The following is a 144,179-nucleotide window of genomic DNA, read 5'->3' as shown; positions in this document are numbered from 1 at the left end:
TGGCTAAATAATGCCCCACTGATGCATGAATTTACTTCTTAATAATTTTAATGAAGCCCACCGCAGCTTCGTTTTGAAATAAGCGTAAGTTTCAGCTTTGCAAGGGCATCTTGCGCCAAGAAAAAAACTTACTTTTCATGGGATGACCATGCCATAAGCAAATGTGTCAAGCATTGACTTTTATCACGAAGCATTGACGCTTCATTCTGAGCAATTTGACACCTTTGAACCCTTTTTCTCATTTTTTTTTCATCTCTTTTATTCCTCTCATTCATGAATTAATTACATTTATTTCATGAACTCTTCACCGTCTGTCAATCATCAATAACTAGAACCACAATTTTTTTTTTTTTTTTTTTTTTGTCGTTGTAAGCAAAGATACAATTTTTTACAGAGCCTCGATTAAATATTTCCGACACGTGGTGCGGCTACTACTACTACTACTACTACTACTACTACTACTACATCGGCGGCTTTTCGAGTGAACGAGCTGTATAAGCTACCCTTTAAAATCACTATCAGAAATAACGCGGCGTTTGCACTGTGATTGTTGACTCCGAAGCGCTCATCGCGTCCAGTATTTATCGTAGTAGTCCGCTGTCTGCTTGAGAGAGTGCACACTGTCAACGGACTTTTTGAACTTATTCAAGTTCGATTTACGAAAAATAAAAAATTCTAGAGGGCACTTTGGACCACTAAAGTGTGATCCACTACAGCACCTCTATCTCCCTCTCTTCTTTCACTCCCACCTTCCTTCATGGCGTGGTACATGATGCTGCGCCTTTTCTATCTTGCAAGCGCCACTGATGTCTGCTGTACTAACGCTCCTTAGACATCTGTTTGCTGCGTGGGGCGGCGTTCGAGGAAGCGGCAAATGGACGTTGCCGCACGGAAGCCTGGACCGGACGCCCGGCGGAGCATGAATCGCCTGGCGACGTCATGACCTGTCGTGACGGTACAGCCTTTGTCAAAAATGTACAGCCCACTACGAAGAGCCGCAGAGCGGCTGCGGTGCCGGGAAGTGGCGCTCCTGTTTATCGAGCGCGCTCGCTGCGAGAGTAACGGTCAAATCGCGCTTCAACTCCGCACTCGGTAGGCTCCGAGGAGTTGTCCACTTATCCGGTGACGACTTAAAATGTCCCCGCGCCACACAAGCGAATTGCGATGATGCGACGATCAACACAGCACAGATGTCGATGGCTGATCACGGTTACCCATGACAACGTGAGCGGCAGGGACGGCCGGAGGCTAGCCATGGCCGCATTCGTAAAACGACAGCGTGGCGGAAGTCCCGGGTCGCTGTCACTCTCAGCCGATGCTTTAGAGAAAGGTTCGGTGCATCCTCGTCGTATCCGGTTTCGTGAAAAGTTTAGTATACCGACATAACGAAGTCCACACCAACGTTAATAGAACTAAGATCTTAGTTCTATTAGCGTTGGTCCACACAGCAAGCGACTACAGTGAACTAGAATATTGGGTAGTGTGCTCACTCCGCGGCGGCTCTACGGGGAGCGGAGGCCCCGCGTGTGTCGACAGGCGACTGCTTCGCGGCGCCGGCACCAGGTGACGCCACGGTAGACTTCACGGTAGGATTTTGCTCCGCCCGTCGCTGTCAGCCGGTTCAATTTGTCACTGCGTTGTGTGCATTTGTGGCTTCGTTGTTGCTCTGCTGTGCGCATGTTCTTTTGGCGCTTATCGGAGGTCACTTCAAGCGTTTGTTCAGTAAAGGCCAGTTCAGGCTCTTGTTTAAGCTCCCATCGAAAGTGAGTGTTGACTACACCACGTGCGTCGGTGTATGCACGTTCTGCCTGGAGATCAGAACTCTTTGTGCTTTTCTTTCGCACATGAGGGGGTAAGCGGACATGTGGCCTGTACTAACCGGTTAATTCACTCTGACAGACTGCTAATAAGAATAATAATAACAGTATTTATTTAGTATAGTTAGAACAACACACATACGGAAGCGCCGAAGCCACAAGCGGGCTTGTGCGGCGACAACCGGCAGCCGCTGCAATCTTCGCGCCACATCAGAACTCCATCAGAACTCCATCAGAGGCAAAAAAAAAAAAGAAACATTTGGCACAACACACTATCAAAAATGAACTGACAACATCAGTACATATTATATGTTCTCTAACGCTTTATACAGCAACTCTCAATGTTTTGCGGGTGGTCAAAGAAAATACGTCGTCCAGTAGTTCGTTGAAGATGGCTGGAACATAATAGCGTCTTGTTGCTTTACCGTAATGAATGCGGACTCTCGGTTTAAGATAACGAGGAACATGTCTCAACGGTACCGGTTTCGTGTTTTTGTGCCTGTATGCACTGCTCCAAAAATATTTTAGTACTACAATTTGTGTAAAAAGATTGTCAAAAGCAGGCAAACCGGCTATTCTAAAGACACTGCTGGGCAAATTCTCCTGTGGCATGTAGAGGACGCTTGTAGCGATGTTTTTCAAACTCCTATTAACTCCATGTGAAAGAGCAGTTAAAAAAAAAAACACATACCGTATCTTTGAACACTACCCCAGAGCATGGGCGATTAGTTTTCTGATAGAAAAAGGCATCATGGTTTTCAAATTAAACAACAAAGATGCAACACTTCTAAGTTTCTTACAAATGTGGGTCAGCTGAGTACTCTATGTCAGATCACTGTATATGGGTACACCAAGATACGTAACCGACGGGACGCTAGATATAGGTTGACAAGAACACAAACAGCAATATGAGGGGTTTAAATATATAGAACCTACATTTGGTACATCTTTGTGCGGGCTACGAAAACAGACAAGTCGGGATTTGGTGCCATTTATTTGTATTAAGTTTGAGACAAACCAATGACAAAATTTAATAGCTCCTCCTGAAGGTTAGCCAAGGCACATGAAAACTTAGGTTTGCCTGATACTAGTAAAGGGTCATCGGCGTAAAGGAATATAGTGGATGCTTTCACGTGGTCACATATATCATTCACATATACCCGCACAACAAACTTACCGCGTCATTGCAGATAGGCCCAAACCAAAATATGCCGGCCCGTCGTCAAAACCATTGCTACGCGCCTGGATGCAATACTGGCTATGTGCATACTAAAGGTGGCCCAAAAATAGCCCTGCTAGGCGTTCCCAAAGATGACTTTTAAGGAAGCAGTGGGAGATCAACCTCCGTCACTCGGACAAGCGGCTGGATGAGAGCTGTGGAGCTGTGCTGTTTGTGAGCTTCATTTCGAACTTCGTTTCGTTCTAAGGGGCTATGTTCATATTGTGAACGGGGGAAAAAGACCGCATCCCTCGTGGGAAGCCAGCATTATCCCCCGATGCCACACCGACGCTATTGCCGAATCTGCCGGCCTACCTTTCAAAAAATATACCGAAAGAAAGACAACAAAGGAAGAGGAAACCCACTGGTGTTGTAACTCATACGGGCCCTCGAAAACAAAATTTTCTAGTCTATCCGATATACCCGTAACAACAGAAGAGTAGGAATCGGCCCCAAACGAACAGATTCTGAAAGTATTCTTAATATTTTGGAAGTGGTTAGAAATAGACTGCATAAAGAAGTTGGTTGCCCCGTTCACGCAGAAGGCCGATCTGAAGAAGTAATAAGGTTTTATTTAGTCACCGGACTGCACTTGTGAAAGGGGTTAATTCAAAAAAAGGCAGAAAAACGAGAACGGGCGAAACACCTCAAACTAAGCCATTGCTAACGTTGTTGTGAAGCGCTGGAGCAAGTGAAGGAAATAAGCGGCAAAATACGTGAACATAAATATACGCAGCGGTGACAAATCTGTTCATATGTTTCATAAAGCAGTGACTTGTCTCTCCAAATAAGTATGCAGTAGCTGGTTTGAAAACCTTGTGGTGCGGCTCCCGTGCTGCGAAAAACGCGAATTGCAAATAATGCATCTTTCCTTTTACTTTGTCAGAATTACGTGCATTCATTCTACCTGTCATCTCCATGTCCTTTTTGTTTTTGTGTGCTGCAGCATGGGTGTTTGTGAATAAGCAGTTGTTGCGGCCGACACTCCTTCATTCCTCGTTTATCCCTGGCATGAATCCCAAGCTATTACTATTGACTTTAAGCATTAATGGAAAGAGCTGTATAACCCCCGAATATGCAGTGCATTATAATTTCTTTCCAGTGAAACAATGCAGGCTCGTCATACACTACGTGAACGTCCCAACGAGCCAAGCGCATTGATTAACATTGTTTGAACATGTGCACAGCGCAGATATAAAGTTCAATTCAAGGTCCGCTTAACCATTTCAGCAAAACCCACGCAAATGTCGAGGTAATATTTCAATTTGTCGGCGCGGCTACTGCGACGCCGGCCGAGCGCGGCACTGGCTTTTACCCGTGGAGCGCGCGCGCTTCGAAGCACCTACCGTGGAGACGCGCGCAGCGCCACCGCCCACCGCCGCTCCCCGTCGACACCGGCGGGGACACCTCGAGCGGCGCTTGTGAGCACACTACCCAATATACTAGTTCACTGTAAAGCGACCGACGCGATGTCCGCCATGTTTACAAGAGGAGTGGCGATCGAGGAGCGGCCAAGGTAGCGTCGTCGCCTACTCGAGATTCTCGAGAAAACTCCGCCGCTGGAGGAGCGATTCTTGTGGAGGTTGCTTTCTGAAACGAAAAACAGGCCTCGAGGGCCGCTTCAAGTAAAGGCGTGTTTGTGAATACGGCACTAAAGATGGTGAGGGGGTTGGGTCTTTCTTCACACTCGGACGCGAGGGAGTTAAGGGAGAATGTTTTGCAGCAATCACGTGACACATGGGTGACGTAGGCTACACGTCACGTACGCGTGTCTCGCAGTCTTTTTTTTTTTTTTTTTCTTGCAATAATAAGCGCTCGCGGCAGTTCGTTTTCTCCAAGACCGACTGATATAAAGACCTGCACAGATAGCACTGCTCCAGTGCGCACCTTCTAGTTCATAGTCTTTGCCGCTAGGGAAAGAACATACGGGCAGCCTGGCGCTACTGTAAGCCTGTTGATACGAAGTGCAACACTGGCAAAGCTACAGCTCTTGTTTGCGCTCTCCGCATCCACGCTAAAAAATAGTGCCTGCTCCTGACGAGAGAAAATAATAGTTGCTTTGTCTGCAAGCTTAATACATTTTACATTTGCCATCAACTTCATAAAAAGCACCTCTTTTAGGGAGAAAAGCTCGGATGCGGTTGATTTGTAAGTTTTTTTATGTCGTTTTTGTTCGTGTCGCGTCTTGCTGCCCCGCAACCTTGCCAGCTGTGCCACCAGATGGCGCTGGCTGTGCCCTCCGCGCTGCGCATCTCTTTTTGAGAAAATGGTTCTTTGGTGCGCATTTTTTCTATAAGCTCCGCTCTGTGAAGATGTCTAAGCATGCGAAGCATGTTATTGCAAACGTGTATGCTCGGAATAAAGCCCGTTTCGGCAGGAACCACTCGCCTACAGAACGAGCGCGTAGTGATACGCCTCCTGTTTTTTTCCTTGCGGACTACATGCGTAGCTTTCGCTGCGTTGCACCTGATGTATGAAACGGAGTATAGTTCTGTCATTTTTCTTCGTCGTTATGTGCCGTCGCACTGCACTGTAGTCGAACAAAGTGGAATCGCGGTATGTCCTCTGGCAAGAGAAAAACATTAATTTGGGTACAATTTGTTTAAAATAATTTATGATTTGATGATGATGATAATCGCAGACGAACAGGTCAACCGAGCGCCCGCAACGGCGAGAAAGGTAACGAAAGTTGGCGCACGCGGTCCCATTGGACCCTGTTTTCTGTGCAGGTCTCTATTTCAGTCGGTCTTGGTACGGTGTAGTCTTGGTTTTGTACACGCCATGACTCTTCTCCAACACAGTCTTTTCCCCTTCCCCATGGCTCTAGACAGTGCTGACATGACTATGGGCAGCAGAAAAACAGAATTTTCCTCCCCGGGGAAAATGAGTGAGCACAGATTCTGTGCGCTCGCAGTCTTGCTTTCGTTCTTTTTCTTCCGGTGGTCTGGCGGGGTTAGAGCAGGTATTTGAAGCGACGCAGGGACTTCAAGTCGCGAGTCTGCTTCTTCACAGCGCACTGCAGGGATTTGAGTTTGCTTCCAGATACTGACCTTATGCGGGGCCAATATATTGATGCCTGCGCATGAGTTATTTGCACACACGCGCGCCCACAAACATGCAGTGGTGTAGTTACAGTAGGTCGTGGCTGTAGTGGCAAAAAGCAAATACCTTTAACTGCGTGAGAGCATCTTGCGCGTATACGTTGATGTTTGGAATTAAGGTGCGAAATTACACAAGATGTTACTTAGCTTATGGACAAAAACTTTTTACGCCACTACACACACACACACACACACACACACACACACACACACACACACACACACACACACACACACACACACACACATATATATATATATATATATATATATATATATATATATATATATATATATATATATATATATTGTGAGCCTTCCACGGATCTTCTTTCATTTGTACATACCATAATCTTCTTCTTTCTTTTGTACATACCATCGTCATCGTCCCGCGGCGCCGGCTCCAGCACGCGCCTGGGTTCTCCATCAGATTAAAACGCTGACACGGCGTACCTTGCCTTGCCTTCACGACTTTGGCGTCTCGACCTGGCCTTCTTTCACACGTGGTGGAGGTGAAATTTGATCCCCTTACTGCCTTGTGCCCTGCCTTTCGCTGGAGCTACGTTCCGGTCACCGTTTGGCAACAACCACCATCGTTATGTCAACCGAGAGCAGTCCCGACCCGGCCGGACCCTCTACCTCGGCTACACCGCCGCCTCCCACTGTGCCCACTGTGCCCACACGACAACGCGACCCGCCGCTGTTCGCCGGTCGTCGCGACGAGGACGTGGATGACTGGCTTGACACTTATGAACGCTGCAGTGCCTACAACCGGTGGGATGACGCTTTAAAATTCCTCAACGTTTCCTTCTACCTGATTGAGGTCGCCAGGAATTGGTTTATCAACCGCGAGCCCCACAACACCAACTGGCCCACCTTCAAACAGCAGTTCCGCCAATACTTCGCCGACCCCGCAGTTCGGACTGAGATCGCGAAGAACAAGCTCGCTTCCCGTCGTCAAGGTCCCGATGAGTCGTATGCCTCTTACATAGAGGCCATACTTGCACTTTGCCGGTGTATTAGCCCCACCATGCCTGAACCTGAACGGGTGCACCATGTCATGAAAAGAATCAATTCTGTGGCTTATAACACCCTACTTGCCCAGAATCCATCAAGCGTTGATTCCATTATTACGACCTGTCAAGGACTCGAACAGCTGCAGTCCTCCCGATTGCAGCCCGACTTCTCTACTGGCCCCCCCTCTACTGACTTCGATCTACGAACCCTAATTCGAGTGATAATCCGCGAAGAGCTCCAAGCCTTGAGCCCTTTCTGCCGGCACGGGTGTGATCACTCTTCTTCTAATGACGCCAGCCTCCGCACCATCATTAAAGAAGAATTGGCAACTATCACCCATCCTGTCGCACCTGACCCTCCTGCACCTCGTACAGCGCCGACTTATGCTCACGTTGCTGCACCCCCTCCTCCTTTTGTTCCCCCCCCCCCCCCCCCCCCCACGACAAGCACCGCCCTACAACCACATCAACGCCGTGACGACGGCTCAGCCTACGCCGCCCTATTACGCACCTTGGCGCCCCTCTCGCCCAGTGTGCTACTACTGTGGAATCAGAGGACATATTTCCCGCTTCTGTCGTCGACGCATTCAGAACGAGCGGCGTGGTTACGACGCCTTCGAAAGTGACGTACCCGCATATTATCAGCGACAATCTATTCACAGCCCACCTCGTCGATCCTCTCCACCACCGGTATCCTCGTCTGAACCAAGTGGCGCCCATGTTTCCCGACGCCGGTCCCTTTCCCCATACCGCCGCTCTGTTTCTCCACTTCGACCAGCAACAACTGTTCCTGTCCGTCATTCGGAATACTAAGCGATGCAGTTTCCGGAGGTGAAACTGCACTCTGCGAACTTACCAAAAGTCCTCCTCATCTCCCGTACAATATGATTTCCGTTTTAGCTGAAGGATTACCGGTCGAAGCTTTGATTGACACAGGGGCTGCAATTTCTGTTATTCGCGCTGATTTATGCCACCGTTTGCGGAAAGTAACGACACCATATGATGGACCTCAACTTCATGGAGCAAATGACGTCCCTCTACATCCTTCAGCAAAGTGTACAGTTCGAATTGTTATAGACGGCGTCCGCCACCATGTGCAGTTTGCTGTGCTTTAATTCACCGTGTGCGCATCAGATGATTTTTGGTTGGGATTTTTTGTCGACCGCGTCAACGTTAATTTCTTGTGGCGACCGTGTCATTCATATGACAGACAGTGATTTTTCATCTGACATGTCCGAAGGACGTCATTCCCTCATTGCCGCAGTTGACACTGTATTGCATCCACAGTGCGAAAAACTTGTTACCGTTGTTTCGGAACACATCACTGACGGGGATGTACTTATCGCACCATCTCATCGTCATCTTGCACGTGGAATCGCCTTCCCATCAAGTCTTGTACGATTCCGCAGCGGCTCAGCGATAGTAGCTGCCACGAACACATCCCGTGAATCCATCGTCCTGACTGAAGGAACTTCCCTGCCATGCATAGTGGATGCTCACCCTAAGTCCATTATGGTGCTCACCGCCCCGCTACCTCAGCAACGTGATTCATCGCACGTCTCTCTTCGATGCTGTCGAAGACAATCAGTCCGGACCTCACGCCGCACCAACGCAAAGAATTGCTGAAATTGCTTCAAGCCCATCAAGCCATTTTTGATGCCACTTCCCCTCCACTGGGACGGACTAGTGTTGCACACCACCGCATCATTACTGAAGGTAACTCGATCGTACGCCGACGACCTTATCGGGTTTCTCTCTCGGAACGAAAAGTAATCGAAGAAAATGTGAATGACATGCTCCGTCGCGATATTATTCGTCCATCAACAAGCCCATGGTCTTCCCCAGTAGTATTAGTTAAAAAAAAGGACGGATCGGTACGATTTTGTGATTATCGCGCACTAAACAAAATTACCCGTAAAGATGTCTACCCGATGCCGCGAATAGATGACGCCCTTGACTCTCTCCAAGGCGCCGAATATTTCTCGACCTTGGATCTCCGCTCAGGTTATTGGCAAATACCAATGCATGAGGGCGACAAAGAGAAAACCGCTTTCGCAACTCCCGATGGACTTTACGAGTTTAATGTTATGCCCTTTGGCCTGTGTAACGCACCAGCGACATTTGAAAGAATGATTGATACGGTACTTCGTGGCCTAAAATGGAGAACCTGTTTATGTTACTTGGATGACATTGTTATCTTTTCGGCAACTTTTAACGACCATCTCACGCGCCTAAATGAAGTCCTGACGTGTCTTTCTTCAGCGGGCCTTCAGCTCAACACCAAGAAGTGCCACTTTGCACAAAAGGAAAATAAAATATTGGGACATCTGGTTAGCAGTGACGGCATTCGTCCAGACCCAGATAAAATCAGCGCGGTCTTGAACTTTCCTCGTCCGCAACGGACTGCAGATTTGCGCAGTTTCTTCGGCCTGGCGTCATATTTCCGGCGTTTCATAAGGCATTTTGCAACTATTGCTGCGCCACTTCATGAACTACTTAAAGCGCGCAGCTCTTTCGTGTGGACTGAACAGTGCAACACTGCTTTTACCGACCTAAAGCACGCCCTCACATCAGATCCCGTTCTTGGCCACTTCAGCGACAGCGCTCCTACCATCCTGCACACTGATGCCAGTAGTCACGGTCTTGGCGCTGTCCTTCTGCAGCGCGATGCAACTTCGCGTGAGAAAGTCATTGCCTTCGCCAGTCGGACCTTGACTCCAGCTGAGAAAAACTACACCATTATCGAGCAGGAATGTCTTGCCGTCGTCTGGGCTGTTCAAAAGTTTCGCCCCTACCTCTATGGTCGGCACTTCACAGTTGTGACCGATAACCATGCTCTTTGCTGGTTGTCTTCACTGAAAAATTTAACAGGCCGACTTGGCTGCTGGATCCTACGCCTGCAAGAATATAATTTCGACGTCGTTTATAAATCGGGTCGCCAACACCAAGACGCCGACGCTCTTTCTCGCTGCCCACTTACGGAATCAGCCTGCTGTTTTTCTTCGCAACGAATTTCCACCTCTGACCACAGCCGACCATCTCTTCCCCCGACGCACATCACAACAGTTTCTTTTGACGATTCTGAGCACAAACACGCACTCCGCTCGCAGCAATTAGCTGATGCCTCCTGTCGGCCCATCATCGACCGCCTTAACGGCGCTTCCAACCCGCCCAATGCTAGGCTTCGCCGACAGCTTTGCAATTTCAAACTCGAAGATGGCATACTACGCCGCTACGTGTATTGCCCTGATGGAACTCGTTGGCTCCCTGTCGTGCCACGTGCGCTTCGCCCACGTATACTGGCGGCTTTCCACGATGACGCTACTGCAGGTCACCTTGGTTTTGACAAAACATATGACCGCATGAAAAGACGATTCTTTTGGCCTGGCCTATCTTCTACCGTAGCTAAATAGGTCGCTTCCTGCCATCTGTGCCAACGCCGCAAGCGGCCGACTTCTTCGCCCGCTGGCCTCCTACAGCCTCTTCCATGTCCCGCCACGCCATTCGACGTAGTCGGCATCGACTTATATGGTCCCCTACCTCTCTCCGATGGGGGTAACCATTGGATTATAACAGCCGTTGACTACATTACACGCTACGCTGAAACAGCCCCTGTACCGACTGGTTCTGCCGAAGAGGTAGCTAATTTTTTTTTTTGCGATCAATTGTCCTGCGTCATGGCGCTCCTCGGGTCCTTCTAAGTGACCGCGGGACGGCTTTCTTATCGACAGTCGTTGCTGAAGTTCTTCATGCGTCATCCACTCTTCATAAGACAACCTCAAGCTACCATCCCCAGACTAACGGTCTTACTGAGCGATTTCATCGCACTCTAACCGATATGATATCCATGTACATCACACCGGATCACCGAAATTGGGACACTATTCTACCATTCGTCACATTCGCCTACAATACAGCAGTACCGCGGACTACCGGTTACTCTCCGTTTTTCCTCGTTTTTGGCCGTCCTCCCACTACAATGCTCGACACTTTCTTCTTCTCTACGCCCGACTACTCCTCATCAGTACCAGCCCAGTTCTTATCCCGTGTGGCCAGATGCCGTCATCTTGCCTGCCTCAACACAGAAGCGCGCCAGGAAGACCGCAAGAGTCGCTACGATTCTACGCATCGTGCGGTCTCTTTTCGTCCCGGTGACGAAGTTTTGCTTTACACACCACTGCGCGCCCCGGGCCTTAGTGATAAATTTCAGCGTCGCTATCTTAGTCCCTACAAGATCATTAACCAAACTTCCCCCGTGAACTACCAAGTCACACCTGTTGATCCCCCAGCCGATCGACGCCACCGTGGAACTGAAATTGTTCATGTCTCCCGCTTGTAGCCGTTTGTGCGCCGCGGTGCATCGGTTGGTTAGCAGCGGCCAGGCTGGCCGCTTCCGACCCCCCGGGATAATTGTGTGAGCCTTCCACGGATCTTCTTTCATTTGTACATACCATGATCTTCTTCTTTCTTCTGTACATACCATCGTCATCGTCCCGCGGCGCCGGCTCCAGCACGCGCCTGGGTTCTCCATCAGATTAAAACGCTGACACGGCGTACCTTGCCTTGCCGTCACGACTTTGGCGTCTCGACCTGGCCTTCTTTCACAATATATATATATATATATATATATATATATATATATATATATATATATAGTTTCACATAATTGAGACGTAGCTTTTAAGGTGCAAAAGCGGTCAATTGAGCTAAGTACACGCGCACAGCAAATCTTCAGCACTCCCTCCGCTGCCGCTCAGGCCAAACCAGCCCATACCTCACAGCTAGGGAAAAAAAAAAAAAAGAAGGAAGCAAGCGTGCATACTGCTTTGTCGAGGGCAGCTCCAAGCCGTCGCTCGTTCGAAACCACGCTGTCTACGTTGGCTAGCCTGCCGCTCCTCCTTTCAACCTTTCCCCACTAATAGGAAAAGAATACAGAATAAAACGTGCGTGCTGTTGAGTGCGGACGGCTAGATGCTCTCCCCCCTCCAGCTTGAAGCCACGCTGGCCGGGCTCCGGCGGCCAAGCGCTTTTATCACTACTCCAGTAGAATAAAAAAACAAAAAAAAACGTCAACAGAAACACGCAGAAGTGACGTAGCTAAACGTAACTTTTGTGTCACTTGATGGCGCGTTCAGGATCTGCAAAAATATTCTCCCGGGAGGGAAAGTCGCGTTGTGTGGCGTTCCGGCCATCACATTTCCACCGATTGAAAGTACGGTGTCACTCTTGTCAGGCGCGCCGCACCCGGCGCACGTTGTGCAAACGGCCACATTGAAGGCGCGGCGCAAAGGTAAGGCGCACATATTTTTCACCTTCACCGCCGCCTTTGATTAACGAGACTGAAGCCGTCTAGAAGAGCTCTCGCTCATTTCATCCGCGAAAAACAAAAGAAAAAGGTCGTAAGCTAGCTTTGCGCGCAGTACAGCGCGCAAAGACGCCTCTGACGACCCCTCTTATGCTCAATAAATAGCTGCACTGCTCAAAATAAAATGAAAAATGCAGTTACACATGCCCTGACGCTCTTACCTTAGCAACTCCGTAACATTCACATAATATATGTAACCTATATAAGAGCTACACAGGAAACGAGAGTTTATTTGCGCTCTTTTGATGGAAACCTACCAGTAAGAAAACTGCATAAAACAAAGTTGCCTCGTTTATTTGGTCTAAGACCTTTTCTCATTTCATATTGATTCTGATCAAATGTGACATTGTGGAAAAAAAGTGCAAATAAACTCTCGTTTCCTGCGTAGCTCTTAAAGGTTACATATTATGTGGATGTACAGGAGTTAAGCTTCAGGCCATGGGTAACTGCACTTCATTTTATTTTGAGCAGTGCAGAAATGGGTTGAGCAAAAGACAAAAGCAGTCGCCAGAGTTGAGGCGTTTTTGCCGTCTCTATACTGATTTCCAAAACATCTGCACCGACGGGGTTCCGTTAGAAAAGCTAGGCGTACTTATGGAACGTAATGTTTCTATCCCTTCAAAGTACGAAACAAATGTGATCTCGAGAGCGACTGCCTTCAGACATGTGGCAGTATACTGCTGCTTCTTGTGACAGAGGATCTGCATTCGCGACAATGTAGAGAGCCGTGAAGTGAACGACTACTTGGCTAACAAAGCTAGTTCTTTAGGCAAAACTTCAAAACTGCACCTCTTACCCTCAAAGAAGCATTCTATATGCTAATATACTCCCTATTCTAGAATATGCGTGCCCAACCTGGGACCCACATGCGCACAACCCGATTAACCCACTAGAATGTATTCAGAACCGCGCCGCACGTTTCGCTACCAACAATTATAACTTTGGCTCCAGCATAAGAAACATTAAAACCGAGTTTGAGTGGCAGCCCCTGTACTACAAAAAAAAAAATTGCTGACACTGAAAATTCTCCACAGTGTATTTAATGGTGACACTGGAATAAATAGGCAAAGTATTTACCTCAAGGCTCCGCGATATGTTTCCGCTAGAAATGATCATTCAAATAAAGTTAGAGAGATTGCTTGCCGCACGAATGTTTTTGCTCATTCATTTTTCCCTTTTACGGTAAACGAATAAAATCGACTGTCCAAAAGTGTATAATCAATGCCCCATATCCCCCATCTTTTCATAAGCCGTGGTTTAAGTGTGTTTTCTTTGAGTTTCTTAGTATTTTTTATTGTTCATTATGAATTTTATTGTATATATTGGATGCATTATTTTTATTAGTGTTATTGTTGTTTTCTGTTTTTTTTTTTTGTCTCTGACTTTTCTTATTTATGAGATCCTCTACAATAATGCCCCACGGACGATGTAGGTATATGAATAAATAAATAAATAAAATAAGAGGAAAACATTTTGTACAATTTTGCAACAGATCCCTTTCCATCCCAGCATGATCCTAGGAGAGACGTGCAAATTTCCTGCATTTTTGGTTTCTTAAAATTTTCCTAAACAAGCTACATCCTAAAGAACATTTTAGTCATAACACAAAATAAATACATTAAACCTTGTTCTTGGTGCATGGCATCATTAGTCGCTTATGCACCATAAAAATCAACACAATGCTGTAAGGTACACCTTGGTTAGCTATGTTATATGAGACAAGCTTTGGGTCTGGTGTGGTCCTTATTCACGTGACAGCGCTGTCATGAGGGTCTATGTCCCAGCGATCGGAAAGTGACCTATTCCAATAATTTTAAAAACTGAAGGCGATTCTACAGATCTCTAAAGACTGGAGTGCTCAACTGTTTTATCAACGTCCGCCTGCTTTGACAGCCTGGATTGAAACTGTTGAAGAGAATACATTTTTGAACATTTAACGCGTATCTGAAGGACTTGCTTTCAATTAAGGGGCCCACAAAAAACAGCTGAATGTCAAACGCCGCCTAGGTGGGCTTTCTAGCGACAGCGGTGTAGCGTGGAAAATCGCTCCGCCGGTCCATCGATGGCGCCGCTGACTTGAAAGGCGAACTGTTCAAACTTATAGCTACTGACCACACCTGAAACATTGAATTGTGCATGATCAAGGAAGAATTTCTCTAACACTGAGCACTGGTAGCCATCGATTTCGAGCCCAATATTGTGAAAATCTGTCCTCTCTTCGATCACTGATACGTCCACGGTTGAACATTTATGCGCTTCGGGGTAGGCCAGCCGTGGGAACATGGATGCGTGGTTGTAGCAACGATCACTTGCATGGCACACTCTGCAAAAATTCCAAGAGTCAGCTTCTGCAACGAAATGTGCAGCGCACATTTTCTACCGCGTACCTAAGTCCGGCGACGCATGCATATCTCTCGCTCGTTTCAAAGTTGTGCGGCCGTTCACTCGGGTCACGCTAACCTCGAGCATGCGGGGGTTTAAACTACATGTACGCAAATATCAACGACAAGAAAACGATGCAGGTTAAGCACTTTAGTCTAGTCTTCCCCTAAATAAGAAAGAACACTGCTGTACACAGGGAATTCGGATCATTCGCGCTTCCGGCTTTCCGGTTGTGCACTCTTGCGGTGCGGTGCAGTAGGTCTTCGCCTCGACGAGTCGATGTGCAGCTCGCCGCAGTAGCAGCGCAGGTCTTAGTAGATTCGGCATGTCTTCTGCCACGGCTCTGGGGTAGAATTTAAACGAAGAATTTAGCTAGAAACATCCTGTTTCCTCGGTCTGCATGTGAGGAACGAGCATAAGGCCATTTCACATAGAGCGTATATACATACTTTGGACTGCCGAATGTTCTGCACGGCGAGGTGTGTCTTGTGCCGGCGCTAGATCTTCGGAGGTCGATTCAGGACCTAAGACAGCGTAAATGCTAGGAATAGCTCGCTCGCATTGCGGGCAGATCGAGGTGATAGTTTAGTGCGAAGCGAAAGCTGATCGTGAATGTGCGTATCCCGATGCCAGCTGGTGGAGCTGGTGCAGTACGTAGCATCGCCTGCAGCTATGTGCGTGAAAGCGATGCTTGCCGTACACAACCTTAAATGAAGACCGCGATTTACGTTAGAACGGATGCACTCTTCGTAGCACCTCATCGAGAGTCGCGGCTAGCTGATATCATTGAGGATAAGATTCATTCACGCGCGTAGCAAGCGGTATGTGGCCGCGTTCGACGTGCATATAGCCATGATCCTGTATATCGACGTCCGCCGTATTTTTACGAGAATCGAATGAATACGTCGGACGTACCTTTAGGCACTTCGTAAAAACAATCCCGTCGGCGCCCTGTTGTAATAAAAGCTCTCATAACACGATCAATTAATTCCAATAAAGCGCATCAGACAACCTACCATCGCAAGCCTGGTGGCGACGCTTCTCCGTGCAGGTAGAATTGTTTCGCGCACGCAAACAGAAAGGTCGCGTTGCACCCACGACAGATCTGAAGCACAACACACACACACGAAACACAGTCATCGATACGTAACAAGCTCAATCCCAACGCTCGGATCGCTGTAAACATTAAGAACCATGCACAGCTCAAAATTCATGTAAGCGTTCGGAAAGCAAGGAGTGCGCATTGAACTTTCACTCGTAATATATACATGCGGGCGATTTAACCAGCTCGACGAAAAATCAATCGTTCCGAACGTGATTACTTTCACTACACTCGCATTTGTCACTGCTATGATACTGACTACGCTTCACGTACAAGGAATTCATTGTGAGGAGATTCTGGCTGCTGTCTGTGAAGAACCGCTGAAATCATGAACATTTTGCGATACGGCTCCAAAATCTCCAAAAAACAAGTCGTGGCACGTGCGCCGCATCTTGCGTAGGCTTGAAGACCATATTTCAACTTGGAAACTTTCCTTGACGCCTTGACAAACAAATAACTCAGTCGAATTACTAAAAATGGAAGAAAAAAAAATGTCGAACAGTCCACGCTTGTGCGTGTCAGAACACGCATCCACACAACTGTGTGTCAGGATTAGCCCAAGAGGCAGATATAAGCCGTGTTTACATGAAGGCGACAGTAGCGCATCGTATCACATGACATTTAGTAGCGCCTCACGGTAATGCGATGCGACAGCGTTTACATGTAGCGCATCATCTCTAGCGTGGTGGTGGCGGAACGCGGTGTCGCCTACTGAGATTGAGAGGGGTGAGTCGACTTACCCCTCTAAATCCAGCTCTGCTTGGCACATTAATGCGATGCGCTTTCCTAGCGCATTACCCCTGTTTACATGAATGCGATGCGCTAGGAACCGGTTACGATGCGATGCGCTAGCTGTCGCATTCATGTAAACGCTCATTGTTCGAGGAGTGCATGTGCTTCTCGAGTACGCCTCGCGAAGCACGCCTGGCTGTCCTGCGTCCTTCTATTTATAGTGTGAATTCATGCTATCACATGAGTAAGTGAGCTGCGCTTCACATTCCGCAATTACATTTCAATTGCAAAAATTTTCTTATTTTTATTTAGACAGTTATAGATCTGTTATATCTCTGCATTCTTTTTTTAATTAAATCTTCAATTTTTTTGCACAGTTTATTCAAAAAGCTCGCTCGAATTGCAAGAAATGATACTTTGTTTATGATCTGCCCTCTCGAGGAGGTTATTGTAACTAGCATTATGCGCGCGTAAATTTAAAATTACTTATTGCACAATGTTAAAAAGAAGACCATTGGATGATTCTCCAGTCTATGCTTCGTTGTTTTTCGCACTGCTTTTCATAGGATGGGAAAATCACACTCCGGTTCAATAGGCGAGTGTCTTAACACTTGACCACTTGACCACTAGGATCCACCGCGGCGGTGCCGAGTGCAGCTATGTGCAGCACGCCTTTCCTCCAACATTTTCATGCGTGCACCTGCTCTCGTCCACGAAATCGAAAGTGACAGCTAAAAAGCAAACAGCAGATATAAAATCATACATTCAATCGTTTCGTCAAATATACGAGCGCTTTTTAAGAGACAACTCGTAAGCTCCTTCGGGCGAAAAGCCATCGACGGAAATAATCGGAGGCTGCGTAAAAAAAAAAAATTATATCATGGCAATTTGGGATTTTAGTGATTGACGATTGATTGGTGTATTATAGTGGATGACGAGCTAATGAAATCATTGTAATTAATTGCTTAATTTATGAATGAAAGAAATGAAAAAAAGGAAAAATTGATAATTAAATGGGCTTTAAAGGTGATAAAAGGTTATGATGGAGTTCTTAACAAGGCTAACTGTTACCCAGACGGCCACTGACGTATGCAGAATGGAAAGGAAATTAATGATGCCGGGCTTAAAGCATATTTCCAATGGAGTTTTTGAACTGGCTAGCGCTAGTGTGGAGTGGGGCGTCGGCAGGGAGGTCATTCTAGTCGATTGCTGTCGGAACAATGAAAGCATGCAGGTACGCTGTGCTACATATGTGTAGAAAATAAATGGCTTTAGTATGAGGGGTTCAAAGGAAGGCCAGGGAGGGCGGAACCTTTCTATGCCTCCCAGCGCCCACAAATTACAGTGCTATAGCGCCAATTCCTCCTTCAATTGCGCCCGACATTCTGGAGGCCCAACGATGGATTGAACCATTTTTGGCATGGGGGAGAGGACATCCACGTAGCAAAACGCCTCCAAACGCACTCTGGACGAGGGGAAGTTTGGTGTGTGCTCGCCAGAAATTGCACGTCGTATGCGAGTATACACACGAGCGAGCTGCCTTTAGTGCATTTTTTTGCCTACTTTCCCGTTGCTGCTGGAAGCTGGTCGCAGTGTCACATCTAGCGTGACCAGCTCGCAGCACTAATGACAAAGTAGGCGAAAAAGTGCATTAAAGGGAGTTGCGAGAGCTCTCGCACACATGTGGGCAATGCATGCAACCTTGCACGTGAACAGTGTCACTGAAGCGATAAGGAAGTGCGCAAATACATGACTGAATATTTGCACGTCTTTTATTGAAAATTTGCTTGTGAACGTAATCTGTTCTAAAACTGGAGCTTCATTCGTGAAAACGCAACATACATAAAATGTATACATTAATCGCGGTCAAAAAGTCACTGTGTGCACTTCCCTTGTTATACTCGGTCCACTGTCTCACACGACTTACCGGCTCTTCTGCGTGTCGAATTTGATTAGTTTCTCAATCCGAGCCATATACAAACAAGTTTCTAAAGAGACGACGAATGAGCGGTGCCATCCAAAACAAAGCGTTGCTCTTTGGTGGCCCCTGGGTATCTTAGAAGGCGAGATCTGGCGCTCCCTTTTGTTGTGTAACATGGCAGTGGCAAGTCGGCCCCACCACGCACGAACGTCTCGAACAAAAATGGTAATCACCACTGTGTGTACTGAGCCAACATACAAAAAGGTTCAAGACACTAGACAGTCGGCACAAGATGCACAAGTGAAACCGAGCGGGTAGTGTGACAAGATAGGGACAGATTTCGAAGCTCACGGGTACAAAAACAGACACTGCTGTAGCTGTCGTTGCACTGACATGACATTACAAGCGCGTGAAGGAACAGCATGGCAAAGCAACCAGAGACGCAAAGTCTACATGCCAAAAGCAGCACACTGTAGTCAGAGCGGCTGGCGGAGGTCACGGAACACACACACGGCATTCAAAACGAGGCGAATGGCACGCAGTCGAATGGCGGCACGGCAGTTAAAAATTGAAAAGGGATAGACAGAAGAGACGGAAAGAGATTAAAGAACGAGAGACTTTCCTCCTCGCACCTACACCTTGGCCTCCGAGTGTGAGTAGGTTCGTCGAATTAGCCGGGACAGAAGTGGGCTGTGCTTTCCTCCCCTTGAGAAGACTTCGTGAGCTGGTTTTAAATCTGGGACGAGTAAGTGATCAAATTTATGAAAGGCGCTCAGATTTTGAGCCAGATCTTTTGGTCAGGCAGGCTAATTTTCTACTTCCTGGCAGTGACTCTGGAACTATAAGAATAATTTGAGCGGATGAATCTGACCGCACGATTTTGTACTGATATAGAGTTTTCTGCAAAAAAGAAGTGTGAGCATCCCATGTGGCACATGCATATTCTAGCTTTGGGCTAGCTAATGTTAAATAGCCAAGAGGTTTAATAAGGGAAGACGCTAATGGTAAATTATGTTGTAGCTAAGACAGGGCCCCACTGTTGCCTTTGTTAGTAACTAGAGATTGTGCGATACATTAACTCCAGGATACATACATGCTCATACGAGAGAAGTATAATGGTGCCACATAATGCATAATGGTGCTGGGTAAGGATGTCACCAGTGAAAAAAAATGTTTTCAGCACATTGAGAAACATTAACTATGTCTTGCACTAAGATTCAATGTTTAAATGTGCAGGTAGGATGGCACCAACATCTGCATTATTGTTAATTGGCTATAAATAACACAGTCGTCACCAAAAGCACTGTAGCTTGTATGCAGCCAAGTTGCTGAGAAAGCACAGTGATCAAATTGTGAACTTGTTAAGGGCTTTTCTATCTAAGTGGCTGGCTGTTGCTGTGTAAGCACATTCTCACTAATGTTTCTGAAAGAGAAAGTGGGGACTTTAGACCATGTAACAATAATTAATTATTTGGAAATTGATGGCATGCCTCACCACTGTAAGAAGGGTAACTTTTTGTTGATTGGCATGCATTTCTAAGGTGCTCGCTCAAATACTAGGTAATTTCTCTGTTAAGTTGTAAGTAGCGTTTAGATATGTTGTATCTGTCCCTCTGTGTACCTTTCACTTAATGCGATTTTTCAATCGAGTACAACGCATCAGCTAGCTCATCTGAACATCATGTTGTTGCCTAATGATAAAATGTTAATTACAAAATAACAAACAAATAATAATTAATACTGGTATTAGTAATAAATAATTAACGGTTATTAAGCAAGACCAGCAATTTGTCTACTGGAATCGCACCCGACATAAGCCATCCCGTGGTATGACTTGCCATTGCAGTCTGAAGTTCAATTGTTGCTAACAATTACCTAATTAAAGGCTATCAATTAGCACTGGTAAGTAGGGCACTGCAATCATACTCAATACAAGCTATCCCGTGATATATGGCTTTACATTATCGCCTAATAGAAAAATGTTATATACAAAAATAACTACTTAACAGTAATTAATTAAGACGAACAATCAGTATACTGTAATTGTCATCGACATAAGCTGTCTTGTTATATGACTTGGCACTGTAGTCTAAAGTTCAAGTGTTAATCACAATTAACTAATTAACAACTGTTAACAATGTCTGGGAATGAGTAATTCTACTCGATATAAGCTATCCTTTGATATATGACTTGACATTGTAGATTAAAGTTCAATTCTTTATCACAATTAACTAAGCAATGGTTATATTAACTAAAACTGGCTATTAATGCAATGCAATCATTCGGTAATAAGCTATCCAATGATATGTGACACGATGCTTTAGCCTGAAGCTCAATTTTATTCACAATTAATTAAATAACCTCAATTAAGACTTAAAAATAGTCAAGCACAATAGCACTCAACATAATCTATCCAACAATAAATAACTTGATGCTGCAGTGAATTCATTTTTTTCGCAATTAACTAATTAACTGCTGTATAGTTAGTACTTACAATAACGTTAGTACAATTATACTCAATATACGTTTTCCATTGATATAACAGGCGTGGTATTGAACCTAAAATAAAACACAGCTACTTTGGGCACTCTGTACACGTCTGCCCACGATGCTCATCAGCCAAGTAATGCTAGCATTAAAATAATGTGTCGGCAAACAATATTTCCTGATAGGAAACATCATTTTGATTTATTTACAGAGCTGTGATCCTCCCAGAAAAGTCACATAAGGTTCTAATCAGCTAATATGGCCAAATTCTCATTTTACACCAGCCTTGTTCTATACTATATACAAAGCGTGTCACTCGTAGGCTGGGGACCAAAATGACGGACCACCAAGCTTGACGGTCGTTTTTGGTCAAAATAGGCAACCCTGGCATGACAAGTCACCACCCTAGGCCGGGCGCCGCGGCACAACGTCTAGGTTCTCTACATGGAGGAAAGAAAGAACTTAAGAGAGGCTAGGGTGGCTAGAACTGACGTCACTTTTTTGAAGCCGGCGCGGCCGCTCCGCGACCGGACGCTGCAATGCCTCTCCCCCTCTTTTACCCTCCGCATTTTCGATTTCCGCGACGCTCACGTACTTCGGGCCCTTAGCAACGCTGTTGCTAGTGGTCTGAGTTTTTACAGCAACAGCGATGCCGTTGCTAATGTCCCGACTTGGCTAACCCTAAATTTTGACGTACGTCATTTCCGCTACACTTACTCCAATGCATTGGGAATGGCAGGGGCCTCTCCTAAGTTGTTTCCATCCTCCATGGTTCCCTACACCAATATTTTAAAGGTAGAGACAACTACATGAGCGCCCTTTCGAGGGGTCCAGGGGGTAGTGCTAGCAGACTACGCGCCGCGCTCTTTCGTGCATGAAGACGCCCTCGGTGCACACATAAACCGGTAAATTCAACGGGTTTGTGTCCTACCTTCTCAAGAATTTTCAAAAGACAGGAATAATATCTTAAGCATGCGTTTGGCGCATAAACTGCAAAAAACAAAAAGGAAACGCGTGCGTTAAACGAGCCAACTCACACCACTCGCCTTAGAACAGCGGCTAGGAAACTGTTCATTAATTGTGCTTTGAAATTAGTAGCGAACTTGAAGTAGAAACGATATTTCAGTAAACTTATTGGGCTCGTTTTTCTAATAATAATAAATAGACTGCGAGTTTTCTGCAACTTTTGGGAACGTCGTTGCGCACAGAGCTCTAATGCAATGAGCGTCATTGCGTTTGTAACCGTTCGTTCGGGTGTACCCCATTTTACACACTTTTTTGGCTCTAGTTTATTTCGTTTACAGAGTATTCGAATAGCTTGATTTTGGAGAAAAAGTCAGTTTCTCTGCAACTGTGGATTACCAACGCATGTATATCTTCCAGCAACTACAAAACAAAATAGGGTATGATGCGATACAAAGCTTACAAATAATGTTTTCTCACTTTTATATTCTTTATTTGCTTTATACTGTTTTCCTTGGAGCCTTCCGGGCAATAATGTCACCAGTAAACTTGGATGCCGGCTCTTGAAACTTGAGTTCCTGTGAGCGTTGAGCGCAACTTGTTATCTTTCCATGCAACGCCGTGAGAGTCCATTAAAAGAATGGCTGAATAAACGTTTCACACTGTTAAGCCGGAACCGCATGGCGCGATTTAGGGCGCGATTGCCGCGCGGATGGTGGGACGCGCGCGTCATTCTGACGCGTTCCCACTATGAAATCGCGCCGCCGCGTGGTTCTACGCTTCGTAGAAAAAAACGCCTCGCGCGGCGCGTCCACTGACGTCACGGCCGGCGTCCACCAATCAGCGTGCAGTCACGTGTCATTTTGGTTTTTTGGCTTGCCAACAGATGGCTCTGCTCTCCGCGCATCTCGGCGGAACCTTTTCGGCGGAACTTTGTTTCCTCGGTCACGACCGTTCCCGAGGGAGAGAGCGCTTCTCTTCTCGCGCACTCTCTCCCTCGAGACCGCCGTGCCTCGGTAAAGCTGGTGCGGTCCAAGGAGCCACGTGCTTCAGAAGTGTTTCGCACGCAATGTTGCTGTTCGAAATTAAGTTTGATAAATACACTTTGGAGGAAATGTCGCTGTATAATTACATGATGATTGTTTTTATTGTAATGTCCTGTAATTTAAAGGGCATATTATATATGCGGTAACAGAGATAACTCATTTCGTTGGGAGTTATGTGGTCTGGCAACCCAGAAAACGCGGCGCGACACCAGACAGTGAAGAACCTCCACAGTGAAGAGACAGTGAAGAACCTCCACACATTGAAGGATACTCATGGCTGGGGTGCAATAGAAAAGGGAAGGACCGAAAAGGAGGTGGCCTGGGGGCGCTAATCAAAGGCCAAGATTGGAAAAGGATAACAGAAAGCTGCAGAGAACATATATGGCTCCAGGGTAGAGTGGGAAACCTAGATACAATACTAGGGTTTGTTTACCTAAAAACAGGAAATGACTCGAATGAGGAAAATTCAGAACATTTCAGATGTTTAGCTAAAGACATAGAGGAATTTGGCCAGAATAAGGAAGTGATAATCTTAGGGGATATGAATGCCCATATGGAATTTTTTGATGGAGCTACCGATACGACAGGCAAAATGTTAGGAACATTTTGTGAAGCCCAGGATCTCACAATAGTTAATTCAGAAATAAAGTGTGAGGGAAAAATAACATGGGAAAGAAATAACTCTCATTCCACAATCGACTATTGTCTGATGTCCCACAAGCTGTATGACAGGTTAGTAGGTATGGAAATTGATGAAGAAGGGGCGAAGAGCTTAGGAAGCGATCACAAAAGAATTAAACTCCAATTTGGCGGGACAGCGGCCGCAACAAAAATGCAGGTATGTGAAAGCAACCAGAAACTCAATGATATGCAGTTGGAAAAAGGGTCAAAGCGCATTGAAGACATAGTAAACCAACAACCAAATAGAGAATGGACATACGATGACCTAGTAGAAGTATTTAAAAGAGAGCTAAAAAAGGGCAAGATTAGAAGAGGAAAGAGAAAATATAAACCAAAAAGCTGGTGGGACGCTGAAGTTAAAGCAGCCATAACGAGGCGTCAAGAGGCATCCAGAGAGCACAGATTAGCAAAGAAGAGGGAAGCCACACCAAGGGAAGTAGAATCCAAATGGGAGGAGTACCTTGAGAGAAAAAGGGAGGCGTCAACCTTAATCCAAATCAAAATAGGAAAAGCTGGGGTCCAGTGGATGATGGACATAAGTAAAAAAGATAAAAATGCTGCAAAGAGGTTTTGGAACCACATAAGGCTACAAGCAAAAAAGACGGAAGGGGTCCAACACTCACTGACCACAGAGGAAGGAAAAAGAGTGGAGGGAGAGGAAGCACAGGAATATGTTAGGCGCACAATAGAAACAGCCTTTGCCAGTCTGGAAGTGAAAGCCGCAGAAGAAATGGAGAATAATGAGGACCACAGGGACGAGGAGCAAGAATATAAGGAGATGACAGCAAGACAATGGGAAAGAATAGAACGGAAGGTCCCCTTGGGAACAGCGACAGGACCAGATAGCATACCCATGGGATTGATTACCAGATTAGGACAAAAAAGCAAAGTAAAATTGCGACAGTTGATTGAACAAACAATAAAGGGCGGTCAAGTACCAAAAGATTGGAAATTAAGCAGGATGAGGCTGATATACAAAGGCAAGGGAAGCAGAGATAACATAAAGTCCTATCGGCCAATCACAGTTACATCAGTTATATACAGGGTAGCAATGCAGTTAGTAAAAGTAATGATGGAGGAATGGGTAGAAGGAGGGAATATCCTCGGAGAACTACAAAATGGTTTCCGCAAGGACAGAAGACTAGAGGATAATTTATTTGTGGTTACCCAGTGTATAGAAACAGCAGCTGCAAGTCAGAGACCATTATGGATAGCGTTTTTAGATATTAAAGGGGCATACGACAGTGTAGATCAGAAAAAACTGTGGGACCAGTTGAAGGAATATGGCCTGAATAAAAACCTGGTTCAGTTCATACAAGAAGTGTATGCAGATAATGAGGCAGTGATAGTATGGGAGACGGAAACAACAAAACCAGCAAAAATAAAAAGGGGGCTTAGGCAAGGGTGCCCACTGTCGCCGCTGCTTTTCATGATATACATGAGCCAAATGGAAAGGCGCCTGGAGGAAAGTAATAAGGGATTCGATGCAAGCTATATGCAGGGAGGACAGAAAGTAACACAAGGTCTACCAGGATTGATGTACGCGGATGACATTGTACTGCTGGCAGATAAGAGGGATGGGTTGCAGGAGCTGCTTAAGATCTGTGGAGAAGAGGGCGAAAAGCTGGGACTGCAATTTAGCAGTGAAAAATCAGGAATAATTGTATTTAATGATGAAAGGGGGGACGTGCTGGAAATACAAGGCACCAAGGTTGAACATGTGGAGAGCTATAAATACCTGGGCATATGGATCAACGAAGGAAAAAAATTACCTAGAAAAGCATGAAGGAATTACGATAGACAAAGGGAAAAGGAGTTCGGATATTATGAAACACAGGGCCCTCTGGAATTATAACAGGTATGAGGTTGTTAGAGGGGTATGGAAGGGTGTTATGGTACCAGGACTCACTTTTGGAAATGCAGTCCTGTGCATGAAATCAGAAGTACAGTCAGGCCTTGAAATCAGACAGAGAAAGGTAGGTAGATTGGCATTGGGAGCACATGGCAACACACCTGATGAAGGAGTCCAGGGAGATATGGGCTGGGCATCATTTGAGGTTAGAGAGGCAATTAGCAAACTAAAATATGATCAGAGACTAACCGAAATGGAGGAATCAAGGTGGGCACGAAAAATGTACAAGCACCTCTTCATGAAAAGCCTGAATACGAAATGGACTAACAGAACCCGAAAGCTCAGATTTAAGTACCTAGAGTTTGGAGATACACCGCAGCAAAACAGCAGCATTGAAAAGCAGGTAAAGGAGGCAGAAAGGAAAATGTGGGAGGAAAGAATGCAAGGAAAATCAGCATTGGGTATGTATAGAACTCGAAAACAGGATATAAAGAAAGAAAGTTTATTCGACAACTCACGAGGGAGCTCATTGCTGTTTGAGGCTAGAACAGGGGCCCTCAGAACAAAAACGTACAGGAAAAAATTTCAGGAAGTAGATATATTATGCGCGGCGTGCGGAACTGAGGAGGAAACAACGGAACATGTTGTTCTAAGGTGCCAAAAACTTCGTCCTGCCCTTCCCGCGGAAAAAGCGGCAGATCTGGAGAGAGCACTGGGATTTGCTGGGGAAGATGGACGAATGGATGAGGAACGCGTTCTGATAACAAAAGAGAGGTTAGAGGATTGGTGGAAAAAGTCAAGAGAATAAAAAGAGGAAAAAAAGGGAGGGGGGCAGATACGGGCGAATTAGAAGCTAAAAATGGGGAAGATATAAATATATTTCTTTTAATTTTTTGGCTAGGCGGCGCAAGCTGCCGCCCGATTCAAAGGGCAGAGCCACTATCATCTATCCATCCATCCCATCCAACCGCCGCTCAATTTTTCTCGTGCGGGTGCTCGCGCGTCGGCGGCAACGCGGCCGTATGCCGCGCGTCACGTTTTTCGCTCGCGAAAAACGCTCCATGCGGTTCCGGCAGTTCCGGCTTAAAACATCTCGCAGTGCATGCTGCGTGTAAAATCGCGGTACGTACAGCAGCGTACCGTAGACGAAACTATACGAGACTATCTAAAGAACCCTCTATCAGTCTTTATATCACTCAAATTTTACAACTGTAAAAAATTGTAATGCTAAAATTTTTATTCTGATCTTTCTTGCGAATAAAGCGCTGCGCCAATAGGGAGTTGGCCCGCTGCGATTCCTGCCACCGCGGCGCTGCGATAGAAGATTGAGTAAAGTGCACTGGTTAAGATTGGGTAGGTATCGAAGCGCTCTAATTTTGAGCGAATGAGCGGGTGTCGTCTGCAAGCGCGCCGCAGGTTACTCAGGAGCAGGGTACTCTGGAGTTATAATAAACTGTCGCGATATCGCATTGTTAGCAATCAATGCGTGTGCACACTCCTACGTCCTAGCTGCCGTCAAAGTGGTAGCATGTTTGCAATTGCCACAGCTGACTGACCTGCGTGCGTGCCTGCAGACAGAAATATTAACTATTTTCTCTTCCATGATCAGCGCTTTCGGGCTTTCTATGATAAAATCTCACCGATATTTTTCCGACGGCGGCGCGGAGTATGCATGAGAGGATATAGAGGAGGAAGCAGCATCCGGGGATAAGAAAATTCTAGCACGTACGTACAATTCAGTTTCAGTACTACTTTGCACTGTCGTATTTCGATTCATTCTCTTAGACAAGCTTTGCTTTCTTCCTTTCCCGCTTTGCTCGTGCCACGCAGTCATTCTCACAGGTTTTCTGTCAAACAAATTTAAGAAGTGCATGCGCGTTATCAAAATATATAAAGCGAGCAGTAAATTGATCACAGTGCTGTACGTGGGCAGCCTACATTACCCGTTCCGCGCTTAGAGAGCCAGAGTTTTTTGGCAGGATTGAATCACAATTCTTTTAAGCGGCTGATCGTACGTACCTCGAACAATTTATGACAAAATTTTGGTTAACCTGCGGGCTCATTCACACTAAAACTCACACACGCTTAGTCTCACCGAATTCGTGAATTCAAACGTACGACTTATCCAGAGATAACCACTCAATCCTTGCCACTCATGCTCACTTCGACTAGGTGCACTGGCGCACAGCCGCGCCGCGGTGCACCGACGCCGCCCGCCATTTTTGCGGTGTACGTAGCAGACGACCTGGTGCATTGCTGGTGCGGGTGTTGTGTCTCGAGCTGGTGAGAGCCTCGTGGTTGCAGCGCTTTGTTTGCGACTTGTGGTGTGGACTGCTGGCCACGGTCCCGCGGTGGCGTTTGGATGGCAGAAAGTTTATACTAGTGCGCGGCGCAACCAGTTAGAAAACGACGATTCATGATGGTGTTCTGCGCAGATTCGGCTGTACGAACCGGTCACGAAACGGACGTAACGATGAAAATTTGTCGCATGTGTGAGGTTCTTCTCGATATCAAAACCAAGACAGGGAGGGTGCTCGAAGACTGCAGCGCTTCCTTAAAGCGGAGGGCTATATATGACTGGAAAGAATTCATAGAGAGGACCCGAACGACTCGGCGCCCACTACTGTGTGTGCGGTGCGCACCAATGTTACTAGTAAGTTGGTGCGCACTTCATGATGAGCGCACTTCATTATAGTGAGCGAAGCATAGAGAGAGCCTTCGATTTTGGAGCTCTGACGAATGCATGTGGTCCTACAGGGTGCTTCGAACTTTAATTGATGACCTGCGTAACTACATGGACCAGAGGCACCCTGAATATATAGGCGCCGAGTTTAAACTTCGACCACAAGACGGCCGCGCTTTATGGGGAGGCATGCAAATGACAAATGTGAATCAGAATTTTGCACATAATAATGGGAGGAATGAGAAGGGAGGGGGAAGGTACAATCGAGCCGTTGATTTGTGGGGTCTAACGAGAGGGTTGATTTTTTTTTTTTTAGATACACACGATGTCGAGAACGGGCACGCGCGAGGTCTGTGATTGCAGACCCCGGACCGTCAGGTGCACGAAAGGTTGTCACGACGATGTAGCACTGTCTCTAAGTAAAAAACAAAGGGCCGTTCCAATGTGAGAGCATGCCTCCCCTAAACTAACCATCCAGATACAGTGACCGTGGATAACTTCGCGGCATCAGCCTTGATGAGGAGCCATGGGTAGAAGCAGCGTTTTTTTTTTTTTTTTTTTTTTTTTTTTTTTCGAAATGACTGCGAATGGCTTACCTGAAAACGCACGGAGCAGAAAATGGCAAACTTTAGAGCATGCTCAAGACTGGCTCGAAATATGTGGTCAGAAAACACTTACCTGTCCCATCGCAGTACCTTACCATCGTGCAGGACTTTGACCTTTGGCTGCTTAACCAGACCATTCGCAAGGTTGTGCGACTGCAATGACTTGTTTTTTTTTTTGCATTAAGTTTAACTGCATTTTAACTTTTTTTTTGCATTTCAACAGCTTGTGCTGCGCACAAAATAGTAGTATTTGTCCGCTGTATCCACATGTAGATGATTTCCACATCGTCGGTAAACTCGTTGTTGGCCAGTATAAAAGGGTCGTCACCACCACATTTCCTGACCTTTGCAGCATATCTGTCGCGTTCAACGCTGAACAGATCTTTCGCGTACTCGCTCATGTTTCATCACCTCCGCAGGTCGGACGCGCAGTGCAATTGACAAGGCAGCACACTTACAAAGCACTGCAACCACGAGACACGATACCTGCACCAGCAGAATGCACGTCGTCTCTGCAGAACGCCATCATAAATCGTTATTTTCCAACTGCAACGCGCGCAGTAGCCCAAACGTTTTTCCATCCAAACGCCACCGCGGGACTGCGGCCGGAAGTCCACTCTACGAATCAAGCGCTGCAAACACGAGACCCGCACAAGTTAATACGCTAGGTCGTCTACGTGGTGGTCTTCTGCTACGTGAACCGCAAAAAATGCGGGCAGCGTAATAGCACCGCAGCGCCATGACTCATTTGATGTACCTCATATATCTTGACTCATTATAGTCGCCTGTTCCAGCTCAGTCATTTAGACTCAAGACTCATTGCATTTCGGAATTATTTCTTAATTCAGCCCAAAAATACTGCACGTGCCCACCTGCCCTAACCCCATATGATTAGGGCAACAAATATGTTTGTTTTTCTCCCTCTGTCTCTCTAATTTTACTGCTATAACATTTTCATTGTCATCGCCTCTACAGTGCAAGGCGGGCGAGGAAGAATTAAAGCGCCCCAATCAGCGCTTACCACGTCTGCCAGACGGCCACTGACGTCTGGCGGACATCCGAACTCGGCCGCAACTCGGCGGCCGATTTCGGCCGTCCGTCGGAATTCCGGCGTACGTACGAAAGCGGGTGGTCGAATCCGTTCGCCCAGCGGACAGCCGCAGTACGTCCGCCACTGGATTCGCTTTTACACTGCTATGATATAGTTTGTAGTCGTCGTGCTCGTCTGAACTAAAGTGCTCTAGAATATTGGTATTCTAAGCACTTTATCTGAACTGCGTATAAATCAGTAACGCCGTCAAATATGCATTATATGATGCCAGAGCGAATCGATGCGATCGGAAGCTTTCCATTAAACAGTTTTTTTTTTATTTTCTGTATGTTTCATTGTTAAATTCTTCCTTCCAAAATTTTTTTATTAAAAGTTAAATGTCCATTAAACATATTTCTATCATGATGCTTCGGTGAAATTCTAATCAGGGGAAAAGTGAAGAAGAAGCCGACGGGAGCGGACGCACTTCGATTGGGCTCGGCTAACAAGAAAGGAAATTGTCTGGAAAATCCAAGAAATCCTGGAAAATTTGTTTCGAGGACCTTCCTGAAGTCATTCGGAATTCACCGAGGCCTTTCTCAAACCCGTGAGTGTTTTATTGGACATCAAAATGGGCTTTTGAAGCTCCTCGGCGGCGGCCATGCTAGGCGATGCGAGGCCTAGTAATGCCGATCCAGAGCGCATGGATACCTTAGACCAAGGCGAAGCGGGATCTAGTGGTCTGTGTTCAAGAACCGCTAACCCAGCTCACTCTGCTAAACACCAGGGAATGGAATTAGACGTCCAAATCCAAACTTCTAATGACATGGAAGAGGGTCATGCCTGGACGCCGGATGACCTTTACTCCAACTGGCACGTAAACATATGCAAGAAGAATCGTCAAAGGTTAGCAAGAGGCGAACAAGTCGTGATCGCAGGAAAGATCTATGCTCCCCCGACACACTTGCTGCAGACCGTCGTGAAACCGAAGAAAACGATAGCATCGCCAGTACAGCCGGCTATGGATCAAACAACGTCTCAGAAGAGGAGGAAATTACCACCCTTCCTAAAACTGACTATAAGGTGATAATAAGACACAAGAAGGGCATGGAAGTCAGAAAATTCGTTCCTACCCAGTTCTCAAGAGCCATCGTGGCTGCCTGCAACAACCCGGAATTGTGCGACTTCTCCAAATTTATTGTGAGACCCCGCACAGGATCGAACATCATCATAGTCAGCACTCCTTACGACGAGACTGCGGACGCCATACGGCACATCAAGAGTCTGACCTTGGAAAACAAGGCTTACGAAGTCAACGTCTACCTGGCGGCGCCTGAGGACGTCATCAGAGGAGTTATTCATGGAGTGGATCCAAACACACCATCAGAGGAGCTTCTATCAAACATCCGACTACGCACACAAGGGGTCGAGCTCGTTCAAGCACGAATGTTGGGAAAGTCTCGCACGGCAGTGCTAACATTCATAGGCCCCATTCTCCCCCGCTACGTCATCTATTACGGGGGAGAGACGGCATGTTACCCATATCGACCAACCCAACAGATCTGCCAAGACTGTCTCAAGGCAGGCCACAGAGCGGATGTCTGCCCAACACCCAACGCCAACGTATGTCGGAACTGCGGCCTTCATGAACCAGAGGAAAACCACACCTGTGAAGCCAAGTGCGTGGCCTGCCAGGGAAACCACCCAACAGGAGACAAGGCCTGCAAGCAGCGCCTCAGGGCACATATCGGACGTTACAACAACAAAGCTATACAAAGCAATAACAATCAGCAACAGAAGCCCCCCAAGCAGCACGTCAGCCGAAGAGATCAGCAGATCAAGCCGATGGAGCGCCGCTGGTTTTCATCGGAGGAGGAGGAACAGCAGCTGGCAGAGAAACAGAGACCCAAATCCCGATCGAGATCCAAGGGACGGGACTTGACAGCCTACTATTCCCAACAGAAGACACAACAGATCAGGCCCAACCAGCAGGGACCACCAGAAGCGATAGGGGCGACGCCAGACAAGCTAGAGCACGACAGCAAAGGGGTAAGCTGGGCTCAGGTTGCCTCTCCCACTGCTCTAAATGGGTATGGTCCATGCCAGGATTGCACTAGGCTCGAGGAGCAAAATAGACAACTGAAAATAAAACTATCAGAACAACAGAAACGCCTTAATAAGGTGGAACAACAACTACAACAACTGCTACAAATGGGTCAGAAGCAAACTGCCCCCCAACCGTCATCAATAGTATCGATACAGCCACAACCGGTACAAAATGCTGTAAACACCTCCGCATCTCAACCTCAACAGGCGAGTGTACTCCAAACGCAACGGCAGAAAACGCTTACGCAAACTCTCGGACTTCACACTCAAGAAAACGTACCAAGCATTCTTACTCAAATGCAACAAATGATTATTCAAATGCAGCAGACCATGACACAACTAACCAAACAACTCCAAGACCAACAAATTGCCACGCAAACTCAATTTGCGGCAGTTCAAGAAGAATTCAATTCGAAAATCCAAATAATAACTCAGGGGGTGCGAAAACGCACGGGAATCCCCGATGACCCTCGACTAAAAACCCACCGAAGGTCCGCTGGCATGACAGATCTCAGCGACTGCGAGTCAGTGGCGAGTAACGCTGATGGCTGCCTCCCCTAACCGGCAACCAAACCACCTAGAGATCTGGCAGTGGAACTGTCGCTCCTTCAAGAGGAAACGCAGCTCCCTGCAATGTTTATTCAAAATCAACCGATACCTCCGGACGTCATCTGTCTCCAAGAAACAGGATGCACAACATACCTCAAAGGATACCTCACATACACCCATGACACGGCACCTAAAATAGCTACACTAGTGGCCCCCACACTAACAGTCATACCGCACGACCTTCCCTTCAGTGAAATTAATCAAGTTCTCATCGAGATCATCTCTCAAAAAAGAAGAAAGCAAAGTGTGTTTGTTCTAAACCTTTACAGTCCTCCAAGCAACACGCACAAAGATTTCAAGCCACTTTTACTGGAATGCACACGCATAGCGGGAACGAACCCCCTTATTATTATGGGGGACCTAAACGCTGTACATACGGCATGGGGCTACCACAAGGACACCCCGAAGGGAACCAAGTTGTTGGAAGCGGCTGAGCAGCTGGACCTCTGTCTTATGACGGACACCATGTCCCCCACTAGAATAGGAAACAGTGTAAGCAGAGACACCTGCCCAGACCTAGCTTTCACCAAAAACATAAGACATTGCACCTGGACCAATCTAGAAGAAACACTTGGCAGCGATCACAAAATCCTTAGCTTATCCCTAATGACAACCCGTATGAAAAGGAACATTGGCTCTACTAAAATAACAGACTGGGATAAGTTCAGACAAATTAGACGGCCACGCGACGGCATCACAACAATTGAAGATTGGGTTCAAAGCCTGAAGGATGCTCATGCAAAAACGACCAAGACTATCAACACAACGACAAAAACCCCAGAAGTAGACAGACATCTCCTACATTTATGGGAAGCCCGAAAAAGTCTATTAAAACGGTGGAAATTGCAAAAATTAAATAGAAAACTTAAAATGAAGATAGCACAGGTTACGGCTGAAGCACAAGAGTATGCTATAAAGCTCGCCAAGCAAAACTGGGCAGATTTCTGCAATTCACTGAAAGGTACCCTAAGCACGGCTAAAGCATGGTCAATATTAAGAAGCATGATAGACACATCAAAAACCAAAACGGCCACAAGAAGAACCCTCCACACCATAGCCCATAAATACCCGGGCACAGATGCAGAGTTGATTATCGCCATGCACAAGAAATACATAGGAGAGCCTACTCCGGCTTGCCAAACTTCATATGCGGGTCAACCAAACCCCTCCCTTGACTCCCCCATAACACTGGCGGAGGTCTACTCAGCCGCCCGTACATTTACAAGAAACACTGCCCCTGGAGGAGACAAAGTCACCTACGCTATGATTAGGAACTTAAGCACCGAACATCTGCAAGACCTAACGAAGTACATCAACGAAGAACTGTGGGAGAAGGGACAGGTCCCATCAGCTTGGAGACACGCGGATATCATCACCATACCAAAGGCTGGAAAGCCACCGGCTGTGGAGAGTCTCCGTCCTATCTCCCTCACTTCTTGCCTGGGAAAACTCTATGAAAAAGTAGTCCACCTAAGGCTCCAAAATTACATCGACGAAAACAACATCTTTCCTTCCTGCATGCTGGGCTTCCGCAAGGGACTCTGCACGCAAGATGCTTTCCTCCAGATTAGGGAAGAGGTAATCAACACCATACCCCGAAAAGGCGAAAATTTCATTCTGGCACTAGATCTCAAAGGAGCATTCGACAACATTGGCCACCAAACCATATTGCAAGAATTAAACAATATCAACTGCGGAGAGAAAATTTTCAAATACGTGAAGGCTTTCCTCTCAGATCGCACAGCCACCATAGGAATTGGAGAGATCCGATCACCAAAAGTACCCATGCCGAACAAAGGTACACCGCAGGGTTCAATAATCTCTCCAATGCTATTTAACATAGCAATGATAAATTTAGCAAAAAAACTGTTGACCCGCACTGATATTGGCTTCACTTTATACGCGGACGACATCACCATCTGGGCTACTCAGGGATCCTTGGCGCAAAAAGAAGCTCTGCAAGCTGCTATAGACCTAGTCGAGGAATTTGCCGGGGAGAGTGGTCTTCAATGCTCCCCAGAAAAATCCGAACTTGTCAGGCTACACAGAAGAAATTACAAGTCCCCAGGAGAAATTCAGCTCTCTCTAGGAGACCAGATAATTCAAGAGAAGGACAAGATCAGAGTTTTGGGGGTGTGGTTGCAAAGCAATTTGAGAGTGGATTATACAATCAAAACACTCAAAACCACAGTCAACCAAATTTCCAGAATGATTAGAAGGGTGACCTGCCACCGGAAAGGGATGAGGGAGGAGGACACCCTACGCCTTGTACAGGCCCTAGTCGTTAGCAGAATTACCTACGGGCTCCCATATCACGAAATTAGATTCACTGATAAAAGGGCCATTGACACTATCATAAGAGGAGCCTATAAAACGGCCCTAAACCTCCCGCCAACAACATCAACGGAACGTCTTTGGGCACTCGGAGTGCACAACAACTTCGAGGAGCTCAAGGAGGCGGTTCTAGAGATTCAGAAACAACGCCTAACAACAACGCAGGCGGGTAGGGAAATCCTGTCAAAACTAGGGCTATGGCAGGCACTAAGAACTTCTGAAATCAAATCACAAATTCCGACATCCACAAGAAACAACATCTATGTGAACCCGATACCCAGGCACATGCACCATGAGTTACAGAAGGGTCGAAGGAAAGCCAGAGTCAAATCATTGGAAAAACAATTGTCTAAAGACGCGGAAGTTGTCTACGTGGACATAGGGGCTTACGGCGAACCTGGCAAGTTCACAATAGCTGCAGTTGACCACAAGAAGAGGCCAATTATTCAGGCTTCGATCTATGCCAAGGATCCTGCGGAAGCGGAATCACTGGCAATAGCCATCACCATAAAAACACAAGACAACCAAAATAAGTCATCACACGTAGTGACGGACTCCCAACCAGCCTGCAGGGACTACCTGGCCGGAAAACCTCACAAAAGAGCGTGTGCAATATTACGTTCCATCTCCCAGACGCACACAATTACATGGACACCTGGACACGAAGGCCTAGAAGGAAATGAGGTAGCGAATGATCTAGCCCGAGCTCTTACAAACCGGGCGGATCCCCATCCCTACCTCACCCCTCTCCTAGGACCTTACGGCGACAGGCTGGAACACCTACGGTTAGAAAGAATTTTCTCACCACCACACAAACCTTCCTTCCTCGGACGCTATAGACTGGAGAAAAATACAAACACATTCCCTAATCTTCAAATTTTAAATAAGATAAGCCCAACAAAATACACGAGTTACTGTCCTTGGTGCGGTGCAAGCCCCACACTCTTTCACATCTCTTGGGAATGCCAGGACAAACCTGACCCAACGTTAATAGTGCCATGCCCGACACACGAGCAGTGGGAGGCGGCCCTGACCAGCGACAACCTGGACCAGCAAGCCTGGATTATCCAGCTAGTCCGCAAGTCAGCTGCTGCCAGCGGAGCCCTGGACTAGGGGCACCGACCACCCAGCTCCTGCGAATATTTACTGATTATATGCTCATTAAAAGTTTTCTCTCTCTCTCTAATCAGTGGCTGAATAGACGCAGCAAGCTCAAAATGAACGAAACCGAACCTATCCTCAAAAAAAATCTGAAATGAGCCAATCCAATCCACCTGACAAGTTCTGTTATGGAAGATAGCTTCACGTTTCTGCGTCTGCGTTCTGCATTTTTTGCGCAGTTACAAATACCTGCGGCTGTAATGCACTACTAGCATTGCTTTTGCTGTAGCTAGGTGCGGTTGGCTCACTTTGTTCACCCGCCGATTCCAAAGTAAGTATTTCACCGAACTTTTTTTTCTTTAGTGGAACTTTTCGATGCACCGATGGTGCTGAGCTTTTGGGTAAAGAAACAGCTCTGTACAGCAGCCGAACCGCCGAACGGTCGAGTGTTTTAGGCGAGACTGACAGGATGGAGCCTCATGTCTGAGGGCCATCCTCCTCGGCATTACTGGACGCTGCGCCAGTAAGCCGCGCAACTTCTCTGTCTGATAAAGGAGTGCCTGCCTGGGCTTTAAAGGCCCACTGTCCACCCTCCGGTCAAAAATATTTTCTTCCCCGGTGACTGTGAGACTTCGCCCCTAGAACGCAAGGCCGCAAAATGTTTTTGAAAGGAGTAACTAATACGAAGTGTCTAAAGGTACGTCCGACGTATCCATTCGATTCTCGTAAAGGTACGGCGGACGTCGATATACAGGCTCATGGCTATATGCACGTCGAACGCGGCCACATTCCGCTTGCTCGCTTGCTACGCGTGAATGAATCTTCTCCTCTATGATATCAGCTAGCCACGACTCTCGATGAGGTGCTACGAAGAGTGCATCCGTTCTAACATAGATCACGGTCTTCACTTAGGGTTGTGTACGGCAAGCATCACTGTCACGCACATAGCTGCAGGCGATGCTACGTACTGCACCAGCTCCACCAGCTGGCATCGAGATACGCATATTCACGAGCAGCTTTCGCTTCGCACTAAACTATCACCTCGATCTGCCCGTAATGCGAGTGAGCTATTCCTAGCATTTACGCTGTCTTAGGTCCTGCATTGACCTCCGAAGATCTAGCGCCGGCACAACACACACACACCTCGCCGTGCAGAACATTCGGCAGTCCAAAGTATGTATATGAAGTGGCATTATGCTCGTTCCTCACATGCAGACCGAGGAAACAGGATGTTTCTAGCTAAATTATTCGTTTAAATTCTACCTCAGAGCCGTGGCAGAAGACATGCCGAATCTACTAGAGGCCTGCGCTGCTACTGCGGCGAGCTGCACATCGACTCGTCGAGGCGAAGACCTACTGCACCGCACCGCAAGAGTGCACAACCGGAAAGCCGGAAGCGCGAATGATCCGAATTCCCTGTGAACAGTTGGTATTTAGGGGAAGACTAGACTAAAGTGCTTAGCCTGCATCTTTTCCTTGCCGTTGAATTTTGCGTACATGTAGTTTAAACCCCCGCATGCTCGAGGTTAGCGTGACCCGACTGAACGGCCGCGCAGCTTCGAAACGATCGGGATCGATATGCATGCATCGCCGGACTTAGGTACGCGGTAGAAAATGTGCGCTGCACATTTCGTTGCAGAAGCTGACTCTTGGAATTTTGCAGAGTGCGCCATGCAAGTGATCGTTGCTACAACCACGCATCCATGTTCCAACGGCTGGCCTACCCCGAGGCGCATAAATGTTCAACCGTGGACGTATCAATGATCGAAGAGAGGACAGATTTTCACAATATTGGGCGCGAAATCGATAGCTACCAGTGCTCAGTGTTAGAGAAATTCTGCCTTGATCATGCGCAATTCAGTGTTTCAGGTGTGGTCAGCAGCTATAAGTTTGAACAGTTCGCCTGTCAAGTCAGCGGCGCCAGCGATGGACCGGCGGAGTGATTTTCCACGCTACACCGCTGTCTTGCTAGAAAGCCTACCTAGGCGGCGTTTGACATTCAGCTGCTTTTTGTGGGCCCCGTAATTGAAAGCAGCGCCTTCAGAAATGCGTTACATGTTCAAAAATGTATTCTCTTCAACAGTTTCATTCCAGGCTGTCAAAGCAGGCGAACATTGATAAAACAGTTGAGCACTCCAGTCTTTAGAAATCTGTAGAATCGCCTTCAGTTTGTAAAATTATTGGAATAGGTCACTTTCCGATCGCTGGGACATAGACCCTCATGACAGCGCTTTCACGTGAATAGGGACCACACCAGACCGAAAGCTTGTCTCATATAACATAGCTAACCAAGGTATACCTTACAGCATTTGTGTTGATTTTTATGGTGCATAAGCGACTAATGCTGCCATGCACCAAGAACAGGGTTTAATGTATTTATTTTGTGTGTAATGACTAAAATGTTCTTTAGGATGTAGCTTGTTTAGGAACATTTTAGGAAACCAAAAATGCAGGAAATTTGCACGTCTCTCCTAGGATCATGCTGGGATGGAAAGGGATCTGTTGCAAAATTGTACAAAATGTTTCCTCTTATTTTCTCGACTCTGGCGCACGTGTAAGATATGGTTTATTGTTAGTTCATCTCCACACTCCTTGCATATTGGTTTGTCCTCTTTCATAAGTATGAAGCTGTGTGTGAGGTGTGGGTATGTGTTTTGTGAAGATGACCTAAAATGGCCTCCATGTTGTGTTTTTGATTACTGCATGATTTCCATTCCTTAATGACAGGTTTGACAAGTGTAGTTTGTAGTTTATTTCAATGTTTCAAAAATCCTGCCATTTCACTCTCACTTTTCTTTGTACAAGCTTCTTGGTATCTTCATGCAGCATGTTCACCCTCTGTAATTTAGCATTGCGTCAAGTTAACCTGGTTATTTCTTTTCATCACCTTTCAAGACAACTGTCCCGATTTCATAAAGTGTAGGGTTTCTGACCACAGGAACTCCTTGGAAGTCATAGAAATAAATGAGATCCACAATCATGACCTATCTAGGGTATGCATATACATGTCCATCGCTCAGTGGAATGGTGTCAGTACGCTGTTAGAACAGGTCTTGTGGTAACAACAACCATTGTCTGAGGTGGTCCTTTAATGGGCATTGAAATGCTATGTAACTACAGGTACTGAAAGAACTCTTGATCATGTTATGTGATAATGCGATCCTTGCATCTATATAGGTATACATTTCAGAATCTGCACTGCACCACTTGACCATTTGCCACTAGTTTGTGTGAAAATGTATTTTTCATGCATGTTAACCAGTATTTAACAGATGACCCCTGTGCACAAGCCAAAAGTGCCACGAACCAAATGTCACGAGGCCACACGACATGGCAGGAGTTATTAAGTCAAGCTTACAAAGTTATATTTGAAATATGTTCTGGGACGTTTCAGCTCCAATTAAGAAAGGTTGAGGCTTACAGAGGTCTATGCCAGGTTGTCTATCACCTAACAGGGCAGCCTACAACCGTATGCTAATGAGCATATCTGAGATAAGAGAGACATGAATTAAGGAATTAGTAATTATGTTTGTAGCAAAGGGCATGTAAATTAACGGGAATCCACAGTGGGATCTGCAGACAAGAACCATTAACGCTGGCACACCATACCCTTACAGGTGGAGATTAGGAGTCTCCCTAATTTTTTTTCTGCTCAAAGCTTGTCATTTTCTTCGTTCTTCCAGATGAGGAAGATGTGAAAATGATAGCATCGAAAATTCCAGAGACCATCGTTAACAAGGATGCTGATCCCAACAGCGTAAAAAGGAATTTCAGAAGAGATAGCTGACTAGTAATGCTGGCAACAGTTGAAGCTAAGTGGAAAGGCATGAAATTGAAATGCAACTTATGCAGAGATATGTTGCGAGACGACCAGTCTGTGGTGTGCGACATCTGTCTCCGTTAGTTTCATCAAGCGATTGGCCAAAGCAGATGGGGCTTGTGGTTTTGTGATAAGTGCAGTGTAGTAGCATAGATGCAACCTTGCCCATTAATAATTGGAGTGGAGTAAGTGCATTGCTTTGTTTTTGTAAGATGTTCATGGTTTCCATGCAAACATTATGGGAATTTTTTTTCCTAGAGAATGTTTTCTGAAATTTGAATATAATGTGCAATAAAACGTGTTTTCTTGCTATTTACTTTTCCTTGTATACATTTGTTCTGTGAAGAAAACCACAGGCTAGAAGGAAATGTAATGGCATGCATTTTGATACTTGGCCCCGTTGTTGGCTCTTGGCTCAGTAGTTGGATACTTGGCTCAGTAGTTAAGAGTGCTTGGCTGCTGAACCCAAAGATGCAGATTTGGTTCCAGCCAGAGCAGGAGCATTTCAACAGAGGTGAAACAATAGGCCGTCATGCACCGTGCGGTGTCAGTGCATGTAAAAGAACCCCAGGTGGTCGAAATTATACCGGAGCCCTCAACTATCGTGTTCCTCATAGCCGTAGTTATTTTGGGATGCTAAACCAGATATATATCACATCATACTCTGAGTAAGATGCTATTCATGGTCAGTTAATCATACACTAAATGATCAATTTTTTTCTGCATGGTACAGCAGCTGTTGTACAATTTTACTTTAGCCTTCATGAAGCATATCACACTGGCTCCACATGGCCTTCTGTTGACCCTTGACATGCGTCACAATCACACACCCGAGTATGCATTTGTCTAAGGTCACCTATGCATGCAAGGAGGGGACCGTTACTTTCCATTTGTCAGTACTGAAATGCACGATCCACATCATTTCTGCAATTCAACTGCCTGCTATTTGAACTGTCCAGCATTGATGCAAGTTTCAGAGAACTGCAATTAGCAAATTAATCCAAGCAGGAAACCGTGCCAAGAACTGCTTCGGTTTCATCTTTAACAACTGTTTGAGAACTAAAATTAGCCAAATGTTGCAAAACATAGACGAGAGGTTACAAAATCTAAAAAACAATGCAGCCTACCTGTGGCATGTAGGGTTTCACATCCTAAAGTGACATAGGATATGTAGCTATGAAAAATACCGTAGTGGAGAGCTCCAGACTAATTTGACTGCCCGGGCTTTGTACTTTGCGTTGACATCTTGCAGGAAACAAGCATTTGCATTTCACCTGCACCAAAGTGTGACTGCCATCACTGGCATTAAACATCACGACCTTGGGGCAAGTAGCCGAACGTGCCACTAAGATTTCGCAGCGTCTACGTACATGCTATACACGTCAACCTTTCTAGCATTAAAGCTGTCACATGCATGGCAGATATTCATGTTCAGCTTTGGACTGACAAGTTTAAAAGGGTACTATTTGTGTTTGTCTAGCATGAAAAACAAAGGAAACTAAGAAAAAACGAAAAAAAAAATGAACATGTTGAAAAAGCACTAGTCATTAACACACAAAGCATATTCGTTCCTTTATTAATGATAAAGTGGCCTTCAACAATAGTACAAAGCCTGAACATTTAGGAAGGTGCTGTGCCAGGCAGCTATTTTACAGAAACCTGAACCATTTCACCTGTAGTAATGCGCATCCCGGCGGTGTGGGCTGGGCACTTATTTTTCAGTCCACTCCAACATGCGAAAACTGCATCATGTGCATTCCCATTTTCTGAGTTATGAGCTCTGTAGTGCAGGCTAACAAATTGTCGATGACTTATTTTCGTCTGATTGTTGCACAGCGCGTATAAATAAATTACCAGTGCACCTAATAAACACTGACATGCACGTGCAACATCGCCGATCATAAACGGACACACTGATGTCCGTCCGGACATCGGTGCACTCATCACAGTACTCTTCGCAGTCTCACACAGCACTCTAGTTGGACGTAATCCGTACATCACAGCATCTCACGGTAAGCACAAACCACACCTCCAACAAACACGAATGACGCGATGCTTGGGCTAGAGACAGGCCGGCGGCACCCAGCTTTTTCAGCGCCGCTTGTATATGTACTACGTAGAACTTGCAGCACCAAATTTCAATGCGAGCAGAAAGCGATGCGTTACGTGACGCATCTCATCACAGATGGAAGTGAGGAAACTTTGAAGAATCAAAACTAGTTCACTACATAACGACCGTCGTAGACGTTAATCCACATGATAACGAGGACCAAATGAGCGGGCGTGCGGGCCGCAGGCTGGCCGTCAACACCGCGATTACATGCGCTTGCGCTCTGGTCGTGCTTGCCACCCTGCCGCGGTCCAACTCACGTAAACCTATCATCATGCCATCACGTAGTATATCACCCATTCTAGGCACTATTCTTGCCACTGTACTATTCTTTGTAATTTCACATTTCACACATGCAGTATGTAGTACATACTTATAACATACTTCTTGCACCTTGCACGTACACCTCATACCAACTTCGATTTGGCTACATATGGCTACCATGTTGTTGCTACAACCACATCTGGGGATCTCGGATCCGTCCTGCTTTCCCGACGGATCCCAAGGCCTATATCGGAGAAAAATGCGTTGGGTCCGTCGGAAGAACCCTACCGATCGGGTCCGTCCGCCGTACCTCTGAAAAATATTTCCCGGATCCCTCCGTCGTATCCCGAAGAAAAACGCACCGGGTCCGTCGGACGTACCTTTAAGACCATTGATCGGGTCCGTCCGACGTACCTTTAGCCACAGCCTAACTAATAACGCAGTTACAGCCACCGCAATCACCCGATTCTATCATGCCTCTCTCCTTCCGTTCCCTCGCAAAGGTTTTCACTCTCCTGCCCGAGGTCGTCTAGCCTCCGCAATACAAATTCCCCTTCCTCCTCCGCGTTTGGCGGAGCGCAAAAAAAAAAAACGGTCGAGGGAGCGCGCGCCGCTGGATTCAGTCTGGCCGTGGCGAGGGAAAAGCGCGCTGCGAGCGGTAGACACCCATCCTTCTCCCGTCGGTCAGCGAGACGGACCAATGGACATCGTTCGCGGTACGTACGTCATTGCTGTGGCCCGTCGGGCCAGCACAGGAAACGGGGAAGCTGGCTTCCCGGAGAGCATGAGAGAGCTTTGAATTGTATTTTCGATGCTTTGCGGCGCGCGTGTCACTGCAGCATTTTGCACAGACTATCTCCGGTACCTGATCGAAACACTGGGCTCCTTTGCTTAAAAGGGCCTTCCCTGGACAGTGGCCCTTTAAAGGAGTTAATTTGTTAACCATGCGCAACGTGCTGAGTTGCAAAACTATACGAGAAAACTTTTTCACTCGAGCCTATCGTGCGACATGCCTACACTTGTGAAAACGTCGGGAGGTGTTTTTTTTTTTGTTTTTTTTATGGGCAGCCGCTCTTGAGCTTTACGGCAACTACACTTTATAGAAGGAACGGCTGTGTGCACTGTGTTGTAGCTACTAAATAACTAAAGGTTTAGTGCTCTCCTTCAGCTTTGACAAACCAGGACAGCACCTTGCGCATGTTGGTTATGCATGTGGGACCGAACAGCGCAGAACAGCCGGACAAGGAGATGGGACAAAAAAGAAGTCAGCACTTGTCTTTTTCTTGACCCGTTGCTCTGCACTGTTCTGGCACGAATTTGACATACTGCCGCCGCGATACAGTTGGGCTGTGAGCTCTGGTGCCTGCAACGCCTTCTTTTATACAAAACTGGCATATTTGAAAGCCATGCAAGCCGCAAAAAAGAAAAAAAAATTGAACAAAAGTAAGATGAAAACAGAATTGTTGCTCTGTCCTTACAGATATTCAAAGGCTCCTCAGAACTTCACTGCATTATTAACAGCGAGATAATGCCAAAGCTACACTAGAGCCATGCAGCACCTTATAATGCATGATACTGAGCTTATGTCTAGCACTGAAAGCTCTTATCATGCTCCTAGATTATCATATTGAAGTAGCTTTAAACCCATGCTTGTTAATACAGTGATAGCCATAAATTGAATCTATGGCATCATGCTCACATACAAGGCTTCTGATAACCGTTTGCCACATGATGTGGGCTACAGCAGAAACCTGTACCTGGTCATCTTACAAGCATTTGTGCAAATGATGCTTTTAATGTGTTGTAAAAGTTTTTGTCTTCTCTTTCTGTATGGGAATGCTTTCCTTATTGAAGGCTAACATTTGGCTTGCTACAGCAAAAACCTGTACCTAGTCATCCTAAAAACAGCACCGCAGTTGGTGCTTTTAGTGTGGTGTAAAAGTATTTGTGTTCAGCTTCTGTATGGCAATGCTTTTCTCATTGAAGACTAGCATGAGGCTTCCATAAATTTTTCAGATGCCATTTGCTGTAGCCGATTTCGTAGGCCAAAATGAATCAGCACTGAGCATGGATAAACTGTCTTCCATGGGGAAAAACAGCAACATCCCTTTGCATTCTCATTTCTTTGGTATGGATAAAAGTGAGTATTGTATCATTATCTATATTATTAATATTGAATCATGATTATCAGTGTTGAAGTTATTTGAGCGTGATGATTTTAAACACACAGGATATCCCTTCGACAGTAATGTTTTTAGCTTGTTTACATGTAGGATGTAGAACTGGTTTAAACAATCTTTATGCAGCAAATTCTTTTTACATTGTCCACCATGTTACTTTTTGTCATTGTCCCTTGGAGTAAATAGCTAGTATTTTACGTTTACACAGTCGTCCACTCTTAGCTTGAATGGGAATGTGTGGCATGCAGTTTGCAAAATAGCAATGCATCCGTCACAGCCATGCATCAAGGCTGAGTGGCTTGTGCTTAGAAGGACCAGCAGCTCCAGCTTCACGTCATCTGCCTCTTTGCTCTAGTGTGCAGACGTGCATTGAGGCAAAGTGGTTTATGTGTAGAGAAACCAGGAGCTTCTTTATCACATCTGGCTGTTTGTTACAGTGTGCAGATGCGCATTGAGGCAAAATGGCTGATGTGTAGAGGGACCAGGAGCTGCTGCTTAACGTCCTTCGCCTCTTTACTACAGTGCACAACCGTGCATTGATGCTAAGTGGCTTGTGCACGGAGGGCCCAGGAGCTGCAGCTTCACATCTGCCTCTTCGCTCAGGTACACAGGTGCGTATTGAGGCAAAGTGGCTTCTGCATAGAGGGACCAGGGGCTGCTGTGTGACGTAGGCTGTATATTTGCTATGGTGTGCACCCGCGCATCAAAGTACAATGGCTCGTGTAAAGGTACCATGAGCTGCTGCTTCATGTCGTCTGCCTCTTTACTATGGTGTGCAGACATGCATCAAGGCAAAGTGGCTTATGCGTAGAAGGACCAGGAACTGTTGCTTCACGTCTGCTATGATGCGCAGCTGCGTATTTGGGGTGGTGGTGGAAAACATTTCCATCAGATACAAACACAGGAGGTTACGCACTAGCTGACCCTGAGGGGCCTGCCCTGACAAACACAAGGGGTCCCTAGTTTGGGATCCCTGTGGTGGTAGAGGGACTAGAGGCTGCTACTTCACACTGTCTGCCTCTTCGCTGCGGTGTGCGGCTGCGATGGATGCAGTGGCATCTCGAAAAGTGCATGCCACGCACTCGCATTTTCAGCCTAAGAGTGGACAACTGAGTACCTGCTATAGCTCTGTTATTTATAGAATAAAGCTAGGCCAAGTTGGATAAATTATAGCTCACCTCATATGTGGTCAGCAAAGAAAAGCCACTCCAGAAAATGTGATGCATTTACTGTCATAGGATTCTTATTCATATACATGCTACTTATAAGTCAGATTCTTCACCCTCAGAAATTCCAGAAAAACAACCAAGGGTGCGTCTGTAATAGTCTAGCTTGCGCTTTCTCTGGAGACTTGAGTCGGATGTGTGTTCCATTGCTGTGGGTGGGACAGGTGTGAATCTGATTTTAAGCATGTAACAAGTATGGTATTGCAGTTTAAAGGCAAAATGGTACTAATAATCGTAGCCCCCCGTAGCTTTTATCCCCTTTTAATAGTGTTGCCAGACACTGAATTTTTAGTTTACTCTGCACTGTTTCTGTCTAGTTAATGTGCAGAGATGTGCATATATTTATATGACTTGGAGTTGTCGGCTTTGCACTTAGAAACATTGTAGCGTTATCTGATGTGTTGCTTTCATTCCTTTAATGATTTCTGTAAGGGATCGGTGGGTATGCTAGGCACCATTAGTACAGTCTACTCTTTTTGGGTCACTTGTTCAATGCCCAGCTGCGGCCGTCTCCCACTTGCCCTTGGGCAGGAGTCGGGGAGACACGCACAGAGAGGCAGTCGCAGCAGGGTCCGGCTTAACGGAAATGTGGGCAGAGAGGGAAAGAAGTCCCTTCTTCCGAGGACTTTGCGGTCGCACTCGAAGACGCGGGGACAGGCAGTTTGTTCTCATTGCTGCATCATGTAGGGGGCTCATTTTTATTTAAGGAGCTTTATGAACAGTATACACCGACGACCCCTTAGTACGCTGGCAGGACCCATCACCCGGAGGCAGCGCAGCTTTGAAACGACCACCTCTTTTGTAAGAACTGCTTATCGTTCAAAGAAAAAACACTGTCAGGCTGAAGGGTGTAAGGCCCTCTTCCTTGACGGGGAGCCCATAAAAGTGACAATTATTCAGTGCAGGTGCGCTGAGTGGGTCTCGTTGAGGATTCCAACCCTGGATGCCAACAATGGTGAGAAATGGCGGTGTTGAAGCAGGGCAAGGGTGTAACAGTGACGGTATGATGCGGAGCGGGAGGATGTGGTTTGGCTCTTCTGATGTCTGCAATGGTGCTGACTCGGTCGCCGATAATTGCCCTGTAAAAGGAGCCGCCAAGGGTGCAAGCTTTGGACAATGGTTGCGCACGTGGGACTCAGTTTTGATGGGTTTTAATCCTAGGGGAGAGAGTTTGGCATGTGACCTAGTGAACCAATCATTTCGAGGTCCATTCTCTAAATTCCGTTTGTTGTGAAACGAATTTGTTGTCCCTTTTGCATTGTTTGTTTTAGGGAGAGGGTGAAGAACCTTATGAAAATGGAAAGACATGCCAAAATGTTTGTTAGCCAGTCATGTGTGAGTTTGTTGTTATTGGGGATGAGAAATGTGGGCAGAGTCCCGAAGTTAATGAAACTGGGTCCCGCGGCCTGGAGAACTCGTTCTGAGCTAGATTTTGATCACTTGCCTCTTCGGCATAGATCATGCTCGTTGTTTCACCTGTTGTAAATATGTACATTCATGTATAAAGTTTTCAGTTCATCTTCCTCTCCGTGTGCAAGTTGTTGTGGCCAGATGCAGTAAATTCACTATTTTCATTTCTATATAACATGCCTTTCTGAAGATGGTGAGCTCTTTTGTCCAATCCTGTAAGAAAGCAGCAAAGGGCTCCCAAATTTTCCACAAAGCTGTGTGATATCTTTAATGCTAACTGCGGCTTGATGTCACACAGAACATGTAGTTGAGGTAGATTTCTTTGCCCCCCCCCCCCCCCCCAACTCTTTTTGTTTGTTCAAATGAGGACCAGCGGACACTAACTCTTGCTTTTGTAATGCCCTAGGCCCTGCCTTAAGGCAGTACTCCAATGTCAATACTATTTTTATAGCTATGGCTGTCCAACAGTACTCATGTCTTTTATACACTTCTTTTACTAATCTCTTACCAAGTGGTGGCTTATACTGCGGGGGCAAAAGTCTGGACTGTATGTCTGGAGATTTTGGACTAGAATCGCGATCTAAACGAATTGTGACCTTATTTCTCTTGCACACATGAAAAAACTAATGTTCAACTTTCACATCGACAAGTGTGGTCTGAGTTTCCTGGTCGATGTGAAAGTTATGTACTTTGATTGTAGTTTGTGTGGCCCACAGAAACTGTCCCCGATATTACATAGGGGCAAATTATGGGCCGTCCTTGGACAGGGGCAGTTTCTTTGGTGCCCACTACCTTCCCCCCTAAAAAAGGTACAGTGTTTCTTTTGAACAGCTGGCAGCATTTATAAAGACCATTATTTTTTGTAATTTGTGGTGTGTAGTTGAGAAATCCATGACATACATGCACAGCTGGTTGCAAGAATTATGCAACCATATTTCAGTACCTATTTAACATCCATGCTGTATAATGCCGGTAATACATCAGGAGCTTGTGGTTGTCAGCTTTTTGTGTTTTGTGTAACTATAAGCCTTGCTATTGTAGTGTCACATATAGCGCTGTAGGTAAACAAATAACTTTCTTGCAGAAGCATGAAAACTGCGCAATCACTGCTGCGGGCTCTGATTGGGCTTTAGCCACATATCAAATATCTATCTTTATTCTGCTGCTGCAGCTTGCATGTTATCAGTTACACTAACATAGGTTACTTCGTCACAGCTGCTCTAAGGAGACGCTTTCTGGACGCTTGTAGCCTAGATGTTGATGTCGATATACCCCTGACACGCCCAGGGAATGTCTTCGGTAGAGGGTACATGGAAACCAGCGAAACATGCAGTTTGCAGAATAAAAAGGTAGCAATTTTAAATTATGTTATTATTGATCACTTCTTTTCAGAGCAGGAACAATGACTAGAAATTTGCCTGTTAAACCACTCAAAATGCAGGTTTCTGCTACCAATGCATACCTGTTTAATACTGCAATGCTCTGGCTGTGCTTTATGTTAATATACAGCATCCTATATGCTTAATTCCTCTGAATGTGCACTCCATGTCTTGGGCATTGCTGAGGGCACATAGCAGCAAACAACATGCCATGTTCAGTCAGAGTGGCATGTTCAAAGAGACGACATAAAAACATTAAAATACTGAATGCCAGATTCTGGTCAAACTATGTTTGTATCTTTTGGTATTCTGTGTGGGTTTTGCTGCAGTTATATGACCTTTCTACATAGTATGTGACTGTTCTGAATGGAGATGCATGCGTACAGTGCCATCTGGAAAAAGCAGTTGAGTTACCCTTGGAGATGTGTAATCAAAGTTCAGCACAGATAACTTGAATTTCATTTTCCCTTCTATTGCAGGAGGAGCTCAACCTGCTCTTTCCAGCTTAGGCCTGCAAGGCCACCAACAGCTGATCGAGCGAATGCACAGGATAGTACCAGCTCCTGGAATCCCGGCGTACGGAGGCCGCCCATAGAGGACTCTATCATCTTGCTAATTCCGAAATATTAGGTTTCAATAAAAGAGCTGTCACAGCCAAGGATATTCAAAAAAATTATTCAAGCAAATTCTTAATACTCCAGTTGGCCTGCATTTTACCATGCCATTCCATGATCCATCTATGTTTGCATGTAGCTTTAACATGGATATTTTTTTAGTGTAGACTATTTATGCACGCAGTTTTTGCATTAAAGCCTAAAAAACCAAAATGCTGTTTTTACAACCTCGCATGCTGGTATGCCTATGCACTTTGCATGTTTTCAGGAATGGTGCATTTGTGTAAAGCTCAGCTAGCATATGTGCCTCTTTGATGGAAGTTTTAATTGCACACTGCTGTTCAGTGCTTTGTGTGTGAAAGTAAAGCAGACAACAGGAAAATTGAACCTGTTGCATATTCTATTGCCTGCTGTGCTCACGAGTCATTGAGCACTAGTATGTGACTGAAATTTTCATGGCACATGCTTGTCGAGCTCTACACGACTGTTATTGGCAAGTTTTTACGCCAATAGCGGGCCCTGCAAGCAAGTTCCGGGAAACGTCCGAATGTCCGCCTCCGGCTGTCCGTGGGACGCGATCCGGATCCATGAACGATAGTCCGACGGACGTCCGCTGTGCGTATATTGAACGTAACCGGACTTCCGTCGGATGTCCGAATAACACGATCTGTCGGGCTAGTTGGTAACGATCCATATGTATCAGCAGCGCAAACACAATCAGAGGAAAAGAAGAATAAGAAGGACGGAGCGCTCCGTCCTTCTTATTCTTCTTTTCCTCTGATTGTGTTTGCGCTGCTGATACATATGGATGTCCGAAGGTCCGAAAACGGACGTCCGTCGGACGTCTATGGTCGTATATGAGCACGCACCACACAATATATATCGCGTGTCATGCACGTGCTCGATTTCATAGAGCCTGACGCGGTCCCTATAATTTCGATTAGATTAAAAAAAAGGAGGGAGGGGGGGGGGGGGTTCATTGAGCATATATCTCGCGACGCAGGGGCTCAAAAACAGTTTTTTTTTTTTTTTAGATTTTTAATCTGGTATTATCGTCGTTCCGCGGACGCCATCGGTCCTAATCATCTCACTGTAATTTTGAAGTTCATTATAGCTAGTGGACTACGATTATATTCGCAGTCTTTTAAATATGAATGACGCGCCCGCGGTGAAATCGGTCGCTTTTTTCTCCGCAAAACTTCAGCGCGGACCCAGGATCACGACTGAACACTCATGTTCAAACTAGCTGTCTATTTATTTTTACATACTGCAGCGCAATTTAGTGTTATTGACCACCGTGTTTTGGATAATTGAATATTAGGTGATTATTCACATTTCAGTTACTTGTGTAAAATCACTATATGCAATACTAGCTGTGTGTGAACATAGGAACTATAGTGAACTAGACCCTCTGCGCCTCTGCTACCTCTTAAGTGAAAGCAGTGGAAGACTGAAAAAATGCGCCCAGCTACGGTGCCATGGTTAGGGTGTCATGGTCCAGCCAGCTTTTTGCGGTCACATAGATTTGAATATAGTTCACTGTAGTTTTAAACATGAGCTCACTTGTAAATTTTGAACTGTGCTTTCACAGGCGAATTTGAAAATCCAAAATCCCTTAATGAAAGCCTCCTTTAGTAAACAACAGGCATGGTATTGCAGCAGGTGCCTAGGGATAACAGCGATGGCAAAAATTAGGCTGGTATTCAACAAAGTTGATATTCAACGCCTTTGAAGCAGCACTTGCCTCAATGCCGCACTGGCCACACACACCAATGGATCAGCACTATCCGCTTCAGGCCAAAACAAGACACATTCAAGCTTCTGGTTACCGCTACAGCGGGAGTGTTCTGTCGCGCGTGAATGTAACACAGTTATTTTTGTTATGTTCTTGCTTTGATAGAGCTTGTATATGCGGCTTGTCCCTAAATCTAGTCCCCTGTGTCCAAGTGTATGCGCATTTAACCGTTTTTAGTGGTATCGGTCCAAAATTTACTGTGGTGTGAGAGCTTTGACTGGTGAGTTCCCATGTTTGTGACTTCTTTTAGCGAAAAATAATGATAAAGCGGTGTTCGAAAATCAGCTATATGTGTGATACTGTTTTCCAGGTGTACAATGCCCAACTCAGGAGTCGCAGCCTTGACGTGTGCATTTGTGTTGTTCCTCGTTGTCAATTTTTCATTGCACAAAATCGACGAAGGTGAGCCGCTGGTTGGGGTTTGTTGCGATGGTGCCATAATATAGCACTTTTCATGTTCCAAATATTTTTGTGTAATCTGTTCCAGGTCACGTTGGTGTTTATTACCGGGTAAGCCGCTGTTGAATTCATTGGCAAATTTTGTGGCCGTGATATGTTCCCTAATTATTATAACGTTTCTTTTCAAGGGAGGCGCACTGCTTAAGCAAACTAGTAATCCAGGTTTTCATATGATGATACCATTCATCACTACTTACCGATCAATTCAGGTAGGTTCGGCAAAGAAATAAAAAAAAATTGCATGATATTATTGTAGACGGTCTATCTACTAAGAACATCTTTGTCCACAAAAGAAACCTCCTGTATTCAGGTGTGATCGAACCACATGTGATAATTTGTCTTCGGGAATGTGGTTATTACTGTTTCTTTTGAATGACTTCATTAAAACTCATTTTGATTTGTTTCTCAACATCGCATGCGCAGCTCAGAATAGCGTTTGCCTTATTTTTCAGGTAACGCTTCAGACAGACGAGGTCAAAAATGTTCCGTGTGGCACCAGGTACGTTTTGAAGCATTGAAAAGCTGTTCTTGCGTCTAGTAAGAATATGTGCCCGCAGCCGTTGCCCAGTAGCGGTGTCGTTCGGCAGCTGAGTAGAAGGGGCCGGCCGCGGCAGCCGGATGAAGGCGGAATGCGAAAACACCTATGGGCAGCGAGATATGAGTACGTTAGTCGGGTGACGAAGCTTGAATAGGTGCTTGTTATCTTCCATGTCTTTGTTTTTTATTCTGTAGATTCAGTGGGACACCTTACCTACTGGCTTATATGTATATTCTTCTACCTTTAAGATTGTCATTGGGTTAAAATGAAACTAGCTCTCGTTTAAAACATTCTTCATTTGCTGATGTGCAGCTTTGGGACGCTAAACCTCATGTGCATTAAAAGTGTGTTTATGTGTATGCATGTATCTATGCATTGACCAATGGGCAGTAATTCATCACGTTCAGTAACACCTGGCTTGAAGCCTTATGATAAGGCTTCAAGCCAGGCTTTGCTTATACCACAAATATTGCTGCTGCTTAACTAGACATGTCAACTGTAACCAGAACTGCTATTGCCCCTCCTAATTCTCTGTACTGTGGGAAAGGCATAATGATGCAGGGTGTCATAGCAGGAGTTAGAAAACAGTATGAATACTGCAGGTCGTTAATATCAGCCTATGCACGCTTGCAGTCACAGCTGTTGTTTTTTTTTTTTTTTTACTTGTCAGGTTTTATTAGCATAGTGATGATCTTAAAAAGCAAATAGAGGACAACAGGCACCAGAGGGGCTCTGTTGGACTTAATAGGCAAAGTTCTATTGGGATTAATAGCTTAGGAGATAAGGGCCATCTCAGGCAGGCATTCCTTTTGTAGTGTTTTACAAACTTTGTAGTAGAGGGCTGCAATTGGTGTCTCACTAATCATAGGCTGGTTGATGCTAGCAATTACCTTGTGCAATTTTCTGCTCTGTAAATGTGTAGCTAATCGAGTGTTTGATTCCAGCGGTGGCGTCATGATCTACTTCGACAGAATTGAAGTTGTAAATATCTTAAGCCCAGACAGTGGTAAGATATTCTGCTTTGATTCTCTCTTTACTTTTGTCTTAATCTGAATTTTGAGAAATGCCTGTGCGGAATTCAAGAAGATTTTTGAGCTCTTAAATATCTTCAAAAATGATAATTTTAAAGCAGTCTTTTATTGTACTTTTGCTTGAGATGTTTAGCTATTGTTAATTTTTCTCACCTCTGTTGCAATATTGGTAGTGAGTAATGTAATCAGCATGTTGAATGATTATATTAGGCAAATCTGAAACAGTCATGTATCAAATGGATGTATATTTCGGTAATTGTATTTTCGCCTTGACTATTTTCAGCATTCCAAACATGCGAAATTTGTTTGCTCCCCTCATATGAAGTGTAGCATGATGGTTGATGTATTTAGCTGCACTGTGGAGCCTACAGCCTCTCGTCCAGTCCGGGCTACTGAAGCACAACCAGTGTTTAACCCCGTTGCCATTGTGGACGAGCAGCCCATCCCAGGACCATATTGAACGACGAGCGTAGCTCATCTTTGTTCAATAGTTTCTCATCATGAGCGTTTTGGGCAAACAGTGCTCATTTGTGGCTTAGGTTATGTGGCTCTTGTACCGCTTGAATGCTTTTTTTTTTTTTATGGTGGCCTTGATTATAAAAATGTTGTCTGGTGGACGTGATGGATGTGTCGTTGGCCCATCGTCACAAAAGCCTTTCTTCGTCGCAGTCTTCATTGTCCGAAGGTGGTGATCCAGACACTGATGTTTAAATTATCTTGGGAAGTGAAGGCAATAGTGATTGCAATTGAATCGAAATTGCTTTATGGTTGAAACTACTGCTGTGGCTGACAGGGAACGTTTTATAACTTTGTGAAGTGTACTACAAGTATGGAACTGATATTTGAATTTACAGTGATTGGCAATGACGCAAAGAAAATGAATTTCCTGAGGCTTCATGACGACCTAAAACCTGTTTTGTAACCAGCAAAACCTCTCTTTTAGTTTATGACATGGTGAAGAACTACACTGCTGACTATGACAAGACTCTAATCTTCAACAAGGTGCACCATGAGTTAAACCAGTTCTGCAGTGTTCACAACCTTCAGGAGGTCTACATTAACCTGTTTGGTAAGTTCTTTGGCCCCGCCGTGGTGATGCAGTGGTTAGGGTGTTCTACTGTGCCCAAGGATGCGGAATCAAATCCTGGCTGTGGTGGCCGCTTTTCCATGGAGGCGAAAAGCTGGGCATTAGTGGGCTGTGCAGTATCAGTGCTCATTAAAGAGCCCCAGGTGGCCGAAATTTCCAGAGCCCTCCACCATGGCGTCTCTAATAGCCTAAGTCGCTTTGAGACGTTAAACCCCACGAACCAACTAACCAGTTCTTTTATAAGTCTGGGGGCTGTGGCCATTATTGAGTTTGGAAATTTGTTAAATTAATGTGAAGTAAGCTACCAAATGGACCTGTTGCTGGCTAGGAAATTATGCGAATTGGGTGGGCATTTATTATTCCATATGGGTTTCGATTGTGAGCTCTTCAAGATACAGCCCGATGTTTTACTCGGAGCCTTAAATTGTGCTGTTGAAAATGTGATGCTTCAGACAAGAATTGTTGATTGCATGGCTACGGTGCATCTCTTGGTCTTTGCAAATATGAAAATGAACACTGGCAGTAATTAACTGGGGTTGAAGGAGTTGACTGAACAGCTTCTTATTTATTGAAACAATGCTTTGGGCTCTGAAGTGCTCCATTATGAAGGACTGCAGATAAATTGTGATTATCTGATTTTCCTTTGTGTGGTCCAAAACCTCTTTATGTAGGCATTTTTGCACATTGCTATCACAAATGTCCAAACTCTTCCCAGAGTTCAAATGCTCTTGCCACCATGGCAGATGCCACTTTAAGGATATTGACCTTAGTTTTGAAGGAATAGTGTTTGAAAGCCTGCCTGACCAAAACTTTATTCAGGGTTGTTTGGTCGCACTTACACATTATGTGTAAAGGTAGTAATTGTGGCCAAGTTGTGTGAACGGGAAAATTCCGTAAGTTAGAAGCTTATGTCAGATTGGGAATAATTTTTGCTTTCTGCAAATCCCTCTCGCTGACTTTCACTCTGTGCTAGCTCTGAAGCCTTGCTGAAAAAGACCTGGATTGTTTTTTGTTGCTGACACTATTGTTACTGCATGGAACATTGTGTGCTAATATGTAAATTGAATGCATACTCAGTGAGGTGTTCTTTCTAGAACCTGAGATGGCAATTGCAAACATATTATTTTGGTGCACTAATAAAGCATGTTTATATTTTGCTTATGTTATGAGTAGTGAATCCTTATTACTGTAAAAACCCGCATATAATAAGGGGTTTTTCCCGATTTTATTATGTCAGATTTTAGCCTCGTATGATATACGAATTCGGCATCATTATTAATCAGCGCTATCAGCGTCAAGCTTCCAGCGAGAGGAAGCGCTATCTAGGGCTGGCGTTGGCCGACTGCTTCTATGGTTTCGGTTTCACCTCGCTGACCTCGCGATTGTCACGGCCACTGTGCTCGTGACGCACATGTGACTGGAAACGAGTGCATCTCGGACGTGTCTCACGGGCCTCTCCAGCCATGCTGGCCATGCCCTATAGCCGAATCGCAGACGCTTGACCGGTATTCCCAATGAGCTCATCGGTCGCACTTTCGAGAAATGTGGGATGCCGAACTCATTTAGAGGTAGCGGAAAAAAAAAAAAATTATACTGAAAGGTGTCTCTAGCAAGCGACTGTCAGCAGACAATACACGTGCCAGATGACGACGATCGTGAAACCTGTATCTGAAAGCACCTAATACTGGGCGGACACGACGCGCACCTGCGCGCGGTGATAGATGGGAACAGGCCCAAGCGTAGCACATTGACTCGTGCACTGTCGTTCTGCATCCGAGCTGGAAGTGGCCAACAGAAGGACCCCGCGGCTTCTGCGATTGTCAGGCAAATGTGAGCTAGCTGCTCTTCTCACTGGGCGTGCAATTCTCCGATGAAGCATGTCGGGTGCGAGAAGGGGAGAAAACTAGCACTGGCGATGAATTCACAACACTATTCAATGCCGATGCAGGGTTGCGTTGAGCGCGAAAGTGCGTACGATTTGCGGGACGTCCGCAAAATATTGTGCAAATAAATACTTTTGTTGATCTTTCTTTGCTCTAAAGTCTCAAGAGTGAAGAAGCAAAAAGCAGGGCACCCTGGTACTGTGCGAGATGTCAGTGCATGCAAAAAAAAAGAAAAAAGAAAAACCCACCTAGATGATTGAAGTTTCGGTAGTCCTCCACTAAGGCCCAAGTTTGTTTGGGACATTAAATCCTATAAAACCAAACTAAACCATTGCAAAAATAAAACATGCAACTGAATATTATGTGCCTATCATCTTTAAAGTGTTTTGGCGGGCTGCGATGGGGGGCTTTGAACGGTGTTTGTATGTCGCACAAAATTTGTTCAGTGAGCCTTTTAAGCCTTGAATGATGGTGAGCTTATTATTACTTTGGAAATTGTTCAGTCGTGTCGAGCTGACAGCATGTGATTCAGATTCAAATTTTGGCAGTGGTGTTCAAGTAACTGGACTTTTCTGAAAGAGCACTGAACAAAGGTTGAGGCGGAGCCTCGGTTCGCTAGCCGAGGCAACGTTTCAACAAGTGGACTCGTCTTCTTCTGGGCCCAGATCCAGACTGAGCTTCCCTTCTACTCTTGTTCAGTGCTCTTCAATACTGCATAGCCACCTTCTTTCTCTCGTTCTAACCTGAGATTTTCTGAGGTACTTTTCATCAATTTTTTTTATATTATGCTCATTCTTGTTTCTCTGCAAAACTTGTCTGCTTTGATTGCAGACCAAATCGATGAGAACCTGAAGACAGCCCTGCAAAGGGATTTGAACATGATGGCACCCGGCCTGTTTGTGCAAGCAGTACGAGTGACGAAGCCAAAAATTCCTGAAACTATTCGACGCAACTATGAGATGATGTGAGTTTTGTGCAGAGGCTGGTTGTGGTATGCTCGTTAAACTATTGTGTTCAGTGTAGTTCCTTCCTTAGGGAAATGACTATCTGGCATTTGACAAATTATGTTTCACAGTGTATTAATGTAGATCGTATGCTTTGGACTGTAGCTGTAAACATGTTGCGAAAAGTGGTTTGTTCACCTAGCAGTATGGCGAGATGTTTTTTTCGTGTGTTGGATCTGAATTACAGGGGATTAGTTGCTGTCCAATTGCCTGCAGCTTTGACACCTTGTTTTAGAAATAATAATGCACGTCAGTCTTCTTCGTTGCTTTCATGTCGGCAATGTATTGTTAGAGTTTGAGATCTTTAGATATTATGAAAGGAGTACATTGTGTGACTGTAGTGACACTTAGGTTTGCATTGTCTGCAGGAAAAAACACTGCACATAATTTTTATGTATACAGCGCTGACATTAGCTTTTATTTGAGCTTGTAACGGTCATATATTTGTCCCATAGTATGATTGCTTTTGACAATGTGATGGGCTGTATAGCGCAGAATTTCAGATAAAGAAACAATGCATGCTTGTTTCTCTCCTAAGAAAATATCCCCCAATAAGGTCTATGTAGAAAGCAAATAATAGCTGAAAAAAAATAAGCAAGTGACAACCTCCATGACATTTACTCAGATCCCCCTGAAGAAATTTTTATATGCTTTGGTAGAAGACATGATGCATGTGCAGCATGGCTGTCTAGGTGTCAGCTCCTGAATTGGTTGGAAAAAGAAATGTGTTCTGCATCCTGCGAGAGATGTGTATCGGGCATAAGTTTGAGGCCATATTATCTATCGTTAGCAATACTAGCACTCAATGTGGCAACACATTTGCTTGTTTATTTACTCAGCATCTCAAATCCCACTAAAAGGTATGTTACATGAGGGAAAATAGAAAGCAGTATGCAGAATGGAACGGAAATTAATGATGCAGGGCTTAAAGCATAGTATTTCCAATGGAGTTTTTGAACTGGCTAGCGCTAGTGTGGAGTGGGGCGTCGGCAGGGAGGTCATTCTAGTCGATTGCTGTCGGAACAAAGAAAGCATGCAGGTGCGCTGTGCTACATATGTGTGGAAAATAAACGGCTTTAGTATGAGGGGTTCAAATGGGGGGAAGGCCAGGGAGGGCGGAACCTTTCTATGCCTCCCAGCGGACACGAATTACAGTGCTAGCGCCAATTCCTCCTTCAATTGTGCCCTACATTCTGGTGGCCCAACTATGGATTGAACCATTTTTGGCATGGGGGGGAGGACATCCACGTAGCCAAATGCCTCCAAGCGCACTCTGGAAGAGGGGAAGTTTGGTGTGTGCTCGCCAGAAATTGCACGTCGTATGCGAGTATACACACGAGCTAGCTGCCTTTAGTGCACTTTTTTTGCCTACTTTCCCATTGCTGCTGGAAGCTGGTCGCAGTGTCACATCTAGCGTGACCAGCTCGCAGCACTAATGACAAAGTAGGCGAAAAAGTGCATTAAAGGGAGTTGCGAGAGCTCTCGCACACATGTGGGCAATGCATGCAACCTTGCACGTGAACAGTGTCACTGAAGCGATAAGGAAGTGCGCAAATACATGACTGAATATTTGCACGTCTTTTATTGAAAATTTGCTTGTGAACGTAATCTGTTCTAAAACTGGAGCTTCATTCGTGAAAACGCAACATACATAAAATGTATACATTAATCGCGGTCAAAAAGTCACCGTGTGCACTTCCCTTGTTATACTCGGTCCACGGTCTCCCACGACTTACCGACTCTTCTGCGTGTCGAATTTGATTAGTTTATCAATCCGAGCCATATCCAAACAGGTTTCCAAAGAGACGACGAATGAGCGGTGCCATCCAAAACAAAGCGTTGCTCTTTGGTGGCTCCTGGGCATCTTAAAAGGCAAGATCTGGCGCTCACTTTCCTTGTGCAACATAGCAGTGGCAAGTCGGCCCCACCACGCACGAACGTCTCGAGCAAAAATGGTAATCACCACTGTGTGTACTGAGCCAACATACAAAAAGGTTCAAGACATTAGACAGTCGGCACAAGTTGCACAAGTGAAACCGAGCGGGTAGTGTGACAAGATAGGGACAGATTTCGAAGCTCACGGGCACAAAAACAGACATTGCTGTAGCTGTCGTTGCACTGACATGACATTACGAGCGCGTGAAGGAACAGCATGGCAAAGCAACCAGAGACGCAAAGTCTACATGCCAAAAGCAGCACACTGTAGTCGGAGCGGCTGGCGGAGGTCACGGAACACACACACAGCATTCAAAACGAGGCGAATGGCACGCAGTCGAATGGCGGCACGGCAGTTAAAAATTCAAAAGGGATAGACAGAAGAGACGGAAAGAGATTGAAGGAGAGACTTTCCTCCTCACACCTACACCTTGGCCTCCGAGTGTGATGAGGTTCGTCGAATTAGCCGGTACAGCAGTGGGCTGTGCTTTCCTCCCCCTGAGAAGACTTCGTGAGCTGGTTTTAAATCTGGGACGAGGAAGTGATCAAATTTATGAAAGACGCTCAGAGTTTGAGCCAGATCATTTGGTCAGGCAGGCTAATTTTCTATTTCCTGGCAGTGACACTGGAACTATAAGAATTTGAGTGGATGAATCTGACTGCACGATTTTGTACTGATTTAAGAGTTTTCTGCAAAAAATAAATGTGAGCATCTCATGTGGCACATGCGTATTCTAGCTTTGCGCTAGCTAATGTTAAATATCCAAGAGGTTTAATTAGGGAAGAAGCTAATGGTAAATTATGTTGTAGCTAAGACAGGGCACTGTTGCCTTTGTTAGTAACTAGAGATTGTGCGATATATTAACTCCAGGATACATAGTACATGCTCAAACGAGAGAAGTATAATGGTGCCACATAATGCATAATGGTGCTGGATAAGGATGTCACCAGTGAAAAAAAAAAAGAAATGTTTTGTGCACATTGAGAAACATTAACTATGCTTTGTGCACATTGAGAAACATTAACTATGCTTTGCACTAAGATTTAATGTTTAAATTTGCAGGTAGGATGGCACCAACATCTGCATTATTGTTAATTGGCTATAAATAACACAGTCGTCACCAAAAGCACTGTAGCTTGTATGCAGCCAAGTTGCTGAGAAAGCACAGTGATCAAACTGAGAACTTAAAGCCTTTTCTATCTAAGTGGCTGGCTGCTGCTGTGTAAGCACATTCTCACTAATGTTTCTGAACGAGAAAGTCTGGACTTTAGACCCTGTAACAATAATGAATTATTTTGAAATTGGTGGCACGCTTCACCACTGTAAGAAGGGTAGCTTTTTGTTGATTGGCATGCATTTCTAAGGTGCTCGCTCAAAATACTGGTTAATTTCTCTGTAAAGTTGTAAGTAGCGTTTACATATGTTGTATCTGTCCCTCTGTGTACCTTTCACTTGATGCGATTTTTCAATCGAGTACAACGCATCAGCTAGCTCATCTGAACATCTTATTAGTTGCTTAAAGCATCGAGAGCCAAAGCACATGTTATGGATAGCCACCAGATTTAAATATGAATGAACTGAAAAGGAAATTAAGGGGTAACCAGCATCTGTGAATATTGAAGCTGTATTATTTGGCAATAAGTTCTTGAGATATTGACTTATGTGTTGAAGTAAACGCATTGGGTGTTTAATCTGTCCAAGCTCAAAACATGAACATTTGCAGAGGCCTGATAAATATCTTTTTCTGTGGTGCTGCATCTTGAATTTGTGTATCAGTAATCATGCTTTCCTAAGGGCTCAGGTTTTTAATTATGGTTTCTTGTGTCAGCTGCTTTCAGAATATCTTTTATTGGTGTGCGTTGTTTTGCTATTAGTGAGCATCATTTGGAGCTCATAGCCTTTTGTCAATATCACAGGGAAGCTGAAAAGACGAAGTTGCTTATAGCCGAGCAGAAGCAAAAGGTTGTGGAGAAAGATGCTGAAACTGACAGGAAAAAGGCCATCATCGGTGAGTGAAGAAGTTTTGTTGTGGCTTTGTTGTGCTTGAATTGCACTGCAGAACTTGAGGGTTGCCACTGAAGCCTTGAGCTTTGGGTACTACAATAAAATCTTGGCAGTTTCGCCTTCAAAGGACCAGATGCGAATTGTTCGAATTATTGAATGTTCCTAAAGATGCCGAATACAGTTTGCATTACAGCAATTTTATTTAATCGATATCTGGTATATGGTAGTCTATACATTTGAGATGGAAGCTAAGGGACATCAATGATTTTTCGCATTTTTGCCAAGTGCTTTGTTTTGAGCGCACTTTCGGTAGTGTCGAAGAACTACTTGAAAACCCTAAATGCCCCCGCGGTCCTGCCGTGCGACACAGTGGCAGAGGTGTCTCTTCAAAAATGGTTCTGAATATGCTTCTGTGCAGAAAGCATTCTAAAAAGGCAGCGGTACACCATGCTCAATGAGTGGAGGAAGCACGTGGATGCAAGAGAGAGAAACATGAGTAGGTGTTACGACGGCGTGACGCCGTCCTGAAATAAAACTGAAAGGCCAGTGGCGTGCACAGCAGTGCCCGAAATGGCATGACTGACAGATGCAATGGCTGCAGCGTGATGGCATGAGTTTAAGAGACACGAAACTGAAACCTTGTGTTTGTGCTATATGTCATCGCGCTTGAGGTACAGAGACACAGCTCTACCTTGTATGCATGTATTTATGTGCATCTAATCACCCCCTTTTTTGTGAGAAAGAGAGTACAAAAAAAGCTTCCAGTGGGCTTGCTCACTCAGTCTAACTGAAGCCATTGGAGACCCGAAGTGATGCAGTATCAGCAGCACGGTCTCCAACTTCCTGTGCTTTTGCCTTCCGAAACTACACAACGGCTCACAGTGGAGGACAGCAAATGCCAGCTGAAAGCGATTCCGATTACTCTATCAGCGCGTTGTCACGTGGACCTGGAATTGGTGGCTATTTGGTGAATCTTGGCAGGTTTTGCAGGCATTGCAGGCCCTCGTTGTTTTGTTTGGTAGTAAGCTGTGTGGCATCCGTAACGGAAGTCTGAATGAGTTTGAAGAAGGCTGTTGCAGCTTGAACTTTAAGCGCAACAGCTATTTTAGATTTTTTTCGAATCTAAGCACTGCCTTTAGGCACTGCGGTCATGAAAAATAAGGGGGGGATTAGCATCGAGTAAATGCAGTATTGTTTTCTACAGGTTCTGCGTCTTGTGTCTTGCACAGTTCAGCTGTTCATTTTCTCACTCATGTTTTTGTCACTTCAGCATGGTTTTTTGGGGTTTACCTCATTGCTAACTGTAAATAATGCAAATAAGTCACTTTGTATCAAAGAGGAAAGCCAGGCAAAGATTGATCTTCCATTGTGCAGGGGAATTGAGAAGTGGACAAGATTGCGCAGGCTCATTTTACAGAGGACGGCAGGGCAAAACAGTCAGACAGGAAGAAAAAGTAGCCTGAAAGATAATCCGTATTCTAAACAGCGATTTTTCTACTGAGGGTGCACATTCTGTCTTTATCTCATATTGGTGTTGAGTTGCATGGCTGTTTCTATTCAAATTTGTCACGGTGGGAAAGATTAGCTCGAAATACAGTAATTTCATGAACATAAGAGATTTTTTTTCTTCGATATCACCTGTTTAAGAATGCATTGTGTTTAGAATCAGAGTGCAGTGGTAATGTAATTAGTCTCTTTTTTTTTTTTTTTTTTTTTTTTTTTTTTTTTTTTTTTTTTTTTTCAAGATAGGTAGAGTATCGTTCACCGCAAGATGTAGTGAATTGCTAAGCGAAGCTGCCTTTGTAATGATCTTAGTTTCGCAGTCACAGGCAAAGGAGAGGGCTGCTGAGAACTTGGAAAGAAGGGGGCGCGGGCTATTGAGAGAGTGAAGGCTTTGCAAGATTTGATCAGAGTGGTGAAAAGAATGAAGGGAAAAGGGTGCAGGATTGGACAACACTTAACATGAAGCAGTGGTGGCACAGCAGGAACGGCGGTTGCTAGGGCCTGGGAGTCATCGTGCATTAGTGTGGCTGTGCTTAGATGCGTTTGATGAAGCCACACGCATTTCTGAAGTGTGTGTGTGTACTTTCAGATGAAATTGATGCATCGGTTGCTTCCGTATTTTTGCGTGCTGTCAATATGTATATATTTTTAATGCGCATTCAACCTCAGTTAGCTTGAACAGGTCGAGGTCACATTATAGTCTTAATGTCCTTTTTTGGAAGCGGAAGCTTCACTATGGACACCAACTTGAGCCTTCAGCATCAGTGTCGATGGGTGCCTGCAAGAGTGCCAATCCGCCTTTTGCGCGAGGATGTGGCGCCATCATGCGGGAGCGGGCGGGAAACACATTGAGCGGCAGTGTAGCAGACGACGCGAAAGCGCACCATACTAAATGGCCATGCCAACGCTGGTAGAAAGCGAAAGCTTCCCCCCTTGTTTGGCCTCGGAGCGGAAAGTAGTGACAGTGATTGCAGCATATCGTTCACGCAGTATGGGGGAAGGTAGAGCGTTTTCACTATCCACTCATAACGCACGTACGCATATGCTATCTTCGTATTGTAAGAGCGTGTAGCGCGGGCAGTGTTCGACGTGACAATGAGACGCTCTCAGCGTGCAGGTTTTCGGCAGACAGGAGAGCGTGGGGGCAGAGAGAGAGAGAGAGAGAGAGGGATCTCAAAGGGCAAAGCAGCCAGGGGTTTGTTGATGCTGCTGAGCTAGGTGGAATTGTCTCCTGTGACTTTGAGCGGCACATATGCGCGGGGTGTCTTGAGTTACCGAGCACAATGCGGTCACCGCGGCGCCGGCATGGTGCAATGGGCGTCGCTTCCTCCTCGCGTCATCTACAACCGTGCAGCTATAGGATTTCATCCGCGAAGATCGGCAGAGAGGCACATATACACACCCCGTGAAAAGGGCATTGTCCCGGCCGGAATGCACACCTGCAGGAAACGCGCTGCATTTTTTTGGCAATGGATGATTCAGAGCTGTAGCCGGTTTCTGGCCTCAGGAGTCAGAACGGATGTGGTCGCAGTGGTGAAAAGGTTCTCGGTGTGCAGAGAATGGTCATTCTGTTGTGAAAGGATCTCCAACGTTCATTTCTGTGGAATCAACAACTTCGTGACACATGTGAATCTCCTACATATCGGATGCGCATCTCGGTCAGGAACCAACCCTGTTCTACGTCCAGAGCGATCCACTCTGCAAGTGAACGAGCATGAACCCTCCAGGAGACTCATTTATTGTGCCGGGCGGTTTCCTTGCCATTGCAAACGGTTGGACGTAGACGACGATTATCAAGCTCCCTAACGAAGTGCATCTGATTGCGTACACCAAAGGAACAAAATCCGGATGCTTTGGCGTGCACGAGGCGAGCCTTTAATTTAAAAAAAAAAATACTGTGCGTTGTGCAAGAGTGTCAAGTGCGTCATGTGCTCCGAGCGGCAAAAACACAGATACTACAGGTATGTATGCATCTAAACGAAATATGCATGATGAAAAGTACCTACTGGAGTTTTCACCCAGGCTGTAGCGCACCAGTGATAGCTGCAATGAGGATTTCTTCGGTGCGTGATTGCTTTAGTTGCGCCGGGGCCTGAAGGCAAGGCATTTTGTCTTTTCTTTTCTTTTCTTTATGTGTGAAAGGGCTAGGTAGCTTAGATATCACAGGCGGCTGTGTGCGCTAGGCCGTAATATTTAGCATGTTTTATTGTGACTGCCATCTCACTAACAAGAAAAAAAAAAAAAATACGGCATTTTAATGCACTGCCGTTCGCGAGCCTCATGACCAGCTCAACCACTCGGCTCGCGAACGGCGGTGCATCACAACAAACGCCCAATTTTTTTTTTCGTTTTAGTCAGGTGGCAGTCGCGATAAAACATGCTAAATATTACGGTCTAGCGCACACAGCCACCTGTGATATCTGTGCTACCCGGCCCCTTCGCACATAAAGAAAACAAATGACAAAATACATTGCCATCAGACGCGCCGAACAAATGCTCATTGCGGCTATCACTGGTGGGTTACAGGCTTGGTGCAAACTCCGGTAGATACATTTCATTATGCACGTTTCCTTTAGATGCATACATACCTGTAACGAAGTGTTTTTCGCACAGTCGAGAATACGCAGTAGGTAGCTAAGGTCGGCTATTCACATCTTGACGCTTGGTGGCCCTAATTGTAGCTTCACGTCGTTGTTGGCCGCGGCTCGGCGAAGGAAACCTGAAAAACCGCGTCTTGCATCTTGGCGCGCTTAGACAGTGGCAACCGTACGCGGCACATGTGGTTGGCATCGCTTTGCCAAGCCTGTGATGGCCACCGTGCCGCCTGGTGCCGCCAGCTCCCGTGCACTGGCGGCGCCGAGAAACGCCGTCGACGCCACTCAATGTGTTTCCATCGGTCGCCGCTACGACTTCACGCATGCGCAGAAAACTCGCGCAAAAGGCGGATTCAGGCCTCTCCTTTCATGTGGGAGGGTGACATTAGAATCAGCCTGCCATGACATTTGAATTCACATTACCCCTATGCCACGGGCAGGAGCTGCCAACTCGGGTCTCTCCTTTCATATGGGAGAGGGATATCAGAATCAGCCGGCCAGAACCCTTTGCATTCACGTTACCCCTAGGAGACGCAGGCGTGTCCATACGGCTCGGTTAAGCGGGACTTTATATGTGGGCTGGTAGCTTACATTCTCACGTCATAGTATTAAAGGGTGAGCTTAAGTGTCTCCAATTATGTAGCACCCTACACTGACAAGGTGTGATAGGGAAATAATGTAGCAGGCAAAAGAAGCTTCCACTTCTATGCAGGTTTAACCAGAGCTAAATCAGCCTTTTAACTTTCTGTGAAGTCTCTAGCTCCTCCTCATGTTGTATTCATGGTCACATTGTATCTATGTGAAGTTTTTTGCTAACAAAAACTTCTGTGATTTTGGAAATGATTTTGTCACAATATTTGTGGTTCATTTTAATGTTGTTTTAAAGTGTCAGCTTTAATGGCCGTGTTGTGCAGAAAATTCCGCATCGGCGTTGTGAGCAAATACAGTCGAACCTGGTTATATCGAACCCGGTTATATCGAACCCGGATATATCGAATTTTGGTTACATCGAACTCACGGAATATCCCCTTGAAAATCCCATGTAAAAGTATAGGAAATCCGCGTCATATATCGAACTTAATTTCACCAGTCGTTCGATATATCGAACTCCGCACCACGAACTGGAAAGTGTGCCTTCCCCAAAGACGATCGCGTCACCTTTGGCCGTTTGCCGCGTGACGTTTTCAAGCCACGCGCGGAAGGAATGAAAGGGGACAGTTCGGCGACGGCTGGTCTGGGCAGCGCCGCGCCTATTCCCCGAAGGCGCGCATCTGCAGTTATCGTTTCCCGCGTGCCAACACATGACAATTGAAAGCCATGTGCGTGGGTGTGCCCATCCTTTTGCCGAGCTCTCTCCTTCAGCACGCGCCAAGCCAGCTCAGCCCGTTTTCAGACAGGCGTTGGACGCTTTCTCCTGCGTGTGTTGCGAACCAACCCTCTGCGCGCGGCAGCTGACGTGGCTATGGCGCCTGCGGACGTTAAAAAGCGGCAGCTCTCTTTTTTTTTTTTTGCTAGTCATCCTTCCTTATCGTTGTGCTGTTTGGCGTTAAGAAGCGGCAGTTTTTTGTTTGTTTTTTTTTTTTTTTGCAGGAGTCGTTTATTCTTGCATGTATGAATCAACGAAAGCACGCGGTCAGCTGCTGCGATCATGACGCCCGCCTCAAGCGCGGCGTGATAAATCGAACCAGGCTTGTGCAATCAAGCCATCATGGGCACTCTGCCAAGTTCGCTCCCTGCCACCGCAGGAGCTATCAAAAGATAGACGCGCCCCGACGTTATCGCTGCGCAGCATCTTGGCACGCTGCCAAGAAATGAGCTGTGGATGAGACGACCGAAACGGAGTGACGCGCACCATCGACATGCAAGCAAAAACGCTCGCGATTTCTGCCGCAGTGACAGAGACCTTGTTTTGAGCTGCCGCGGGGCAGCGAGAGGGACGCAGTTCCAACAAGTTTGAAATTTTTCGCTCTGTCGCTACCGCTCGTCGCTAAGATCGCTTTCATGTGAGCGAGCTGGCCTTAACGCTTTTTTTTTTTTTTTTTTTTTTTCAAATTTTTGGTGCAAAAGTGGAGGGTAGGTTCATTATGAGAGTGGGTTGATTACGCGACAAATACGGTATTGTTTTTTCGCATCGTAAGTGCCGTCACAAGCCGATTTCTGTATATCGAATTATCCATATATCGAACTATTTCGCGATCCCCTTCGAGTTCGATATATCCTTGTTCGACTGTAATATTGACCGTGCCTCTAAGAGGTAGTAGTTGGCAGGTGACACGGTTTGGCACTGATTGGTCAGTGGGTTGTAGGAAGTTACGAGACCACATGACATCAGATACGAGTGGCCAACTTGGGCAGCTCCTGTGAGATGGGAATTGAACCTGAGACCCTTGGATCCTGATTCGAACATGGTACCCTTAGGTTGTGGAGGTATGTTCATACGGCTTGGTTAATTAAAGCAGGGCTTTATATTGCTAGTTAGCGGTATTCACTGGTCGTGCTGAGGATGATGAAGTGCGACAGACTCCCAGAAGACGACGACGCTGAGGTGGTGAGATCTGTGCTGTCATCAGTGTTAGTTGTGTGGACATATATCGGACTGTGGATCTTCCCTGTAACATCTTTTAGTGGAGGTGCGGGGTGGTGGAGGTGAATCCATTCGATCCCCTGTGAAAAGCTGGATCTCTGCAGCAGCCGCCACGTCGGTACCACCACAATGATTACAGACGCCGCTACCTCTACGGCCGCTGCACCTGCTGTCGTCATGGCCCACCCCTGTGACCCCGGAACCTTCTGCAGGACCGACGATGTTGATGTAGACGACTGGCTGTTCCTATGGGATCCCACATTCATACTTGCGAATATCATCTTTTACTTGACTGGGACCACACAGGTGTGATTTTAAACCCATGAAGATGACCTAACATCTTGGGATATCTGCAAGCAAAAGCTCCACAACTTGTTCGGAAAGCCGCCTCCTCGCCGCCAAGAAAGTGCTCGTCTCTCACGCCCAGGCGTCTACGGAGTTTTGTCTCACATCCAAGACATCCTATCTGTGCCACAAAGTCAGCTAAGCCATGCCTGAGGAGGATAAAGTCGGCCACATAGTAAAAGGCATTGCCGACGATGCCTTCAACCTCCTGTTGTGCAGGGATTGTTCCACCGTGGACTATGTGCTGCAGGTGTGTCGATGTTTCGAGCGAGTGAAACAGGCGCATATTTCACCGTTTCGACCGGCTGCCAAACACGGCTGCTAGCGCCTCCTGTATCGATCGTCCAACTTCTCGACCGCCTGCTAACGACAGTACTCTGACCCGCATCGTCCGCCAAGAGCTTGAGGCAATGACTCTCGCAGCCTCACTATCGCATACTCCCGACAACACCCTGGCTACTATATCACTCATTCAGGCTGTTGTTCGCCAAGAGGTTGCGAATATGGACCTCCCTTCTGCCAGCGCCGCCGAGACAGTGAATTCTGGACCTGCCCCTCCAGTGATTGCTGCTGCCTCATCCAACCCTGGTTTCTCGCCCTGATATCGATACCGCAGTCCGAATGAATGGCACACCCATGACAATTTCCCCATCTGTTTTACTTGTTCATGTGTTGGCCGGAGCTCTACCGCTCCGTCCAGCAGTGCACTGCCGCATGTGAACTATGTTGGCATTGAAAGAAGCCCACAATTTTGCCTTCAGGTTATTTGCAGCCTATCCCTATATCGACTGAACCGTTTTCTCAGGTAGGCGTTGACCTTCTTGGCCCCTTCCCAGTTTCCATTTCGGGGAACCAATGGATTGCCATCGCTGCTGATTACACTACGCGGTACGCTATTGCCCGAGTCATCCCGACCAACTGCGCCACAGACGTCGCTAACTTTCTTCTAGAAAAGGTGATTCTTCATCATGGTGCCCCTTGTGAACTACTAACTGGCCCCCTGTCGCGAGTGGTTGACGAAATTCTCCGTTCGTTCTTTGTCCGCCACAAATTTACCACCGCCTATCACCCCCAGACCAACGGCCTCACGGTACATCTAAACCGTGCCCTCACAGATATGCTGGCCATGTATGTGTCTGACGACCACCGGCATTGGGACGTTCATCTATCCTTTGTGGCATTCGCCTACAACTCATCTGTCCATTCTACTGCAGGATACTCTCAATTTTTTTTTGTTATTTGGCCGACACCCGTTACTGTCCTTCGACACTTCACTACCCGCGGCAGACACCACCAGTACTTAAGCCAGTGATGCTGTCGCCCGCACTCATGATGCCTGCCGGATAGCTCGTGCCAGGCTCTCTGCATCCCAAGACTCCCAAAAGTTCCAGTACGACATTCGCCATCGTGATGTCCACTACACTCCTGGATCTCTCATCTTGCTGTGGCTCCCGTGCTGTCTAGTGGGGTTGTGCGAAAACTTTTGCCCCGTTACACAGACCCTTACCGTATTTTACACCCCGTGACCGATGTCACATGCGAAGTTGAATCTGTGTATCCGAAGTCGTCATCCACGGCACCAACCTCTGAAATAGAGCATGCGTCCCGTCTGAAGCCCTATTATGCACGTTCTATTTCGCTAACGTAGAACGCACCGGGAGTGTGCTTTTCCCGAGGGGGGTAGTGTTACTTAGTGGTATTCGCTGGTTGTGCTGAGGATGATGAAGTGTGACAGACTCCCAGAAGAAGACAACGCTGAGGTGATGAAATCTGTGCTGCCATCAACGCTAGTTGTGTGGACAGCTATCAGACTGTGGATCTTCCCCGTAACAATATCTGTGTCTGAACATATTTTGCAATATGGTAGCTTACAACTGTACGCTTATGAGCATGTGTGACATGCAGGCACAAATTAAGGTGTTAGCGATAAAGTGAGTAGCACAGTGCATGTAGGTGAATGAGGATCTGTGAGGGGAGTAGCAATTGCTTTTGCTTCATGCCCTTAAAGGTTTCCCCCAATGTTTTATCCAGCATCTTGGCATTGCTTTTATCAAAAAACATTTTTTTTTTTTTTTTACCAAAGTATAAAAGGTGACGCAGGTCTCAATGGTTGAAGAGAACAAAAAAAAAAATTAATTTTGTGCAATAAATTATTTTCGAAATGTTTATCCTTTTGAGCACTGACGCTGAAATTATTAACAATGAATTCGGTTTGGAAATGTGATCAGATTGGTTTTAAAGATACCGTGGAATTTCAAAATGTCTCCAAAAACAGGAAATTTGTTCAAAAACACCTGCGAGTGCCACGGGTATTACAGCCGGCCTATCGCTGCCATATTGGGCTTGGTTTGAAGCTGTTTTCTTTGTGCGCAATTTGCACTTTCTCAAAATGGCGTCATTCAAGCAGAATGGCTGCCCAGGAATTTTTTTAGAAGGTCGTTTTTGGGTTGCTGATTGGCTTGCCTGCAGTGCACTTTTCTAGCACACCATTCTGCGCCTCTCATTGGCTGGCATGACCGGCGCAGAATTTTTTTCTTTTTTTTTTTTTTTTTTTGTTCACTGGTGTGAATACGGCATCGTGTGTGCTTTCTTTTGACTTGTGTTTTACGACGCATCGCGTTTCCACTGTGTGTCGCATGTTTTTCCATGTGATCAAGATGGTGGGAGACAGTAGGCTGAAACCATGCATGCAGCAAGCTTTCGGAATCCTTGAAAAGCGGGCATGGAACAAAAAGCAGAAGGTGTTGGCCACAAGTGTGCCGTCGGGACCTGTGTAAAAGCTGGTGCCGGACTTGTTGTTCCGGACTCGTTGGATCTACCGGGAACATCAGCCACATTCAAGGTCCATTCTATTCCAAAAGTCAGCAACCCAGCACAAGTTTGACTTTCTTGGCATCAGTGCGGAGTGCCAGCCCCCTGTTGCTATGTGCCGAGTTTATGATTGTGGACATGAAAGCGTGAGACAATTTTTTCCTGCAAGCAAAGTGCAGAACCTGCATCATAGGAAATTTGAGCAAGGCAACAGGCCAGGAATGCGGCCTTGCTCCCACTGTAGGAGGAAGCAGTTTTCTTCCCCAAGAATAAGTTGGACTGCCACAATCACTCCCTTCGAAGTCCGCATGAGTTGCCATGAAAGGACTGCAGGCGATAGGCGAAGGTGTGACTGCCTTTGCAGACTTTTGTGCTGTTAAGAACCTGTCGCACCTAGGCCTGCACCATAAGACCTTTCAGGGACACCTGAGAAGTTTTATTTAAGCCTCCGAAGGCACAGTGGCCGCAAATGAAGCTGTAAATGTGGCAGTCATCAGGAACCTGTGCACAGACCTTATGAATCTGTTTGGGAATATTGATATTTTCTTTTGTGGTTCCTGGGTGACCCATGATCGTGCCTCTGTTAATAGTGTGGGCTGCATTTTTGAGCTTTGCACTGGTGTCATGGTTGACCACATTGCTTACTCAAACTTTTGTCTTGGGTGTGCCTTGGAACCACAGCCATGAGATGGACGGTGCTATGACTGGCTCGCAACCCACAAGTGCTAACGAAACAGGCTGAAACTGGGGCCACATGGAAATGGAGGCTGCGCTGACTATGTTTCACTGGTTTCTGGCTTTGCTCGCATGGGTTGGAATCCCATCCTCACCACCAGAATTGTGAGGGCCGAGTCTCAAGATGCCTAAGTAGGTCACCAATGTGCCCTGAGAAGGGCACGGGAAGGGACGCCCAGAAAGCAGACCACACACACAACTAGCAGGAGACTGACGTTTATTTCACTCTTTCCCTTCCTGCACCTTCCCCATGCAGACAGGTTCGGGTGCCGTCAAGAAGATGCTCATAGTAACGGGGAACATCTGGGACACTGCATTGAAGATTCGTCACACACAGTCTGCACTACACGACTGTACTTTCTCATTGAGACAGCCAGACTTTTCCTGTCTTGCTGAAGCAAAAGTCTATGGGTTCATACAAACTGACAAGAAGTACTGCATCAACCGGGTTCACAAGCGAATGGGGATTGCTCTGCGGAACCTTGTTGACAGAAAGTCTTTTTAAGGAGAGGCAAGCTGATGCAAGGAAAGATCAAGAAGGTCACAAACTACTACGGCTGTGCCTTGAGGAGCAACAGGAATGATGTGCCGGTTATGGAGAAGGCCATGGAAGCTACGCCTCTGCACATGACTTTTACAGATGATGACCCAAGTCACTCCAAGTGCCCTGAAGGTGCTGACTCTTGGTGCTAGTTCAATAGAGCCTTGGCCAATAGTAAGCTTTCACCTCCACATAAGAGTGCCCTCTCCTTTGGAGCCAGTGCTTGTGCAAGGCTCAGCGATGAGAACCTGTTGGCACAGTGTGGTGAAGGGCAGAGGCAGAATGCGAGTGGGAGTCTGCACTCTCTCATCTGGACTCAGACTTCCAAGAATGGGAATGCTTTGCAGGAAAGTGTGAAATGGGCTGCTCCTGAGACTGTTGCCATATATCACCTGGGAAGGAGGGCAACCAATGAATTTATTGCTGCAAATCTGGGGTATGCTGCCTTGTTCACCAAAGCATAGAAGATGCTCATCATTTTTGCAAGGCAAATGGAGCTAATCTAAACAGCACTAATACAAAGGAGGTTCTTACAAGATGGCACAAAAAAAGAGCATCTGAAGACCATGTTCCTGCACTGTTTTGGAGACATCCTTCAGTGGTATAGCGACCCATCACACAAGCCAGTATGTTGCTTATCATGCAGGTGGTTCTTTTTCAAAGATCGAAAAGATGTGAGTGGCCAGACTCTCGAGGGTCACATCCAACGGTGCTCTTCACGGCCACCCAACTGTTTGCCATGGCAGGGCGGGGGTTCTCCTTGGCTCCGGACCGCACTCTTGTTGTCTAAAATGAAGTCAACCCATAACTTCAGGAAAGTAGTTTTTTTTTTTATTGCGAAAGCAATACTACGACAGCCAAAGCGAGACCTTGGGTGACCGCAGCTACACCGTGAAGGGCAGCTACGCCGTGAAGAGGCATAGCTACGATCTCTTCGTAAAAAAAAATCAGGCTGCCATGACATTTGAATTCACGTTACCCCTATGCCACGAGCAGGAGCTGCCAACTCAGGTCGCTCCTTTCCTATGGGAGGGTGATATCAGAATCAGCCTGCCAGAACCTGCATTCTCGTTACCCCTACAACACGCAGGCATGTTCATATGGCTTGTTTGAAGCATGACTTTATATGTGGGCTGGTAGCCTACGCTTTCTCGTCATACCCCTTAAAGGATGAGCTTACGTGCTCCCAATAATGTAGCACCTTACAGTGATAGGGTGTGATAGGGGAATAATGTAGCAGGCAAAAGAAGCTTCCACAGTTTCTTTTGCAATTCAACTAGAGTTAACCAGAGCTAAACCACAACTAATTTTTTTTTTTACAGTTTCGTCATTCGTATACATTTGATTTTTTTTAAAATGTTTTCTAGGATAGAATAAGACTTTTTGTTGTGTTTTATTGGGAAACAGATAGCGAACATCCAAATAAAATTTGTTGTTGAAGATTCTTCCCTAAATCTTCAGCAGTCAGTGCCAAAACTTAAAATGGAGTTTTCTCGGCTTAGCTTCATACTTTGCCAGCGTTACAAAACTTTTAGTGTCTTTGTATAGTGCAGTTTTGATAAATCTTATAGCATTATTGTGGAGCTTTGTTATTTTTGTATTGCTAATTTGAACATATCAGATTTTGTGAACAATAATGTCAGCTAATTAAATTTTAGAATTATGGGGCATTGACATAATTAAACCTTTTTTTTATGATGCTGTACCTTAATGGCAAGATAAATAGCACAGCTTCATACAGTACGTCTTTGGCTATGGCTACATGGTAATTCGAACCAAATAATATTGAGGGAAAGTGTCTTAAAACCAGTTAGAAATTACCTATTTGGGCTTTAGGTATTTTCCCATAGGTTGAGAACTAATTGTGATATTGTGAAGCAAATTATACTTCTTGAAAACAGGAGGAAGAAATCTTGTACACACATAATGTCATCAAGATATTTCTAATGTAATAATACTTTTGTTTTAATACTTGCATCTCCCCCTGAGTTAATGCTGCGTGTTTCTTTAACCAATCAACTACTGTATGTTGTTTTATACATTCAGGTGCATTCCTCTATCACTTCAGCAAATGACATTGTATATTGCTTGGTCTCTCTCTGCCGTTGGATTTGAGATGCTTTTCCTAGTGCAGTAAATAATAATCACGTCCATTAAATCATTGCAGGTATCCTGTCGGACCTGGTTTAATTGCAAACAGAAACAGCTAAGAAAAAATTATGTGCCTTATGCTTAAACAAGGATATAGAAGTTTGTGAATAGTTGATGCTGTAATGAAGGAGGGTAGTGACCAAAAGCCAAGTGGCTGGGATTGTTTAAGTCACAGTGAAGGAACTACATTGCTGTATGTCAGTTATTTTTAAAAGTGAAATCACTTATATAAAATTGTTTTTGAATGTTGCACTGTAGGTGTCTTATTTTGAGTGCCTAGCTTTTACCTTACCACCTTGCCTTTAATTTTATATCTGGCTTGTGATGTGTCCAGAATTACCCAGTGTACACATATCATACATTTTTTCGTACTCTTTTAACTCTTGGCTACCATACAAGATGCCAACAAGATGGCATGTAATCATAGAGTTGTATTCTTGATGTTCTGTAAAACTACAGCTGCATGTGGCTTCTTTGACTGAAAGAAGGAAACGGTGGAAAATCTTTGGCGTAGAAATAGATCGGTTGTCTACCTTTCAAATTTCTGCTCCAGTTTCGGATGTATTAGTTAAAGGATTACCATTTGAATTTGCATACAAGCCTGCTTACTGCAAAATTGTTAGCAGCTTGTTCGAACTCTGAAGTTGGCTTCCTTCAAGTATTGAGAGAGCACTGCCGGAGGATCTCATCCGATAATATTTGGCCTCGTATGATGACTAAGTGCTGTCTCCCATGAAAAGGATCAAGGGATCAAGGGTCAGTGTGGAGTGCTGTGAAGTACAGTTTGCTTATCCTCACTCTTGTGCTAACCAGTTAATCAAAAACATGTAAGAGGATAGGTATTTCACTGCTTGTCTGTGCTTTTCTTGCAGGTCCTTTCTCTTGAGTGTGTTTGGTTGTTTCCATCATGTATTAGAGCAAACTCTCTCTAATTTGAACCCTGCCACAGTGGCTGAGTGGTTAAGGTGCTCGACTGCTGAACCTAAAGACACAAGATCAAATCCCGGTTGTGGCAGCCACTTTTTTGTGAAGGTGAAAAGCAAGGCGCCTGTGTGCTGTGCGATGTCAGTGCATGTTGAATAGCCCCAGGTGGTCAGAATTCCCCGCAGCCCCCCTCCCACTAAAGTGTCCCTCATAGCCAGAGTTGCCTTGGGACATTAAACCCTACAACCAATCATCCAACCAACCTTAATTTGAACTCACTTAATTTTAGCATCTTATTCATTTGAACCTGTGCTTCGGCTTTAGCAACATCAAATACATTAAGACTCCCCTCACTTCAAACTCTGCATAACAAATTTTGGTTCAGTTTTGAGTTATCTCTAGTTGGGGGGGAAGGGGGGGGGGGACTTCATATGGAAGGATACTTCAGTATGTAATTTTTGGTGGCAGAACTGCTGGAATTTTAGCTAATATCAGAGAATGCACTTGCCTTTCATAGTAGAAGTAACTTTTCAAGGCATTGTTATAGGGTGACTGTGTCTTTCTTTGCTTGAAATGCAGAGTTATTTACTCCTGTTTTTTGGAGTCTCACCACAGTTTCTCAGTGGTTAGAGCACTAGACTGCTGATCCTGAGAATGCTGTTTCGATCCTGGCTGTGATGGCCACATTTAATGTCAGCGCGTGTTGAACCCTAGACAGTCGAGATCACCGATGCCCTCAACTGTGCCATCTCCCATAGCCAATGTTGCCTGGGGACGTTAAATGCATTCTGCCATATGCCATGCTGTCTTTGTTTTGCAGTCCAGGAAGGAAGTTATGAGTGGTGACAGCTGCTTACTAAGCTTCTCTTTGTCACAGATGCTGAAAAGGTTGCTCAAGTGGCTAAGATTCAGTACCAACAGAGGATCCTGGAGCAAGAATCCCTGAAGAAGATGTCATATATTGAAGGTGAAGTGTTCAGCATTTTTCTTTTGTAATCCTTAGGTTTGGTTTGCTGTATGCCTCATGATTGCCTTTGACAGCGCAGTCATGACTTGTATGAAGGCCTTGTACCATCCAAGCAGGGCCACTCTAGCGTTTCTGGAGCAGTGGCCATTTGCACTGCAGTAAAAATGGGAGTACAAGGTAAAGGACTCATAGGGGCCAGCTGTGCTCGTGCATTTTGTCCAGTCTTTGGGCAAAAGTAAACCATTGTCGAGAAGTTTATATATATAAGGTAGTACACTGCAGGAAAATGGTAAATAACTCTAGAAATGAGCGGCCACTGTTCATGATGAACTAATACTGCTGCTAAAATTGTTGCTTGGTGGCGTTTTTCTTTTTGTCGCGCATTGGCCGAGTAAAACTGTCGCACACGTGGCACAAATCCATCCAAACATACAAGGTATCAAGTGTGTAGGCCTTCTTTGTGCGTTTCATGTTTTTCATGTGTCATTTCATTTGCCTAGGTTATGGCAATAAAGTAAAAGCTCATAAATTGGATGCCCATTAATTCAGAAATCTGGATAATTCAAACTGCCGATGCAGTCCCAGCTAACACTCATGTGTTTTGGCATCGGGCACTGGGGGTAATTTGAATGTACGGATCACGTGCCAGCTAAGAGGCCACATCCAGATATGACTGGCACAAGTGATCGTCAAAATGGCCCTCGTCAGAATGACTTATATATGCATTGCTTATAAAATTATTAAGTACACTGATGCGCAGAAAGTTATGAGTGTTAGTACAGAGGTAACTGTACACGTTACACTCTCGCATTTAAAACTGCTGGAAGTCGAGCAGGCGGCACAAGTTTTAAATGACTGTGGTCTCGCTAACTTGTAGCTCCTGGACAAACTGATAAGTTCATCGCTGCATTCATGAAGATGCCAGTGTGAATGAATCCCATCTGGTGCGACAAACTCATCTTTGCACTTGTTTGCATTGGAGGAGCTTAGTGGCACACCCTGCAGCTAGTTCTACCGAGGCATTGTGCATGGCATATGTCTCCTGCATTTAAATTTTCTTCACTGTGATCTGATCCCCTGCTAAAGCATAGGGGCTTTAAATGGTTTCACCCAATGGTGAGAACATTCACAAAGTGAAATCACATTTCTGGACAGAAAATTGGCATATTGACACTGGTTCATCGCAGATTGCTCGTGTGACAGCAAAATATTTATATGCTTGAACACCATGCTAGGGCTTGTATTCTAACTGCTGCTAGCCGCTGTGTAAGGGAATGTTGCAGGTCGTGGTATTGGGTAAATGGTTACATTCATCATCAGCCTGACTGTACCTACTGCAGGGCAAATATTTATCCAATTAACCCAATTCTGTGCTAGCTGCATCCACTTGACCCCCTGCTTGCAATATGGTTGCATTATTTGTTGACAAACCTTGTGTTGCTGTAAAGATATCAAGGTTGTCTGCTTTGCACATGCAAGGAAACTGATATTTCAGTTGGTACTAGTTCGTTAGAACTTATTTATCACTTAGGTTGCTATCCAAAGCATTGATGATCAAGTGAGAGATTGTGTGATGACATGTGATGAATCCACTCTGTACGCACCTTTCTGAAGGATGCAGTTTCAAATTTGCTTCCTTTTTATATCTTTTTGCGCACTCAGAGCAGGATGACTGCTTCTAAACAAACAATGGGCAGTCATCTGGCCTTTAGTGCAACACTCACAGCATTCCTGCGGCCATGTGCGAGTTACTTGCCACTAAATTCTGTCCTGGGCCAAGGATGTTGTTGCAAAAAGAAAAAATTATTGAGAAGTGCATCAGCAGGATGTCATTTTTTGTGGAGAACTGATTCTTAGTGGCCAGTGCTCACGTGATATTATTAAATGTTTGGGCAAAAGTATCTGCTGCACAGTAAGCTTCCTTTATGTTGAACTTCACAGGGCTTTAAATCTACTCAGCTGAGTGTAATTGCAAGAATGGCTGGAATCAAGGATAGAGGCGAGCAAATAGACACTAAAAGTAAATTGAGTTAGGAGACTAGTACAAATGAGGTGGAGTTTACTAGAGTTTACTAGGTAACGCTTGTTAAGTGCTTCAAAAAATATTTCCAGAAATCCTGCCTGTTACTAGCCGTCAGCCGTTCATATGTTTTGCTATGGCACTTGATCTTTTTTCAAGTGGAACATTTGTTTCACGCTAAGTAATGATGTTTATTACGTATTCCCAAAGACTTTTACTGTTCTTAGAGCGTAGATCCATTGCTACGATTCTGCGGGGTCGTTCATCTCTGTAAGCTAGGTACTGCGTATGCGCCAGTTTCATTTGCGCCTCGCCACAGATACGCTGCGCGCTTGCTCCTACAGCTTGCCGCCGGCCAAAAGGCAAGACACGTCCGCCTTGCAATCATGTGACCACCAGTTGCGCTGTATGCTCCTCTCCCGCCTTGCTGTTGGTTTCAGCCGGTGCTCTCGCGCTTAGAGAGGGTATATAAGCTGCTGAACTGCTCACTTCCTCTGTCTAGCCATGGATGACGCGGTGCCTGGACGGTCAATGTCTACACTCTGTCGCAAGCGTCAGGCTGAATAGGACATTCCTGCTGATGTAGCCCATTGCAAAGCCTACAGAGCCTGAATTTGTTAGCTAGGTTCAGCCAGGTTAGACCGCACAAACTTTTTATAAGGGCATTTTGCACAATGGGTAGTCTCTCTAGATGCTTTCTAGAAGAAAAAAATTGTGATTTTATCGGATCGCAAAAAAAAAAAAAAATGGTAACCCATGCATGGAACACTCTTCTGTATATTTCAAAATATATTGGTTTAGGGTTTTTTTTTTTTTCTTTTTTGCCTGAATGCAAACTGAGTATGCCTGCACTAGAAGCTTTTTCAAGGGCTTTTTATTTGTAAGCTTTAACAGTTTAATTTACTACAGTTAAGGAAGGACTAGTTGCCTCCGTCAGAGTCAGAAAGGTCAAAGCACTATCAACTAGTCCAAATGAAAACGATTCTCAGTTTTAATTCTTGGTCCCTCATTTTACCCTGCACGCTTCATAAATGAAAGACCCTAGAACTTAGCACAGGATTTGTCTGGGGTCTCTAGATTAGTAAAGTAAAGGCATCAGACTGATGTTTTTTACAATACAAAGCCGGGAAAATGTACAGAATAGCACATACAGTGCCTTTTATTTAATCAATGGCTTCTTGCAACTTATTTCTTTGCAGTAAATTCTCAGACAAAATCAATTCCTCTAGAGGTAAACTTATGTGTATGGTTTATGTGTCTGTTTTCGGCATATTTGCAATAATTGTTTTTCCTACCTTGCACTTGTTCTGATCTTCTCCAGACGAAATGCATTTCTCTCGAGAAAAGATGAAAGCTGATGGAGAGTTCTACTCAAAGCAGAAGCTGGCAGAAGCAAATAAGGTAAGCTTCTCTTTACTATCTGCTCTTTCACCTGGTCTGTTTTGCGCGCACCTGCTTTCAACTTTGATCCCTTGACCACAAAGGCTGGTCTCTCGTAGCCTTCGAGTGCATTTAAATGCTTCCTTGCTAAACTTACCTTCCGGGCATACAATGTTGTGAGGTTAACAGCATTTGAGTGCTGGCATGAGTCCAGTGTTGTAAAGGTCTTCTCTCGCTAACTGAATACAGTCGGGCCCGGATAGATTGAACCCGGATATTTCGAATTTTGGCTATATCGAACTCGCGGAATATCCCCTTGAAAATCCCATGTAAAAGTATAGGAAAGCTGCTTCGTATATCGAACTCAATTTCACTGGTCGTTTGATATACTGAACTCCGCACCATGCATTGGACGGTGCTCCTCCCCTAAAGACGATCGCATCACCTCGGCCGTTAGGCACGTGACGTTTTCAAGCCACGCGCGGAGGGAATGAGAGGACACAGCTCGGCGACGGCTGGTCTAGGGCAGCGCCGTGCCCTTCCCCCAAAGGCACACACATCTGTAGTGATCGCTGCCGCGCTAGCACGTGACGTTTGCAAGTCGTGTGTGAAGGAACAAGAGAGAACCAATGCAGCCATGGGGTTCGGGAGAGGGGAAAAACACGATAGTGCGAAGCGCCAGGGTGTGCCCACTCTCCTGCTGAGCTTTATCTCTCCCCTTCCTCTCTTTCCCGGTCTCGTTCGCAGCAGCACGCACTATGCATGTGTGGACAAGCCAGCTCTACCCGTGGCAGACGCTTCTCCAGTGTGTGTTGTGAACGCTCTGCGTGCGATGAGCGTCTCGTGTCGTCACAGTGGCCACGGATGCTAAAAAATGGCAGACTTTTCTCTCTTTTTTTTTTTTTTTTTTTTTTTTTTTTTTTTTTTTTTTTTTTTTTTGCGAGAGTCGTTTATTCTTGCCGTCGAGCTGAATGTATGCTATGGCGCCTGCGGAGGTTAAGAAGCGGCATGTTTTTTTCTTTTGCGAGTCGTTCATTCTTGCATCTATGAATCAATGAAAGCATGCGGTCGGCTGTGGTCATGCCACCGGCTTTTAGCATTGTTCGCTCCAAACGGCATTTGCAGCTATCACGCTTGCCAATGATTTTGTAGTAGTGGACTACGCTCACCCCACCACCAGCGCGGCGCGATAAATCAAACCAGCCTTGTGCAATCAAGCCATCACGCGGGCACGGCCAAGTTCGCTCCCTGCCACCGCAGGGTCTATAAAAAGTATAGTTAAAAGATAAACATGTTGTGGCGTTATAGCTGCGCAGCATCTTGGCACGCTGCCTATAAATTAGCTGTGGATGCGACGGTCGAAACGGAGGAATGCGCCACCGAACGTTTTTTTTTTTCAAATTCTCGGGGGCAGAAATGGGAAGTGGGTTCATTATGCGAGTGGGTTGACTGCGCGACAAATACCGTATCATTTTTCACGATCGCAAGTGGCGTCTCAAGCCGATTTCTGTATATCGAATTATCGATATATCAAACTATTTCGTGATCCCCTTCGAGTTCGATATATCCGGGTTCGACTGTAGAACTATTTTCAAACACGTGTTGTAGTGTTGTAACGCCTTTTTCATTTGCAACCGCTACAGTGGCAAAAAACTACAGTGTCCCAAAATGTGCAGTAAATAAGTGTGGATTAGGCTTTCTGGATTGCACGCCAGAGCTTGTGCTACAAGAACTCCATTCTTGTTCTCTTCTGAATACCAGTGTATAGACTTCTGAATGTGGAAGGGTGTCCAGTGGTGGCTTGACATCCGTACCAAGGCACCTCGGCAAAAAGAACACTATGGCAGTCTTCTCATGAGCCACTTGTCAGGAATTATTTTTCATTGCTGCAGTTTTTGCAGAACAGGCAGCCTTGTGACATAGAAAAGGGATATGTGTGCTTGTAAATGGAATGCGTGATGTAAGTGCATAGACAATTCTTGACATCAAGGCAGAGAAGGTAAGTGGAGGGAAGTTCCAAGATTTGGCAGAAGATGCCAGGGACAGAGGCTAAGAAAAGACACATGCTCAAGAGTAGTCGATCCAGGATATATTCATATGTCGCTTTTATCAAACAGTCAAAGAACCCCCTTGAAAATCTTATGCAGAAAGAAATATATAGCACTACTGAATGCGTTTATTGAACTCTCTAGATGGAACCTTTGAAAAGTTGAACGGCATCGTGCTCGTGCAAGTGGTGCTCGTTCTAATGGTGCCCCCTGTAACCACTTTTTGCACACAGTCAGTCATGGCCTTAGGCACCCTGAAATGAAGGTGGTGCAGTGATGGCCAATTGTATTTTATTTCCCAAGCATTTTCCGTCAGTGAAAGCTGAGCACTAGGCTGAGGGAGTGTTTGTATTCATTGTAGAATCTATAGGTAGCCCGAGACATTGTATTATGATTGGAGTCACAGTACCAATTTAACAGATATTTTCCCCACTACTCCTCAAGATAGCTACTGCTAGCTTCCCCGCCAGACTCACAAGCGGACAGGAGAAGCAAACTTTTCGAAGGCCTTGGGGGCTACGTGGTACGCATGGGCAAAGGAGGGGTTGTTTCCTAACGTGGGAAGAAGGCGGTGATGGGAATGAGAGTTGAGTAAAGCAGAGAAAGAAAAGGGCAAAAGACTGCAGGATTGGCAAAGAAACACTAGGAGCAGTGGCACCACAGAACAATGTGGTGACGGCGGCCGTTGCTGCATGAGTGAGGCTTTACTGCTCTAGTTGAGCTTGATCATGTCGCGTCTTCTCCTGAGGTGTAGCTTCTCAAATAATAACATACCTGCTGCATTCATATTTTTTTCCGCTGTCTCTGTTTTTCTTGGCCCTCGGATGTAGTTTCTTTGAATACGACTAGATCGTGTTATTGCTTTCTTTTTACATTTTCATGAGCTCTCAAACTCCTCCATTGCATTATATATTCATGGTCATGTTACCTGTGTGTAAATACAGTAAAAACAAAGTTATCCATTTAGTGACGTGTTCATTAGTGCGACCAGCTTTTGGAGCAGGATATGGCCTTTTTTTGCAGTCAAAGGACAAATCTTGGACTGAGTCAAATTTCTCCCCTGAACTAGCTTTTTACAATTTGGGTGGTATATTGTAGTGCTACTATATTGCAATGTTCTCCATTAATGAGGGATGCAGGAGCTAAGATACCCATTTAACATCACCCTTACAGAGCATAAAATGTGGATCTGGGAAATAAAAACAAAGTATAAGAAGCATTTTGTTGTTTGTTGAACACCCTAGTGGGCTTGAACAAGCCAGGCTCGTCACAAGCCGACTGTCATTTACGGCTCCTGTCTAGTCCTACTCATTGTGTGCATTTTGTTACTCTGTGTCCAGTTTGCAGCAAGTGAGTTTCTTCCAAAACCAATATTTGTTTATCCGGCAGATAATAATATGAGTATTAAATGGCCGTTCTGGCTAGAATTTCGTAAAATAAAGTGTCCATAGGGTGTTACTTGCTCCTTATCACACAGCATAGGCAGACAAAAAATTATTTCGTGCTACTCCAACGTTGTGTTTGGTACATCCTGGTCAAGAATCCTTCAACACAAGACACTCGTCTACCGTGCAATGTCCGTGCACATTAATGGGCCCTAGGGGGTAAAAATTACATTAATCCTTCCACTGGCCTGAGTCATTTTTGGTCTTTAAATGCCATAAACCATGAACCTTTAATTTTGGCCACTCAGTTATATGACTGCTGTGTATACATGGTACACAACAAAAGGAACTGAGCTTGCTGAAGTGAGCTGGGTAATTTGTTTTGCTTGCTCCAATATTTTATAAACTGCGTACAAGCCTGTGTACTTCATTGCAGAGCAGTTTGCAGAACTATATTATCGTAAACCCTCATTAGTTCGAGCTTCAAAAGACCAGGAAAACGGTTTGAATTAACCAAATGTTTGAATAATCGAATGGACCGGAAGAAACTGCCAAGAACCGTTTACATATCACATTAACCTTAGGTGTCTAATGAACACCTGTATGGTGGTTGTCTGCATCTGAGATTAATTTCAAGTGAGAATGACTGTTTTGCTTGGTTTCGTCTAGCGCCTTACTTGCACGCACTGTTTGGAACACTGAAAAAATAGTTCTCCAAAATTGTAAAGGCCTCCGCCACCCCTTCCACCGTGCAACGCAGTAGCAGTGATGCCTCTTCGCAAAACTGCCCTATTGCAGTTTGAGAATGCTTCATGCACAGTCAACGTGGTAAGAATTGTGGTGAAGGTGAAACTTTGTGTGAAGCTTGTAGTTTTGACGTACCGGAAGCAGTGTGTGGATACAAGCGGGAGATATATGTGTAAGCAGTGTGGCACCATCCCAAAATAGAATTAAAGAACAGTGACGTGCCTGAGCAGCGTCCGAAACTGTGCAACTAGCCAATGTGCGTGCCCAATGGCAGCTGTGGGATGGCGTGAAATTTAGGAAAGCGAAACTGAAACTATGTAACCGAGCTATATTTCAGATTTGGGGAACTTCCGATCGTCATTCCTGCCATAGTGCGCAGCCACCACTGTTTGATGTGATGAGGTTTAGAAAAGCCTAGAAGCCTATAGGAGAGACAACTGGGCCAGGGGGCGCTGTGCTGCTCTGTGCGTCAGCGCCTTCCACAGAGACCTCGGCAAAATCTTCGCGCAGCGCGGCCGCGTCGTCTGCTCCACGCTGCATTGAAACCCACTGGCCGCGTTCTAGCTGCTGTCGCGTTCCAACAAGGGGGGCGGGGGGGGAGGGGAAATAGCTGAAATGAAAAAATGACAGTGCACTTTCTCGCAAAACTTGTGTGAACGGGGTGGTTGTTGGCCCTTTTTTTTTTAAGCATCTTGTACCGCTCGTATCTTGCACCATTGTTTGTCCCTGGCAGTGCCGCAACGGCCATCGTGGAACTGAGTCGGCCTCACACAACAGATATGTCAATCCTTCTATCCTCATATGCGATCCTGCTTCGGGAGCGCAAAGCTGCACACTCACTAGAGGAGATAACTGAAGTATGGATTGCCCAGAGTAGAACTAAGAAGACAAAGGTTTCCATGGAGACTTGTCCCCGTCTGCTTGAAAATTCGCCAAGCATTTCCTCGCTGTTCGTCTCGTGGAGAGAACGAAAACTACCGCAGGAATGGCTTCTAGTGAATGACCCAGGTCGTTAGGAACCAGTAATCGTTAAAGGTAGACGGGTCATTGATTTCGGACAGCAGTGCTGCAGCAGCGAACTTCCCTTGGCCGCTGTTGGCAAAAACCAAAGGGTTGCTTTTGTGTTGTATTTTGTGCCATTGTATGAAAAACGTCAAAAACGCGCAAAGACAGGCACTGTGGTGCCGGTAGCATCCTGTGTAGTCGTCACCCTGCTGAAACAAATGGGTCATCGCAACATTTAGTTTCGTTCACCTTGTTGGGGGGTTGACTAGAACGTCTGTCCCCAAGGAGCTGAATGGGCCCCTTTCAAGCAAGTGAGCAGTCACAAAGAGAAAGGAAGCTCCCCACCTAGCACCCAGAGCACTCGTTGCTGTGTACACGCGTATCAATGATTCTCCAGGAGAAGGCTCGACCCTTCATTCTCTGAACAGCATGGACAGAGATATCGGGGCTTCCGCATTATTCTTTACTCTCCCACACCTTAACAACACAAGAGGTGCGCGATCGGGTCCCTCCAAATACCTGTCGCTTGCCTCTCGCCTTCGAGTAGCAAATTCGCGTTCATGTTTTCTTTGTTGTTTTTTTAATGTCTCGGAGCCTGGCAACCAGCGCTCTTTGAAAACAATGTTCGTGGCGATCGTTTTTCAGGACCTGAAGTGGCGCACAGTGATGACAGTTTATCAGTTAATCATAATTTCTCGCTTTCGAAACCACCGATAAAAAACATGTTTCTAACCAACCTCTTTGTTAGCTAGGGAACTGAAAAAAGCAAAAATGAGAAACCCCACTGGCGAAGAGTGCCGGCTTTGTGTGCGTCTGCATGCGACTGTAGCTCCTCCTCCTAATTCTCCTTCTCCTGCTCCACGTGCACATGCGGCTGCGCCTGACACGCGTTGCGGAGGCTCCACAGACAGCCGTGCACTGTGCAGCCGCTGCTGAGCGTAGGCTTTTTAGTTCCTTTCTGCTCCGCCAGAAACTGAGCGCTGGCGTCGCGGACCGAACTCCAGCTTTGTTCCCTATTTCTGTGATTGCTGGCTGCATATGTCATAGCATGACACAATCACCCGTCTGATTTAACTGTAGCGAGGTCCACCCATGTTCAAATGAACAAGCGTTACGGGGACGTTGGCCGGCACGTTGCGCCTAGTTCGAATTGACTGAATTTCCAAATTAACAGGGTCAAATTAATTAGATTTTATTGTCTTTATCCCCAGTGCATGATTCTAAACAAAAACTTGTTTCAGTAGTCGCAGAGGCCGAACAACTGCCAAGAAAACTGGGTTTCACCTCCCAAGGCACCTAGCATAATCATATCGCCTGTTTTACTGGTTCACAGCTCGGAACAACAGCTTCTTCCAGCTAGCTTAAAGGCGTAGTGACAGCCATGGAAGCTGTATGTTTGCTGTCAGGGTAGGGTAGCTAGCACAATTTTTTGGTTGGCATCTTGGTTCATGATTTGAAAGTAATTCTTGTTGCAGCCATAACAATCCCTTGATGAGTGCCGTGGAAGCTGTATTTGACCTGACAGGCGATAGGCAACTTGAAAGGTATTGTCATATTGCTGAACTGTGGTTCAAAGTAGAAGTGTGCTTCAGTACTAGTGGAGAACCGGCGATGAGTTTGCTGTGTCAGTCGCCGCACCATAACACACAGCCTAGTAGAAGCATTTTATGGGCGCTTGCGTGGTGCTTTTTTACGTCATTTGCACGTGCTTATGGGCATGAGCTTGCTCGCCATGTCGAAGCAGCAAGTTGCCTGGGTTAGCTAACTGGGTTGTGTCAAAAGCATCTAGGCAAGGAAATGGTATCAGCCAAACATGCACCCCACTCGTTTATCTCAGCCCAAGAAACTGATGACAGTAATTTTTGTGTCCGCTGTGAAACAATTGCAGCACTTCTAGTGCAGTGCAGGTTCCTTGGATAAGTGATTTCCTCTTCAAGTGACTTCAGACACACTTCTTGTTTGGCTTTGGGCATCCTTTCATGATGTCGCTGCATCAGTATTCGTAATGCCGGGCAGATCATTTTGTACGAAAGTGTTGCCTTTGTCCTGCTTAACCCTTTAATGTGCTTTGTGCAAATTGTAAGCTCATAGCTTTTTATGAATGTATAGTCCAGCTAGCATTAATTTCATTTCAAGCAAATTTAGCATCTTTCACCATGCAATATGGGCCTTTGTGGGCCAACTAATGCAGCAAAAAATATTTCATGAAACATTGAGCGTGGTAGCACATCTTCCACTTTCTTGCAGAAATGTCTTGGCACCAGTACTAAAATCAATATTTTTTAAACGAAAGCTTCGATAAACCATGTAAAGCCAAGGTCGCCGTGTCGCCGTGCATGGCACAAGCCGCTACTGCGCATACGCCGTAACCATGGCAACCAGCTGTGCTGTTCTGCAGGTGTTCCGCCACTGCACTCGCTACAGAGAGAAGGAGGAGGGTAGCGGCAGGAAGAGAAGGGTAGTTTCTACACTGTACATGCTCGCGCCACCGCGGAGAGCTGACCGAGTGGAGCAGGAAAACGTCTGCTGGCATCATGTGCAGGGCATGAAAGTGGATTCTACCTAGAGTGCCGGTGAACTTTGATGCGTTCAACGGAACGCTGGTTGTATCCGATGCTAGGCTTGGTCGCCCGCAGCTAAAGGTTTCTCTATAAATCAATTTACAACTTGCAAGAGAAAATATGAAAACGTGACCTTGACCTCATTAGATGTAGGTGTCAACCATTCTAAGTATAAGGCTCCTTCCTTTCCCCAAAACTATAACTTACAGAAAAATTGTGAAAAAAAAAAACAACAAAACCGCTGGTACAAAACACAGTGTTACAGAGGTCATCACTGAAACACTCGCAGCATTCGCTCTATCACTAGGTTCAAGCCATGCCTAAATCCCCACAATTTTTATTCTGGATTTTTTGCATCATGTGCATCTTCAAAACATTGATTTCATGCTTAGGGTATGGCTTTAATAAATCCTGGGGTGCTTTGTTATTACTCTCAAACTACTTTAAGAGTGTGTAAGAAATGAAATTTTGAGTGGGTGTAAAAAAAAACATGAAATATTTGTTTACAGTTAAAATGATTAATAGCATCTGAAAGGGTTAATTATAGTCAGCTGAATGTAATCACTGCAAGTGGAGCCCTGACTGAAGTTCTTTTCAGTCTTGAAAACTTGGAGTTCCTAAATCCCAGTGTCATTCTTAACCTTGCCCAGACGAGATGCTCTCGCAGTTGTCAGATGGTAAGATGGGAGGAGAGCCTGAGCATCGTGCAGTCAGCCCTCTCATCAACAGTGTCCACGTTGTACTTACCAAACATGCCTTGGCCAACTTCATAGTTTCAGATGCTGCGTATTCAACACGTTAGTATCCCATTTCCAGTCTCTATGTGAGCTACAGTGAACCAATTGTCACTTCCAATATGCATTGCAATTATGCATTGGCCCTTCCCCAACAGCTCCTTCAGACTTGTCAGGATGCAGTTACAGCAGTGTCGATAGGAGCTCACTTTTCCGTTCACCCGTGTCTCATCCTAGTAAAATGTCTGGAAGCCTTTCTTCTATTACCTTGCAATATCTTTAAGAAGGTTAGAATGTTTTTCACTTAATAGGCACAGCTCGGAACAAAAGCTTCCTCCGGCTAGTACTAAGACTTAAAAGACTTAGTAACTGCCATTGAAGCTGCACGTTTGCTGTCAGGGTAGGGTAGCTAGCACTTCCATTTTTCTCGCTTCAAGGGGTCATGACAGCTAATATTTGAGCATAAACTGATTATTGTGTTTCACTCCACACACGTTAAATTAATTATAAACCCTCGAAATTTGAACTTATTCAGTTCAGTAGATTGTTTTAAATTGAATTTTTATTATTAATATCAAAAGCAGCTTTCTGGTCTGGCAACGATTAGCTGCTGATATTGCAACAAGATCTCATCCCTATGTCGTCTGCATTTCGCGGTGCTGGCTGCACTCTTGCATACACGCCGGGGACGATGGCCACTGAAAGCTTTTTTTTTTTTTTCTTCAGCAAAAATATCTTATTTGCTTATTCTTTTTTCTTTGACAAGCCTTCACGCGACCTTAGTGATTCTTGACCTGATATGCAAACTTAGTTATCCTCGGACTTGTTTTGGGCTTCGTCTAGGGATTGTCGAGGGGGCCAAAATCGATGTCCTTATGCTATATTATTTAGGCATACAATCAGAAGCCTATTATTCTGACATTATTCTGACATTATGAGGGTTAGCTTGTCTAGCAACAAAACGCTCCCTCATATAAAAAGGCGCATGTCCAACGTTTCCTTCCGCCGTGTGCGCGGCAAAAGGAGGGAGAGGTTAGCGTTGTGTTGCTGATTTCTGAGCTATTGCCCATCGCTCTTTCAGTCAAAACTAAGAGGAAATTCCAAACAAACATATGTTGACGCGAGGGCATACCTTGTGACATAGAGAAGCAGACAAAACTTTTGAACGAGGTGGTACCCCTTGACTTGCTATGATATGCGCGTGTTAGTCAAACTCAATTATTCTTGGCTGGTAATAAAGCATTCTTTTTCTTTTTTTTTTTAACTTTTTCAAAACTATGTTCAGTTTGGCCACGGCCAGTGCACGAAAGCGTGCGCCGCCACTGCCACTTCAGTCCCATTATCACAAAATTCATCGCGATTCGAATACGCTTCACTGCCCGCACCGCACAAAAGCCTCCCATCTGCCGCCGTCTCAGCATCCCGCTTCCCCCGCAGCCGCGTGCGCTACTGCAACAGACTCCTGAGCCAAATGACGTCTCGTGAGTGCTTCAACGTAAACAGAGTAAACATACACCATTTAGTATTTAGTTTATGAGCCCTAAACTCCCGCAAGAATGTGCAGATTCGCAATTACGACTGTGCTCCCAGTGTGTTTACCCACAAGCGGCGCCGACAGCTGCCGGCTGCGCTCGTCAGACAGGGTCACATTGATGCTTCCCGCTCAATGCACACGTGCTTTGTGATGTAAGCAGTCGTCGATTTGGAGTCACTACTACCAGAACGACACTCGAATGCCACATTCAACCGCTAAAGCTTGTGAATGCGCGCTCCGTAATTGCCGAAACTCTACACCCGAACCCCGTGCACTCTCTCTAGGCCTACTCGTCGCAGAACGGGCTGATAGTTCGGCGCCGACTAACATCTCTGGCCAAGGTCATTGCTGATGAGAAAGGGGAATGTATAAAGTGTAGCCGCTTGTTTAGCTGCTTGTTTTCCTTTTAATAATACAATCGAACCCGGTTATATCGAATCCGGATATATCGAATTTTGGTTATATCGAACTCGTGAAATATCCCCTTGAAAATCCCATGTAAAAGTATAGGAAAGCTGCGTCATATATCGAACTCAATTTTACCGGTCGTTCGATATATCGAACTTCGCGCCACGCACTGGAAAGTGTGCCTTCCCCAAAGACGATCGCATCACCCTTGGCCGTTTGCTGCGTGACGTTTTCAAGCCACGCGCGGAAGGAATGAGAGGGGACAGTTCGGCGATGGCTGGTCTGAGCGCGCCGCGCCCATTTCCCAAAGGCGCGCGCATCTGCAGTTGTCGTTTCCCGCGCCCCAGCACATGACGTTTGCAAGCCATGTGCGTGGGTGTGCCCATTCTTTTACCGAGCTATCTCTCTCCTTCAGCACGCGCAACGCATGCGCCAAGCCAGCTGCCTGTTTTCAGACAGACATCGGACGCTTTCTCCAGCGTGTGTTGCGAACCCTCTACGTGCGGCGGCGCGGCGGCTGACGTGGCTATTTTTTTTTTTTTTTTTTGCGAGAGTCATCCTTTCTTATCGTTGTGCTGTATACGCGGCGTAGCGTAAGATATGGCGGCTGCGGACGTTTAGAAGCTGCAGCTTTGTTTTGTTTTGTTTTTTTTTGCGGGGATGTTTTTTTTTTTTTTTTATTGTTTATCCTTGCATGTATGAATCAGCAAAAGCACGTGGTCAGCTGCTGCGATCATAGCGCCCGCCCCAAGCGCGGCGTGATAAATCGAACCAGGCTTGTGCAATCAAGCCATCACGGGCACTCTGCCAAGTTCGCTCCCCGCCACCGCAGGAGCTATCAAAAGATAAACGCGCGCCCTGACGTTATCTCCGCGCAGCATCTTGGCACGCTGCCAATGAGCTGTGGATGAGACGACCGAAACGGACTGACGCGCCATCGACATGCAAGCGAAAATGCTCGCGATTTCTGCTGCCGCGGCGCGGCGACACAGAAACCTTGTTTTGAGCTGCCGCGGTGCTCGAGCGGCGAGAGGGACGCAGTTCCAACAAGTTTGAAAATTTTCGCTCTGTCGCTGCCCCTCGTCGCTGAGATCACTCAGTCGCTTGCATGTGAGCGAGCTTTTTTTCAAATTCTCTGGAGCAAAAGTGGAGGGTGGGTTCATTATGCGAGTGGGTTGATTATGCGACAAATACGGTATCGTTTTTTCGCATCGTAAGTGCCGTCACAAGCCGGTTTCTGTATATCGAACTATTTCGCAATCTCCTTCGAGTTCGATATATCCGGGTTTGACTGTACTGTTAAGCTGCAGGCGAGCACAGCCATTCAAGCCGTTCACTCATCGGGTGTCAAGTTCTCACTCGGCCTCCGAACGCGATTCTACCAAAAAATTAGAGGGTCTCTTAGATGTCTCTTAAGAAGAGAATAACGAAAGCCTACCCTTCCTCTCCTGTCATTTACCTCTCATTGTTTGCCTTTTATCAGCATTCATTGCAGTGCTACATATAATTATAATTGGTTTACAGGAAAGGAAAGGTGCAGTATCTGTCACACTTTCTCCGAGAAGTGTGCGTTTGGACGGTACACTATCGCTCCTGTTGCGTGGTATTCCTTGGCGCACGTTCGAGTATGGGATTGCAGATGGCAGGAATGCTGGACAAGATGAGACTTCTGGTTGGTCGCTTCAAATTTGGCGGTTGGTGCCATCGCTTCTCTATTGTCCAATCAGGTGCGCCGCTCGCGCGGACAGCTTTTGTTGACGACAGTATGAGCCATTAAAGGCTTTCATCTTAAAACATATCGGGCGGCTATCGGCTGATCAGTTTCGTTGGCGTCGCAGGATCGAAAACCCCGCACTACGGTTATTGGGAACCATTGATCGTGCTGGCGTCGTTGCCGGTGTAATGTGAGAGATCAATGCGTCTGTATGTAGCTAAGGAACCTAACCATGCAGCCCATTGATTGTGACCATGCTTTATGCTGAAAAAAAAAAATTTAAAATTATGCCTTGCTCTATATCGCTTTCGTGCGGTAACATCTTCATCAAACACTTCTGCATAAGGGACGACCACTGTTTTAATTGTCAAAAAAAATATATATATATATGTGTCCTTTGATATTGCAGCCTTCATTGCAGATGACGCTCCGCCGCGTATCCTCTGTGATGTCACACAAGCATCTCAAAATGGTAGTCACTCTCGGTGGGAGGAGCTTCTCGATTCCGATTTCTATCGCGTTTTTTTGTAATATGCGCTGCTTGCTAGGCACTAAAACTGCGTGTAGAATCACAGACCTGTATATTATTCACAGGAGTAAGAAACGGCAGTACATCGACCAACCCTGTCATCGTCCCTTTAAATCCCATGTCTTGGGGGGGGGGGGGGGGGGGGGGGATACATAGTCCAGGTTCTGAGTGAAGGGAAACGTGTGAGGGACGATTTAGGCTGGTTGGTGGAACATAAGGGATGCACAGTGCGAGAGGAACAAGACGCCTGTCCCATGACTCACGCCTTTTGAAAACTGTTCCGTAATGTTGTTTATGGTGGACACCTTGATATAGCAAAGGAAGCTACAGGGCTGTCTACTCTTAGCTTGAATACGGTCACTGTTTTCAAGGCGCCATTGGGTTTCGACGTGACGGCGCAATGAAGATAAGTGGCAGGCCACGTGACACACAGCCTTCAAGTCCGTCTGTGCTTGCCTCACTTTGCTTTAGTATGCGGTTGCATCAGGCGCCGCATTGAAAACAGAGACCATGTTTAAGCTAAGAGTGGACAACCCTGTACAAAACAAAGTTGTCTCACTTGCCTGTGTGTCTTTTTTGAGCTCCTCTTCCTGGCAATTTCTGCCAAGTCTAGAGAACTTCCACCCCACTTGCTTTTTCCTCTTCCTTAATATCAAGCCATGTCCATGCACTTACACCTGGCATTTCAGTTACAGCATGTATATTCCTTTCGCAGTGCATTCAGGCTGCCTGTTCTGCCAAAATAGTAGCAGTAAAAACTATACTTTTCACGTGCTCTCCGCAGAGGTGCCTTGGTATGGATGTTGAGACAGCACTGAACATGCTTTACAAAGGAGAACTGCATTCAGATGCCTACACAATTGTATTCAGAACAGGATTGTGCAGTGCACATTCTGACAATGAAAGCGTGAAAATGTATTCTGCAAATATTTCTTGTTTTATTACATTTCTTCTTAACTACTGTATACAAGTGAAAAAGGTGTTTCATTTGCTTGAAATGTGGTTAATTTGATTTACTTATGAGGAAAATATGTTTGCTTCTTACAGGCAAACGATTTTTTTGCTAATGGACCTCATGAATTTGTTAACCTTTTGTTTTGATGCAAGAAGCAGTTCAAGTTAACAAAAGTGATTTTAAGTGTTATCCTACATTCCTCTAATCCGGATTATGTAGCCACTCCAAAGACGTGATATTGTGTCCGAGCAGCAGCAGCGAGAAGGCCCAAAAATGGCGAGATGTCAAGGGAGGCAGTCTGTTTTAAGCTGTAACTGGCTGTTAGTTTAAAGGCCATGCAGCAGTTTCCAGTCTTGACTAGACTGGCCTACCACACCCATATATATGTTTTAGATTTGGTCGAGTGTGACTTCAGTTCCTTTCGAGTGGCTTTGGTGTATACAGCCTTGTGCTGTGCTATGTTTTAACCCAGTGTCCTGCATCGTGGCGTCCCTCCTTAGTCCATATGCTGCCATGGGACATTATGCCCCACAACTTACGATTCACTTCCATAGTGCGTATGTTTGCTGGAATGCAACGGGCATTCATCATTGGCAAAAACGCATTGCCACTGAACGAGAACTGCGTTGAAAAAGGGCTGTTGAGCTGTTTGTGTCTGTTTTGGTTTCATTTCATTTTATTTGTTTATTTGCATATTTATGTGGAGTAAAATGAAGAAAAAGTTGAAGGGGACAGCTTTTCCTCGCTGAGGAAATAATGCCAAAATTAGAGGAATTACTTTTATGTGCCATCTTAATTGTTAGGCACATCCATAAGGGGCTTCAGTTATAATTTTGTTCACCTAATGTTCCTCTGGAGCAGTTATTGCTCCTAGAGCATCTAAGCATTTCATCTTGTTCCTGTTCGTTTCTCTTTCTTCAGCTGCTCTTGACACCAGAATTTCTGGAACTCAAACGTTACGAAGCCATTGCTACTAACAACAAAGTCTACTTTGGCAAGGACATTCCAAGCATGTTCATCAATCATTGTTCAGAGCAGTCCCAGTCTGATGCAGCCAACCTGGATACCATCACATCGTCATTTTCAGGAAAAGAATCAAAGGTGAGCCAGTTGCAGTGGTGATATATTCCTTTTATGTCATGTGGGTTTTAGCTTCCTTTTTTTTTTTCAGAGTAACAGTGCGCACCATCCAAAATCGTCAGGTGACATATTTTTGCCTTCTTTATTTATGCATTAATGGTTTTGCTCACTTGAGTGGGGCATTTGCGTTTACTTGGAGGTAAGAATTTGTAGTATGCTGTTGCTAAAATAACGTGCTGCTTGCATTGTGCCTGTAGTATGTACATTAGCTTGCTGTTATCATATAACCTCGTTGTGATGGCTTAGTGGTTAGCGAACTCGACTACTGCACTGGGAGACCTGGGTTTGATCCCGGCCTCGGCAGTTGCATTTTGATGAGGGTGAAATGCAAGGCACCCATGTACCATGTGATAATGGTGTCCTTAGAAACTTTGAAACATAAGCCCCCATAAGCTTTTATATGTCCCATATGGTGTGCCTAATGAAATGCTGCCATTGTGTATGTTATGCAGTCAGTGTTTCATTTTGCTGAATTGCAATTAAGTAAAAAATATTCAGTGTTCATATAGAGTTGTTGATTAATGTTCACCGTTATGCTGCAACAAGGGGATTTCTGTAGGCAACAAACTCATTTGTGAAGGTACAGACATTTGTCTTGCACATTTATCTGCCCTGCATGTGGAGAACAAAGAGGTTTTATTAGGTTGTCCTAGGCATTTCATCAAGTGATCCATCATTTCCAGTTGCTATTTCAGCCACTCAAAGTATCTACAATTGTTTCTTCAATATTGTGTATTATGTCATTGCTGCGTCAGCAGGAGCATCCTCCCTGGCCGCAGGGAGGATGCAATGGTGTAAGCGTTAAAGATTACCGACCCCCATGCTAAGTGTGTGCTACTTATGTGGCGATGAAGGCAAGACTACATTTCCTAAATGTGCCTGCTTAGTGCACAAAGGGCATGTATCGTTTTATCCTTAAGGGGATAGTTACAGTGGTTTCTTACGCCATGCATTTGCTTCAGAAATTTTGCTGAAGATTAGTACCACCTTGGCCACTTTCAGTACACTGTGTATAAGCTCACACTCTTCTGCTCTTATCTTTTTATGTGTTTACTGTCATTTCATGTCCCCAAAAAAAAAAAAAATGTGCATTGACACCCTAAAAAAAAAAAATCTGATGCATGTTTGACTCTACACATTTTCTAATAGTATTGCAGACTGTTTTCCGCATTACATTTTGCTGAACATATAATGCATATTATGTTCGAAAAAGTGCTTCTAAATATGATTTTGTTTTCATGCTAGGTGACATCATTCACGTCATCACTGTTTCTTTGCACAGTGAATTGAAATGTAGCATACTTTCTGCTGAGCATATTGTTTTTGGTTTTTTTGGTTTTGTTTCTGGAAACCCATGTCATGTTCATAATTCTTTTTCAGCATGAAATCTGCTTCTTATTGTCATAAATTTACGGATCATATTGTGCTTACATGACAGTTGTCAGTGGCTGAACTTCGATATTTTTGCTTTGTTTAAAAGGGTTATTTTCTTTATCACATTGATGTGTGCATAATTAAGGCCTGAATTAAATGATTTTTTTAATATTGTCTGCACAGAAAGCTATTGACTGGCTGTTTTTTCTGAGGAACTTGAGGTAGTTAAACTAATGGTTTTTCTCCTTTCATTTTGTGTGCAGATGTCTGAACATAGCAAGACCACGAAGAGGCTAGTCACTGACCAAGGTAATATAGAAATATTTTTGTACTTAAGTGCTGCAATTATATGTGTATTGAATGCCGAGACTATCCATGGGCAATTGAGTAGTGCATTGCAGTTTTTTTTTTTTTTTTTTTGGAGCAGTTTGTAATTGATAACGATCAACCTCATTATTTTTTCACATAGTGTAATGTCTTATATTTGCACAAATATTAATCATTATATATATATCAGGAAAAATATGGCTGGCTTTTCTATTTTTATTACTCAAGCGGGCTTTTTTTCTTTAGGACAGAAAAAAAAAAAACCACTTCAAGTAGTTGAACACATTTAAGGTATACTGAACAAATATCCAAGAATATTGAGAAAGCACCTTAATTGCATTCTTAAGACACTATTGCTCTAGTACAGACACATAATTCGAGTTAGTTTTGAGCGGATAGCTTTAATTTTGACTTTTTGATCGGCTGCCGGGTCAGAGGCAGCGCGCTCCTGACTGTGAGTCAGCGAATGTGACGTCACGTTTACCCTCAGCAACGTCATGGCTGCCCCCGCACGTGAATATGGTTGACCGGCTACACATAATGTCGGTTCACCCACGTCGCGCCGTGCACAATGCTGCGGAGTGTGGAATGCTGCAGATGAGGGAGGTCGAGGGGGACGCATACAGGGGGCGCGTATTGCGGGCAATTGTTTGCACAATGGGAGGAAAGGATGAGTTGTGTGCAGCGTTTTTTAAATCTGCGCGCTAAGTCCGCTGTCTCCTAGGAACATGAGCAGCAGTTTTAGGGCGCGTTGCACTTTTATCAAAAAAAAAAAAAAAACACGTCCGTCCGCCTGCTTTGTGAGTGCCACGGAGGGAGGGAAAAATGAGCGGGTGCGGTCGCTCGCGATGGGAGTGGCTAGGTAGGCATTTGGGAGGCAAGTAGAAATGACATGATATCCGGTTTTGTCGGAGCTTTCACAGAAGGCCGCTAGGTGCGGCGATTTAGAAATATTCATTAAAATACTTAATTTCCACTCATTTCTGTTCATAAAGTGTATTGTTTTGGTCGCTGGCAATGCGAAAGCTACCATCTGCACTAGAAATCTCGGCGGCGAATTTTTTGTTCAGTATCCCTTTAAAATGAATTTGGTGTACTAGCTTTCGAGGTAAAAGAAACTATGGCCGTGAAAAGAATGCAGCATGTGGTTGCAGGCTAGGCTGACCAGCTATGTAGTTTTCTGGTAAAAACATGGGGCATACTGCGGCTCTTTACAGGCAATACTGGTGCAAAGTTCCACGACCAAGACCGGTCTGGTTACTAATTGCCATTGGTTTCTGCTTGCCAGCGCTCAAGAAAGGACCATAAAGACGGCACTGGTGTGCTCTTGCTGACATCTGTGTGTTCACATTGTTTCTATCATGTTAATAAACCATTACTATATTTGCAGTCTGGTAAGTGGCGGGATCGGTGCTTTCACAGTTTACTCCTGCCTGCTGTCACCATTCATTTGGTTACTTGAGGTATGCAGCTTCACAGGTGTTAGTTGAACCATTGAGTGGGTGTTTTATCCTTGCAGAGATGAATGAGGGCATTGCTCAAAAAGCTATTTCAGAATGCTAAAACTATGCACGAGATATCACTCCTGCATGTGCTGACAATTTGCATTTCACTAGAATGAGGAAACGAAAGTTATAAGTATTGGGAAGTGTGGAAAGATCAGTCGGAGGAACATGTCTCACACCCACTACTACACACTTCGGGAGGGGAATAGAAAATGGCAGAAAAATGGAGAGTGAGATTTGGTGATTTTATGGTGGTGCCGAGCTGGACCTACATTGTGGATAAAAAATAGCATGAAAACAAGGACGGGACAACGCATGTTGTGTTGTCACGTCCTTGTTTTCACGCCCTTTTTTATCCTCCTCCTTCGTGCACCAACTAGCCCGCCAAAATGCTCTCTTGGACCTACATTGTCTTTATGTATGTGCAACGTGTCTTGGGCATGGGAACTAAAGGATAAAAAGATGCCATTTTTCGTGCCATGCTGCAATAGCAGTATACCTGTATTTGTGCCAATTCTTGAATCTTGAGTTGTGCATATGGAAAGCTTTACAGACTTAGAACAAGAATTTGTATTTTTAGTTATGTATACAATGTTACTAAATGTATGCTTTCGGGGAGCGAAACAATTTACAAGTAAATTTTTGTTGGTTACAATAAAAAGAAAAGAATGATTGTTATGGCAAAAAATCTGCTATTGCAAATGTTTAGTAGAGCCTAAAAAATCTGATGTTTAGCTATTTAAAGGTCTGAAACAACTGAAAATATTGTTACGGACGAAGGAGGAAGAAGAGGGCAGTGGCGTGGGCAGGAGCGCCCGCCCTAGGCCCGACAACCATTCATTAAACGTCATCTCACGATCATCGAGCATCTTCTCTCTGTCCTCTGTTCTCCTTTTGTCATCGCTTGCCGCCACGTAACAATATCTTTATAGTGTTTGAGGCGACGTCACCCTACTTTTTTTTTCTAGTGACTAAAGGAGGCATGAAACAAACAACTTTTTAGCCTTTGAAGATGCTTTTCCATCATCCATTGGAGATGTGGCACTAAAGCAGAATGTCAGCAGATGTTATGACAGACTCACAAATACCCTTGGGGAACACTACCAGAGCTTTTTTTATGCATGACGAAATGACTGTGCTGGTGCGAAAATTGCCAGTTGAGCAAATTTTCTCCTCCATTTACAGTCGTATATTATGTGGGTGGTTTTATGCTATCTTTATGACAAGTAACACTCCGAGCTCTGGGCCAGTATGAAAACTGCATTTGAGACCCCTATGTTATGAGTTTGAGACCCCTATGTTATACAGTGATTGAAAATTAAAAATATTTATGGCCGAGGCTGGAGTCACGCCCGTGGCAGCTGCCGACCCCACACGTTTCACCTGCTGTACAGTGCCTAGAATATACTGGCTAGTGTGACGAGCGCCCGCGCTTCCCTATGGGCGAGGATGGCGCTGTTTGCGATGAAAGCCAATCGTTAGCGGCAGAGGGCGCTGCTCGTCAGGAGGGTACCACCTGAGCAGACGACGCAGTTTTCTCGCTTCAGAATACGGCAATCTGTTGGTGGTGTGCATGCGTGTTAAACCTGCTTCTGCGCGTCTTTTGCTTTCACGAAGGTGCAGCAGTTTATTTACGGTGTAGGTGTTTGCTCATGCGAGTTGTTCCACATTTCTACCTGCTCGGTGACGATTGCATCGTTTTTTTTTTTTTTCGCGTTTTGTGCGCGCGTTCTGTGCTCGCCTGTATCCCTTCTTTTTTTACTGTGTCGCCAGTGGTGAAGCGCGGTTCCCGATTGTTGTTTCCCCAGTGCCTCTCACAAAACTGCAGAGAAAAATGCCAAAGAGAAAGCGGTGGTGCACAGAGAAGACTTGCTTTTTTGGCAAACGGGGCTTCCGCTAGAACAAGGAGCGTACATATTACTGCGCTATCTGATGCTACGTAAGTACGCATTCTGTACAATGGGAATAAAGCATCAATAGAAATGACTGAAGGTAAACGGCAACTGCTTTTGTTGGCGAAAAACATTTTTAGAGCATGCAGTTATATTCACAAGGATGGAAACTTGGGCGAGTCGGTAACGGTGCTCCATGACAGTGTGTAGCACAAAGATTGTACACAGTCAGGTGCTACAGACAGCACCTGTGTTGTGTACATTTTCTGTGTCCCTCGATTGTCCTTTTGCACTACACATGTCATATGGATGCAGTTATATATTAGGCGCATGTTTCACCGTAAGCGCGGCATTACCAACGAGCTTCCTCGCGATGAACCGGCCGCGTCTCATGCATATTGTGTGTCTGAGAAAAAAAAACAAAAACTTCGTCAGCTTCTTCATTCAAAAGATGGTGACTTCGGCAAAACCTTGTGTGCAATCACAGGCCGCGATGTACCTTAGCCGCTGCAAGTAAAGGTTCCTCGTTTGTGCTCTGCTGTTCATGCAATTCTGCCACATGTGCCTGTGTTTGTTATTACATATACATAAGAGGAGTGTTGCGTGACTTTGTTTCCTGTGTTGTTCGCATATACGATATATAAATAAAACTGCGCGTACGTGTTTACTTGTCAGCAGGTGTACAGTGCGCAGAAAGAACCATATGTCAATAAAAATGAAGCATTTCACTTTGTTCCAGAGATTACAAATATATTTTATATCAATAAATGCCTATGCTTTAATTGTTGTTAGAATAGAAATTCTAGGTTTCCCTTTGTGAGCACGGGATGTCCGGGACTAAGACGCTCAAACTTCGCAGAAGCCTTCGCAAGCAAGAAGTGTTAAATACGTGCGCCACTTCCAGTCCAAGACAAAACACACACCCTGAAACTTGTAGTCAGCGGCTTCAGTTATAGCTGAGGTCTGTTGCGACTTAATGAAAGCTGAAATGCAGTGCAAGCAGCCCTCTTGCCGCAGATGTGAGAGCGCGGTAGGCAGCTGACAGCGCGGCTGGTACCCACCCAGTTTGCAGCGCTGCTGGCGGCGGCCGCCGGCATTCATCGCTCATGGTGCCACCCGGGAGGCCTCGGTCGGCACACTAGCCAATATATTCTAGGCACTATACCTGCTGCCACGCACGGAAATGCGTCACACTCGCGTCACCCGTGCATGATGTCAGTGGACGCGCTTCCGTTTAAAATGGCGCTCTGCAAGTGTTCTGTACCACAAAGTTCAGTTCAGTCGTTCAGTCGTGTCCGACTCTTCGTGACCCTATGGACCATGTCACGCCACGCTTTCCGGTCTCTCACTATCTTCCTAACATCACATAACTTCATCTGCAGTGCCTCGAGGATGCCATCTAACCATCGCGTTCGCTGCCCACCGCTTCTCTGGCGAACCTCAACCTTTCCCAACATCAAATCTTTCTCCAGCGACTCCTCTCTTCTCATCAGATGACCAAAGTAGCTGAGCTTTAACTTTAGAATTTGACCCTCCAATGAGCAGTCAGGGTTTATGGTCGACAATATCGACTGATTTGATCTTCTGGCAGTCCAAGGAACTCTCAAGAGTCTTTGCCAGCACCACAATTCAAACGCCTCAATTCTTCGGCGGTCGGCCTTCTTCACAGTCCAACTCCCGCATCCATACATCACAGCTAGAAAGACCATAGCACGAGTTATGCGGATCTTGGTTGGCAGACTAATGTCTCTGCTCTTTACTAGGCGGTCAAGGCTAGCCATGGCTCTCTTTCCCAGAAGCATGCGTCTCCTAATTTCATGGCTGCAGTCTCCTTCCGGGGTAATCTTGGAGCCCAAGGAGAGAAAATCTGTCACAGCTTCCACTTCTTGTCCCTTGATGCTCCAGGACTTGATATGGCAAGACGCCATGATCTTTGTCTTTTTAATGTTCAGTTTAAGCCCAAACTTCTAACTCTCTTCTTGTACGCGCATCAGAAGTCTGAGTTCCACTTCACTTTCTGCCATTGAAGTGGTATCATCCGCATATCTAAGGTTGTTGATACATCTCCCAGCAATCTTCACTCTAGCTAAAGACTCGTCCAGACCGGCCTTCCTCATGATGCACTCTGCATATAGGTTAAATAGGCAGGGCGACAGTGCAGCCTTGCCTCACTCCTTTCTCAATCGGAAACCAATCAGTAAGACCATGCCCAGTTCTGACTGTGGCTTCGTCCTTCATACAGGTTCCTGAGGAGACATGAGGTGAATTGGAACTCCCATCTCTTGGAGAGCTTGCCACAATCTGCTGTGATCTATGCAGTCAAACGCTTTCGCATAATCAATAAAGCAGAAGTAGATGGGTTTCTGGAACTCTTGCTTTTTCCATGATCCAGCGAAGGTTGGCAATTTGGTCTCTAGTTCCTCTGCCCTTGCGAAACCCAGCTTGCACGTCCGGAAGCTCCCGATCCACATACTGCTGCAGCCTTCCTTGGAGGATTTTCAACATCACCTTGCTAGCATGAGAAATAAGAGTGATCGTGCGGTAGTTGGAACAATCTTTGGCACTGCCTTTCTTTGGAATGGGGATGTAAACTGACCTCCTCCAATCCTGTGGCCACTGCAGGGTTGTCCAAATCTTCTGACATAATGTATGCAGAATGTTAACAGCGTCATGGTTGAGGTTTTGAAGCAACTCAGCTGGAGGAATGCCATCAATTCCGCTAGCTTTGTTCTTAGCAAGGCTGGCTAAGGCCCATTCAACTTCACTCTTCAGGATGCCCGGCTCAAGATCAGTAATCACAACCGTCTTATGTTGGGTTTGCACATTCGGGTCCTTCTTGTACAGTTCTTCTGTGTATACCTGCCACCTCTTCTTTATCTCTGAGGCTTCAGTGAGGTCCTTGCCTCGTTTGTCCTTTATCACGCCCAGCTTAGCACAGAAGCTTCCTTTGATATCTTTGATTGTCTTATACAGTGCTCTTGTGTTCCTTAATTGGCTGTTGTCCTCAACTGCTTGGCACTGTATGTTCAGGAAGGCATTCTTATCTCTCCTTGCTATTTTCTGAAAATCCGCATTGAGAACCTTGTATCTTTCTCTTTCCCCCATAACTTTTGCCATCCTCCTTTCCTCAGCTATTTGCAAAGCCTCTTCAGATAACCAGTTTGCTTTCTTGCATTTCTTTTGCTTTGGAACTAACTTAGTAGCAACTTCTTGTATTGTATCACGAACATCAGTCCACATCTCTTCAGGCTCTGTCTTCTAGATCTAATTCTTGAAATCGATTCCTCACTTCCACAGCATATTCTAATGGAATTTGATCCAGATCATACCTGAAAGGCCTTCTAGTTTTCTGCGTTTTCCTCAATCGAAGCTTAATTTTGGCAACAAGAAGCTGATGATCGGTGCCACAATCGGCCCCAGGCCTTGTTTTTACTGCTTGTATAGCGCTTCTCCATCTATGTTGGCAAAGAATATAATCAATCTGATTCCTGTACAGACAGTCCGGTGAAGTCCATGTGTACAGGCGCCTCTTGTGCTGTTGAAAATGATTATTCGCCATGGTCAGGTTTTCTTGACAAAACTCTACTAGCCTCTGCCCAGCTTCATTTGGCACGCCAAGACCGAACTTGCCTATAATTCCGGATATTTCTTCACTCCCGACCTTAGCATTCCAGTCTCCTATGAGAAAAACGACATCTGATGATGGGGTGCGGTCTAAAAGGCATTGTAGGTCCGCATAAAATCTCTCAACGTCACCTTCTTCAGCAGTAGTGGTCAGTGCATAGACTTGGATAACTGTTATGTTGAAAGGGTGACCTTGGATCCGAAGTGAAATCATTCGGTCGTTTTTGGGGTTGTACCCTAGCACTGCTTTGCCCATTCTTCTGTTTACTATGAGAGCGACCCTATTCCTTCTCTTTGATTCATGCCCACAATAAAAGACATAATGGTCGTCGGAGTTAAATTCTCCCATTCCGGTCCACTTGAGCTCGCTGATACCCAAGATATCAATGTTCAATCTGTCCATTTCTCGCTTGACGACATCCAGTTTACCTTGCGTCATAGATCTCCATGTTGCTATGTGATATATCTCCTTGCAACATTGGACTTTCCGGTCGCTTCCCGACACATCTACAACTGAGCGTCCTTTTGGCTTTAGCCCAGCCGCTTCATTCGTCCTGGAGCTACTAGGAATCGCCCTTTGTTCATCCCCAGTAACATGTGGGACGCCTTCCAACCTGGGGGGCTCATCTTCCGGCGCCATATCTTTAATGGTATTGTGACTGGCCATAGGGTTTTCTTGGCAGGAAATACTGGAGTGGGTTGCCATTACCTTCTCCAGTGAATCACATTTTGTCAGAACTCTCTGCCGTGACCTGTCTATCTTGGGTGGCCCTACACAGCAGAGCTCACGACTTCATCGAGTTTCGCAAGCCCCTCCGCCACGACAAGGCAGTGATCCATGAAGGGGAGTGAACTAGAATATTGGGTAGTGTGCTCACAGGCAGGCGCCACTCGAGGTGTCCCCGTTGGTGTCGACGGGGAGTGGCAGCGCGCGGTGGCGCTGCGCGCGCCTCCACGGTAGGTGCCTTGAAGCGCGCGCGCTCCGCGGGTAAAAGCCAGTGCCGCGCTCGGCCGGCGTCGCAGTAGCCGCGCCGGCAAATTGAAATATTACCACATTTGCGTGGGCTTTGCCGAAATGGCTAGGCGGACCTTGAATTGACCTTTACATCAGCGCTGTGCACATGTTCAAACAACATTAATCAATGCACTTGGCTCATTGGGACGTTCACGTATGTCACTCGTGCTTGCATTGTTTCCCTGGAAATAAATTACAGTGCACTGCATATCCGGGGGTTATACAGCTCTTTCCATTAAGGCTTAACGTCAATAGTAATAGCATGGGATTCATGCCAGGGACAAACGAGGAATGAAGGAGTGTCGGTCGCAACAACTGTTTATTCAAAGCACCCAAGCGGCAGCACAAAAACAATAGGGGCATGGAGATGACAGGTAGAATGAATGCATGTAATTCTGACAAATTAAAAGGAAAGATGCATTATTTACATTTCCCGTTTTTCACAGAACAGGAGGCGCACCACAAGGTTTTCAAACAGCATTACCAGCTACTGCATACTTATTTGGAGAGACATAAGGACACTGTTTTATGAAACATATGAACATATTTGTCACCGCGGCATACATTTATGTTCACGCATTTTGCCGCTTATTTCCTTCACTTGCTCCAGCACTTCACAGCAGCGTTAGCAACGGCTAAGTTTGAGGTGTTTCGTCCGTTCTCGTTTTTCTGCCTTTTTTGAATTAACCCCTTTCGCATAGAAAGTGCAGTCTGGTGACTAAATAAAACCTTATTACTTCTTCAGATCGGCCTTCTGCGTGAACGGGGCAACCAACTTCTTTATGCAGTCTATTTCTAACCACTTCCAAAATATCAAAAATACTTTCAGAATCTGTTCGTCTGGGGCCGATTCCTACTCTTCTGTTGTTACGTGTATATCGGGCAGACTTGAGGTGCAGCTCACTGCGCAAATGGAGCGCCTCTCTAACACCAAAACAGGCCGCAGTATACTGAAGTCCCTGGGTTACAATCCCCGAGCTCCCAGTCGGCAATCGTGCGATATCAGCGATGAGGCGTGGGCCCTCATCCACGTGGACCCCATCCCAAAAAACATGCATCCCGAGTACAACCTAGAACGGCGGCAGGCACGGGCCAAAGTCCTCGTCGAGCAACACGCCCTGTACCCGCACGCCCGGTTCGTGGACGCAGCGGGTGGCAGCAGCCGTTGCGGCGGCTACCGGCATCAAGACAACGGCAGCGAGCGTGCGGTGCACGGACGCCACAGACGCCGAGGAGGTTGCCATCGCTCTGGCGATCTCGGAGGCCGAGTGTCGCACCGTACTCAGCGACCCGAGGAACGCTGTGAGCAACTTGCCAAGGGGCGAGTGTGCGCGCCGGCGGCCGCCATCAGAGAGATTTATGGCGATTTCCACTGGTCGATCGGAGCTGGGCGTCCGGATCGACCTGAAGCGCTACAGAGCGAATGAGCCTTGGTTATAGTGCTCTAGAAGATTGGGCAGTGTGTCGACCGCGCCGCGAAATGCATGGGAGCGGGGGGCCGCTTTTGCGATGACGGAGGCGCCGCAGCGCAGAGGGCGCCACTAGCAACTGGTGTGTCAGCCGTCCGGGCGCCCGCGTATGCGCGCTGTGCAGCAGGGTGGATAGCGCGCGCATTGTACGTTCTTGTTTGCTTGTGCGTCGTCTCGAGCTGTTCGCGACAAGATTTTATAAATATGCCGGTTAATGGGGCTCAGTACTGTTAGCAATCACCTAATTTATTTTCCCTTTTGGCCGTCGGCAACACCTCGCGGAAACAACATGACAGGAGCTGGGCTCTGAAGAAAACAGCTTGGAGAGGGCGTACAAATTCACACTCGCACACCACGCTTCACTCGCCGTACAGCTTGCTTTAACATTCCTGAAGCACCTAATTGACGTCCAGAAATGCGCTCGCTTTCAAAAGAGGGCAGTGCGGAGACAGGATGTATGAAGAAGTCAAACATGCAACATGTGCGTTCGAGCGCTGACTAAAGCTGGCCACAGTAACCCCATTATCAAAACAGTCAAAAATGGTATATTCCGTTATTTCACGCGCAGACTATGCCGACTACAGTAAGTCACCTGAAGCCACAAGAAAAGTTGGCATTCAGTTCGAATGAATTAAATATTGACTACCCCGCATAGAGATAGAGACTACACTACGAACGAACGACACTACACCAGGTAAACGGCTACTAAATAACTAAACACAGAGGGTAAGGAAAGGTGGAAGAAGTGGGAAGTAAAGGATGCACAGAAAAAAAAAAAGAAAAGAAACGTGTCACCTACAAGGGAGGGAGAAAGGAGGCACTCAGCGCCGTGAAAAGAGCGACCGCGAATGTGAACAAAGGTTTGGAATTCTCGTGCGGCACGGCAAGCGCACGACGGAGAAGAAAGCAGGCAGCTAAAGACGAAGAAAAATTGAGAAATATGACAGGCAATAAAAAAAAAAGGGAAACAAGTCTAAGAACCAAATGCAGGCCTGGGGATTAACCAAAAAGGCTGCAATCGAACGCGTAGATATAAGCGTCGAAATTTAAGTCAGCTATATAAGAACAAACCATTTATTTTTGTTCCATAAGTTGGAACATCGTTGTAACGGGTAGCTTTAAGTACCCAGAGATGCGCGCTATACTTAAGACATTTAATCTCAATGCATTATAGCTTGACAATGACTTAATTGTTCCAGAAAATGTTTTCATTCTATGTAGTTTTTATTCTGCGTGCTCAAGCAACCGGTAATATGTAAGTCATTGACCCTAGAAGATCGCTCTAGTCCTGTTTTGGTGCACATATAAAATGAAAAAAATAAAAAATAAAAAAAAGCTTTGAAAAAGAAAGAACGATGGAAAATAGAGGACGCAGAGGCTATAGTGTACGCCTAATTCGCTTCCGCTACATAATCCTTCAGCGAAAGAGAGGTTGTGAGGCCGGCACGGTTTTTCGCCACGAACAAAAACTGCGCAATAGGCTCCAAGCTATAGTCGCAATTTACCCAAAAATTTGGCTCAGGTGTACGATCCTTTTGGACGCACTTCAGATTTTGTAACCTTCATCTAAAATGTGGAGGTTCAAAAATTTTACCTACTTAGAGCACCAGAAAGCTCACACTTGAAGTAACGAAATCTCATGTGTTTTTGCGGCTTCGCTCTTTGCGAAGTAAGCGAACCACGACAAGAGCTCTCAAAGGGAAAATAATTGAATTCTCTTGGGAGTATTCCACGCGTAATATCAACCTTGTTAACAATTATAGCCTGATTAGTCCTGGAAAGAGTAGCCGCGGCAAGTAGCCCGATTATAGTCCGGCAAGCAGTACTTGGCAAGTATATCCAGTCGACTATTCACATTTCCATACCACACACTAGAAGAATAAACACGCATTAGTGTCCGCATCTGAATTAGGCCTTATATTAATTGCATGTGCATTTGGTGCCCGTCACCGTTTTCGCATTTTTCGTTTTCTTGCGGTGCGCGCCAAGAACTGCATCTTATCTGCCAATACGACGCGAAATTATAAGTGTTTTTTTTTTTTTTTTGCTCTGTACCATTTGATGCCAGCAAAGCGTCCGCTCTCAAGTGCCCACTATGAACGTATTCCCTCGTATACATATATGACAGGTTTAATTTTTCATATTTTATCTGAAGTATTGCCCTACCTGTACTTGACATTTTTTAAATGTAAACAGCTGGTTCACCCTTTGGTCAGCGGCACGTAAACAAATGTCCGCGATATATGTATCATGTTAATTACGAACAGAGAATAAATGCTTGAGTCGTGTATATGTTCCTTTTTTTTTTTTTTTGCCGCTAAATACCGCAGTGCTTTATGTTAGAACGGTAATAAATAAATGTGCTTTGCTCGCACACTGTATTTGTAATTTCTATAAGCGGTGATTAGGGCACATAAAGAACACCTATTAAAGAGATATATTACAGTTACTGACGATTTAAGATAAACGTTGTTATGTATTAATAAGCACAAGCTACAAAATGTAAGCAGGTGTTCGTAAATAAGGTTCGTAAAAAATAAGCTGTTCCTAAGAGACCTTACGAAGCACAAGCTTTGATTCGCATGTATACTGTTTTTCTCCGCGTGTTAATAGCGCTCCTCGGCAGTAGCCTTCATTCCCTTACTGGAAGAACGAATGCAAAACACCACGCTTCGTTGAAAACATTAAGTACAAGCTCATCTGGACGATTTATGGCTGTCCGCAGGAAGAAATGTTGAAAGAGTTTGAAATAGCGATTCAAACATCGCGCGCTGCTCCGTAGGACTGCCCAAGCGAGCAAGGCGTCTCCACATTAACGTAATGGAATGGCAGAGATGAGTTTAAGCACTTGTAATAAGTAGCCCCTTTATTAAATATCGCACCATTTGCGTAGCGTGTCAAAATAGCTTCAAAGAGAACCGCGCCCCTCCTCTGTACCCCCGCTATCTCCGCGGCCGCTACGCGCCGAGCGGCGAATGTGGCACCCCTGTTGCACGTCGCGCCCTCTCGCGGGAGTCGGTTCCTGTCATCGCAAAAGCGGCCCGCTCTCCGGCGCCGGTCGTCACACTGCCCAATATTCTAGAGCACTATACCTTGGTCGACCAGCGGAACATGTTGCGAGCGCGTAGCGGAAGTCATGCCAAACCGGTTCCGGAAGTTGAGGTCGCTTCCTGGCGCCAAATTTTGCTCGTCTTGAATAGGGACAGGCACGATCGCGCGGCACCGGCGGCGCTCTTTATCTTACGTTCGCACCGTTCGCATGCTGTCAAGTCTTCTGCAACGTCACAACGCAATGGAACCAGCCAATCGCCTCGTGCATGTATCACCAGAAGTGCATCGCATCTTGGTGAATCTAGTAAGCGACGAAAGCTGCAGTTCTACTTTCGGTAAGCTCACGTAGTATATGCATATCGCATGTATTGCTGCACTCGGTGCTTGCTACCGTGCTGAGTACGATGTCAGCCGAGCGGTCGTTTTCTTTGTTTATCGATAAGTACGCGACAACGTATAAGATAAGCCCGTTTCGTTAAAAGTCCGCCGCCGTCGTATCTATAGGGAAAAAAGGTACCGAAATTCGCATAGTGTTTTATCATTTTGTAATGATGCGACATTACTATCCAAAAATCACCACACTATATTTGCATACGACCGCTTAATAATTTATAATTTAATCTTTTTTCTCAGCAGTTTCGGCAGCCGAGAGATGGCTGTGACGTTAGTCATATATGTATTGCCGCGCGGTATTAAACAGCGATACAATCGCTAATTCTTTACTTGCAGTGATTCCTGTCCTTGAGGTAGGTTGGCTTTACTTTTGTAGTGAATTCAAACGAAACAGGAATTATTATGTCGCTATTTCTTCATTTCTCACGTGACCTAGATTTGACTCACAGTCATCGCTCAGCTGTTGAAACCAAAACAGGTGAGAAAAAATGGTCTTCTGTATTAGTTCATGGTTGTAGGCAAAAAACAAAACAATGTGGTGGTCCATATATAGTGATGTCTTACGCATCATTAACAAGAAAAATGTAACTCAAATTTGGTGCCTATATGCATTTAGAGGAGTATAGACACCAAATTTCGGTGGCATTTTTCTTGTTAATGATGCATACGACATTCCTGTGTATCGATCTGTATGCACTTTTCGCCTACGACCGCTAAATAATTTATAATTGCTTTTTTTTTTTTTTTTTTCTCTCAGCAGTTTCGGTTTCAGCAGCCGAGAGATGGCTGTGACGTTACAGTCATGTATGTATTGCCGCGCGGCATTAAATAACAGCGATGCAATCGCTAATTCTTCACTTGAAGTGATTCCTGTCCTTGAGGTAGGTTGGCTTTACTTTTGTAGTGAATTCAAACGAAACAGGAATGATTATGTCGCTATTTCTTCATTCCTCACGTGACCTAGACTTGCAGTCACAGCCATCGCTCGGTTGTTGAAACCGAAACCTAAACAAGTGTGGAAAGACGGTTATAATTTATTCAGCAGTCGTAGGAAAATATGACGTGGTGATCAGAGCACAGTCATGTCTTAGCCTGAGTACAAATGATAAACACAAACCTAAAATTTAGATGTCTATACTGGCAAAACTTAAGCACCCTCCTAATTTTCTTTTCTAAAACTTTTCTTGGGGTATTAGCTCACAGGCAAATTTGCAGTTGCCAATTTTCATATGCACCAGAAAAAAAGAAAAATAACAGATTGACGAGACAAATAGCACTGCATGCTGTTTTGGGTGTGCAGGGCTGCGGAATAATTTCGACCACCTGAGGGTCTTTAACGTGCACTGACATCGCACAGCACACGGACGCCACGACGCCACTTCGTTTCGCCTCCATCGAAACGCAGCCGCCGTGGTCGGGTTCGAACCCAGGAACTCCGGACAGTAGTCGGGCGTCTTACCACTGCACCACCCCGGCGGGGCATGTGCACCAATCTTATTACAAAAACTAGAGCAGCGACTGGGAGAAGCAGTAGCTGTAGGGGAGACCTGTGCGGCAACTGGACGGGCCAGCCGCCAGTCACTCGTTGCGCCTCTGTCGCTTGATTTGTGAACACCGTTCGGGTACTGACCGACACACAGCATTATTTGAATCACTGCAATGTGTGATGGTTAATTTGATTGCAGCAGATTCAAAATACTATATAGCTTAAGCATTTAACCTCTTCATCACATGCTAAATAAACTTTATTTGGAGTATACTGCATAGCTGCTTCACCTTTGTGCGCATATATTGCAGATGCAGGAGCTGATTTCGGAAACCAGGGGATTCGTTCCTCACCAGTTCGTAAGTGTATTCTAACCTTGTGTTGAAAGATGCAAAATGGATGCCCTGACTACTTGGCGTAAGAGCTGCAACGACAATGATGGTTCATAATGAAATAAATTCACAACAAGTACAAACAGGTCGTTTTATTTCACGGTTCTTTACAGGCGGCCAAACATTGGGGATCCGCTATAGTGTAGCACACCAAGAAACATATGAATCTCTAAGCAAACAGAAAGAAAATATCTTTAAAGGAGTATGAAAACTGCATAAGCATGCTCAGGTTCCAACACTGTACACTCACATGGTTAAAAAGCAATAACACACGTATATGCTCTGCCGAGTAACCACTAAGGAACCTTTGCATTGTTATTTCGAAGTGCAAACTCTAAATACATATGGCTGCAAGCATGCATGTCAATGGGATTAAAACAACAGGTTGAAATATATTTATGAGCCTAGCCTCAAATAACATTTGCTGTGCTGCTTTGTAGGATCCATGCCATATTGCACAGCAGTGGAGAAAGCTTTTTTGCACCGTTGCAGTTCCCTGTCCAGAGGTGCAGCCTGGCCCCTCACATGGCCGCATCTATAGCCCAGGTACCAGCAAAGGAACACGTGGTATGTAAGCATCGTGCATTTTTTCTCTTTCCTCCATTCTTTTCTTATTTTATTTCTGAATAGTTTCTGTCTTTCCAGCTCCAGTCTGCGAGTGGACAGGAGGGGAGACAAAGCTGCTGCTAGACCTGTACTCAACGTATTTTGCACAGGTCGGGCCTTTGAAGAAATTCAGAAACAAAAAGGCTATGTTTGAAAAAATCGCTGCCGAGCTTGAGAAAAGGCTCGGTGTTTTAAGAACAGGTGAGCAGTGCTGCACAAGATACAAAACAGTGTGCAAAAGAAAACGCACAGCTGTTGCAGACAACAACAGATCAGGGAACTCACCGCAAGAGGTTCCCTACGAGGATGAGTTAGAGAAGATTAGGTGGCTGGATGACAGCATTGAGCCAGAGGCAGTACGAGACTCCAATGGCATTGTTTCAAGGAAGGTTCTACCTGAATTGACATCAAGCTTTGCAGAGCCAGACAAACATGAGGACCTAAATTCAGCTCAAGAAGACAGTGGGAGTGAGCAGCGCAGAAACCGGCCAAGTACAGCCAGGATGAGAGATATGGCCCTATTTTTTCAAAAGATAGAAGAACTAGAAGAACAGAAGGCAACAAGACGTGCAGAGAGGGAAGCAGCAAGAAAAGCAGAAAGGGAGCAGGAGAGAGTGTTTAAGGAAGAAAGAAGAGAGCGAATGCACAAAGAAAAAATGCAGCTCCTTCGCCAGGCATTTGGTCTTGATGAGAAACAGTAAATTTAACATTATGTTTCATACTGAACTTGCCTGTACTTTCTGGAATTGGCAAAAAGCTGCAGTCAACTGCAGCGGAACTTTTTGTCGAGGCAAATGGAGCAGGTGTTTCAAGAGGCTGTGTCATCTGGTGAATTACAAGGCCTGCCCCTGCCCTAATCGAGATGCTGGTAGCCTCACAGTATAACAAATGGCACAGCCTGTTGTATCGGCTGCTCCACTCACCTTGACGAAGCGTTCTGCCGCAAGTTTTTTGCACATTACAAAAAAATGCAGGCAAGTTCAGATTACTTATCAAAAACGTACACCATCACAAGCTATCTTATAACTGGCGGTTGAGTCCAAAAAAAAAATAGTCTTGTAGTTTTCAGAGGAGAACTGCTTACAAGAAAAATTTGGAACATGCTGCATGAGCTTTGGCAAAGGACGCATGAGGAGTGTTTTTTTCCCCACTCTTCACAGGTTCATGGCTCGCATCACTGCCTCTCGCTTGAGCTCTCCTTGACGGCGAAGTTCAGTTTCTGTGGCTGTTAGTGGGTTGCAGCCCTCACTTTCATCAAGTGGAAGGCTCTCCCATTCAGCATTTGATGAGCCATCATCTGGCACAGGTGGCACAGTGGTGTCACCTGACTTAATGCACAGGTTATGCAAGACACAGCATGCAATAATGAACCGGTTCATCTTATCCACAACAAAGAAGTCAACATGATGCAATTGGCGAAACCTACCCTTTAAATCAGCAAAAGCATTCTCAATTCGGACTCGTGTTGCAGAAAACTTCATGTTAAAGAGGTTCTGCCTCTGGCTCAAGTTTCCATAGTTACGGAAAGGTGTAAGGAGAAAATCTCTGAGTGGATAGGCAGCATCTCCTAGTACATGAAAGTTCCCTTGTGCACACATCTCAGGAAGCTTTCCTGAAAGTCCTGATTTCCTGAAGATTCGGGAGTCATGAATCTTACTTGGGTTTCCTGTTAGCACATCTAGAAATTTTTTGTTATTATCACACACTGCCTGCAAGGTAAGTGAGATGGAATTGTGCCTGTTGACGTAGGTGGAACGAATTTTTTTGGCTGGACAGCGAATGTTGATGTATGATCCATCAATGCATCCGATGGTGCCGGGCACACCAGAAACCTGTGTTAAAAAACAGAAGTATTAAACGGAGCTTACTTCATCTGCTTACTAACCGATAAGCTTAATTGCGTAAATTCTATTTGATTCAATACATATAAATATGGACGTGCACCTCTTCAAGGTTTCAAATGTTAATCACTTATGAAAACTATTGTTTGATTTGCTTGGTCTACTTGTGGGGTTAATGTTCCCAAGCAGTTTCCAAGCACCTAAAGCTATGAAGTACTAATCTGTGAAGATATATTTACCTCATGTTTTTAAAGCTAGTACATATTTAACAACTTGAATAAGTGATATTTGTGATTCAAAGTACAAGTTTTTGCATTCATTGATGGTTGGCTCAGTGCAATATTTCTTTTGTTGTCCTCACTTCATTAACCTGCATATGTTACATTTTTTACTCACAGTACATATTTTTGTGCTTACTCACGATCATTTGTTGTGTGCAATATTTTTATACTATTGGAAGAACTGCATGACATATCTGTGATTCAGAGTACAAGTTTTTCCATTCATTGCTGGTTGGTTCAGTGCAATATTTCTGTTGTTGTCCTCGCTTCATTAACCAGCATATATTAACATTTTTTTTACTCACAGTACATATGTCTGTGCTTACTCACGAGCATTTGTTTACCGGAGAGCTTACCGGAGACGTATTACGTCTCACGGAGACGTACAGACGTAGACGTATCGGACGCCTACTGCGCATGCGTGAAAACTGCCGATACGTACAGGCGCTGGAGACGTACTCCGGAGACGTATGCCGCGTGACGTCCAGCTTGCCGTAATCTCGCGAGATCTCACGAGATTTCAGCAGCCATGGAGCCAAGCCGCCAAGCTAAGCCAAGCGCCGATGGGATGGTGCTACGAGTGCTTGTAGAGTGCTGCTGTGCGCAACGGGCCACATAGTTCTCCCGTTTTCACATTGGCGTCATCAAATGCTGTAATACCCTTGCCCCGGCCGTGCCAAGAAAACATCATGCGCAAGCGTTTCAGTGCGGCGGACGACCAGCAAGTAGCTCGAGATCGCCACCATCCTGTACATACACAGTATAGCGCAGGGAGAAGGCGCCGTCGAAAGAAGTTGCAACGATTTCTAGGGATCCGCCGACGGCGAACGAGCGCTCGCTCCGCTGCGCAATGAAGGCGTTCGCAAAGGCCTTTGCAAGCCATCTAGCGTCAGAAAAAAAAAAATGATTCTGGTAAGTCACTACTCACTACCTTCTCTGTTCAGACGATCGGACTGGACAGCGGACTGTCCGAGCGGAACAATTAGTTATCATATGTGACGAAAACGGCACTTTCGAGTAGCTCGGAATGGCAGTGACTCGGCGCCTGCCGATCGCGTGCGCTCCGAGTAGGAGTGGTGGTGGATGATGCTTTCCCATTCTCAATTGCTGGGGAATAGCAGCGCAAAGTAAAAAGCCACTTACGTTGTGCGAATTAGATACATGATATTTCAGCATTTTTGCTAAGCATGGCTCGAGTTGCATAATATAATACACGTCGTGTAGCTGCTTTTGTTTACATGTGCATGTAAATGTGCACAGCCACCAGGAGCCACAATAAATGAAAATTGTTTGCAAGATGATTTACTTTATCTTCTCAGACAATTGTCTGGCACCATTAGCTAACAGCACATGCTGAATGCAGTGCCAAAGCCAAATATTGCAAGAGGTCATTTATTTTATTTTATTTTTTTTCCCCCAAGCTTATGAACTTGTGTCCCTGTGTCAGCACGTGAAATGAAGTGCGCCAATATTTTATGCTGTTGGACAAAACATTCAGGCACTGGAAGTCCTATTAGCATTTACAAGTCGCGGAGGCTGAACTGGTTTGCTCACTGTGTTATAAAAACACCTGAAACTTAAAAAAGGATCCTTGTTAAGGACCATTGCATTGAATGAAGGCAACAGTGTCTGCGTCGTGGCACTTTTCTAGTGTCCTGGCGCAACTTTCAGCTGCACAATTAGATCCTGTATTATGTTGGCAAGTTAATTACCAATCATCTGTGTCTCATATGGTTATTCCCTTTCAGATGAAAATGAGCCTGCAAGTGCCTGAATGACATGGTGCCCAGAGAGACTCATGATGATGAAAGCAATCATGACAACTCCCGGAATAGTAAGCGACAACACTTCTTGTATTACTTTCTTCAATGTTCTTGTTGAACATGTTACAGCTATTTACAAAGCACTGCAATGTTCAGTCTTGATTCTCTTACTGCTGTGTACAAGGTCTAGCCAGAGTGCTAAAGTAAGCTCGTGCATGTTGTTATGCACCGGAAAACAGCCCAAGATCTCATGGCTGCAGAAATATTTATTTCTTTCATTTGTTTGTTTGCTTCCATGGCACAGCCACAAGTCTGCACAGTGTAGAGCCGCTGCCGTCAACACCAAGCCTGCAGTCAGTGCTCCTGAGGGGTGAGGACATATTTACGTTATTTTGAGCAGCACCAATTTGTAAAAAGTTTTATTTATCTCAATGCCTTAGCAACTTACTATAGTTTAAAACTCAAGACTGCTTAGTACAACTGCACTAGAACCTAGTTGTTAGCTTTTGCATTCATGCCAAATCTATGCACGGACCAGCAGCAGCAACAGTGCATTATACAAAATGCAATGGTCTATGAAAGCAGCGATAAATGAAATAAACGAGTAGGAAAACAAATTATTCACAAATTTTCATGTTCATGGTGCACACTCACGAGACCATCGCAATGCTTTGTGTATTGTTATGCTTGTCTCACTGTTTTGAACCTACACTCCATTTGGTGGCATGACTGAGTCTTCGGTTTGAGAGAAGAATGACGTTTCGAAGATGAGAGAACAAAAACAATGAAATTTGATTGCACTTCTGCAGACTTATGTACATACTTCAAAGGTCTTAACAGCAAAAGGTCGAAAGCAAGTTCATAGCAATGATAGACTATTGAGCCTCTTGCCCAGGGCCGGTATTTTTTTACTCCACAAGAAGCCTTTAAACAATCAATCCAGCCCTCTCACAGAACTTTGGCCAATAAAACATGGCACACCTCTCTGGGTCAATCAGCCAGTCAATCAAACAGTATTGGTAAGCAATGTTCCTGCAGTCATACCTTGGGAACAGGCGAGGAGACATAGAAACTTCCATTTTCACTTCGATAGCGTTGCAATAGTCGAACAAGGAGTCTGTCTGCCAGAAAAACACAGGGCATGTCTGATGTCACATACAGCGGATCAAAACAGCATCTGTAGAACTCAACTCCTAATGGATCAGTGTAATGGTTTTATGGCCATGTCCCTTCTCCCAAACAGCCACCGTATCTTCCTGTGCGGTGTGCCCTCAGGCATCCCTCTCCAGAATGTATTCATCATCGGGCAAAGCATGGGAAGTTCCCACATGCTTTTTCTTTTTGCGGCTTCACACTTTTGTGTGATGTTTGCCTGGACGCGTGATGCATTTCCAGCTCTTAGGTCATTGCACCATGACCTAAGAGCATAATGTGCATAATCAACGCAAAAGCTCAGAAGTAATATTTTATAGAGACATTTCTACCGCAATTACCCATTTGGTGAATTTTATTTATCCTCAAGAAAAGGATGGCAAAATTATATTATTGTTTACTCCACCCTCCACTGTGGTCTTAATGCATTGGTTGATGTGAAAAAATGATTCAATTTGTTTTCAATGTGCATCAGAAGGAGCGTTCACTGACATAAAATAACATCAAATACCATGGAAAATCTTTTGCATATGCCAGCAACAGGCAAGTCCTAGTATAGATTGCTGTTGAACGTGACACTTAGTATTCTCTGCGAGCCTACAATTGTAATGTTCCAACTCTCATTGCTGACAGCACGATTAAAAAGAAAATTTCTTTCTGGGAAAATAATTAGCGTTGTCTTTGAACAATTTATATTAAGTTTGTTTGATTGAAGCCACAACAATAATGTTAACAGGAAGGCTTTGCTTTGCTTTGTCAACGTGTCTGCATCTGTGCCGGTCATAATAGAACAGTCATCTGCATGTGGTGGTGGCAAAACTAATAAATATCCAACAGGCGCAAGATAGGTGTCAACTTATCCGCAAAGATGACAGCCTGGAGTCCTTGGACATGGGCGACGTCAGCTAGTCGGATTAGACCTAGCAGAGTTTCAGGGCGTGAGCTCGACAGTAGTTTCCAAAAATTATTTTTTGTCTCTCGATTTATATTTTAGATTTCTGGACACGCCCATATCATATGTACCAGATCCACCCTATATATGTACGACAAATTTAATGGATATGTCGATGTGGGCAATGTCTTTGATGAACACTTTAGCAACAGTGGCCAAAGCAGGCTTCCTTGTGAAACACTGTTAGTGATTGTTAGATCGTTCAAATGGTGATTACTCAGGCATGCTATTTGTGTTTATTCTCCTCTCCTTCGGGGCAAGTGCCAAGGGTTATACCCTACAACCTGTGTGCAATTCTGTTCACAGCTATATAATCACACCAGGTAGATTGCTACAATGAGAATTCACTGCCTTTTCTTTTCCTTTCTTTTTTTTTTCATGAAATTCTAGTTTAAGATTCGTAGTTATCAAAATACTCAATTGCTTGTCCATGAACCTTTTGTACTTGCTATATACCATGGCCTATTCCCCGCCGTGGGTATGTGCCATTACCACTAAAGACAGTCATCAATGGGTCTGATACATAGGTCAGGGGTGGAAGCAGGCTCAAGCATTTTGAAGCAGCTTTGGGAGCAGCGAGACAAGAGTTTTGGAGCAGGTTCCTAAGGTCAAATGCCTCTGATAATTGTAGTAATTGTTTTTTTCTTTGACAGAAAAAGATGAGCTCTTCCTTTTTATGCAAGTTCAATGCCTGTCCAACTTCGCACTCATTTCTGACAAGACAACGGCCAACAACTTGGAACAGACTAGCAGCAAACAAAATGCTTGCTGGTGTGCTTTATAACTGAACACCTAGTGTGACCTTGACCTAACGCAGTTGCCTATTCTGACTTGACAGATTCAAATGTCGAGTTTACCACTTCAATGCACTCAAGCAATGCCACTAATTTGGAGCTCAGATTAATGGACATGACATTTCTGCTCTCTATCTTGTGCATATCCCTTTTTGATCCTATGCCTGTGCTGATAAATTCCTGAGCAGTGGTCAGTAGTGCCTTCAGGAAATGTAGATGGCACTGAAGGGTAGCCTTTTCATTCTTCAGCATTTTTACTTCACTACCTCCTTCCAATAGTTTTATCATTCTTTGCTTGAGCAATGCCGGGGCTCATTTTTTAAATCTTGGCAATAGGCCCTGTATGGCTTTCCAACACTCTTGAGACGCTTCCTAGTGAGTGACATCTTTGGAGTACCAACCCATAACGATTCAAGTATGATTTTGTCTGCCGTAGGCCCGACAAGCTTGTTACTGAAAAAGAGGCTCGATAAGTGCCTGCTTGTTCTTAGACCACAACCATTAGAATAACTCATGTGGTTTTTCCAGTCGGACAAGTTTCCTTCCGAACGACTCACAGTAGTTTGCGCCGATCTGCTTCGCTTGCTGCTCTTGCTTCTCCCTTCACCGGCGATTCAAAAGGCTGAGAGGAGGTGCTACGGCACATGCACAGTGCATTTTTTTTTGCAATTATCTCCAATCGCCAGTGACTCATATTAAATTTACTTGCAAACAAATATTTATTATGCCAAATGCTTCCTTCCCTTACAAAAATTTCGTTTGTATTAAGCCCAGTGCTAGATGCGTTATATCTTTGCCACTGGTGCAAAGACATTGTTTGCGTGTTGCACTAAATTTGATGGTAGAACATTAAAACAGCCAGTTTGGAGCAGTTTTGGAGCAGGATAGAGCAGGAAAAGCAGTTTGGGAGCAGAATGGAGCAAATGGAGCGGCAATTCCACCCCCGATAGGTGCATTCACAAGAGGAGACTGCTGCACTTCTGTGCCATGATATAGGGGTATGCCATATGCCCAGACATTTCATGAATAATCATGTGCGTAGTTATTCACTGCAATACCAGCTGGAGAGCAATATTAAACAACCTCCAGCTTTCTCATAACAGCTTTAATTTTACAGTAATTTCTGTGAACACCGCACCTTTTCATTCCAGGAAGGTAGAAGAATACAACACAGATTTTTTATGCAGCACATGGTGAAGAACACTGCCCCGTGTGAAGATGGACATGTGAAGATCAGCTGGTGAAATCTTGGCAATCAGTTGACAAGATGCTGATTGTGCTGATGAAAGAATGAAAGTTATTTATGTTGGCACTTATCACATTGCAGATAGCACCAGTTTATTTTCTCCAAAACTCTCTCGACCATGTTCACTTTGCCAAATAAATCCCAAATACATTTTTGCAACACAAATGCTGTCGGTGTGTTTCTGTTCTTGCATTTTATGGTGCATAAGTAGCTAAGGCTACAGTTTCGCAAATACAGGTCCAAAATTATCTGCAAAGGGCATTACACTAATTTTAAATTGCATATTTTAAGAAATATTTGCATTGTTAGAATTGTAAACATATGCAATGACTCGAAAAAAAAAATATGTGCACAACCTCTCTCAAGTGAGCCTCAGCTACAACGTTGAAAACACTGTTAGTGGCCTGTGGTCACCACTTCACCAAAAGAAATTCAAAATGTCCCGTCACATAGTGGTAATTGCTAAAAGCATATCATAGGTCAGTGTTTCTCAAATAAGGGCTCACGAAGTGATTTTCAGGGTCCACGAAACCCACAGCTGCAAAAAAAAAGAAAAGAAAGATATGTGTGATAGCTTTGGCCTGACTAGACACAGTTTTGCAAGGTTAAAATCTAGGAGATTCAAAGGCGACTTTAGTTTATGAAAAAAAAAAAAAGAGTGCGGAAACAGAGGGAGAGGGCATCTGCGGCATTCGTTGATGCCAACTATGGTAAAACTCTAGCTCTGGCTGCACTACTGGATGGGGCTACAATGCAAAGCGTCTCGGGCATGATGACAACATGACAGCTCAATGAGAGTACAATTAATTCAGTAGTGTACAGAAAACTCTGAATAATGACTCTAGCAGCACATGCGATCAATGAATATATGAGCTGTGAATTAGCGGCATGAAGTGAAAAACCATAAAATGGCATCATCACTTTTTGCATCTGGTAGCACAGGTTCTCACTGAAGCCGTCAGACAGCCTGACAAAGACAAGCTGTGGTGGTTTGCCAAAGCAGATGGCACTTCACACATACAGACACTTTTATAACTCAGATGCCACCTTTCCTTAATCTAGACAATACACAAATGCACACACAACCGTTCGGGTGAAACACTAGAGACGGCCCACGCAGCACAACTCAAGTACAGCGTTCAGACTGGTGGTCTAGTACATATTTGTGGTCACAAGCATCTCGTGCCACTAACAGTTCGAAGTTAGCGTTGGGAACAAGTGAAGCCGTTGGTCCGGAGCGCAGCTGTCGGTTGTTCACCGGTAGACGGTCACGCAGTCAAAGGAGCATGGGAGACAACGCCGAACCAGTCATTGCGTCCTTTCAGTTCGCCAAGTAGCGAGATGGCAAACCGAAGCTGTCATATCGCTGCACACAACACTCAGGCAAAAACCCCTGCATTTGAACACGAACACTATCACACGCCACCCTAAACGCCACCACGCACACACCATGTCATGTTGAACACTGTGAGACGAAAACAACGAGAAAGTAGTCATGCACTGCTGCAATCAATCGAGATAAATATTGCTGCATCTCGCATATAAAAAAAATTCATAAAGCTGCATCTCGGCATAACAGCGTCAACAAATGAACAGCATAAATCTTTGGGCAGCATTGTTGCATTCAGTGATGCTCATCTTGGAAATGGAGTAACTGTTCTAGAAAACACGGACAACAGAAACAGAAGTGGACATGGACGTACATAGGCTCACAACTGTATTTTACTAACCGAAAGAGGACACATATACAGCAAGCAAAAGTATAGCGTTGAGCATGCGGTTTTGTGCACTTTATATGTGTCATCTTTACTTAGTAAATCCAGTTGTGAGTCTGCAAGCCTCCTGTCCACTTGTTTCTGATGTCCAAGTTTCCTAGTGCACTTACCCTATTTACAAGATATGCACCACTGCATGCTGCAATTATTGCTGTAAGGAATACAGAGATGAATTCTGCGACTGTTGACAAATGCCTCAACTATGAAGGTCACTGCTTGCCATGCTTGTCTATATTTTACTGAGAAAGGCAGCCTAAAAAAAAAAAAAAAAAAAATGTTCCAAATTTTTTGACCGCAGGACGTAGGCCGACACTTATGTCTGAAAAGGCACAAGGTACTAACTGAGGCAGACACAAGACAAAGTACATAGACACATGACAGCTGTACAAAGATGTTCGGCAGTTCATTGCGCAACTTTATACATGCGCCCTACCTGTTACCATCTCAAAGTTTGGTTCTTGAAATAGTCAATAAAAGCAAAATCCCGTGCTACGCTGCCAAACCCTTCCTCTACAGCTTTCCTAACGCTGCTGATTGCCTTGTTGAAGGCAACATGATGAGGCTGCAGTACGGCACCTCCAAACAGCTTGTAGAGTAGAGGCCATCGGGGGTAGGCTGCATCACTATAGATCACATATTTATGACCCATGGTGATCTTCCGCAGGTTCTCAAAGTGCACCGTCTCCTTGAGGATCCCTAAAAGATAGCAAAAATTAAAAATATAACCAATGTGGGTCTACACAGGTGCCTCTGTTCTTTTTGTATAATGAGATGTAATTACAGTTGCAAGTTTTTAGATACAATTTTTTCCTACAAATTTATAAAATGCCACATGCTAACACAATCTTGCATCACATACTTAAGTGTCACGTTTCTTTACAGATGAAAAGCTGTTTTTCATGAGGTGGGTCATTGAGTACCCTTTCCCAAAAACCAACTCAAAAAATATAAAAGTACTTGTGGAATTTTCGCAGCAGAGATGTTAGGCTTTAATTTGGAAATGCATTCCCCTGAATATGAAAAACATATTACAGCTAGTTACTGCAATGAAGACATGACTGAACAGGCTTACCTGCATCGTGACGCCTGCCTTTAAATGGCCCACTGGCAGACTATGGCATTGGTACACATTAGTGCCTGATATTTCTGCACAGGCTCCACCTGTGCCCAGAGAAGTCCTCCTCCTGAGCCACAGACGGTCGACAAATTTGCCTTGCTGTGCCATGATGAAACCCCAGCAGTTGAGCACGGGGGCCTTCCTTTGCATGCACCGCCTGAGGAGGAAAAATTGAAGCGGCTGCAAACAACGATCGCTTATAGAGTCCCTATAAAGTGGTCATGAGAAAATAATCTTTCAGTGTGCACCTTCTTTACTGTGCCGTAGCATAATACTTATTGCATTGTTTTTGGAAGAGTTCACTAGCGTTACCTCGTACAGGCCCATCAATTTTAAGGTGAAAATCTTTAATGGCTCATACTGTCGGCATTCGTTTGTTTCGTCACACTATAGCTGTCAATCAAATGACGTCATGATGATGCTATCAGAAAAAATTGAAATCCTGTTTCCGCTGAGAGCCGAACCTCTATCCCTCGCATCCCCATCCGAGCGCTTTAGCCAACTGTGCAATGCTCGGGATCGTGAAACACACATCAAAATTCTCCTTGTCTACAGTAGCGATGACAATGAAGTTGGAATTAGCAGTGATGACATTAGCAATGATAATGACGGTGCATTTAATTCATAATGATGAGAGCAAACGTGATGCATCGTGTGCACCAGCAACGCTTAGATTTTCACATTTCTGCAGTGTAGATTCCGCAGTGCTCCCGGATTTTTTCAACACTATCGCCGACACTTGATTTTTTTTTTTTTTTTCAAAGCAAGCGAAATTCAGAAACTACATTAGTTATTTTCTTCTTCTTCTTTTTTTTTTTTTTTTGTAATTGAAAGATCATATATACATCTCACTTTTGCAAACGGTTTGAGACAGTAAGGATGTAAATAAAGACCAGGAATTTCACAGAAATCATGTGCCAAATCAAAAATGAGCCAGATTCTACTGATGTGCAGATGGAAATGAGCCAAATGTATTTTATTCTTGACAGCTTTCTTTCTCAGCTTTATCATGATAGGGTGGACTACTGCGAGTGTAAATTCAATTATTGCTTCTCCATAGCTACTTCCTTATCACTGTCTAGGATACGAAGAGATCACAGGAAAATCTGAAGCCAGAAGATAAAAACACTGGGAACATAGGCCTGCAGCAGACGAAGCAGTTTGTGCATAAAGCTCGCAAAATAACTTATAAAAGACTACATTTAGTTTAGCCTGTTGGCAGCGGCTTTCTGCATTTAGCAACATAAGCAAATAGCCGAAACTGGCAAGAAACGACAATATTTGCCGCTGTCTTGTCGCTTTGCATCCTATGTGCATCTACCATTCCCCGGCAATACAATGGTGCACTGAATTAAAATAGCTCTTCATTAAACACATTCCAACTAATTTCTACCAATAGAAAATAGCCTCACACCTTTGCTTGAAGCAGAAGCCTACTAAGCATTTATTTGCTCACTTTAGAGCAAATCAGTGCTGCTGATTGTGTGACAATGAATATTACAACTCTTCATCAGCTGTATTCACAGTATGATCATTTACAGGTATTATTTTCACGAAGAGACTAGAAACGACTCTGAAAAAAATTTCATTCAGTCAAAGTAGGGTCAAATATAGATTTTCATATCGATAAGGGTAAAATCCAAAATTGCTTACATTGTTTAAATTATTGCATAAAATTTTATGAAATTTCTGTGTTGAGTATTTCTAACACATGAAGCAAATTAAAAAATAACTTGTGCTTATAACAACCTTTTGCGTATTTCTCAGTTTGTGTTTCCGTGGACTTCCCTAATTTAATAAAAAAAAAATATTGACTTGTAAGTATGCTAGTGTTTATGTTGATGACCTTATGCTGTGCTAGTAGGCAAGATCGAAAAGCAGCATAGCACTGGTTGCATTCGGGACGTTAAACAGTTTCACTAAATTCGATGTTGACAAGAGAGCACCTTTCCAAAGCTCTACAACCGAGTTGGAGAGCAGGGGTATATATATATGCCTTTGCACAAGTTTGCCTAAGTTAATTGACGTAAAAAAAAAAAAAAATGATTACAGCAGACGTTCGGTGACTGGGCACGAGTCAACTGCAATCGTTAATGTATATTATGTTTTACAGTAGCCAAAACTGCTCGCCTGCTAGAAACGACACAACGCGGTTACGCGCCAGAGAGCATTGGCCCCATGCCATCATCCCTAGGAGCATGAGCGCTGGTGCCTTTCGACTACAAAATGGTAGGATTTTGACGTAGTTATATCGAGTAGAAGGCTCGGTAGCGTTCATGCACACATGGAAGCTGATGGGGATGATGTGCAATGAGTAGCGCGAGAGTGCGTAGCAATGTGCACGCGGAATGATACGACATCCCGCCCCGCTTCTCACAAGGAATTTATCGCTTTAAATCCGCTTGAAAGCGCTATAAGCGGTCGCACAAGTGTTAGACTGTTTTGATAAGCTCTGAACCTCAGGATTAGCGCTAATTCGCATTCAAAGATGACCACTGAAACGCCACAGCCAGTCAGCTTTGCTTTACATGTTTCGGCGGGCATATTTATTTGACACAGAAAGCACTGCTATCAATAATTTGGCTTGTAACCGTCAAGCCACCACTGCCACCACACCATGCGCTACTTACCTCGGAGAATCGCTGAAGAGCTTGCAGATCAAGCCACTTGTCATATCGTAGAGTAGATGACCGAAGTAAAAGTCGAGCTGTGCCAAGGTGCCTCGGAGCCAGAGACTCTGACACGCTGCGCACTGATGACCTCATTTGGAATTAGGAGGCCTAACTGCAGCTCTCCGAAATCCTCTTTCTAGAATCTAAAAATCCTGTTGAACACTGTGTTGTTGTTGGCGCCGATGTTGAAGGGTACCACGCTCACGTAAGTTCCTTCGAGGCTTTGGAATATCGCGCTCCCGTTGAAATCTATGCATGTCTTCAATTTCATCCCATGATAGGGTGCTTAAAAGCTGCCTGTCGTGAAGGGTGAAGGATGCTGTCGGCATGATGTAACGTAACGTGGGCAGGTTGCACCGATAGCAGGAGCAAATTCTAGCACACGACCGAACACCAGCAAACACGAGCAGTTGTTTCCTTCCTCCATGCGAGCACCAAAACAAACGGATTTAATGCAACTAGGCTTGGATTGTTCAGGCTTGCTGCAGGTGGCAAAGTGGTTAAAAGTGAGCTCAAATTAATAATTATTCGAAACACAGCTAACACGTCAACATGATGACTTCGGGGGATCTGCATGTGACATTTTTGTGACATTATTTGAAGTATTTATTACAAATAACTTCTATCTTTTTTTTATTGGATAGCCATCATCATCATCTGCATGTACGTCTAGCGATACGTCTTACGTATGGGCGATACGTACAGCTAAAACGTGTTTTGCCCGGTGTCAGCCGAATACGTCTACATCAATTTTCACGCATGCGCAGTAGGCGTCCGATACGTCTACGTCTGTACGTCTCCGGGAGACGTAATATGTCTCCGGTAAGCTAAATCTCTCATCAATAAGCTCCAGCTCCAAGACCGCGGCAACACTATCCGCATCAAATGGTTCCTGGCGCACGCGGGAGATTGTGTATCCTCACCGAATCACAACGAGACGGTCCAATCGGCGGCGCGAGCGCTTACCTTCCGCGTTCCGAGTGGTGGTTCGAAATAAAAGACTGAATGACCAATTACGAGGAAGTGACTAAATTTTACCGCCTAGCTCGACGGACAATGCTGCCGCCTCACCCGGCACTTAGTCGGGAGGAGGCGGTCATCCTAAGGCAAATGCAAACCGGGTCACTCCTAGCCCCGGCAGTGCTACACGTCCTCCACCCAGACATCTACACGAGTGATATGTGCAGTGTAGGTCAAGTGAGTCCGGCGGACCAATTTGGCACATCATGTGGGACTGTACCAGGTACACGACCGAAGCTACATACAGGACATACCCGCCGGAACTTTAAAGTGCTGTGCAAAATACAGACAAGGAAACTTGCAAGAAAATTTCATTTGGGTTACGCGCACTAATCAAAGCCTGATCCTTTTTCCCAATCCACACGTTACTATCACTTTACTACGTTTTCGTCCACAGCCACCTAAACAACGGCATTTCATCCTGGGGTAACGCCTATCATGTTCATCTTTGGCCATTAATAAAACTGCAAAAGCAAGCCATACGCATCATAACCTCCTCCACTCGAATGTCACCGTCACACATTTTGTTCATAAATATAAATATCTTACCCCTCTCGGCTCTTTATCTTTATAATATCGGTATTCTATTCTTTAAGCTTCTTCACCATCAGCTGCCATTTAGCATTTTTCCTCCCGGCATGATCAAAAACAACAGCGTTACACGGTTCGCTCTACGTAATAATTTTCTACTACCTAAGGTCAGTACTAACTACGGGAAACAAGGCCTTCAATTTTCGTCCATATTATTTTGGAATTTATTGAATTTCGACATTAAGCAAACTAATACACTTTCTTTATTCAAGTTGAAGTTAAAAATTTTCTTCTTAATTTGTGATTTATTTATCTTTTGTGTCGCGGAATTTTTTTGGACTTTTTTCTGTATTCTGTTTTTGTATCTAAATCTGTCGGCAATGCACTCTTTACTATGTATTTCGTTATTTATTTTCAGTGATGCTTCTTAAATTTTCTTACAATAATATTATTCTTTATGTTGCCTATCGAAATCTATTACCATGGGAGGTCCCACCTGCGGTCTTGTACCATGGGACCTCTCGCTGTATATTCTTGTACGTTGTTTTTTGATTCAAAAATAAACTTTCAACTTCAAGGACATTTAACTAACGGCCGTGCAGCAGGCCCGGCATGCGCTCGAAAAGCACAAGCCTCCCAACCCACCACGAACGGGCCAAATGAGGTAGTGCAAAGTAGGGCATAACCACGGGTCGACGCTTGGCCAGCATCACGAAGCTTTCACCCGTCGTTTGCCGGCTCCTTAATAAAGTTGTACATACATACATACATACATACATACATACATACATACATACATACATACATACATACATACATACATACATACATACATACATACATACATACATACATACATACATACATACATACATACATACATACATACATACATACATACATACATACATACATACATACATACATACATACATACATACATATGCGCGATTTCTTCCTGGGCTTCGAGTCGCGCGGCCGTTTCTGCTTTTGTGGGTTAAGAATACCGCGTTGCTGCTCTGCCCCTCTTTTGACGAGTTACCGTGTACGCTGTTGGTTTGATACGATGTGTATAACGAATCCCAGCACTTCCTGTCGTCTAGCGAAATCGCTCTTTTTCTTTGGTCAACTGTCTAAACAGATATCGTTTTCTTACGTCCAATGCACGGTGGACCAGCTTATTTTTTTTCGCTGATGTAACTGGTGCTGAACTGCGCTCGTGGCATTTGATCCACCCGTAAAACATTGTGGGGGCTTAGGCATGGCTTGAACCTAGTGGTAGAGATGAAGATGTGATAGAACGTGCAGCGTACAATTGGGTGAGCATCACGAAATCGTGAATACCCATAATTAGGTCAATGTCATTTGAAGGGCAAATTTAGTCTCACGCCTGCTATACGAAGCGTAGTAAAGGTTTCGCTTTTACTGTAAACTGGTCTATAAGAAAGGAAAGGCGCAGTATCTGTCAATATCACTTTAAGTTGAAAATTACCGCAATGCAGTCGGCTCGAAAAGCAGGCGTAACGCCTCAAAATGGGTACAAGCTACCCACGACCTGGCATCCGGCTTTCTTCAGGGATGTGGGCTAGAGAAAGGATCCGCACATATCACTGCGTCCTTTGCAGGCCAAGCCCAGTTTTGTACAATCTCGAAACCTGCTAAAGGGGTTACCCTTCGTCCTATGCATTTCGAACGCGCGCAAAACCTCGGGAGCACTGTTCGCTGGGCTCGCATACATGCATTAGCTCAACAGCCTGTCTTCCGTAGTTGATAATCATCAAGCAGCCCGTTAGACTCTAGAGAACGTGGCGACCGCCGGAACAGCGGCGCAACTTCTCAGCATTATGGTGTCACCGCGATGACGCTCCCCCTCTCGCGAGAGGCGAACACGCCGCCTGCTGTTACGAGACAGAACGAGTAATTCTCGCCTTACCCTGATCCTCTGGCACACAGCAGCATCAGCAGCACTTTACCTGACTTCTCAATGTAGAGGAAGCCACTTTAACGGCAAATGATTGTAAATGACGGCGACACACAGTCGAGAGTTTTTCTCGGCTCTCGTGAATAATGTCTTTGCAGTCAATTTGGTGTGTCTGCCTGAAGTATTCCGGTAAAGGTGAAAAAGCCGCATTTATTAATGCGAAAGCATTACTTCGCTATGTTCATAGATTTCTGTCTTCACACCATGTCCGTAGGCCGTGTCCGCAGACCGTGTCCACAGAACGTGTCCGCAGAACGTGCCTGCAAAATCGTGTCCGCAGAAGTTGTGAGTAATTTAGAAGTGGTAGAGGTTAATGAAAAGTTCGTTCAAAAAGTTCGTAAGGTAACTTTAGTTAATTAGAGACTTGGAATGGGAGCAGTTAGGGATAAGGGTAGATGGAGAATACCTCGGTAATCGGCGATTTGCTGATGACATTGCCTTGCTGAGTAACTCAGGGGATGAACTGCAAATAATGATTGATGACCTAGATAGGAAAAGTAAAGAGGTAAGCTTGAAAATCAATATGCAGAAGACTAAGGTACTGTTCAACAGCCTCGGGAAGGAACATCAGTTTACGTTAGGTAGCGAAGCACTGGAAGTAGTATGCTAATATGTCTACTCAGGTCAGGAACGGTAGTAACAAGAGATGCGGACCATGAAAGGGAAATAAGGAGAATAAGATTGGGATTCAACAGGATAGTTAAGCGGGCGAGTTGGTGATACATCATCCAAAAAAACAGCGCGAACAAGAGAGTCAGCGCTTGTTCCTGTTGTTTCTTCCTGTCGTCCCCGTTTGTTCGCGCTGTTTTTTTTAAGATTGGGATGGAGCGCATTTGGCAAGCATTCGCAGAGTATGACAAGCAGCTTACCGGTATCGCTCAAGAGGAAAGTATACAACAGTTGCATCTTACCTGTTCTCACCATGGGGCTGAAACATGGAGGCTAACCAAGAGGGTTCTACTTAAGTTGAGGACAACCGAGAGGGCTATGGAACGAAAAATGGTAGAAGTAACATTAAAGGCCCATTGTCCACCCTCCGGTCGAATTTTTTTTTTCCGCGATGGCTATGTGGCTTCGTCCCCCACAACGCAAGGCCGCAAAAAGTTTTTGTTAAGTTACAGCCACCGCAGTCAACCGATTTTGCGCTTCCCTCTCCTTCCATTCCATCTCAGAGGTTTTCACTCTCCTGCCCGGTCGTCTAGCCTCCGTAAGCCAAATTCCCGTTCCTCCTCCGTGTTTGGCGGGAGGTGGGGCGTCTTGTCGAGAACGTCACTCGCGTACGTCATGAACGTGAACTGCAGATGAGCGGGAAGCTGCGTGTGCGGTAGGTTGCGCGAAAGAAGGGAAGGCTGTAGAAACGGCGCAGAACACAGAACGGACTCGGAGCAGGGCGATGGTGATGGTGATATCCTCCGCGTGCGCGAAAACGAAACGGGCGAAGGAAAGCGTGCAGCAGCGAGCGGTAGACACAATTAGTGGTGTACGCCCATCCTTCTCCAGTCAGTCAGCGAGACGGACCAATGGACGTGGTTATCGACAAATACGTCATAGCTGCGGCTCGACGGGCCAGCGCAGGGAACGGGGAAGCTGGCTTCCCGAAGGAGAGCGTGAGAGAGCTTTGATTTGCATTTTCGTTGCTTTGCGGCGCGGGTGTCACTGTAGCATTTTGCACAGACTATCTCCGGTACACGATAGAAGCATTGAGCTCATTTGCTTAAAACGTCATACCCTGGACAATGGCCCTTTAAGAGATAGGAAGTGTGCAGAGTGGGTCAGAGAAATAACTCAAGTTACCGATATTCTAGCGGAAATTAAGAAGAAATGGACATGGGCGGGATATGTAGTGCGAAGAGAAGATAACCGATGGTCGCTTAGGGTAACAAACTGGATTCCAAGGGAAAGAAAGCGTAGCAGAGGGCGGCAGAAAGTTAGGTGGGCGGATGAGGTTAAGAAGTTCGCAGGGGTCACGTGGATGCAGCTAGCACAGAACCGGGTTAATTGGAGAAATATGGGAGAGTCCTTCGCGCTGCAGTGGGTATAGTCAGGCTGCTGCTGCTGATGATGATGATGGTGAAAGGTTAATGAGTGGTGTCAATCGATAGAGGGTGACGTAATGTTGTGTCCGAAAAAATAATTACACCAATAAATTAATTAGGTAATTAATTAGAATAACTGGTTAACAGGAAAGGAAAGGCGCAGTATCTGCCAGTATGGACACCTGCACCGCGCCATAAGGTAAGGGAGGAAGGTGGGAGTAAAAGCGGAAAGAGAGCAAGGGCTGCTGTGAGGATATGACGTAAATGATGTGACGTCACACAACCGGAAATAGAGCCAAAAAAATGGCATAGGAAGGGATTAGCGCGCAATTTGAAAGTGCCAAATACTAAACTGGGTAAACAAGAAGTGAATTAATGTGAGGTAGAGGATGCGACGTCACGCAACCGGAAGTAGAGCCGAAAAGGAGCCTAGGAAGGGACTGGCGCGCAATTTGAAAGTACCAGACTAAAATCGGCAACCAAGAAATGAATTAAGCAACTAGAAGCAACCAACAGCAGCATCCGTGCTTTCGCATTACTCCAATGCAGATTCTGCAGTACTCTTTAATTTTTGTACCTAGCTTCCATGAATAAGCGCGAAGACGTGGGCGGCACTACTCTTGACGCAATGGAAAACTGTTGGCGTTTCTTCCCGGAATGGTGTATTCGGATAAGGAAGATTTAAAGACGATTGGAGATGTTGCTTGCACCGCGCACTTTGTTCATTGCGCATAAAAAAAATGCGGACGGTTTGTGCGGGAGGAAAACTGCGAATAAGTGCTCGAGAACTTCTTCATTTTGGTTTCGGGTTCGGTAAAGGCTCATTTTTCAAGGTCCACCCGGCTTCAGAGATCGGCGGAATCGTGAGTGCCAGTTCAGTGCAAAATAATTTGGACGCGTAAGGCCATTTTCACATGGTGCGAATTTCGCCCCGCGACACTGCGATTCTCGTCGATCTAGCCGAAGATCGAGCTTCGCTTTAGCCGCAGAGGCTGAGAACAGCGTCGGTGCGACCGTCCTGCGACTGACGAATGAGGAGCCGAGGAGTGTAGCGACGTCATGTGATGTCTAAACGAGCATATGGCGCGGCAGGGCCATGTCCCGTCTTGAAGGAAAGCGCGCGTTATCCCTTGAGGCCGGCCGTGGCAGTGCAGAAATATATCAGCGCCTAGGCAGCCGGCACAATTTTCACGTCCGAGTGGTTTATTTCGACGCAGCATTGCAACGCACTTTTTGTATGCTAAACGACTGCCCGTTTTCGTAAGTACTTATGAATTATCGCTTAATCTAAAAGTACATCAGAGTATATAAATCAAACACGCTCTGCGTACGCGTTTTCTACAAAGCATCAAACAACCCTGACAGTATTTCTCACCGAATTCTCTCGCGGGTTCGCTGTATGTGAAAGCGCTGTGCGAAAAATCGCACTGCGGCGTCACCGACTGCACCGAAAATTTTTGCTGGAGTTGCAGCTTGGTGAAACGGGCCTAACGCGGCATAAGAGGGCAACGCGATGGCGGTGTGTTCTGGATCCATTACGCAAGGATAGAAGTTGAAGAAGACTTCATGCAAAGCACAGCGCAATGAGGGCTTCATATTTCAATTACCTTCTCTGTTTCCTAGCAATCATGTTTTGTCGATATAATTCCACATCTCAAGAACAAATATCTCTGCACCCCAATTTTTGGCCGATCCCCCTGTGTGGGTATGCGCCTCAATTTAGAGGAGAACAACAACTGCAACAACATAACAACTGGCTGTCAGACACGAGAGATGTGATGGCGCACTGGTCAAAAGCAGTGGCTAGCGAAGCGGGTCAGTTCGCGCTAGTGCGGTGTGCTGAAACCCGCTAACGACCTTGATGTGTTTCATTTTAGTTTATTGTATTTCAGGTCAAGCAGCCATCAGATAGTAGTCGGCAAAATCAGTGGGCGAGGCTCTGAATGCTATAGCACGCCAATATATGCGGTAAATACGATGTGGGAGTTTCTAACAAGTGCTCGCGCTCTGCTCTCAGAGCTGAAATTCATGCCGCTAGCTCTGGCCACATCCATGGAAGGAAAGAACGAAATACCCAGGCACAAGCTGTTAAATGGGAGCTCCCAATGTTCTTCCTCGGTCGTGGAAGCATCCGCGCGCTCGGGCGTCGCGGCGTCGTTCCTCCGCGCTGGCCGGGCGCGCTACGACAGTCCCTCTCAACCCCGCCCTTTCCGAAGTAGCTCCGTGGGAAGGAGGCCAGGAGGATGAGAGCCGCCGAGGGTGAGGAAACGTAGGTCAAACGTTACCTACAAGGGTGTTAGTGCCACGGCCGAGATCGAGCGGCCGTGTTAGTTGCCTTCGGCTCACAACAGAATTATGTGGTTTAGTTGCCGCTCGCGCATACTGGACTTTTTGTTTGCCGAGAGCACACACGCGCCCTTAAAACGTTAACAGCCGTTTTAATCGTGCTTCACCTTCTGGCGAGTTAATTTTATCTCTTCGAACTTCCCCATCTCTCATGGTGTCGTGTTGCTCACTCAGAGATTTGTAATGGTTGTTGAGCCTTGGCTTGTAGGAACGGTGAAGCGGAGTGCCCCGAATTCGGTATAGGAACATTTCTGACTGCTGCTTCCGTCCGAATGCGGTAGCTACGACCAGGATTGAACTTGGAACCTTGTGGTTAATGCCAGAACATTGTGCCTTCCTCGTATGTTGTGATCGATATTTTTTAATGTTTTATGTTCCGTGATACAGTCCCGTTTCTTTTATTGGAACGTGATCCTCATTAGTTTTCTTCGCGGGTGCTTTTGTGTTCTCGCTATAGGGACCGGGCGCCCGTTGTATGGCGCCACCGTCGCCTCGGTGGAACAGCGCCGCCCGCGGCGGAGTGCCGAAACAGCGGAATGGCGAGGCAGCTGAGCGGCGCAGTCGTTTCAGTTCTGCGAGGCGTTTTTGAGCCTGTCCCTACCCGTCGTTTTGCGGTGTGGTTTTGAGAGCTTTGAGCTGCTTTGAGTAATCGCAAGGCGTATTTTTTGACGGGGAAATCTTGAAAAGGAAAAGGGCCGTTCTCGGCAGGGCGTGCGTTTTTTTTTTTTTTTTTTAACCGCCCGACGCATGGTATTTCTGTTATATACTCGAAAATGCCGCGCGCGTGATTTCACCATGCGGTAGGAACACCTTCGTTAGGTACTTGTTAAGGCGACTTCGAAGACGGGAATTGCGCCTGCACTGCGCGTCTATCTTGTATTAGGTCTAGTCGGAATCTGCCTGAAGATCAAATACCGCCGAGCCGTGTAGCCGTGTAGTAGTGGTAGTTGTAATGGTCAGCGTTCTTGTAAAATGAAAAAGATGCTGCACCTGTCTTTTTTGGTAATAGCTAGGCTCAAATGATTAAGAGCAGAATAATAGCAAATGACATTCCAGTTTCAACCTTGCACCGAAAGCTGTAAAAGGAGAAAAATAAACAAGCAAGACAAAAGTAGGATCCTACTTATGGTTGGAATAGCAAGCACACATATTCTTCCAGGACTTCCTGCACAATTACGCTACAATAGCTCACTGAACCCGGCCTTGAGACCATAAAACTTAATCATAATATAAGTCAAATGAGTAATACCACCTCAGTATCATTTTTACATATACGGAAATGCTCTTGTTGAACACGTCGGAGCTGCTACATATAATTAACTTATAAAATATTATACTATGCATGCCTTTCTCCCGACATGCTGCGGAGGTTGTGAAAAGAAAAAAAAATAAATTTCCTGCTAGCGTTTTCTCAGCGCAGGAATTCAATGCGATTGACCGCACCTGCCTTGAACATCTGAAGGCAATAGTCCAATACTGTCAAACTGTTAAATACAATCGAAAAAAAAAAAAACACAGTGTGATGTGTTGTAAGATAAGCCACCGACAGCTAAGAGAGATTTCAATTGTTAAATGAATCCCTCTGATGGCTCGTTCGCTAAGGTGGTCTACTTTCTCTGCGTACCACGAACTTGGGGGGCCGATACCTAGCTGACCTCGATACCTGATGAGTGTGAGGGGACACGACCTTGTATGTAGCTTTCTATTTGCACGTAAAGAATCCGGATAACTGAAAGCCATTCCTTTTACAACTTTGTCACTGCAGCGGGCCGTACTGCTGCTAAATCTGTTTACATTGGCCATACCTAGAAGCAATTTCTGAGATAGGAAAACCGGTCTTGTCATACTACGCCACAATCAGGAAATCTCACGTTCACTAAAGCGCCGATGAGAAACACATGTATTTAGGCGGGCCAGGAAATGGAAACTGCTGAGAAAATACGTAAAGCCGTGTCAGGTGCAACGTGAATGCGAAAAAAAAAAGCTGCACGCGGCCTTCGAAATTAAAAAAAATGCTACCTTTATGCTCGTTTCCACAAATTAAATTGTATTTTTTTTCTTGTTCGACTTTTATATGAAGCCGATGGCAGATTTTGTGACCATGCGGTATTGACTGAGCTGTGAAATGAGTGATTTTATTAGGCGAAACGGACATGCCACAAACAAATGTTAACAAATTCCAAGAGTATCAACGCAGAGCTCTCAGCACATTTTTATTGGTTGACAAACGAAAAGAGGAAAAATGAGAAGATCATGGCAATAGGAATTATTTATGTCTCCTATCTGCTCTTTCTGTTACGAGAAAAAAGTAAATTATCTTTGACTATGTCAGCGAAAGTATCCGCACAAACACTGTCTCTGCCCATCACTGAAGATCGTAACGCAGCCCGAACTACGATGGTGGAGCTGCCTTTTCTTTTTCCGTGCTGGGGTTTTCTTTTACACAGGCGGAGAAATGCTAGCGTTGTAACTTACGCTGTTGGGTTACTTCGATTTCCAATTGTCAATAAAGTGACTACAGATGATGGAGTGCGGCTTTGGCTCTGAGACTCTCGTGCCGTCACCCCTGGGGAACAGAAGGCACAGAGCATCCGGTAGCAAGCGGAATTTTAAAAATTCGGCGCTTTCCATGACCACACAGTAACCAAATACGTAGATTCGTGCCTTTGCCTTTCAAAGAACCATGCTTAGGTCACCCGCCACTCATGCTTCCGTGGAAACCCGTAGAAAGGAATCGACATAAAAACGTCCGACGAGTTTGCGTAGCTGCCAGTGGAGCCAAGAATGCACCACGTTTCGCCAGTCTTGTTCGACCAGACTTCATTTCACTGGACATATTCACACAATTAACTAGCCCAACTTTCTGTTCTTTTGAGGATATATTCAGGCACAACGTCATATAAACCTTAGGATTTCCAATTTCCACACAAACCAACGATAAACAGTACCCTCCAATGCGCTGGCAATGCGCCGGCCGGGGCCGGCGCATTCCGGCGATTGAGCGATGCGCCGAGAGGCGGCGCCACCCGTTCAGCTGTCCGGTCCCTATAGAAAATAATGGACAGATAAGTGCCATATTTTATTGAAACTTCGAGAAGCACGGATGCACTTCAGTGAGTACAGTCACATCACGAAATGGCGCACACACTTACACACAGTTCGCACAGGTTAGCAAAAAAAAGAAAAAAAGAACGCCTACTGACAAGAAGACAGTTTATGCAGCTACAGCGCTTAGGAGCCCCTATCTTTTATTGCGTTTATTCCAGTGGTACGGGGAGGATAGCATCGTCTAGTGGCAAGTCCAGTAAGTTCTCCAACTCACTCTCGCTGTCATTGAGTGGCGGCTCGGGGCTGAATATGGGCTCCGGGATCGTCGCGGTGGTGGGCTAGGAGTCTTCACGATGATGGGTGTGCCGCCCGTGGCGAATGGAGAGCCTAGCCAAGTGTCGACGTTTTCGCTTTGGCTGACATTTTTACTATCTTGGTTCGCGCCCGACCATTCGCACGTCTTCTTGGCGTCTGCATCGGGATCATGAACGGCCAATGGCTTGTCGGAGGCATGCGCCGTGTCCTCTGTACAGTCGCTGGCCGAGATGCAGCTTAGTCCAGGCGATGGACGCCCAGGAGTTTGTGAGTCAGCGGAGCTACCAGTTACCCACAAAGCGGTTCTTGCAGGGGCCTGAGCAAAATTGGTAATATCACGGACGCACCGGCTTGGCGTTGCTCTTCGAAGATCGGGAATCTTCGAGCCCATCGCTGTTCACTCAAGACGAGGCCTCGCCGCAACAAGACAGCTCGGTAACACTGCGATGCTTCGACGCGCGAGGCTGGAGCTACGTGCTCTGAGTTGCGCGCGGAAAATGCGTGGCAAATTTAAAAAAAATTTCGTCGTAGAGGTCGGCTTCCGAGTGCTGACGAATAGAATCATTGCGTCTGAAAATTGGAAATGACGGAGGGTTTCAGAAATGGTGCACAATGTCTTCACTGAAACACGTTAGCCCTGTTAGTTCGCTGTCGCCTGTACAGCTTCGATGAACATCGTATGATTTAAAGAGTACAGACACTGAATTTCGCTTTTGTGTTTATTTTCGAACTGATGAAGACATTAGTAAACATGAATCGGCACGTGGAATTCACTTATACGCAGTAATAAGCAACGTACGTATAATTGAAAATTTTTGAGTACTTGTTGCAGTTCCGGTTTCAAGAGCCGAGCCCAGTCTATGTAACAAACTTTAGGTCATGTGAGGCTCGTGAACAGCATGATAGTTTAGCCGCTTTTTTATTTCATTTCGTTCAGTTTTTATTTCCTTAATGGCCTCCTTTTGGTGGCATTACAAGGAGAACGTGCGTTTAACTGATATGGCTGTAAAGTATTTTAATGATGACAAGTGCAATGTGTCTTTGTGTACAAAGGTGGACGGGGAAATGATGGCTGCAATTTCGTGGGGAAGTTCGTATTAACTTGCTGTTTAAAGAAAAAGGGATTTTGAAAAAAGTCAGTAGTACGAGCACGGTGACGTGAAGATTTTGGCGAATGACCAATGAGTGTGTGATGGAGGTGAGCAGATGTAAGCTTTCTGTTTGGGCTGGGAATAATAAAATATTTGAACCATCTATAGGTACAGACTAGAAATGTGGCGACGGAGGGAAATACTCCATAATTGGGACTGCAGATCGAGCTATCAGAAACTGATATCGTGCCGGTTAAAAGAGGTTCGCGAGCCCCAAGAGTATCATTGGCCTGGCGGCTCGGATGACTGCGGAAGCATCAGGGAAATACGAAGCGTCGTCTATAGCAAGGACAACGTTTAATGTTGCATCTCTCAAAACGGCCGTTGAAAAATGCCCAAGAAAGAAAGGACGCACATCACACAGCAGGTGACTCGATGGCATCACATCTTCGGTGGGAGCGACCGCCTCTTTCATGCACACGGCGCTATTGGAACTTGGAAGCCTGAGAGCTTCGGTATTGGAACGAAATTAAGTAAGATCACAGGACGGAAGTATACAAATATGAGCGAGCGAGGTATTTCTGAATTGTAGTGCACGCGTGAACCATCCTTGAAGAACGTGAACCATGACAGCCAAACGCATGGAACGAACCCCCTTTATTCAATGACGCACACACAAATATATATATATAATATATATATATATATATATATATATATATATATATATATATATATATATATATAAAGAGACGATTACGAAGTGCTGAGCTAGTGGAGAAAGACGACGCTGCAGCTACGTCTAGTTCTCCTGTGAGTGTGTCCCTGACGGTGAACTGTTGTGGCTACGACGTACCATCGCCTCCTAACATCTCGACGTGCCTCGTAACATCTTGGTGGAGCTGCTGGGTAAGACACCAATACCACAAGCTGGATCTCCGTAGTGGCCGCCAACTTGGTGCTAGCACTATGCAGTTACCAGCTACCTCCACAGCGGCACAACCAGCGCCCACTGTCGTCGTTGCGCAGCCTCGTGATTCGGGAACCTTTTGCGGCACCGATGACATCGACGTCGAAGACTGGCTTGCTAGGTACGAGCGAGACAGTAAGCACAACCGATGGGACGCAACGTTGATGCTTGCAAATGTTATTTTCTACCTGGCTGGTACGGCGCGCGTCTGGTTCGAGACACACGAAGAAGATCTAACATCCTGGGACATGTGCAAAGAGAAGCTTCGGGATCTCTTTGGTAAGCCGATCGGACGCAAGCTCGGCGCTAAAAAGGACCTGGCATCGCGAGCCCAGTCGTCGACCGAATCATATCTGTCGTACATACAAGACGTACTAGCTCTATGCCGCAAAGTGAACAGCGCCATGCCCGAGTGTGACAAGGTGGGCCACATCTTAAAGGGCATTGCTGACGATGCTTTTAACCTTCTATTTTGCAAAGATTGTACGACGGTCGACTCCGTCCTCGAGGTATGCCGGCGGTTTGAGCAAGCTAAACATCGTCGTATTGCTCCCCGCTTCGACCGCTTGCCAAACACAGTTGCTACGTCTTCGTGCGAAGATCTGCCAACACTGCAGCAGCCGTCCCATGAGCCAAACTTGACCAGGATCGTTCGCAGAGAGCTGGAGGCAATGGCCCCGTCGCATTCACACCTCAGCCGGCGGATGCTACTATAGCACTGATCCAAGCTGTCGTTCGCCAAGAATTCGCGAACGTGGGCCTTAATGTGAGCGTAAGCCTCAGCTCTGGTCAGCCGTCCGCACAGCCATCTGTCCAGCCCACCGTTCCGGTGGTAGCTGCTGCGGCTCCGGCTGCGCCCTTCCCGACGCGATACCCCGAATCTACCCGACGCTACCGCAACCCAGAAGAATGGCGGACCTTGGACAACCGACCCATCTGCTTTAACTGCTCACGTGCCGGCCACATTTCTCGCCATTGCCGCAGCCGTTGGGTTCCACCACCTCGACCTCGCTACTATCATGATCGCAGCACCGCCTACGGACCACACCCAACCTCTCTCCGTGATACGCCCTCTCGTGACTTTAACCCGCCACCCCCGCGCATGTCCAACCGATCGCCGTCTCCCCAGACCCGCCGTTCCCGCTCGCCCTATACCTCACCGTTCCTCGTCCCCTCATCCTCACTTCTCTGGCCCGCTCCCGGAAAACTGATCAATGCACCTCCCGGAGGTGAAGCTGCATTGACGACCCGGCCCGAAAATCCTCTGCTGACCCTCACTCATCGCCGCAATCTTCTAGATATCTGTGTAGGTGGTGTGCCTGTTACCGCCCTCATTGACACTGGTGCCCAAATTTCCGTCCTCAGCTCTTCGTTTCGCCGCCGACTCAAAAAAGTTGTCATACCCGCCTCTTCATCAGCCGTTCGTGTCGCCGATGGAGGCGTCGCTGCCGTCGTGGGACTTTGCACTGCGCGCGTGAGCATTTGTGGTCGAACTACCCCTGTGCTCTTCACTGTAATCGACCGCTGCCCTCACGATGTGATCCTCGGCATCGACTCTTTAACGGCGCACTCTGCCTTGATTGATTGTTCAAGTGGCCTCCTTCGCTTAGACCTGCCTTTCTGCTCCGACCGCACAGATATCAAGCCACGCCTCTGCTCCGTCGAGTTTGTTCGCCTCCCGCCCGAAGCTGCCATGTATGTTCCTTTGGCCCCGTTTCCTGCTATTCCTGATGGTACATACGTCACTTGTCCAATCACCGATGTTCTCCACCGTAACGTCATACTCCCTCACACTGTCCTGACCGTCACGGATAACAGAGCCTATCTTCCCGTCCTTAACTTTAGCCGCTCTGTCCAAGTTTTGCCCCATGGCATTGCACTCGCTGACTTGCTTCCGTTGGCTGACTGCGAAGTTTCTGCCCTCAAGCCTGTGCCTCTGTCTGAACCCCCCGTATCAGCTTCTCGTTCGACCCTTTTTACTCCCATGATAGCACCGGACTTGACACCTCAGCAAGCCAGTGCTCTCTCCGACCTTTTATTGTCGTACAGCGACATTTTTGACTTTGGCGACCGACCTTTGGCCCAGACATCTGTCGTTACCCATCGCATCAATACTGGTGATGCCAGCCCTATTCACAGAAGGCCTTATCGAGTCTCTCTTGCTGAGCGCCACGTGATGCAGAAGGAGGTCGACAAGATGTTGACAAATAATATTATTGAGCCTTCCTGCAGTCCCTGGGCGTCTCCTGTCGTTTTAGTCAAAAAGAAAGATCAAACTTGGAGATTCTGTGTAGATTACTGCCACCTCAATCAGATCACTAAAAAAGACGTTTATCCGCTCCCGAGAATTGACGACGCCCTCGACTGCTTGCATGGTGCCAGCTATTTTTCCTCGATCGACATGCGTTCCGGCTACTGGCAAATAGCTGTCGACGAACGGGATCGAGAGAAAACCGCATTTGTCACCCCTGACGGACTATACCAATTTGGCCTCTGTAACGCTCCTGCGACCTTCGAGCGGATGATGGACTCGCTTCTCCGTGGCTTCAAGTGGACAACGTGCTTATGCTACTTAGATGACGTTGTCGTTTTCTCTCCCACGTTCACAAGTCACCTTGAACGGCTTTCTACGATACTGGCAGTCTTTCGCCGCGCCGGTCTTCAACTCAACGCAAAAAAAATGCAGCTTCGGCCGCCGCCAGATCAAAATCCTGGGACATTTGGTTGACGAAAATGGTGTGCAGCCCGACCCTGATAAAGTTCGTGCAGTCCGCGAGTTCCCTACACCACGTAATACAAGTGATGTGCGAAGTTTTCTCGGGCTCTGCTCCTACTTCCGTCGCTTCATTCGGAACTTCGCTGCCTAGCACGTCCCCTTACCTCCCTTTTGCAGAAAAGCGTGAATTTCTCGTGGAGCCGTGAACAAGCTCAGGCCTTCACAAAGCTCATTTCCGCGCTCACCGCTCCTCCTGTACTGGCGCACTTCGACCCGTCTGCGTCTACAGAACTGCGCACCGACGCTAGCGGACATGGTATTGGCGCCATCCTTGCCCAGTACCAGCACGGCCACTCTCGTGTGATTGCCTATGCCAGCCGCCTTCTATCTCAGTCCGAGCGCAATTATTCCATTACGGAGCGCGAATGCCTTGCACTTATTTGGGCGTTGACCAAATTCCGCCCTTATTTGTTTGGGCGGCCCTTCAGCGTAGTGACGGACCATCATGCCTTGTGTTGGTTGTCATCACTTAAAGGGGCCCAAAACAGCCATAGCAATACAGTTTCCCTATGCCTAGTATGTGAAAGAATGTCGATGTAAGATAACCTTCCCGCAAAAATTTTTTAAATGCGGCATTTGGAAGCAGAGTTATTTGCAATCAAATTTTGAATATCTGCGCCTTCGCGGCTTTCCTCCTCTTTTCAACTTTTTAGCGCGCGCAAAGGCTGGCCCTCCTCCAAGGCCTCGCCCACTGACACGTCACAACTGACGCATCTGCGCTTTTACGTTTTTTGCTTAGCGCCGCACGCCACAACTTCCGTTTTGTCGCGCTTGTTGCCGACGCGCCGCCGGGGGCCTCTTGTCGTCTGCTTCATCGTCATCGGCCTTCGGCACGAACTCGCAAGTTTTGTTGCCACGCTATACATCCCTGGCGTTGACCTCACCTTTGATTTTGTGTTACGTCGTGTGCGCGACGGGTGCAGGACAGTTTTGGGCTGGACTGGTCGCTCTCTTGAATTCGCGAAGGCAGTTGTCGAAGCGCTGAATTGTTGTTGACGGGACATGAGCGGGAGGTTGCTACAGTGTGCAGTCCCTGGCTGCGAAGGTATTGCTAGTGACGGCAGGAAAAACATCATGCATCAAGGGCTTCAAAACGCCAACCTCCGGAAACAGTGGCTACAGCTCATCGGATAGCCAGAATCGGTGAACAAAGCGTTTATCTACGTTTGCTTTACCAGGATATGTGGTTCGCGATTGGGGGATCCCAACAAGACTGAGTGCGTGAAGGAGCGGTACCAACGCTGTTTCTTCCAACCCTGCCGGTAAGTGTAAAATGAAAAGATTGTGATAATATTAGCTTTAGACGCGTTATCACAGTAGTGTGGATTTTTTTTTCTTTTTTTTTTTTAACTCAGACGATCTTGCTCGGCGTTGTGGCATGCATATAGCAAGATTTGTCATGATCACTGTGAACTACACTGCTCAAAATAAACCAGTGGCGAGCTTACGATGGGATTTTATTTTTTAATGTTACGCTAGTCGACCCCACGCACCAATGCACCCATATAAGCCGTATACTATCATCGTCGGGGTTCAGCAGCGGATTCTTCAACGGCGTGTACTTATGGGGGTCGAGTCCCTTCTCGGTACTCATTCGCCGAAGTCGCTTTTCGAGCTCGGGGTCCATAATATCCGTACCGCAGCAAGGGCATGAGATGTTAGCGAAAGACTAGAAATTCAGAATCGAGATCGCAGAGAGCGGTCTTCCGGGCGTTGCGGAGGGAAACTCTCGTGCACCTTGCCCGAACCGCCCGAACCTTGAAACCTTCGTGTTTAGGCTCCTCTTGCGTTTGACTATACGATGCCCCTTCGTGAAAGATAACGATCGATTGTAAAGAAAAAAAAAAAAAGGAAGGGGATGAGGAGAAGGGGACTGCGTAGTTGTGCGCTGTGGTGTAGTTTGTCAGCCGCGTTTCGGCGTCAGCTGACTGCAACGGAGGACGCGCGCGCCGACAGGAAGTAAACAAACTCTGTTCGGTGCCCGATTATTATCGCAGCATGACTCCCGCCCTGTAGCTTTTTTTTTTCTTTTTTTTTTTACGCCATGTGGTGTTTGTACAGAGCGAACTCTGAAATGTCGCGCGAATGGAGCCGCGTCCAAGTTCACCAACCGAGGCAGCCAGGAAAGAAACACGTGAAACCGAGATGGGCGTTGATAAGAAGAAAGAGAAGAAAGGAGGGACACTGTCGGGAATGAAGAGATGGAAACAGAAAAAAAAAAAAGTGCCAAGAGGCTTTACCCTTCAGCAAAAAGGGGGGAGGGGGGGATCGCAAAATAAACGTTATCACTCGCGTGAACTGGCTTAGTCGATCAAAGTTGTGCCTCTTTATCCCTAAGCGATCAGCTGCCGATCGGAAGTGTAAGAGTTGGTTTTGACAGGAGCATAGACAGGAGTTATACACAACTAGATTTTTCCTGCGGAAAGGGCGGGGGGGGGGGGGGGGGGAGATAAACCGCAACAAGGGAAGAGGACTTCTCCAAATGGCTCACCGACAGCAATAAGAGCAGGAGCCTTCTCCGGTTCCTAACGGAAAATAATTTGCACGGGTTCTTATAATATGCCTTATGGCAAGCTTGCGTAATAAAAAAAAAAAAAAGAAAAAACAGCGCGCGCATGCAGTAGTGCAACGATCGAGTGACACAGTTCGGCACAATGTTACAAGTGGTTCACAAATGCACATTTATTTTTGTCCCAGATTTTCTAGGAACAGCGGGTACAGATCATCAGCCAGCTGGATGGAATGGAAGTGGACCTCGCAGGAGATGGGCGTTGCGACTCCCCGGGCTACAGCGCCAAGTACTGCACGTACAACGTTGTTATCATTCAGACTGACCATATTCTACAATGGGAACAGGTAAGAATAGGAGAGGTAAGGCAATGCTGCGATACGAAAATTGACAAGCTGCAATTCATATTAACTGTGTGAAGTCAGCTGTAGTGCCCAATAGTGCGAGCATGGGGCCTGGCCTCAACTAACGAGTCTCAGTGCAGTCTTTAACAAAAGGCGCCAATTTCTGCATATTATTAGGAGAAATTTATTTCAGCCTCACCAAGAGTGCTCTTGGCAAGTGCTGCTTGCATGTCTATATATAAAAAGAATCAAATTAATCATTATATAATGCAAACAAT

General features: G+C 45.5%; 3 protein-coding genes and 2 long non-coding RNA genes across 7 annotated transcripts in view; 3 read left to right on the top strand and 2 right to left on the bottom strand.

The window, feature by feature from the left end:
- Positions 1-50,957: 50,957 nt before the first annotated feature.
- LOC146203879 (erlin-1-like) lies at positions 50,958-97,297 on the top strand. Of its 3 annotated transcripts, XM_084588952.1 has the most exons (15): positions 50,959-51,170; positions 51,261-51,352; positions 51,438-51,460; positions 51,538-51,618; positions 51,862-51,908; positions 52,892-52,953; positions 53,922-54,047; positions 56,780-56,912; positions 60,805-60,896; positions 75,958-76,047; positions 79,389-79,468; positions 93,989-94,168; positions 94,239-94,269; positions 95,845-95,890; positions 97,126-97,297. In XM_084588952.1, exons 2-14 carry the CDS (start codon positions 51,268-51,270, stop codon positions 95,850-95,852), a joined length of 1,038 nt encoding a protein of 345 aa, XP_084445078.1. In that variant the 5' UTR covers positions 50,959-51,170; positions 51,261-51,267; the 3' UTR covers positions 95,853-95,890; positions 97,126-97,297. The 3 variants fall into 3 exon arrangements, with proteins under 3 accessions (XP_084445079.1, XP_084445078.1, XP_084445077.1); XM_084588953.1 differs by lacking the exon at positions 97,126-97,297 and having other exon boundaries at positions 50,958-51,170; positions 94,220-94,269; positions 95,845-95,896; XM_084588951.1 differs by lacking the exon at positions 94,239-94,269 and having other exon boundaries at positions 50,960-51,170.
- Positions 97,298-108,524: 11,227 nt separating this feature from the next.
- Positions 108,525-112,080, top strand: LOC146203878 (uncharacterized). The gene is made up of 4 exons (XM_084588948.1): positions 108,525-108,799; positions 110,655-110,702; positions 111,228-111,302; positions 111,381-112,080. Exons 1-4 carry the CDS (start codon positions 108,673-108,675, stop codon positions 112,040-112,042), a joined length of 912 nt encoding a protein of 303 aa, XP_084445074.1. The 5' UTR covers positions 108,525-108,672; the 3' UTR covers positions 112,043-112,080.
- Positions 112,081-114,400: 2,320 nt separating this feature from the next.
- On the top strand, positions 114,401-119,385 carry LOC146203877 (uncharacterized). Its single transcript, XR_014703920.1, has 3 exons — positions 114,401-115,297; positions 115,531-115,596; positions 119,276-119,385. It is a non-coding gene; the product is annotated as an uncharacterized LOC146203877 (long non-coding RNA).
- Positions 119,386-119,437: 52 nt separating this feature from the next.
- LOC146203876 (uncharacterized) lies at positions 119,438-125,763 on the bottom strand. Its single transcript, XM_084588949.1, has 3 exons — positions 124,893-125,763; positions 122,218-122,419; positions 119,438-121,841 (listed from the first exon to the last, which is right to left on the bottom strand). The coding sequence occupies exons 1-3, from the start codon at positions 124,934-124,936 to the stop codon at positions 121,776-121,778; spliced, it is 312 nt and encodes a 103-aa protein (XP_084445075.1). The 5' UTR covers positions 124,937-125,763; the 3' UTR covers positions 119,438-121,775.
- An 18,001-nt stretch (positions 125,764-143,764) lies between these two features.
- Positions 143,765-144,179, bottom strand: part of LOC146203875 (uncharacterized) — a 6,164-nt gene continuing 5,749 nt past the window's right edge. Inside the window, exon 3 of the long non-coding RNA XR_014703921.1 lies at positions 143,765-143,849. This is a non-coding gene — a long non-coding RNA (uncharacterized LOC146203875). The remainder of the gene's footprint in view (positions 143,850-144,179) is intronic.

The sequence above is a fragment of the Amblyomma maculatum genome, chromosome 1, assembly GCF_055883805.1.
Source record: "Amblyomma maculatum isolate TAMU_Amacu chromosome 1, ASM5588380v1, whole genome shotgun sequence".
NCBI classification, from domain to species: Eukaryota; Metazoa; Arthropoda; class Arachnida; order Ixodida; family Ixodidae; genus Amblyomma; species Amblyomma maculatum.
Note: the sequence above shows the minus strand (reverse complement) of the source record. Positions and strands in the feature narration are given on the sequence as shown.

Coding starts and splice junctions, on each gene's coding strand:
- LOC146203879 (XM_084588951.1), top strand. CDS start 51,268: ATGCCCAACTCAGGAGTCGCAGCCTTGACGTGTGCATTTGTGTTGTTC. Junction 51,353..51,437: donor ATTGCACAAAATCGACGAAG/GTGAGCCGCTGG, acceptor AATCTGTTCCAG/GTCACGTTGGTGTTTATTAC. Junction 51,461..51,537: donor ACGTTGGTGTTTATTACCGG/GTAAGCCGCTGT, acceptor TTTCTTTTCAAG/GGAGGCGCACTGCTTAAGCA.
- LOC146203878 (XM_084588948.1), top strand. CDS start 108,673: ATGCTGTCAAGTCTTCTGCAACGTCACAACGCAATGGAACCAGCCAAT. Junction 108,800..110,654: donor AAGCTGCAGTTCTACTTTCG/GTAAGCTCACGT, acceptor CATATATTGCAG/ATGCAGGAGCTGATTTCGGA. Junction 110,703..111,227: donor GATTCGTTCCTCACCAGTTC/GTAAGTGTATTC, acceptor GCACCGTTGCAG/TTCCCTGTCCAGAGGTGCAG.
- LOC146203876 (XM_084588949.1), bottom strand. CDS start 124,936: ATGACAAGTGGCTTGATCTGCAAGCTCTTCAGCGATTCTCCGAG. Junction 122,420..124,892: donor CTCTTCAGCGATTCTCCGAG/GTAAGTAGCGCA, acceptor TTTCCTCCTCAG/GCGGTGCATGCAAAGGAAGG. Junction 121,842..122,217: donor AGGCAGGCGTCACGATGCAG/GTAAGCCTGTTC, acceptor GCTATCTTTTAG/GGATCCTCAAGGAGACGGTG.